Genomic DNA, 101,489 nt, shown 5'->3' on the forward strand with positions numbered 1-101,489 from the left:
GTGTCAACCTGGACTCAGGGTTAGATGTAACATAGTAAACGTAAATCAGTCTCACTCCATTTAGTATGACAGATTACATTTCGTATGGTATGTATTAATTTGTGGATGTCCATTGTAAATTTGTCATGATATGTGACAAATTACAATTTCTTTGATATGTACCAAATGTTCATTTCATGTCCTTTTCAATAATTTATTTGAAATCACTCTTGATCAATAATCATTTCACTGTCTCACACAGATCAAAGTCATATATAAGAGAAACATGCGAGGCTTCATATCAGCAAAGTTAAATAGGTTAAAGTAAGTTTTGCTCCAGTGTTATTACCTCTATTCAATACTTTATCATTTTATATTATTTCATTTCATGTGCTAATAATTTGAATATTCAAATACTAAATGTCACCTTAAATTTCTCAACGTTCAGTTTAATGTATAATTTCAATCCCAATGTAACAAACTTCTTCTTCGTCTGATGATGAGTAGGAAGGATCGAACCAAAATGCAACGTTGTAAGTGTCCATGATAATTTATTATATCAGAACACAAGAAAATTCCAAATTAGCAAAGTGCAGGAAAGAAATGAAAATCGAAACAGTTCTGTATGGTGAAAACACAGACACAGAAAACAACTACCCACAAACACCAGGTGGGAACAGGCTACCTAAGTATGGTTCTCAATCAGAGACAACGATTGACAGCTGCCTCTGATTGGGAACCATACCAGGCCAAACACATAGAACTATAACACACAGAACAAACATAGAATGCCCACCCCAACTCACACCCTGACCAAACTAAAATAGAGACATAAAAAAGGAACTAAGGTCAGGACGTGACACTCAGGTGATTTTGAGGGATGTATGGGCCATATAATAGTTTCTGCACAAATGTAAAGAATTGAAGGTTGCTGAAATTCTAACAATTTAAACTGTGGTCTAAAATATCCAATATAACAAATACATTTTCAGTATATGCCCCAGAGCCGTGGCGGTTCTAGCTTGTATGGCTCCCTGGGCGAACCACCGTTTTCATGATATTATTGACGTGATGTGCAAATGAGCGATAGAAAACGGATTGTGCAAATGTCACCATTCTAAAAGATGTTGGGCGGACGACCCGCCCCCGGCCCATGATGCCGCCCACGCCCATGTCGCCTATACTTAAATCCTCCACTGCCCCAGAGACAAGAGTTTCTCCTCGAAATGAAAAGGACTTGGGGTTGATGTTATACAGTGTATCTATGGGCTATTTTTGCTAATGTACACATGCATGCTATTCATTTGTGGATATGTTTTCTGATATTTTTTTCTCACATGAATAGGAGTGGAAGTGTTATTGCAGATTTTACTGTTATAACAACAATTGTCGATAATGTGGAAATTGCAAAAGCAAAAGAGGATATTGTCTCAACACTTGGAGAAAAATATAAAATAAGTAAGTACTTGATTAGGTTAGTATTTGGTGGATTTGGTGGACCAAGTTAGTTATTACTTGTCCTGAAATACATTCAAACAGTATTTTGATGAGTTTAAACTGTGGCAGCAGTGATTTTAGATGAATTGTTCATTTTCTTGCTTTTCTGGTGTGCATCAAAAATATTGTCACAAGAATTTCGCTTAAATTCGCCTTCATGTAATCCCATAATTCATGACATGTAATCTACAGTTGTAATATCTATAAGATTACAATTATAAATATTGTATAATTTCACAAATCCCATTGTTCTCTAGGGTTTACCTGCTTGAATAATATGATCTTTGGCAGTGGACAAGTGAATGAGATAGTTGTAGCTGACTGCAAATTGGATGAAGTAGGTCAAAAGACTGCTATTTGTCAAGAAAATGGACATTTTTCAGTTCGGGAGAATAACTGTGTCTTAAAAGAAATTGAAAACCTGTTTTTTTTATCTCAGGTAATATGTTAACATAAAACATATAAAATATACTCTATATGAAAATGGTTTAGTAATGATGGTATTGCCTTGTTACAGTACTATATATAGTATCAATCCTTATATACACTTGTATTGTTTTTCTTTCATCACTTTAAATCCACACAGGCTTTAGTGGGGACTGGTCTTCCAGTTTTTTTGGAAAGACTCCGCAACAGCACCTTTAACCTCCAAGATAGAATAGTTGCATCACCTGCAACTATTTCTACTGTTGTTAATATTCTTAAAAATGTTGCAAATGTGTCCCGAAGTACCCCAATAAACAAACCATTGATGACGGTATGTTGACATCAACAGTTTTACTTTTATTAGGATTTCAGTAATCCTGTACTAATTCTGATTTCTATCTTGATCTCTAGAATTTCCTGGAAACGGCAGGTGTACTTACTTCCAAAGGAGCAAAAGCGTCCTGGGATGTTCTAAACACCAACCTCACCAAAAACGAAAGCTCAGCCTTTCTGGGCACCGTTGAAACACTTTCCAATTTCCTTACATATGACTTTTTTGACATAGAAACGTCAAGGATTATTTTAAACAAAACCACAGTCAACAACTCAATCAACAACTTATTAAATTTAAACTCGTCTGTTCTGATAGACATACCGGCATCTGAAGCCTCCTTCAATTCAATCACCATAATAACATTTGACTCCTTGGATAATGTTTTACCTGCGAGAAACAGTAGCAGTCTGAACAACAGTGTCAACAGTGTCAACACCATCAACGGAAAAGTGGTTCTGGTGAAGGTGAATGGCACAATTAAGAATGTGACGTTCAGTTTTGACGTACTGAACAAGGCACTGGCCAATCCTCAATGTGTTTTCTGGAACTTCAACCTTTTTGACGGCCTTGGAGGATGGGATGATAAAGGATGTGAACTGCAGTCTGAAAAGAATGGCACTGTCACCTGTCACTGTAATCATCTGACGTCCTTCTCCATTTTGATGTCGCCTTCCATTCCAGCTGTGTTTCGAGCTTTGGAATTTATCACTTACATTGGAGTTGGCATATCAATGGGTTGCTTGGTCGTGTGTCTCATCATTGAGATGTTGGTATGGAATGCTGTGACTGGAAACAACACATCTTACATGCGTCATGTCTCTATAGTGAACATCGCCGTTTCCCTTCTGATTGCTGACATTTGGTTCATTATTGGTGCAGCAATTTCCGACAATGAAAAAAAAGATCTTGCTGCGTGTTCCACAGCAACATTTTTCATCCACTTTTTCTACCTGGCTCTGTTTTTCTGGATGTTGGTCTCAGGCCTTTTGCTGCTCTACTGGACTGTCATGGTGTTCTCTCACATGTCTAAACCAGCAATGTTGGCCATCAGTTTTTCTTTGGGCTATGGAGCTCCCCTCATCATTGCTGTCATAACTATCGCAGTGACAGCCCCAGGGAAACAATACATCAGAGATAATGATGGGGTTTGCTGGCTCAACTGGACAGAGTCAAAGGCCCTTCTGGCTTTTGTGATCCCTGCCCTGACCATAGTGGCCATCAACCTTTTGATCCTGATTGTGGTTCTGTTCAAAATGCTGAGGAGAGGTGTGGGGGATGTTACTCAGCCAGATGAGAGAAATGCTTTGGTGGTCATCGCCAGGTGTCTGGCCATTCTGACTCCCTTCTTTGGTACTACCTGGGGACTAGGAGTAGGAACCATGACTACACCAAACAATTTAGGAATCCATATTGTGTTTGCAATCTTCAATTCATTACAGGTATTTAACTCAGTTAAATAACACTAGTAAATAACTGGTCCTCGGTTAAGTGCAATTGTCTTGAAATATTTTTTCTTTTAAATGCATTAAATTCCCGATGGCATGTTATACTAAGTTAAGATTTGGATGAATGTTTACAATTAAATATATACTGAATTTGGTATGGTAATTCCATCCTTCACCATGTTATCATTCAAAGGGATTGTTCATCTTGGTATTTGGAACACTTTTGGACAAAAAGGTATGTTCATGACCCACTTACCTCTCATATTATGTATTGTAATGTGCTTTGTAATGACAATTAATATATTTGATGAACTCCTTGTCTGTGCTTTCAGATCCGGGAAGCTCTGACAGGAAGGTCACAAGTGTCCTCCAACCGCACAAAGGTAAGGGATTTTTTTTCGCGTGCGCTGAAATGCTTACTTACAGGCTCTAACCAATAGTGCAAAAAAAGTTATTGTGTGAACAATAGGTAGGTAAAGAAATTAAACAACAGTAAAAAGACAGGCTATATACAGTAGCGAGACTATAAAAGTAACGAGGCTACATACAGACACCGGTTAGTCAGGCTGATTGAGGTAGTATGTACATGTAGATATGGTTAAAGTGACCATGCATATATAATGAACAGAGAGTAGCAGTAGCGTAAAAGAGGGATTGGCGGGTGGTGGGACACAATGCAGATAGCTCGGGATAGCAAATGTGCGGGACCACTGGTTGGTCGGCCCAATTGAGGTAGTATGTACATGAATGTATAGTTAAAGTGACTATGCATATATGATAAACAGAGATTAGCAGCAGAGTAAAATGAGGGGTTGGGGGGGCACACAATGCAAATAGTCTGGGTAGCCATTTGATTACCTGTTCAGGACTCTTATGGCTTGGCTGACCTCCTCCCTATGGGCTGTCTTGTCGTTGTCGGTGATCAGGCCTACCACTGTTGTGTCGTGGCTGCATAATATAGTTTGAATATGTTTATAATTAAATAATTATGTTATAAATCTAAATTATTTGTTGCTGGCCACAACATGTTTATTACCCTATTGTCTATGCTTACTCATGTGACCATTTTATTGTATTTATGACTTTGTTGAACATGTTAGGAAGTTTACTACCTTTAAGCTAGTATTGAATGTTTTATATTTGTCACGATAATTTTCAATCCCAATGATGATAACTAAACAATTATTTAAGCTTTGACCAATGCCCGAGGTTTGTAAGACCCTGGGTTTAATAATAATTAGGCAAAGACTCAGCTTCTGCAAAAGGCAAGTAAAGTTTATTCAGAGAACGTTCTGAAGTCCATAATACAAAGACATATCATTTTATAACTCCTACCCCCCACCTACTTACACGCACACACCGACTGTAACGGCATTCTTCCTCCTCTTATGAGGAGGAGTAGCGAGAAGGATCAAAGGACCAATGCGCAGTGTGGTAAGTGTGCATAACGTTTATTTTAAGACATAAACTGAACACTATGAAATACAAAACAATAAACGTGAACATGAACGAAACCGAAACAGTACCGTGTGGCAACAAACACTAAACTGGAAACAAACACCCACAACTCAAAAGTGAAACCCAGGCTACCTAAGTATGATTCTCAATCAGAGACAACTAACGACACCTGCCTCTGATTGAGAACCATACTAGGCCGAAACAGAAACCAAACATAGAAAAACAAACATAGACTGCCCACCCCAACTCAAGCCCTGACCATACTAAATAAAGACAAAACAAAGGAAATAAAGGTCAGAACGTGACACCGACACACAAGCAGTAGGGGGATTACACGCACACACAGACACACAAACAGTAGGTGGGATGTGTCTTTCCCCACAGTCCACACTCCTCGTATATCACTACCAAGCTGGCAGTTCCATACCGCTCCCTCCCTCATGAGATTAGAGGGACCTTGACAGTGTCTCTTTCATGTTGTAAGTTTTTGAAAGTTCTAACCAGGTCCGGTCATGTTTAATTTGTTGTCATGTTTAATTGTCCTCTGTGTTTTCTTAGACACACACACACATTTCTCTCCCTTACTTGTCTCGACCAAACCTTATTGGACTTAAGTTTATCAATAGTTACGTTAGTCTAATTTATTCATTACACATGTTACATAATCTAATAATTATGTTTCAGGGTGGAATTCTTTAGTCATTACCTTAAACATACAAATTCCCTTATCAATATTATATTTTCATTTCAGACCACAAGTGCTGCAACATCATCGTCAGGTGGTTTGGGCTTTTTCCGGATACGGAGGAGAAGTAGGTCTATAGTATAAAGCAATACTCTTAGGCAATTGGGCACAACTTCCCATTAAGATGCCCTTATACTAGAGTACATTGTGCCATTGTTTGACCTATTGTTCCTACTGTTCCAGATGTTTTCAATGTTTCAGCAGCTCCAACATCCAGCACTACTGGTGGATCATAGACTTTCATCAACACTTAACTCAATACAACAAATGTGATTATAATGAAACAATCAAAAGGTGTTGCCGCACATCATCAATTGAGGCACTGGGATAGAGTAGCTAACACCTTGAGTGTGACCTTGAAGTGACTGCCACTAAGAGCTGACCCCAACTCTCAGTGACATGATTAGGTGTTATGTCTTACACAAAGCGATTGATTCTAAACTGGTATTTGAACTTTTTATCGGGATTATTGAGTATTATATTGAATAACATGATTATTGTTTTTTTTGTGGGGTGGGGGTGTTTAAATAAGAGTATGACTGTGTAAATGGATTAATCAGCTAACATGAAGAATTGAGATTGTTCCTGAAATAACACATTACATTCTCTCTTTGAATAATTCAATGTTCATTTTGTCACAATTTATATTACGTTTAATTTACATGTAAAAGGTCATATGTTCTCTTGTCTAAGACATTGCTAAAGAATAGTTGTTGATATCATGGATTAAGTCATTATGTGTGTATTCAAATTCTGAGGGAGACTAAAAAGAGGGCAAAACATCCAAAAGATAACGGCTTTACATTGAGCAGAATGTAAGATAGGCACCGCACACACTGATGTACAATGCATTTGTCACAACCGTTGTGCTACAATTGAGTTATTATTCTGTACCAAAATAATAACATGTGTTGAGAAGACACGACACAGTAACAACATTTGTGCAGACAAACTCCATTGTATCACAGAAATATATGTTGTATCACAATTATTGTGTCAAATCCATTGTAGATCAGCTTTATGACCTCACTTATGATCCATGATGTATCTCGTTTTGTCTCTTCATGTTGGCTATTATCAATTTACATGTTGCGTGCATGCTTTGCTTTTTTATTTAAATAAAATGTGGCAAACAGCAGTCGTTCAGCACATTATCTGATTTGATTTCGCATGATCATGCATTAACTTAATCATAGACCATTATTATATCTTGACATCCCAACGGTACACGTGCCTGTAGGGATAAGGTAGTTGGCACAATGATGATATAATAATTATTTGAAGGACTGCACAATGTTAACTAAAGAGCATGCAAGGTAATGGGTCTTTCTTGGTTTCGTTTCACACAGAGCACTTAGGCTACTTTGTTTACATTCAAGAAATGGCACATATTTCTGTAAGTTTAATTATTAGTTAAAATAAAATTATTAAAATACTTTAGTTAATTAGACAATTTTGTTGTGTTGTTCTGGCAACCATTGATACAGTAGCATGTTTAGTCTAGGGAGTGTCCAGAGGATGTACATACAGTAAATCAAGCTGCCTTATGCTACAGAAACAGGAGATAGGCTCCTGCACTATGTGCCATTCTGGCTTGGACAAGGCTTACTTACTTACATGTTTTGTATGCATGTGTAAAAACATATATGTTTTGTAAAATTACCTCCAGAATTTCTATAGAATTACAACACCTCATTTCAAACTTTGAAACAGCCAAATACCAATTCCCATGTCAATTCACACAACATGTCAACACGTCCTGTCAGCCGGCAGTCAAACTGCACGACAGTGCTGTCGTTCACTCGTGAAACTAAAACTAACCTCAATGGCTAAGTTTAGGCATCAATTCAGAGTGGTTAAGGTTTGGGTTAGGGTTAAAACATAAACATTTTCATGAAAAGAAACAACAACAATGTGCCTATCACTGAGATTGAACCTGCGATGTTTGAAGCCGTAGCCCACAATTTAGCCCATCCTCAACCAAATGTTGAGCATGGGCTAAATGTGGCATCAACACAACCAATCATGATTGTTAAACAAATCACTTCAAAAAGTAAGTTACCTTTGCACGTTTGTCCAAAATAATTCCAGCACTGTGCACCCGCCAACTTTCCTCAAATTCGGAAGTGGCTGAAATGATCCAACCGGAGAAAGCATCTCAACAAACAAAACAGCGCCCCTCTTTCTTACTATATACAGCCCGTGTATCTTATGCTGTTTCAAAAAGAGTATTGCATGCCACACTCTTTTTGACCAGACAGCATCCGATACATTGTCTACACATACTGAGACAGAGGGGTGCTGTTTCACTCGCTCGGTTGCTTTATCTGAGATTGATGAGTCTTTCTGTCGGCGCATGTCTCGTCAAATAAATTATTAACATTTAAATATTTTATTTGTTCAGGCAAGGTGGCACAGTAGGGCGAGCCAGGCCTCCTAAGGCCTGCCCATAACACAGGCCCTGCCTCAACCCCATCCACCACACCTGAGCCCTGAGGCTACTATAACAGGCACTTGCCTGGCCCCCAGTGGACAAGTAATTGCCATGTAAATATATAATGTCACTTTACTATTGTAAAGCGCGTGGATAGTGTGTAATCCACTGGAGTGTGGGATTATATTTATTTTTATTTTAAAAAATAGGACTTGTTACAAAATACTGTATACTTTGCATGGTGCGTTAACTTCCTAGTACAGGTAGTTCTTAGAAAGAGGCAGGTCTCCATTTCCTACAAACAATAAAAATGGCAGAAATAATGTCTGTGGATTTGCGATACTCCTAAAACATTTGCAATATTGTGGCTTTGACTCAGCCTTTGTTCTGGTTTCTAAAAGTAGGAGTGGAACAACATATTAGGTGATGTTTCTTTAAAGTCTACTGTAAGCATAACTTTATGATAACCATCAGTTTAGTTAAGCAAATCTGTGAGGTCAGGACAACGCATAGGTCTACCCATAGACAGTATAACCACATTGATGGATTGGCATTACAGTAAAGTAATAACTGAGATGCAAACAAAAGTTAATGCTATAATAAGACTAAAAGTCATGTTATGAGTGAGATCAGTTAATTAGTTGAACACAATTGAATTTCATGTACAACCTGCCTTTGCGTCAGTTGAAGCTTGTAGAGGTATGACAGTCAAGTGGTACTGTTGTGTTGTGTTTGTATCGTCTTATATTTCCCCTGGATTTGTTTTTGTGTCGGAAAATTATTATTTTTGCACCGAATTGAGTTCCTACCCAGTGGGCAAAACCCATCACAATGATGCCATTACTATCAGATGATGACATTATGATCTCAATTCAACTGAGTTTATACTGTACATTAGTCACTGAGCACTGTATCACTATTGCGTCGCGCCGAAAAACACAATTTACTAGTGACTGTATTCATGATACAACACTGCCTTATTGTTTAATTGTACGTGGCTCTTCCTCTTTTCTGATACTTTGTTGCTGCCAGTAACAATTTGCATCTTCTCCATGGTGATGATGTGTTTGCACAATGCAGCTCTAGCCACAAAGAGACTGTAAACCAGGAGTAATAAACTAGATTCAGCCGGGGGCGATTTTTGTCAGAGCGAATGGTGGGGAGATGGAACCTAATTATAATAATTTGTACACTGCAAATAGCACGAATATAATATATTTGAAAATAACAATCATTTCATACCTTCATTACAACGAGACATAATTTATTTATCTTTTTTTATTTGTGGGACTACTTGGGAACAGATCTTCTAAATTCCCAAATTTCCAGAATGTGTATTTTTTTTAAACCCAAAACTAAAAACAATATAAACCATATATATGCACTACCTTTCAAAAGTTTGGGGTCACTTAGAAATGCCTTGTAGTTGAAATAAAAGCACATGTTTTGTCCATTAAAATAACATAAAATTGATCAGAAATACAGTGGAGACATTGTTAATGTTGTAAATGACTATTGTAGCTGGAAACAGCAGATTTTTAAATGGAATATCTACATAGGTGTACAGAGGCCCCTTATCAGCAACCATCACTCCTGTGTTCCAATGGCACGTTGTGTTAGCTAATCCAAGTTTATAATTTTAAAAGACTAATTGATCATTAGAAAACCCTTTTGCAATTATGTTAGCACAGCTGAAAAACAGTTGTTTTGATTAAAGAAGCAATAAACCTGGCCTTCTTTAGACTAGTTGAGTATCTGGAGAATCAATATTTGTGGGTGCGATTACAGGCTCAAAATGGCTGGAAACAAAGGCCTTTCTTCTGAAACTCGTAAGTCTATTCTTGTTCTGAGAAATTAACTTCTTGATGCACCCAATCCGTTAGCGGGATCATTTTCGTCAACCACCGCTGAATTGCAGAGCGCTAAATTGAAATTAAATTACAAAAAATATTACATTTTCATGAAATCACAAGTGCAGTATAGCAAAACACAGTTTAGCTTGTTGTTAATCCACCTGGTGTGTCAGATTTCAATAAAGCTTTTGGGTGAAAGCATACCAAGCGTTTATGTAAGCACATCTCTTTCAGTAGAAAAAAAAATTACAAACAGCTAGCAGCCAAATAGATTGGTCACGAACGTCAGAAAAGCAATAAATTAAATTGCTTACCTTTGATGATCTTCGGTTGTTTGCACTCACGAGACTCCCAGTTACCCAATAAATGTTCCTTTTGTTCCATAAAGATTATTTTTATATCCAAAATACTTCCATTTGGTTGGCGCGTTATGTTCAAAAATCCACAGGCTCGAGCGGTCACGACATCGCAGACGAAAATTCCAAATAGTATCCGTAATGTTCGTAGAAACATTTCAAATGTTTTTTTACAAGTTGTTTTTACAATATATAATCAATAATATATCAACCGGGAATGTAGCTTCTTCAATAGGAAAGAGAGAGAAAATGGCTGCTCCAAGCTGTTGTGCATACAAACGCTGCTGGCACCCAGTCATACAATGACGCAATGTGATCTTTCTCGCTCATTTTTCAAAATAAAGGCCTGAAACTATATCTAAAGACTGGTCACACCATGGGGAAGCCATAGGAAAAGGAATCCTGTTGATATTCCCTTAAATGGAGCAAAGGCAGGCTATGGAACATGGAGCTTTCAAAATAGAGGCCACTTCCTGGTTTGATTTTCCTCAGGTTTTCGCCTGCAATATCAGTTCTGTTATAATCACAGACAATATTTTTACCGTTTTGGAAACTTTCGAGTGTTTTCTATCCTAATATGACAATTATATGCATATTCTAGATTCTGGGCCTGAGAAACAGGCAGTTTAATATGGGTACATTTTTCATCCAAACATCAAAATACTGCCACCTACACTCAAGAGGCTATTCCATGCGAGAAATTGCCAAGAAACGGAAGATCTTGTACAACGTTGAGTACTACTCCCTTCACAGAACAGTGAAAACGGGCTCTAACCAGAATAGAAAGAGGAGTGGAAACTGAGCAAGAGGACAAGTACATTAAAGTGCCTAGTTTGAGAAACAGACGCCTCACAAGTCCTCAACCAGCAGCTTCATTAGATAGTACCCGCAAAACATCAGTCTTAATGCCAACAGTGAAGAGGTGACTCTGGAGTTCCTCTGTCCAGTGTCTTTGTTCATTTTGCCCATCTTAATCTTTTCTTTTTATTGGCCAGTCTGAGGTATGGCTTTTTCTTTGCAACTCTGCCTAGAAGACCAGCATCCCGGAGTGGTCTCTTCACTGTTGGTGTTGAGGCTGGTGTTTTGCGGTTACTATTTACTATTTGGTTGCTGACAATGGGCCTCTGTAAGCCTATGTAGAAATTACATTTTTTTTTAATCTGCCGTTTCCAGCTACAATAGTCATTTACAAAATTAACAATGTCTATGCTGTATTTCTGATCAATTTGGTGTTATTTTAATGGACTAAAAATGTGCTTTTCTTTCAAAAACAAGGACATTTCCATGTGACCCCAAACTTTTGAATGGTAGTGTATATGAAAAACACTTCTGGGCCAGTTTTTGCCTGCGAGCCGCCTGTTGGCAACCCCTGCTGTAAACCATTCATCCCATTGTTACAGGAAAACAATCTGGCCTTCAAGGAAATACTTATTAAACTCAGAATTGTATGTTGTCATACGATACAACATTGATTTTTTTATTTTTTTATTTAACCTTTATTTAGCTAGGCAAGTCAGTTAAGCCTAGGTGTCCTGTTAGCGGGACAACTTCCAGTGAAACTGGAGGGAGCGCAGTTCAAATAAATAATCATACAAATTATGGATTTTAAACATTTAGGTACATACTTATATCTGTTGAAAGTTTAAATTTGTGTTGTTCTAACTGCACTATGTGATTTACAGTAGCTATTTCAGCGAAAACATGCCATGCGATTGTTTGAGGACGGTGCACCACATCAAAACATTTTTCCACCGGCACAGGTTTCATAAATACACAAATAGCGATTAAATATTCTCTTACTTTTTGAAAATCGTCCTCTGATTTGTCATCCAAAGGGTCCCAGCTATAACATGACATGTTGTTTTGTTAGATAAAATCCTTCTTTATATCCCAAAAAGTCAGTTTAGTTGGCACCATCGATTTGAGTTATCCACTTGTTCAACTTGCAGAGAAAATAATCCAAAAATCTACCTCTAAACTTTGTTTCAACAAGTCAGAATACATTGCTATTTACTCCTCAGATACCCCAAAATTGAATCAAACTATAATATTTCTTACGGAAAGTAGTATGTTCAATAGGATACCGATTTTACCAGGTGCATACTGTCTTCTTGGCGCGCGCGAACACGAATTTCCAAGACTGTGTCCCTGTACTAAAACTGATATTTGTTTGTTTTTATAGTTACATGCCTGAAACCTTGAACATAGACTGCTGACACGCTGTGGAAGCCATAGGAATTGCATCCAGGTAGCTAATTCTCAGTATGACCTTATACTTGCCATTCTAAGAGGATGTTCTCTCAAACAAATACAATTCTGTTTGTTTATTGGGGGGATTTTCTCCTACCATATCTATTGTGTTATATTCTCCTACATTATTCTAACATTTCTACAAACGTAAAAGTGTTTTCTTTCCAATGATACCAATTATATGCATATCTTGGCTTCAGGGCCTTAGCAACGGGCAGTTTACTTTGGGCACGTCATTCAGACAGGAAGTGAGTAAAAATCCCTCAGAAGTTTAATTTTAAGAACATGATGTTGTTTTGTCCGTTTTAACCCGTATTGAAGTAGTTACAAGGCCACTGTTTCTCAATGTGTGTGGCACACTAGGCTTACAGTTATGCCTCATCAAGCACTGTGTTCTGTAATGTCTAGAAGGTATATACTTGCAACAAAATAACCAACCACATTGGGGCACTAACGGCTCCATCTGTCTTTCCTCAATTGAATGTATAAGAATTAAATGTATAGGAATTACATGTATAGGAATGACAACATATCCTCTTGACAGACAACATTTTGACAGAATGTAACCTCCTCAAGGAGAAAGCTGTATTTGGTAGCCAAATGCAGATGGAAAGCTGAAGGCCCATGTTGACCAGTCCAGATGGCATAGGGAGATACCAGCCATGCAAATGGCAAAGATCCCTTTTTCAAAGTAGCTACTCATCGCCTCCGTCGTGCTGCTTTCAAGCATTTCCCCATTTACTTAAGTCAGACGCAGCCTGTTCACTGTGAGCATTCAGCCTACCCCGATGGTCTCCTGGTAGACATGGATTACAAACTGCATCCCACCTTTTGATCACTAGTTTCACAGGTCAAACCCAGGTTAAAGAGCAGATTGCTTGAGGCAAGGTCAGTAATCTCCTCTTATTGAAAAGCTATTATCTTTCATCATTTCTATGCACTGCATTTACAAATGGTTCATACTGCTTAATACTTGGGGGTTGCCCTGTATATTCTTATTCAAATGTATGCCAAGTTGTGGTTTGAAAATACATTTTGAAAGAATATGAAAAAAATTATTGTGTCAATGAAACATCTTATTCCATGAATATTGTGACACATTTTTATTTGGTAACATTTTAAGTAGTCTAATAATTAGTTAGGCTAGATTTCCCAGGCCCAGATTTACCCTACTCCTGGATTAAGAAGTACTTTCAATTGAGACACTCCAGTTCATTTTTTGCTCAGTCTTTTCAAATAAAGTGAACTTCAATAGACAGAAAATATAAAGGTCTGGGGCAATGTAACCCCAGACCTGGTGTACCATCTCATTAATGCTCAAATGAATGTCATATTGAGAGTACAGATGACTTCAGCCGTCAAGTGTATATAGGCTGCTTCTGTGTAGTCTTCTGTTCCATTCACACTAACCTGGTGTACCATCTCAGTAATGTTTAAATTAATATCATATTTGAGAGTCCATAAATTAATGAGTAACTAGGCATATTTTGTTTTTATGTGTTGTGATACAAAAACAACCTCTTAACGGACCATGATGTTTTGTAATTCCTGGATTTAGTATCAACATGGTGACCAAGCTGACTGTGTAGGTGTGCTGAGCTTTTACTGCTTTTTGGGGTCTGTTCGGTTTCAGTTTATTACAAAAAAAACACGGTTTTCAATTTCAGTTTTGATTAGACATTAAATACACTATGCATTACGTGGGTTAAATGCTGGAACACTGAATAACACAATTAATACAAGTCCCATGATGGTAGTGACTGCCCATTACTGCTAATCACTAATTAACCGTAATTTAATCACATTACTTGACTTTAATAAACTATTTGTTTTATTTGATGACTTCATTATTTAATTCCAAGTCATTATCTCATCTCTATATCTCATCTCTTTTATGATTCTGAATACCAGCTACGAATTACTTAGATCATGTATTTATAGGCTCGCCAATCAACTGATGAACAAGTATAAGCAGGCGTGCAATGAATTGTGGTCTTTGTAGTTAATTACTGCTTTAAACTATGTTCAACTCCCTACTACATCGCACAGTTCAGGAATCATCTGATTTATCTCTACAGAAACTGCACATGGAGCTCACAGAAAACAAGAACAAAATGGAATTCAAGTAAGTGAACTGATGTCGGTCATTTAATCAAATCAAATTTGTTTATAAAGCCAATCTTACATCAGCTGATATATCAAAGTTCTGTACAGAAACCCTGCCTAAAGCCCCAAACAGCAAGCAATGCAGGTGTAGAAGCACGGTGGCTAGGAAAAAGTCCCTAGAAAGGCCAGAACCTAGGAAGAAACCTAGAGAGGAACCAGGCTATGAGGGGTGGCCAGTCCTCTTCTGGAGGAAGAGTTGTTTTAAAAGACGAAAAATAACCTCAAGTAAAATGTTGATAGTCTTCTTTAATTAATAAACACGCGCAAATACATGTGCTGTGGTAGTGTAGTTTAATGAAACAATCGCCATGTGAATAACTGAGAGGACATACAGTGTACATAGTAAGTTGATTGTTCTATGTTTTATTTAATGAGCAGAGATTGATTGACAAGGATTATTCAATGCGTCATAAGCAGGTCAACAGGACAAGCTCACCACCTGCTGTGTCTGTATTATGGGGTAATGCAAAGTAATGCAAAGGAAAGTTTGACTAGCTAATTTTGGACTTTGTATACTTCAGGAAAAGGAGCTCAGGAGATAAAAGGCTAATTAATAATGATCATGACCTATATTCTTTACAGCAGTATCTACTTCAGAGTGAAACATAAAAGAAAATAAACCACCTAGAGATGGACAATAAAATCTGTATAGAATAATAAAAGCAACAAGTAGCACGGACTCAAATGAGACAAAAATAAAACAGTAAGGTCGATAATAAGAACACCAATGGGGTATCACTACAGTATCACTATTGTCTGTCATGAAAATTCATGTTTTAATTCATTAATGTGTCCAAATTGTTGAAGCAGTGTAAATCTTCTTTGCTTCCATCAGACAAACGATGTGGGCCAGAGCAGTAATACTTTACTGCGGCGTGGTATTCCTCTACCACCAGGTAAGCAGTACAGTTGAAGTCAGAAGTTTACATACACCTTAGCCAAATTCATTTAAACTCAGTTTTTCACAATTCCTGACATTTAATCCTAGTAAAAATTCCCTGTCTTAGGTCAGTTAGGATCACCACTTTATTTTAAAAATGTGAAATGTCAGAATAATAGTAGAGATAATTATTTATTCCAGCTTTTATTTCTTTCATCACATTCCCAGTGGGTCAGAAGGACCAATTAGTATTTGGTAGCATTGCCTTTAAATTGTTTAACTTGGGTCAAACGTTTCAGGTAGCCTTCCACAAGATTCCCACAATAAGTTGGGTGAATTTTGGCCCATTCCTCCTGACAGAGCTGGTGTAACTGAGTCAGGTTTGTAGGCCTCCTTGTTCGCACACGCTTTTTCAGTTCTGCCCAGAAATGTTCTATAGGGTGAGGTCAAGGCTTTGTGATGGCCACTCCAATACTTTGACTTTGTTGTCCTTAAGCCATTTTGCCACAACTCTGGAAGTATGCTTGGGGTCACTGTCCATTTGGAAGACCCATTTGTGACCAAGCTTTAACTTCCTGACTCATGTCTTGAGATGTTGCTTCAATATATCCACATAATTTTCCTACCTCGTGATGCCATCTATTTTGTGAAGTGCACCAGTCCCTCCTGCAGCAAAGCACTCCCACAACATGATGCTGCCACCCCTGTGCTCCACGGTTGGGATGATGTTCTTCGGCTTGCAAGCCTCCCCCTTTTTCCTCCAAACATAATGATGGTTATTATGGCCAAACAGTTATATTTTTGTTTTATCAGACCAGAGGACATTTCTCAAAAAAGTGCAATCTTTGTCCCCATGTGCAGTTGCAAACCGTAGTCTGGCTTTTTTATGGCGGTTTAGGAGCAGTGGCTTCTTCCTTGCTGAGTGGCCTTTCAAGTTATGTCGATATTGGACTTGTTTTACTGTGGATATTGATACTGTACTTTTGTACCTGTTTCCTCCAGCATCTTTACAAGGTCCTTTGCTGTTGTTCTGGGATTGATTTGCACTTTCGAACCAAAGTACTGAGCGGTATGACGGCTGCGTGGTCCCATGGTGTTTATACTTGCAAACTATTATTTGTACAGATGAACATGGTACCTCCAGGCCTTTGGAAATTGCTCCCCCTGATGAACCAGACTTGTGGTCTACCATTTTTTTCTGACGTCTAGGATGATTTCTTTTGATTTTCCCATGATGTCAAGCAAAGAGGCACTGAGTTTGAAGGTAGACCTTGAAATACATCCTCAGGTACACCTCCAATTGACTCAAATGATATCAATTAGCCTGTCAGAAGCTTCTAAAGCCATGACATTATTTGTGTTTATAAAGGCACAGTCAACTTAGTGTCACCCCCTGACCTTAGAGAGCCTTTTTTATATGTCTTTTTGGTTTGGTCAGGGTGTGATTTGGGTGGTCATTCTATGTCCTTTATTTCTATGATTTGTGTTTCTATGTGTCGGCCGGTATGGTTCTCAATCAGGGACAGCTGTCTATCGTTGTCTCTGATTGGGGATCATACTTAGGTAGCTCTTTCTACCTCCTTTCAGTGTGGGTTGTTAACTTTGTTTGTGGCACTTAGCATTGTTAAGCGTCAAGGTTGTGTTTGTTACTTCTTGTTTTGTTATTTCTTGTTTTGTTGGCAACATTTTAAATAAAAAAGTAAATGTACTCTCACCACGCTGCACCTTGGTTCACTTCTTTCGACGGCCGTGACACTTAGCGTATATAAACTTCTGACCCACTGGAATTGTGATACAGTCAATTATAAGTGAAATAATCTGTCTGTAAACAATTGTTGGAAAAATGACTTGTGTCATGCACAAAGTAGATGTCCTAACCGACTTGCCAAAACTATAGTTTGTTAACAAGAAATTTGTGTAGTGGTTGAAAACGAGTTTTATTGACTCCAACCTAAGTTTATGTAGACTTCAACTGTACATTGCAGTAGTACTTGCAGTAGTACTTGAAATGAGCCAGTTGGACAATTTACACAGTAGCCATGGATGTTAGTCAAGTAAACTAAGTAAAGATAAGCACCGATTAAAAATAACATATATGGAGGGAACCTAATGAATGTATCTTATTTCAAAGATGAATTCTAGTGGACATATGTAGTTATTGACCCTTTGATGATGAAATCTAACGTGTCTCTCTCTCTCTCTCTCCATTTACACAGGCCTTCGCAGTGGGTGAGTTATTTGATCTACAGATTTATGTCTGAATACATAACAAACCAAGCAGGTTACTCTCTATGACGAGAACTAGAAAAGGGCCACATGAGGACAAGTGAATTGACTAACTCTCTCACACCAGCAGATCTTGAAGACTCTTGAAGACCCTCCCCAATCATTAGAATTAGCTGCCGAAAAGGCTCTCTTGCACATTTGCCTGAACTAAAATACAAATGTTCCTTTGTGTCACTGATTGTTTCAGATACCTACATGGCTGAGTTCATGGTAGAGAGCAATGTTACATTTGACATCTCTGGTACTCTATCATCGATCAAGGAAATAACTACAGATAAGGGAAGTATGACCATTGAACTGCTTGAACTAACAGCGGGTACAGTATCATTATTTCTACCAAATATGGTTTGATAGAGAAATGTTCCTCTATCAGTGTTTTTTCATCCGTAGTCTGATTGTTGTTGATGGATCATGTGTGTTTCTGTGTAGAATGTGAAATTGTTGGGGGTAATTCTAAATGTAACTGTTCGACAACGTACATCTGGAGCAACGCAGTGTGTGACGAGTTCCAGTGCTGCAATGGCTCGTCTTGTAATGCAAATATTTCTGACTTGCCAGCCTTCTGTATTCCCAAAGTGAAAGGTATTATTGTTGATACTTATTTTTACTTCCATTATTTGATATGATCAATAGGATGGATAACACTGTTGTCACAATTCTAATGTTTTGTTTTTGTTTACATAGTTTTCTTTAATGGAACAGTCACAGTGGAAAAAGTATTTAGTGAAACTAATACTATCAAACAACAGGTACATTTTCATTTTTACATTTAGGGAATTAAAATCTGATGAAATAGTATAAATTGGTTTAGATTCAATTATTCAAATGTATAACGACTTAAAGAAATGTATATACACTCCTCCCGGGTGGCGCAGTGTTCTAGGGCACTGCATCGCAGTGCTATCTGTGCCACCAGAGACTCTGGGTTCGTGCCCAGGCTCTGTCACAGATGGCCGTGACCGGGAGGTCCGTGGGGCATCGCACAATTGGCCCGAACGGGGTTAGGGAGGGTTTGGCCGGTAGGGATATCCTTGTCACATCGCACACTAGCGACCCCTGTGGCGGGCCGGGCACAGTGCAAGCTAGCCAGGTTGCCAGGTGCACAGTGTTTCTTCCGACACATTGGTGCGGCTGGCTTCCGGGTTGGATGCGAGCTGTGTTAAGAAGCAGTGCGGCTTGGTTGGGTAGTGTTTCGGAGGACGCATGACTTTCGACCTTCATCTCTCCCGATGAGACAAGATAGTAACTACTAACAATTGGATACCATGAAACTGGGGAGAAAAGGGGCTAAACTTTTTTTAAAGAACAAAAAAAAGGAGTAAATACATTTCTTATAATGTGAACATGTAATACATTATATTTAATCTTGATTAACACAATTACTTTTTTCTCTCAGCTCACAGAGGGTTTTCAACAATTAAATGGGTTTGAGGGCCTTAATGTATCTGGACCTAGGTAATACATTCAACATTTATTATAGGATATATTCATTCCTAAATATTTGGCAGAGTGCTTGTTTTTCTCCCCAAGATGCAACATCGATTTTTGTTTTTGTCTCCCTTTCACCCATTGGCAACTCAATATTGACACATAAGGGGTGATGGTCACATTGTTGATTTCAAAGTGGATGTCAGTGTCATATTTCTGACTAAAAAAATTACAAAAATAACAGCTGACCTGGAAATGACTGTAGGCTCCTCTGCCAAAATATCTGTTGAAACATCAGGTAAATGTTCTCCCTCTTCCATTACAGTACAGTCCTTTCACATAGTGATATTAAGACCATGAGGAGATTTGCCACATTAGGCTCAGATAAGGCACAGGAGAAAATACTGTGTGAAAATACTAGTGAAAATGGAGTCTCTGCACACTCCAATCAGATGCAGTTTCAGAGTTGCAAAGCTTTTGGTTATGATATGATAACCTATGGACCATACAAACAAGTGCAAAGACAGTATGATATTAAGAAATGTAGCAAGAATTATGGTATGAAATTAATTAGGTTATGTTGGTAATGATTATGTGAAACGTGTAAAGATCTATTGTATTATTTATTGTATTGATATTGTATGTCTCTACTTTTCCACAGGATTTGTAAGCATTAAGTATCCAATGAACAAAGTGCCATACCGCTCAACACCGACGCTGAGTTGCACATTTAAAGAAACAACATTTGATGAAACAGATGGCTCTTGGAACTGGAACTTGATAAAGGGAAGTGAGACATTTGGTCTGAACACTGGAACCAGCATAACCGTGACATTCCCAGAGGCATCACCTAACTGTACCACAGTCCAAATTAAAAAGTTGTCAGGGAACTGGGCAGGTGTGTCTGAGAGACCTATGATGCTTGCCAATATAAATCGAGGGAGTAGAGGATTATATTTCCGGTTTATGTGGTTATTGTAAACAGTGCATTTGTTCGATACTGAAATAGACCTACTGATATGATCCTGTTTATTGCTTCTAAAGGAATGTATAAGTGTGGATTTTCCAAAGGATCCATTGTGCACGCAGCCTCTGCAGAGTTGAAGGTAGCCCTGCTACCAGATCAGATCACCATGACGAGTACCCCACTGACTGTAGAATGCCATGATATAAACCCTCAAAGTGTGATGGTCAGCGCAACCATCGAGAACAGCACGGAGATGTACAATGTTACTTGGTCATACCAAGCTCAAATGGAACCCCCAAATCCATCCTCAGGTACTCTTTATGAACTGTGTCTTGAACTTTGTATCACCTTATTTCTCTTTGTGCTCAAAATGTATAAAGTTGCAGTAACTTGAGAAAAATGTCAACATTCTTTTGTAGTCTCGCCAGCGGGGACCAGCTACAGCATAACTCCAAAGATAAATTGCGAGCAAACAGAATTACCACATGTTTTCACAGTCAAATTTACAAACCAGGAGAACGAGACTGAAAGTGCAAGTATAACAATACCAGTGATTTATGGTATGTTTAGGTTGTATGAGTCCTTTGAATGAATTTGCTTAATCCTCTTCATCCTTTTTGGACAAAACGCCACTTTAACAATTCACTTAAACACATTTGAGTGACAGTACTAAACTTGTATGGTTTATTTATACAACATGTACAAAAATGAAGTGGATGTTTAGTTCTTATTAATACTCCTCACTGACCAACACTTGTTTTTATCAGCTGTGGAAAAGGAGATGGCTTGTTTAGTAGACTATCTTTGGCCAAAAACCCCAAAAGGTGACACTATTGTCATCCGACAATGTGAGCCGAGGAGAGTGGGGTATAACGAGAGGACATGCAAGGGGCCTGCATGGATGGATGTGCTGGATAACTGTGTCAATGAGGAACTTAATCAAATTCTCATTTCAGCAGCAGTGAGTATGGCCTTAAACCTCCTGCAGTCATATAACTCTCACACTTTCAAGTTGATATGGAACATTGGTAGTGTTTTGGTGAATGTCTATGTTTTGAGTGAAAGCGCTTGCATTCTTGCATTACATTAATATGATAACATTACTCACGGGTTGGTGATGAATCACATTCTTCAACTACATATCCAGCCACTGGTATAATGTGACTGTCATTAAAATGTTTTAGGCCTGTAGAAAGTGTTGGTATTGCAAAGAAATGTACTATTCCATGTGTGTTGTACCATTCCAGAACTTTAGAGAGGGACTTGGGGCCACACAAGACATTGCTCGTGAAATATTTTCTGGGTTGAAGAACAACACAGTTGCTGACACGAACAGCTCAGTTGCTGATTTGAATGCATCCATCAGTATTCTGGATGTCATGTCTGAAGCATCAGAAACTATCACCCTGGATGAGTCCGTTTTAGATGTGAGCCATTCTGTTTTTTATTTGAGATAGATTACTCTTTATAGGAGCAATCTGCTGCTGATACGTCCATTTGACTAAAGTCATGATAGGCTAAAGCAATGATATATAGCCATTGATTCTAGAAAAATATAACTTATAAATGCTTATGTAACTTCAACTGTCTTACCCCATCATAACCCCAAATATAAGCTTGTTTACTCCAATGTTTGTAAACAATGTAATTGTAAACAAACACTGTACATCTGGAGTATGGTTCAAACTATAATTTCAGTCTCTGCATCCATAGCGCTCTCTTTGGATTTGAGAGTGGCTACATTCCTCCAGCTCCATCCCTGAGATATTGTCTAAAACAGTTGCACTTTGTTATTGTTTGAACTGCAGATTGCACCTTTAAACTGTTGCCAAATATTGGGTGATTTCCACATACCCCAGTCAAGAGTTATACTGCTGTGTACAATATATCTCATACAGAAACATTCATTTGTTAAATACAATTCACAGGTTTTTCTTGATGCAGCAAGCAACATGTTGAATAACCCTTGGAAGGCAGTCAACAAAACCATTGAATATGGAATGTCTTCAAAATACCTCAAGTCTGTCGAGGGTCTAGTGAAGAACATCAAAATGAATACCAGTAACGGAAATGACACCCCAAATCTACAATTCAAACTCTGCCGAGCTCAAAATAACTCATCTTGCAATCGAACTGTGTTTGGCGTTGAGGTCAAATTGGCCCAGTCCTCAGGAATAGTAAAAACTGTGGGAGTAAAAAACCTGGCTGACAAATTAAACAATTCAAAATTCCCAGACAGTGAGTTCCCTAGCATTGTGGTGTCAGCCACACTGCAAAACAGTAACGACTCCAAAATAGACATCAAATTGGACTTTCCCATCAACCAGTCAATGTCTCGAGACTCTAAAATCCTCTGTGTGTTCTGGAACACCACATTAAAGGAATGGTCTGAAGAAGGCTGCAAGTGGAAGGAAATGGTCAACAACAAAAGCTACTGCGAGTGCACCCACCTGACCTCCTTCTCAGTGCTCATGTCCAAGACCCCGGTGAACCTGCCCTTTCTGGATGAGATTACCTACGTAGGCCTGGGCATGTCCATCTGCTCCCTTATTGTCTTCCTCTTCATCGAGGCGCTGGTGTGGTCGGCTGTTGTGAAGTCCAACCTCTCACACTTCCGCCACACAGCCCTGGTCAACATCTCTCTATGCCTTTTATTGGCCGACTGCAGTTTCCTGGCCTCCTCCATCCCCAGCATCTCTGATACCTGGTGCCTCATACTGACCGTGACCAAGCATTTCTTCTTTCTGGCTATGTTCTGCTGGATGCTATGCCTCAGCGTCATGCTAATACACCAGCTCATCTTCGTCTTCCACCCGCTGAGGAAGAGGGTGTATCTGCTCTTGTCCACCGTCCTTGGGTACGTCTGTCCCGCAGTGATCGTGGCAGCTACCTATGTGTACTACAAATACACAGGAAACCCCTACCACAACACAACAACCTGCTGGCTCATTTACGATGGACTTCTGAAAGGGTCCATTCACGCATTTCTTCTGCCCATCGGGACGATCGTTTTGATGAATCTGTTCTCCATGTGTGTTGTCATCATGACTCTCCTAAAGTCCAGTGTCCCTGATGGAAGTAAAGCCGACGAGAAAGAGACAGCCAAAAGCATCCTGAAAGTGGTCGTCTTTTTAACACCAGTCTTTGGGATGACATGGGTTTTGGGATTTTTTGTGCTCATTGATATCAAGGAAATGATGGGTGTTGTGATGCATTATGCTTTCACCATCATAAACTCCTTACAGGTACTTTTTCATCAATTTTCCATCACAAATATTATTGTCTGAAACTATTGAGTGAAAAAATACCATTGTATTTATTTATTGTGTTAATTTTTTCAGGGCTTCTTCATTTTACTGACTGGATGTTTTGCAGAGAAGAAGGTATTTGTCAATCATTAGGGATCTTATGTGATTTAATAGTGTGTTTCAACAGTGAACTCTGAATACTATGTACTACCACTACTGCTTTTTGTCATGTTAATACCAGGTGCGAGATGAAGTGTTGAAAGTCATCTTGGCTGGGGTGAGTTCTGCTCTTATAGTTGCTTTTGTCTTCCCATTCATTTATAGAGCAGGAACATGTGGTTACATTTTCTTTAAGTTGCTCTTATACCTGTGTAGTAATGCTATACTTATGCTAGTTACGACATTGTAATTACATAGTACTATGGCAATTGTTCTGTAATGGAACTGAATGGCTTTTGTTATACACAAATGGAATATGGAGTGTGTAGTAACAAAAAACTCTCGGCTCCATTCCTTTGTAATTAGAACGCAAAGCCAATTAAAGGACAATATACCAACAATGTAATAGCAATGGTGTTATTATAGAACGAACAGTGTTACTACACAGAAAAGCAACTTAATGTCAAGTGTTACTGAAAGCTCAGATCACCTCTCTTACCAGGCACCTACTCCCAAAGAGAAAAGTGAGAATACGAAAGTCCCCTTCAAATAAGTGATGAACATCAAGGTTTGTACAGTCTTGATAAAGGACGAACACGCCTGCAGCTGACAAACACATGTAATTTAATAAATGCAATTAACTCTTAACTATTACACAATGTTTTACTCTTCAAGCCCTTATAAGTTAAATCAGACGTGTTAGTACTGGGCTGTAATAAAAGCCTGCACACCTTAAGGGTCTGCAGGATTGGGGATTGAAGAACACTGTACTCATCATATGTTTTCTACCTCAGAGAACTAGCTATATACTGGATCAAGCTATATACTGGATCAGGACCAACCCACCCATTTGCTACTACTCTCACCCAGAGGGAAACATCCACCTGGTTGGTTCCTCAAAGACAGTGATGGCTGGGGTTTAGGTGGTGTTTAGACAGGTCTTATCATGATTTCATTATATTATGTCAAGAACATATTAAGTTTCATGTTAATTACTAAACTCATACACATTCATCATTTGCTAAACACATCTTTGTGATTTCCTGGAAACATTTGTATTCCTATTTTCTACAAACAGTACTGTAGCATACTTTGACGTCAGAAGAGATGCCATAATATTACTGCTAATTTGGTCAATGACATTTCGTTATATGATTTATTAATTGAGTTGACCTGTACTTGCATTATGACTGTAGATGAAATGTGTAAATCAAAGTTATTGTAATAAACAATAAGGCCGGGATTCAATCAGAGGGGTGCTGTAGACCAGGCCCGGTCTTGGCTGTTCTGCCACCCTAGGCGAGACAAAAAAATTGTTGCCCCTGCAAAACTAGAAAAGTCCCAGGAAGAAAAATGACGTTCAAAACACTTTTACAATACGTATTTTCCAGAAGTTGAAATCAGGTACATTTTCAGGTCTGAAAGAAAGTTTAAAATAAGTAATTTCTAGATGTCTATGTTTGGACCAAATCAAGGCCGGTCCAGACCGGACCAAATCTGAACCAAACATAGACGTCTATTTTTGGGCCAAATCAAGTCTGGTCCAGACTAGAAAAATATGAACCAAACATTGACGCCCATGATTGGTTCAGATTTGGTCCATCTACGTGGTGTAAAACATGTCGGCGTAAGGCCGTGCTTATTGGGGTGTAGCCTACCATGTCAGCACACAATGGAATCTTATGAATGCCCATCCATGTGATAGGCCTACTGTTTGAAAAAACAGGCAGTTGCATTGCCTTTATTAGTTCTGATTCCTATGACTAATCAATTTGGCTATTTAAGCTCTGAATATCAGCTACCCAACTACATCAGGAGTTATCCTGAGCCTATTTGCAATGAGAATCAATTTTTTGCTCGTCAAAAATGATTGATACAAACTTGAAACCACTGGACAGAGTTTGGGAAACACTGTTGTAGAAAAGCACATTGCCTAGCGACAAGGTGTCTTTTAAAGGCTATTTCTGCAACATTTGAGGAGATTTCATTCATTGTAAACACTGCAGATATTGTCTCAAGCGGGAAATTAGCTTCAAATGCACTTAAATTGCTGAGCACTTGTAAACAACGCACCTTTGATTGAATCCTGGCCAAATTGTTATTTAATTTAACGCTAGAGTAAAATCTATGGTGAAAAATGATTTAGGCCCTGTCAATATTTTAATCCATATTTTTACCCCTCCTCCCAAAACCAATGTGCCTGTTCAATGTGTAACCTGAAGTTTTTTTGTGCTTTGTGTTTTATCTTTTAAATGTTTGCGTTATGCTTTTTGAACCAGGTCTCTCTTGCAAAGTACATTTTTAATCTCAATGAGACTAAGGGCTCTATTAAATCCATATCGCGGATTCAGAGTTACAGTGTGATTAGCCGGAGACTGCATTCACGATAAATGTCAGGTATACTCCCTCTCTGGCCTCTAGGTAACCAGACTGCTGGTTATTACTTACACCTGTCGACCATCATTACGCGCACCAGCGCTTATTGACACTCACCTGGCCTATTTATGTCACTCCCTTTGGTTCCACCCAGGCGCTATTGTTTCTGTTTCAGTTTCCTGTCTGTGTGCTGTTAGTGTTTCTTGTTTTGTATTATGTTCGGTTTATTTATTAAATATTCACTCCCTGTACTTGCTTCCAGACTTTTAGCGCACATCGTTATAGAATAACGCCTCACCTAAGGGAAGCATCAAGGAGTGTTTATTTTTTTGTGTTGGAAGGTGTGTCTGGTCTGGGTGTCAGTACCGGAGCTACCGGGGATTGTCAGGCTCTCACGTCGGGTTCGTCAGGTTTCCCCGATCGGTCCGTTTCTGAACCACGGGATCGACCCCTTGGTCGGTGTCCTGCGGCTGGGGCCGCACGCCAGAGAGAGTGTACTGTCAAGTATTCTCCCTCTTTAGCCTCTAGGTCACCAGACTGTTGATTATTACGCACACCTGTCACCATCGTCACGTGCACCAGTGCTTATTGACACTCACCTCCTTGATTACATGCCCTATTTATGTCACTCCCTTTGGTTCCTTCCCCAGGCGTTATATTTTCTGTTTCAATTTCATGTCTGTGTGCTGCTAGTGTTTCTTGTTTTGTATTATGTTCGGTTTATTTATTAAATATTCACTCCCTGTACTTGCTTCCTGACTCAGCCAGCTCGTTGGGCTCCAATGCCTCCACCGGTTGTCAGGCTCTCACGCCTCAGCAGGTTTGTCAGGTTTCCGCGATCGGACCGCTCCTGATCCTGATTTGTATTATGTTCCGTCTATTTATTAAATATTCACTCCCTGTACTTGCTTCCCGACTCTCAGCTCGCATCGTTACAGAAAACACATGTCGGCTCAAATGGGAAATTACCTTTACATTTATATTGCGCAATCTGTAACGCTTCAGTAATACAGATTGACGAGAGCTCTAACATGTGGCTGTAGAGCAAATGCATGGAGGTAATAGAATGAAACTAAGATTAACTAGCTTTACTAGGGAAGGGTAGTTTCTCAATTAGTCTATGGACTAGATTCAATCTGGAACGTGGAAGATCATTGTTAGAGTGCGATTGACATCTTAAGGCAATGTTTCCACGTTCGCGGAGACTGAATTCACACTAAGACGCTGCATATAGTGGTTCAATCAGAAGTTACCTATAAATGTCAATCGTGCTGTAACACAGATCTTCTGCGGTCTGGATTGAATCTAGCCCTATGTTAATAATTATTTGTTACATTGTTATCTGTATGTGTGTGCTCTTTCAATCATCTCATAATCAATTAAATAAATCAACAGAAATCTCACAAACAATTATTTTATTCTTGAGCAACTTGCAACAATGTTGTTTTAGTGCATGTATGTACAATTACAAGTGTCCAAACCAAACAAAAACATTAATTTTGTTTTTACATACAGTTGATACCAGGGCTGGCTCCAGGATGACATCCCCGAGGGGGCATTTTAAATCCACGTGGGGGGACAACAACTAGTATTGCTTTAGAGCTCCAATAAAACAAGGTAGATTGGTCCTACTACTGTTCAAATGTACATAAATGTATCTGAAATGGAGCCGTACACATAAACAACCAATGCTTTATAGAATAACACAAAACATTTACCTGGAGTTAACTCTGCAAATGGCACTGCTGGGTGATCTGGAAGTCATAGTCAATCGATCAAAAATATAATAATACTTAGCAAAAATGTTTATCTTTCATTTATATTCTGTAGAAACTATGAGAATAGAAAGGGTCCAAACTTGTGTGAAACATCACAGCGAAGTTAAAAAAATATATCTTGCAAAAAGAACTGGATTGTTTATGAGATAGATGGGAGGGCTTGAGGGTAGTTGAACGATGGGAGGTGTGTCCTGAAAATGTAGATAGTATGTACAGAATAAAATGGAAGTAGAAGCCTTAGTGTTGTTGTCCATTAGTTTACTCCAATTATGGGAAGGGTGGTAGGGTTAGGGGAAAATAAAAAAGTTAAATATATTTAAAATATATATATACTGTATACACAGTACAAGTCAAAAGTTTGGACACACCTACTCATTCCAGGGTTTTTCTTTATTTTACATTTTTCTGCATTGTAGAATAATAGCGAGGACATCAAAACTATGAAATTGCACATAGGGCATCATGAAGTGACCAAAAAAGTGTTAAACAAATCAAAATAGATTTTATGTTTGAGATTCCTCAAAGCAGCGACCTTTTTACTTGATGACAGCTTTGCATACTCTTGGCATTCTCTCAACCAGCTTCACCTGGAATGCTTTTCCAACAATCTTGAAAGAGTTCCCATATATGCTGAGCACTTGTTGGATGCTTTTCCTTCACTATGCGGTCCAACACATCCCAAATCATCTCTATTGGGTTGAGGTCAGGTGATTGTGGATTCCAGGTCATCTGATGCAGCACTCCATCACTCTCCTTGGTCAAATAACCCTTACACAGCCTGGAGTTGTGTTTTGGGTCACTGTCCTGTTGAAAAATAAATTATAGTTCCACTAAGCGCAAACCAGATGGGATGGCGTATCACTGCAGAATGCGGTTGTAGCCATGCTGGTTAAGTGTGCCTTGAATTCTAAATAAATCACAGACAGTGTCACCAGGAAAGCACCATCACACCTCCTCCTTCATGCTTCATGATGGGAACCACACATGCGGAGATCATTCGTTCACCTACTCTGCATTTCACAAAGACACCGCTGTTGGAGCCAAAAATCTCAAATTCGGACTCATCAGACCAAGGACAGATTTCCACCGGTCTAATGTCCATTTATTGTGTTTCTTGGCCCAAGCAAGTCTCTTCTTATTATTGGTGTCCTTCAGTAGTGGTTTCTTTGCAGCAATTTGACCATGAAGGCCTGATTCACGCGGCCTCCTCTGAACAGTTGATGTTGAGATGTGTCTGTTACTTGCACTCTGTGAAGCCTTTTTTTGGGCTGCAGTTAACTCTAATGAACTTATCCTAAGCAGCAGAGGTAACTCTGGGTCTTCGTTTCCTGTGGCGGTCCTCATGAGAGCCAGTTTCATCATAGCGCAAATGTATAAAAATGAAAAAATGTAACATGACATTGACATAAGCATTCAGACCCTTCATTGAGTACTTTGTTGAAGGATCGTTGGCAGCGATTGCAGCCTGAAGTCTTCTTGGGTGTGACGCTACAACCTTGGCACACCTGTATTTGTTTCTCCCATGTTCCTGCTGCTGAAAAACATGCCCAAAGCATGATGCTGCCACCACCATGCTTTAACGTAGGGATGGTGCCAGGTTTCCTCCAGACATGACACTTGGCATTCAGGCTAAAGAGTTCAAACATGGTTTTATCAGACCAGATAATGTTTCTCATGGTCTGAGAGTCTTTAGGTGGATTATGGCAAGCTCCAAGTGTGTTGTCATGTCCTTTTACTGAGGAGTGGCTTCCGTCTGGCCACTCTACCATATAGGCCTGATTAATGTTGTGCTACAGAGATGGTTGTCCTTCTGGAAGGTTCTCCCATCTCCACAGAGGAACTCTGGAGCTCTGTCAGAGTGACCAGAGTGCTCACCTCCCTGACCAAGGCCCTTCTCCCCCGTTTGCTCAGTTTGGATGGGCGGCCAGCTCTAGGAAGAGTCTAGGTGGTTCCAAACGTCTTCCATTTAAGAATGATGGAGGCCACTGTTCATGGGGATGCTGCATAAATATTGTTGTCCCCTTCCCCAGATCTATGCCTCGACACAATCCTGTCTCGGAGCTCTACAGACAATTCATTTTGACATCATGGCTTGGTTTTTGCTGTGACATGCACTATCAACTGTGGGACCTTATATAGACAGGTGTGTGTCTTTCCAAATCATGTCCAATCAATAGAAATTACAACAGGTGGACGCCAATAAAGTTGTAGAAACATCTCAAGGATGATCAGTGGAAGCAGGATGTACCTAAGCTCAATTTCGAGTCTCATAGCAAAGGGTCTGAATACTTATGTAAATAATATATGTTTTTTCTTTGACTAAATTTGAAAAGAACTCTGAAAAACAGTTTTTGCTTTTTCATTATAGGATATTGTGTGTATACTGATGAGGGGGGAAAACAATTTAATGCATTTTAGAATAAGTCTAACGTAGCAAAATGTGTAAAAAGTCAAGGGGTCTGAATACTTTCCGAATGCACTGTAGTTTAGAACTTTCGGACTGAAACGATGTGTACACAGTCAAACAGCAGCCATGGAGGTCAGCCAATCATTTGTTATTGAGGTTGAAGCACCTGAAAAATGTATCAAAAGGTCTGGTCTACCTAGTACCATAAAGGCTGTACAACTGAATGATGAAGACACGATGAAAGTGTCAGCGCCCAAGAAACCAGTTCTAAATTTGCCACGAGTTCCTCAGATACATCCAGACATGTTGGGGCACGAGGGGGAAAATTCAGACGGGCGAGTATCTGTGTTTTTTCTTTTTCCATGCTGACGTGTGTGTGTGTGGGACTTCTTGTTATCCTGGGGGTAGTGTATTGGACTAAATGTAAGACAGAAGACTTGGTGATTTTCATTCATTAAAGTCCTTGGTCAATTTTGGGACAAAAATGCGTTTATGCCCTTGATCAGTGGTAGTGTATGAGGCTAATTGGGGAGCCAAAGGTCTATTGTGACTTTTGATCAAGTTTGTGGGTGGAGAAGAGGGAGGTTTGTTTGGGCATGTAGAAACCTTTTGGTTTTGAGGGTAGGATTTGTTTGGGGGCCTGTTGAAAGTGTTTTGAATGGGGTGTGTTTTGGGGATCTGGGTAGAAATCCAACAATGTAAACAAACTGTGTGGGAATAGAATTAGGTCTCCCAGAGCATTCACTCTTGGCCCAATTGGGAATCAACAAGCAGTTGTCTGGACTTCACAGAGGCTTGGAAGTTGCAGTTATTTTTGTATCCCTTTGGTGTAATCTTTAAAAGTATGTGGAACATTTTCACAACTCTAAGCACATAAATAAAATCAGGTCATTGAAATGTCTCATGCTTCAAAACTGTACGTACAAGTTCAATTGACTGAGTACATCAAACCCAGGCATTAAAACTTTACACTGTACATGAAATTTGGAATCACAGGGTACCGTACATTACCGTAAGTTACCCCCAGAAGCCTTTGCAAGTGTTAAACCTGCATAAACATTAGTGATTCTCTTTCAACTTAAAACAAGACGGCCGCTTTCTATAGCCTTTGTAATTGGGGGGTGGTGTGTCTGGACTTGTAGATGTAGCCTGGTTTTGATTACTATGAACACATCAGATGTAATTATTACATTTGATTTTTAAGATCAATAAGGATCTCTCTCTCTCTCTCACACACACACACACACACACACACACACACACACACACACACACACACACACACACACACACACACACACACACACACACACACACACACACACACACACACACACACATACACATAATTATATTCACTTATGCTGCAGACATCAGTTTTCTGAAATTAAGGATGACATTTTACATCCCAGATATTAGTGGTGGGACCCAATAATGCTATTTCAATATTTTGATATCAATATGAACCAGGCATATTGTTATCTGGACATTATCTGATCTCAATACAGCATTGGTCATTTAAACATAGAAGGATATTTATCTGCTACAATTCCCCATTCAATAATGTTGTATGAAAAACAAGCACTCAAGCTAAACACAAAGCTAAACATACAAGCATGTGATGATAAATATAATTATTCTCAATGTGCACATTTTAGGTGCGGACACCAGTACAGCTATTTCAATATAATGTTGATATATTTTTGTCGATAAGAGCAAGGCGTATTATGATTTCAGTTTTATCTATGCTGTTAACCTACAGTATACAGTGCATTCAGAAAGTATTCAGACCACTTTAATTTTTTCACATTTTGTTGTATTACAGCCTTATTCTAAAAGGTATTAAATAGTTTTTCCCCCTTATCACTCTACACACAATATTCTATAATGACAAAGTGAAAACAGGATTTTAGCTATATTTGTGAATGTATTAAAAATTTAAAAAACAGAAATACCTTACCTTGATTCTCGAAATTGAGCTCAGGTGCATCCTGTTTCCATTGATCATCCTTGAGATGTTTCTACAACATGATTGGAGCCCACCTGTTATACATTCTATTGATTGGACATGATTTGGAAAGGCACACACCTGTCTATATAAGGTCGCACAGTTGACAATGCATGTCAGAGAAAAAAACCAAGCCATGAGGTCGAAGGAATTGTCCTTAGAGCTCAGAGACAGGATTGTGTCGAAGCGCAGATCTGGAGAAGGGGACAAAAACATTTCTACTGTGTTTAAGGTTCCCATGAACACAGTTGCCTCCATCATGCTAAAATGAAAGAAGTTTGGAATCGCCAAGACTCCTCCTAGAGCTGGCTGCCCAGCCAAACTGAGCAATCGGGGGAGAAGGGCCTTGGTCAGCAGTGACCAAGAACCCGATGGTTACTCTGACAGAGCTCCTCTGTGGAGATAGAAGAACCTTCTAGAAGGACAACCATCTCTGCAGCACTCCACCAATCAGACCTTTATGGTAAAAGGCAGTAAAAGGCACGTGGCAGCCCACTTGGAGTCTGTCAAAAAGGCACCTAAAGGACTCAGACTATGAGAAACATGATTCTCTGGTCTGATGAAACCAAGATTGAACTTTTTGGCCTGAATGCCAAGTGCCATGTCTGGAGAAAACCTGGCACCATCCCTACAGTGAAGCGTGGTGGTGTCAGCATCATGTTGTGGGCATGTTTTTCAGTGGTAGAGACTGGGAGACTAGTCAGGATCAAGGGAAAGATGAACGGATCAAAGTACAGAGAAATCCTTCATGAAGACCTGCTCCAGAGAGCGAAGCACACAGCCAAGAAAACGCAGGCGGAGCTTCAGGACAAGTCACTGAATGTCCTTGAGTGGCTCAGCCAGAGCCCAGACTTGAACACGATCTAACATCTTTAGAGAAACCTGACCATAATTGTGCAGCGACGCTCCCCATCCAACCTGACAGAGCTTGAGAGGATCTGCAGAAAAGAATGGGAGAAACTCCCCAAATACAGGTATGCTTAACTTGTAGCGTCATACCCTAGAAGACTTTAGGGTGTAATCGCTGACAAAGGTGCTGAAGTACTGAGTAAATAATTTGAATAATTATGTAAATGTAATATTTCAAATTAAAAAAATTAAATGTCTGAACCTGTTTTTCCTTTTCATCATAGGGTATTGTGTGTAGATTAATGAGGGGAAAAACAATTTAATCTATTTTAGAGGCTGTAACTTGGAAAGTGTCTGAATACTTTCCAAATGCACTGTAAATGTGTCTGAATACTTTCCAACTGTTCCTGTAGGCAGAAATCTATGTCACAGATCTTCACAAAGGCTCTCAACTTAGCATACTTAATTGGCTGGTGATGTTTGATGGGATCCTCAGTGTATTCAAACAGGTTATGGGTCTTGGAAGTCACATTTCTTTTTCAATTATTTTTGTGCAATTTTCACAAGTGTGTGTGGTACATGTTCATATTTCAAAGCACAAAATCAAGAGCTAATCAAAACGGCTCATGTTTCAAAACTCTAAGGATATTTTCAATTGACTGAGTACAACAAACAAATTCAGAACATCATTTGTTCACTGCACCAAACCACTATTTCGATTTGGATACATATCCATTCTAAGTATCTGCTTTTCAATATTCACTTCATTTTTTTATATGATTCTCTTGTTATGTTAACAATACAATTAGCTATAACTTAATCAAACTGCTCAAAACTGGTGACTACTGAATCGAAATGTTTTAGTGCCTAGTTAACGTAAATAAACTGAACAAAAATATAAACGCAACACGTAAAGTGTTAGTCCCATGCGTCATGAGCTGAAATAAAAGATTCCAAACATTTTCCTTACGCACAAAAAGCATATTTCTCTCAAATTTGGTGCACAAATTGTTTTTTATCCCTGTTCGTTAGCATTTCTCCTTTGCCATGATAATCCATCTAACAGGTGTGGCATATGAAGAAGATGATTAAACAGCATGATCAATACACAGGTGCTCCTTCTGCTGAGGACAATAACAGGCCTCTTGGGCAGAATGGGCAGTTTTGTCACAACACAATGCCATAGATGTCTAAAGTTTTGATGGAGCGTGTAATTGGCATGCAGACTGCAGGAATGTCTACCAGAGCTGTTGCCAGAGAATTGAATGTTAATTTCTCTACCATAAACTGCCTCCAGCGTCATTTGACATCAGGAATTATCAAACTATACTGAACAAAAACATTAAACGCTGTCACGACTTGCGCCAAAGTCGGCTCCCCCCCATGTCTTTGTGTGAAATTGTTTTGTTATGCGTTTAATGTGATGCGCCAGACTGTATTTTTCCCCCAGGTATCGTATTTTGACCCGTTGTATGTAATTGTCATACATTTTGTATATTCGTTTTTTTACACTTATTGACTTTTACCTTAGGCTGGAGGATTTTTGACACAGTTGCGTCTGTCTTATGCCAAATAAAAGTGTGCCTGATCACAACTCACTGCTCTCCTGCACCTGACTTCGTACGTTAACTGATAGTTTGTTGGTGATGTGGACACCAAGAAACTTGAAGCTCTCAACCTGTTCCATTCCCCGTCGATGAGAATGCTTGTGTGCTTTGCCCTCCTTTTCCTGTAGTCCACGGTCATCTCCTTTGTCTTGATCACTTAGACGGAGAGGTTATTGTCGACCTCCTCGTTATAGACTTTCTCTTCGTTGTCGGTGATCAGGCCTGTCGTCGGCACACTTTATGATGGTGTTGTAGTCATGCTTGGCCAAGCAGCCATGGGTGAACAGGGAGTACAGGAGGGGACTAAGCACACACCCTTGAGGGACCCCCGTTAGGAGAATCAGAGTGGCAGATGTGTTGTTGCCCACTTGGGGGCGGCCCGTCAGGAAGTCCAGGATCCAGTTGCAGAGGGAGGTGTTTAGTCCTAGGGTCTTTAGCTTAGTGATGAGCTTTGAGAGCACTATGCTGTTGAACGCTGAGCTCTAGTCAATGAACAACATTCTCACACAGGTGTTCCTTTTGTCCAGGTGGGAAAGGGCAGTTTTGAGTGCAATAGAGATTGCGAAGTCTGTGGATCTGTTGGGGCGGTATTCAAATTGGAGTGGGTCTATGGTTTCTGGGATAATGGTGTTGATGTGAGCCAGCCTTTCAAACCACTTCATGACTACAAACGTGAGTGCTACGGGTCGGTAGTCATTTAGGCAGGTTTCCTTGGTGTTCATGGGAACAGGGACTATGGTGTTTTGCTTGAAACATGTTGGTATTACAGACTTGGTTAGAGACGGGTTGAAAATGTCAGTGAAGACATTTGACAGTTGGTCAGCGCATGCTCGGAGTACATATCCTGGTAATCCGTCTGGCCGTGCGGCCTTGTGAATGTTGACCTGTTTAAAGTCTTACTCATATCGGCTACAGAGAACGTAATCACACAGTTGTCTGGAACAGCTCATGCTCTCATGCATGCTTCAGTGTTGCTTGCCTCGAAGTGAGCATAGTTGTAATTTAGCTTGTCTGGCAGGCTCGTGTCACTGGGCAGCTTGCATCTGTGCTTCCCTTTTGTAATCTGTAATAGTTTGCAAGCCCTGCTACATCCGACGAGCGTTGGAGCCGGTGTAGTACGATTCAATCTTTGTCATGCATTGATGCTTTGCCTGTTTGATTGTTCGTCAGAGGGCATAGAGGGATATCTTATAAGTGTCCGGGTTAGAGTCCTACTCCTTGAAAGCTGCAGCTCTACCCTTTAGCTCAGTGCAGATGTTGCCTGCAATCCATGGCTTCTGGTTGGGGTACGTACGTACTGTGGGGATGATGTCATCGATGCACTTATTGATGAAGCCAGTGACTGATGTGGTGTACTCCTCAACTCCATCGGAAGAATCCCGGAACATTTTCCAGTCTGTGCGAGCACAACAGTTCTGTAGCTTAGCATCTGCATCATCTGACCACTTCTGTATTGAGCGAGTCACTGGTGATTCCTGCTTGTAAGCAGGAATCCGGAGGATATAATTATAGTCAGATTTGCCAAATGGAGGGCAAGGGAGAGCTTGTACGTGTCTCTGTGTGTGGAGTAAAGCTGATATGGAGTTTTTTTTCACTCTGATTGCACATTTAACATGCTGGTAGAAATTAGGTTAAACAGATTTGTTCCCTGCATTAAAGTCACTAGGAGTGCCGCCTCTGGATGAGCGTTTTCCTGTTTGTTCGTGGCCTTATACAGCTCATTGAGTACGGTTTTACTGTCAGCATTGGTTTGTGGTGGTAAATAGACAGCTACGAAAAATATAGATGAATACTCTCTTGGTAAATAGTGTAGTCTACAGTTTATCATGAGATACTCTACCTCAGGTGTGCAAAACCTCGAGACTAGATTTCGTGCACCAGCTGTTGTTTACAAATATACACAGACCGCCACCCCTTGTCTTACCGGAGGCAGCTGTTCTATCTTGCTGATGCAGTGAAAACCCCACCAGCTGTATGTTATCCATGACTAGCTGAAATATAAGATATTACAGTTTTTAATGTCCCGTTAGTAGGATATTCATGACCGAAGCTCGTCCATTTTGTCATCCAATAATTTTACGTTGGCTCATAGGACTGATGGTAGAGGCAGATTAACCACTCGCTATTGGATCCTTACAAGGCACCCAAACCTGCGTCCCCGATATCTTTGTCTCTTCTTCATGCGAATGATGGTGATTTGGGCCTTGTTGGGTGTCTGAAGTAAATCCTTCGAGTCCAACTCGTTAAAGAAAAAATCTTCATCCTGTACGAGGTGAGTAATTGCTGTCCTGATATCAAGAAGCTATTTTCGTTCATAAGAGACGGTGGCAGAAACATTATGTACAAAATAAGTTAAGTCTATATAAAGTGAGTGCAAATGAGGTAAGTTAAGGAAATAAATAGGCCATGGTGGCGAAGTAATTACAAAATAGTAATTAAACACTGGAATGGTAGATCGGCCGAAGATGAATGTGCAGGTAGAGATACTGGGGTACAAAGGAGCAAAATAAATAAATAAATAAACACCCGTATGGGGATGAGGTAGGTAGATAGATGGGCTGTTTACAGGTGCAGTGATCTGTAAACTGCTCTGACAGCTGGTGCTTAAAGCTAGCTTTAAGCACCAGCTGTGCTTAAAGCCAACCAACGAGAGCGAGGGCCAACCAACGAGAGCTTACAGGTCGCAATGGTGGGTAGTGTTTGGGGCTTTGGTGACAAAACAGATGGCACTGTGATAGACTGCATCCAGTTTGTTGAGTAGAGTGTTGGAGGCTATTTTATAGATGACATCACCGTAGTCGAGGATCGGTAGGATGGTCAGTTTTACGAGGGTATGTTTGGCAGCAATGAGTGAAGGATGCTTTGTTGCGATATAGGATTCTAGATTTAATTTTGGATTGGAGATGCTTAATGTGAGTCTGGAAGGAGAGTTTACAGTCTAACCAGACACCCAGGTATTTGTAGTTGTCCACGTATTCTAAGTCAGAGCCGTCCAGAGTAGTGATGCTGGACGGGCGTGCAGGTGCGGGCAGCGATTGATTGAAAAGGATGCATTTAGTTTTACTTGCGTTTAAGAGCAGTTGGAGGCCACAGAGGGAGAGTTGTATGGCATTGAACCTTGTCTGGAGGTTAGTTAACACAGTGTCCAAGGAGGGGCCAGAAGTATACAGAATGGTGTCGTCTGCGTAGAGGTGAATCAGAGAATCACCAGCAGCAAGAGCAACATCATTGATGTATAGAGAAAAGAGAGTCGGCCCGAGAATTGAACCCTGTTGCACACCCATAGAGACTGTCAGAGGTCCAGACAACAGGCCCTCCGATTTTACACAATGAACTCTATCAGAGAAGTAGTTGGTAAACCAGGCGATGCAATCATTTGAGAAACCAAGGCTGTCGAGTCTGCCAATAAGAATGTTGTGATTGACAGAGTCGAAAGCCTTGGCCAGGTCGATGAAAATGGCTGCACAGTAATGTCTCTTATCGATGGCGGTTATGATGTCATTTAGAACCTTAAGCGTGGCTGAGGTGCACCCATGACCAGCTCTGAAACCAGATTGCATAGCGGAGAAGGTATGGTGGGATTCGAAATGGTCAGTAATCTGTTTGTTAGCTTGGCTTTCGAAGACCTTAGAAAGACAGGGTAGGATAGATATACAGTGCCTTGCGAAAGTATTCGGCCCCCTTGAACTTTGCGACCTTTTGCCACATTTCAGGCTTCAAACATAAAGATATAAAACTGTATTTTTTGTGAAGAATCAACAACAAGTGGGACACAATCAGGAAGTGGAACGACATTTATTGGATATTTCAAACCTTTTTAACAAATCAAAAACTGAAAAATTGGGCATGCAAAATTATTCAGCCCCTTTACTTTCAGTGCAGCAAGCTCTCTCCAGAAGTTCAGTGAGGATCTCTGAATGATCCAATGTTGACCTAAATGACTAATGATGATAAATACAATACACCTGTGTGTAATCAAGTCTCCGTATAAATGCACCTGCACTGTGATAGTCTCATAGGTCAGTTAAAAGCGCAGAGAACATCATGAAGAACAAGGAACACACCAGGCAGGTCCGAGATACTGTTGTGAAGAAGTTCAAAGCCAGATTTGGATACAAAAAGATTTCCCAAGCTTTAAACATCCCAAGGAGCACTGTGCAAGCGATACTATTGAAATGGAAGGAGTATCAGACCACTGCAAATCTACCAAGACCTGGCCGTCCCTCTAAACTTTCAGCTCATACAAGGAGAAGATTGATCAGAGATGCAGCCAAGAGGCCCATGATCACTCTGGATGAACTGCAGAGATCTACAGCTGAGGTGGGAGACTCTGTCCATAGGACAACAATCAGTCGTATATTGCACAAATCTGGCCTTTATGGAAGAGTGGCAAGAAGAAAGCCATTTCTTAATGATATCCATAAAAAGTGTCGTTTAAAGTTTGCCACAAGCCACCTGGGAGACACACCAAACATGTGGAAGAAGGTGCTCTGGTCAAATGAAACCAAAATGTAACTTTTTGACAACAATGCAAAACGTTATGTTTGGCGTAAAAGCAACACAGCTCATCACCCTGGACCCACCATCCCCACTGTCAAACATGGTGGTGGCAGCATCATGGTTTGGGCCTGCTTTTCTTCAGCAGGGACAGGGAACATGGTTAAAATTGATGGGAAGATGGATGGAGCCAAATACAGGACCATTCTGGAAGAAAACCTGATGGAGTCTGCAAAAGACCTGAGACTGGGACGGAGATTTGACTTCCAACAAGACAATGATCCAAAACATAAAGCAAAATCTACAATGGAATGGTTCAAAAATAAACATATCCAGGTGTTAGAATGGCCAAGTCAAAGTCCAGACCTGAATCCAATCGAGAATCTGTGGAAAGAACTGAAAACTGCTGTTCACAAATGCTCTCCATCCAACCTCACTGAGCTCGAGCTGTTTTGCAAGGAGGAATGGAAAAAAATGTCAGTCTCTCGACGTGCAAAACTGATAGAGACATACCCCAAGCAACTTACAGCTGTAATCGCAGCAAAAGGTGGCGCTACAAAGTATTAACTTAAGGGGGCTGAATAATTTTGCACGCCCAATTTTTTCAGTTTTTGATTTGTTAAAAAAGTTTGAAATATCCAATAAATGTCATTCCACTTCATAATTGTGTCCCACTTGTTGTTGATTCTTCACAAAAAAATACAGTTTTATATCTTTATGTTTGAAGCCTGAAATGTGGCAAAAGGTCGCAAAGTTCTTATTATTATTATTATTATTATTATAAGTTCAAGGGGGCCGAATACTTTCACAAGGCACTGAAGGTCTATAGCAGTTTGGGTCTAGAGTATCATCCCCTTTGAAGAGGGGGATGACCGCGGCAGCTTTCCAATCTTTGGGAATCTCAGACGATACGAAAGAGAGGTTGAACAAGCTAGTAATAGGGGTTTCAACAATTTCGGCAGATAATTTTAGAAAGAGACGGTCCAGATTGTCTAGCCCGGCTGATTTGTAGGGGTCCAGATTTTGAGGCAGTGATCGCTGAGATCTTGATTGACAACAGCAGAGGTGTATTTGGAGGGCGAATTAGTTTGGATGACATCTATGAGGGTGCCTGTGTTTACTGATTTGGGGTTGTACCTGGTAGGTTCATTGATTATTTGTGAGATTGAGGGCATCAAACTTAGTTTGTAGGATGGCCAGGGTGTTAAGAATGTCCCAGTTTAGGTCACCTAGTAGAACGATCTCAGAAGATAGATGGGGGGGCAATCAGTTCACATATAGTATCGAGGGCACAGCTGGGGGCAGAGGGCTAGCAGTTAGCAGACCGGGCAAGCAAGCTAGCAGTTAGCAGACCGGGTTAGCAAGCAAGCAGATAGCAAGGGCTAGAAAGTTAGCCTTTGGGGGGGACCTTCGCGATGGGGCTAAGTCTGTTTTTGCCTCTTCGTGCGGTGACGTCGATAGACCAGTCGTGGAATTAGTAGGGTTCCAAGTATCTCTAGGTAGCTAGCAGGCCGATATTGTAGCCCTGGAGTATGCTTCGGTGGTATCACAGGAGCCCTGGCCGGGCTAGCTTCAAGCTAAATTGGTGCTTGCTCTGGGATGGAAACGCTAGCCAGGAGTAGTCATCCGGGATTGCGGTTAGCTAGTTGTGAAGATCCAGATGAAAATGTTCAGTTTGCAGTAGGAATCCGGGGATAAAAATAACAGGTCCGTTATGCTCTGGTTAGTCACGTTGTTCGAACTGGCGAGAGCTTTCCGAGCTGAAGGTTAGCTGATGACCGCTGGCAATGGTTTGCTGACTGATATCTGGTGGTTAGCTGGCTAGCTTCAGTTGAGGGATTCCAGATCCAAAGTAAATATAAATACTTTAGGGGAAAAAAAGCCGATCCACACCACATTGGGTGAGGCGGGTTGCAGGAGAGTATTTAGATGGTGAGGTTTAGCAAAATATTTTAAAGGATATGCGATGAAAAATATGCAAAACGATATATACAAGGGACACAACAGGACAAAGACGTCTGACTGCTACGCCATCTTGGACTACCATTACTTATTAAACTTCACTACTTTCTTCCACTGACATTCTGGACAGCCCTTATTCTTGCCACCTTGTCTCCTTCACCCTAACAGGACACTTCAGTAATTTGGGTGCATGTTCACCACAACAACAAGCATCATTTAGGCTCAGCTGGCATATAAAACTCCTCCCCTCTACATACACCTGACATAAATAATTAACATTTATCACACTGCATTGGTTTGGGCATGAAGGCTCGTGGCCAAAAGTTTTGAGAATGACACAAATATTAATTTTCACAAAGTCTGCTGTCTGTTTGTATGATGGCAATATGCATATACTCCAGAATGTTAGGAAGAGTGATCAGATGAATTGCAATTAATTGAAAAGTTCCTCTTTGCATGCAAATGAGCTGAATCCCCAAAAAACATTTCCACTGCATTTAATTTTTCCCTGCCACAAAAGGACCAGCTGACATCATGTCAGTGATTCTCTCGTAAACAGAGGTGTGAGTGTTGATGAGGACACGGCTGGCGATCACTCTGTCATGCTGATTGAGTTCAAATAAGACTGGAAGCTTCAAAAGGAGGGTGGTGCTTAGAATCATTGTTCTTCCTCTGTCAACCATGGTTACCTGCAGGGAAACACTTGCCATCATCATTGCTTTGCAGAAAAAGGGCTTCACAGGCAAGGATATTGCTGCCAGTAAGATTACACCTAAATCAACCATTTATCGGATCATCAATAATTTCAAGGAGAGCATTTCAATTGTTGTGAAGAAGGCTTCAGGGCGCCCAAGAAAGTCCAGCAAGCGCCAGGACCATCTCCTAAAGTTGATTCAGCTGCGGGATCGGGGCACCACCAGTACAGAGATTGCTCAGGAATGGCAGCAGGCAGGTGTGAGTGCATCTGCATGCACAGTGAGGCGAAGACTTTTGGAAGATGGTCTGGTGTCAAGAAGGGCAGCAAAGAAGCCACTTCTCTCCAGGAAAAACATCAGGGACAGACTGATATTCTTGCATAATCAATGCTTGGAGTTTGTCAGAATTTGTGGGGTTTTGTTTGTCCACCCGCCTCTTGAGGATTGACCACACGTTCTCAATGGAATTAAGGTCGGGGAGTTTCCTGGCCATGGACCCAAAATATCGATGTTTTGTTCCCCGAGACACTTAGTTATCACTTTTGCCTTGTGTCAAGGTGCTCCATCATGCTGGAAAAGGCATTGTTCATCACCAAACTGTTCCTGGATGGTTGGGAGAAGTTGCTCTTGAAGGATGTGTTGGTACCATTCTTTATTCATGGTTGTGTTCTTAGGCAAAATTGTGAGTGAGCCCACTCCCTTGGCTGAGAAGCAACCCCACACATGAATGGTCTCAGGATGCTTTACTGTTGGCATGACACAGGACTGATGGTAGCACTCACCTTGTCTTCTCTGGACAAGCTTTTTTTTACAGATACCCCAAACAATCGAAAAGGGGATTCATCAGAGAAAATGACTTTACCCCAGTCCTCAGCAGTCCAATCCCTGTACCTTTTGCAAGAATAGGTTGCCATCAGTCAGGATGTGGCCCAGAAGTTAATTGACAGCATGCCAGGGTGGATTGCAGAGGTCTTGAAAAAGAAGGGTCAACACTGCAAATATTGACTCTTTGCATCAACTTCATGTAATTGTCAATAAAAGCCTTTGACACTTATGGAATGCTTGTAATAATACTTCAGTATTCCATAGTAAAACCTGACAAAAATATCTGAAGACACTGAAGCAGCAAACGTTGTGGAAATTAATATTTGTGTCATTCTCAAAACTTTTGGCCACGACTGTACATGTGAGAAGGGAGAGACTCTTCATTAAAAAACAATAGAATGGATTGAGTGGGCTTCCGCACTCCATCTCTAGCCCATTATTAGTTGTAGTTGTCTGCAAAAGTGAACCATTTTCCCTCTTCTCTGTGAGCAAAAACCCCCTCGCCCTGGGATCCAATGAGATTCCTAAACAAGTTAATGAATGCAGTACCTTATGGCATTGCATGGTTAAGTGTCCAATCAGAATGCATTTTTGGATTTTAACTACAATGAAATTATTACATCCCCCTCCCTCACCCCTCCTCAGATCATGAGAGCACACTGTCCCGGTCTGTGCTACTTGCAGCACTACACTGGCAAACCCAAACAGGGTAATTCATATACCATTTGTTATGTTTATGGGGAAACAAAACTAAAACTGGGGGGTAAAAATTCTATCTGGACAGGTCCAGCTTAGCCAATCCGTAGATCCGGCCCTGGTTGCTAGAATTTTGGAGAGTGAAATGGTCTGTCTGAAAAGTACACATTCTGATTGTCTACAACTGTGTAAAAATGTGGCCACAATCAAAAGACACAATGCGATCGGATTGTGATCAGATCATCCTGCCCACCTCCAGAGGTAGTCAGACACACATTGTGTCTGAATATCTTACAAGTGTAGACTGATCTGGACAGAGAAGCCATTTAAATCCAAATTATTCCACCCTCATTGACAGGTGGCACCATTGATTGGTTACATCAATATTTGTCTTACATTAAATAAATCATATTTTGAAAGAATAGCTGTGAAATAATTTGCATAAAGAAGGGACCAGGAAATCTGGTCACAATGCAGACAGTGGATGGATAACAGAGTGGATAATGTCCTTCTGTAGCTCAGTTGGTAGAGCATGGCGCTTGTAACGCCAGGGTAGTGGGTTCGATTCCCGGGACCACCCATACGTAGAATGTATGCACACATGACTGTAAGTCGCTTTGGATAAAAGCGTCTGCTAAATGGCATATATTATTATTATTATATTATAATCAGAATGTAGACAATATCAGGACAGAGAACCCATGCTAGCACCAGGTATAAACGGGGCTATAGAGAGGCATTGGGATTGAGCTGGTACATACCGAAGCAGTGCTGTAGATTGGTTTAAGTGCCCAAGTGAACCAGAGAGGCCCTTTAGCACTTGATAGTTTTTCTGCTATGGTGTAGACTAGTGCTGCTGACACGTGGGATGTTACATAACCAGTTCACAGTGCCTTCCCATGCAAACCAGTGTTAGTTAACAATAACAGGTTAAGCTCAGTCCAAAAAGTAAACTGATGGTGGACAACACTCCTTGTCTGGAGAAATAACTTTTTTTCTTTGACAGTGACTGCCCCCACCTGGTAATTATTGAAAAGTACCCCTCTCTGCATTCAAAACAAATACGACTTGCGTTGGTGCTTCTTCCCTCACCTCCTGGATTTTCAATGATTCTTATAATGTTTAACCTTGCTCAACTGGTAGCATCACATTTGCTAACGGTTTCCAATCGCATCAGCCCAGGGTGAAGAGTTTGTTTTATTATTTTGAACATGTGGGAGAATTGCTCACAGACAAAGTAAGCAATTCAGGCCCTCAAATGTTGAAAGCGTATATTTGTTAACAATTGACTTTGCAATAACCATAAACAGGCATAGTATCAAACAGAATATAGAACAATAGTTGATAACAGGACAAAATGAAGGCTTTTGCTTTACAAAACCTTGGAAACAGAATTGAAGGTGGAGGCTGGGCAGTGGGTTATTGGAATGCTGCTTCATGTAGAAGTTGGTGTATTTTCAATTTTACAGCACTCTTCTTTCTATGGGGGAGCTTCCTAAGATACGGGAGCAAACTAAAGAAGAACATCTCATCCTCTATGTCCTCCAGTCCGTCCATCCCATCCATCTGCCACCTCCTCTTCCGGCTGGGCCTATTGGATCCCGACACAGTGTCAGGAGAGGGAGCATCCACATCGTCTGCCTGGCCCCCCTCAATTTCATGGATAATGTAGGCTGATTTATCTTCCACACCTTCTGTGGCACTTTCCCTGTTCCTCTCCCTTTCCTCCTCCTCCAAGTCATCTGTGGTGTCTCCTTGCAAGCCCTTGGGCTGGATGAAGGGGGTAAGGAAGGACATGCTTCTGCTGTGCATCCAGGTCTTCTTGTGAATGTCCAGCTCCCCAGATGCTCTCCTCTGCTGCTCAGCCCGCTTGAATTTGACAAAAGTGTCCCTCAGGTTCTTCCATTTATTCCGACAGTCATCCACTAAACACCCCAAATGACACGTAACACAAAAAGAAGAGGTGAGTGGGGTCAGGATATCTGCATCGAACACAAATAGAGCAATCTCAATCTGACCTATGGATAGTCTGATCATGATTAAAATACACACATGACATTTCTTGAATGTTATGTAAACATGTATTTATTCCTAATTTACCTTATTGCAGGGATCACATTGTTGTTTTATTTGAGGGATAACAATTGGCAGGTAGCTAGCTAGCTAAGGATGTAGCTAGGTACGTAGCTACATAGGTGAGAGAAAGTTTGGTCAACAACAGTTCAAGTAGCTAGGTAGCGATAGTTAGCTAGTTGGCTAGCTTACTAGCTAACGTTAACTGGGTAGATAGCAAGCTATTGCTAGCAGCAAGCTGACCTTACCAGGCATTTCCACTTGCAGACTTACAGCCCTCCATGCCCTTGCCTTTCTCTGTGAGTCCCTGTATGAGTTTAAAGTTACGTTATACAACTCAGGGTAATCCGAAACCGCCGAAATTATTCTGTCAGACATTTGCATGTTAGCTTTCAAAGCACTCGCTGCTGCTGCTACTACTCGCTTTGAATTCAAAGACAGTGCGCATGCGTATCAAATGTTTTCCAAACGCTGATAGGTTAAACTTGAAACGCTTGCTTGCTGGCTAAAAGCCTTTAATGATCTCTGCATTGGCTGTGCAGCATTTACAAAGATATGGCCTCTGCTGAAGTCAGAGCATTCACACTTCTTGCGTTCCGCTGGGCAGCCGTGAAGGAAGTTGACAAGGAAGTGAGTTTGTGTTTATACAGGACCTCCCGCACTCACCTACCGTCAACCAATCATGTCAATGCAGAGCTATACGTAAAAGCTTTCCGCGGTACAGAGCTCAATTTGGCCTCTGCATTCCTCCAGAGGCTCTATAATTGCGTCACACCATCCATACGGTGCCTCCACCACATTTCAGATCAAGCATACATTTACTTTAAATTAGCTACCACAATGCTTGAGACAGATGTAACTAACTAGCTAAAACAAATAGATTGTATTTATGAAAATCAAAACAGAACAATTCTAAAATGCAACGTTAAATGTTGCGAAAAATACAAAACAAACAAACATGCAGTAGCTGTGGTTTGATAAAGCTAACTGTTTTACGACAGGAAACACTACGACGAGGTGGCCGAGTGGTTAAGGCGATGGACTGCTAATCCATTGTGCTCTGCACGCGTGGGTTCGAATCCCATCCTCGTCGATTATTTTTATCCCTAGCCAAAGTGTACAGTCGTCAGTAATACACACCTAGCCAAAGTGTACAGTCGTCAGTAATACACAGCAATTATGTATGTTCTGTGCTATCCAGAATATTTTGTCGATATTTCCACGCATAATGTACAAACCACATTCCGTCAGAAATTCATTTAAATTGAAGGCATGCATGGAAAATGTATACTGCATGTTTTTAATTAACATTTCAGAATGGTATTAATATAGTCAGATAAAGTGCAATACAGTATAAATCACAGAGGAACACCAACAAATACACACAGCAATATAAATATTTGCTCTCTTAGTTTGTTAGCACAACAAGTTCAATGCATACTACTGTTTTACTATTTTTCCTTTAATTTATTATTATTTTTTTTAAACTTACATTTCAACAAACAATGCAAAAAAATGTAAGTAGGCATTTCACGGTCATTCAGCGCATATGACAAATAACATTTGATTTGTTTATTAGCCTAGTTATTTTTCAGTTCTTATTATCATCTTGATAACCCATGTTGTGGGATCCTGTCGTTCTGTGCTCAGTGGCTTGAGAACCAGCTGGGACTCCTTGGGAGCTTGTGGCACCATATTCACTGCTCATCCTCAAAGAAAGGTGACTTCTCTCCCTTCTCTTCTCATAGGAGCATTCAGTGTCTTTACTGCCTGTGTTCTAGAAGGGAACAAAACCGCTAGCTTAAACATTTTTCAATTTGGTTCAGAAAAAGAGTTCTGTTTGAGTGTGACTGCTAAATTATTAAAGTTAGTGTATGTTTAACCAAGAATTTGACTGAAGATTGGAAACAAATGCATATGTGGTCTACATTTCTGACTATGTTGTGCAGGCTTTATGTGTCGGTCCAGAAACTTTTCCTGACCACTTCACCTGACCAGAAAACAACTCCGGGGATTAGTGCCGATCACCAGGTTGTACCTAGTCAACTCACATGGTCAGGAAAAACTCATGACTCTTATGTGATCAAGAAAGTCTCCTGGCCGTATGTGTGTGTAATGTTTTATGTACCTTACCTTGTTATCACGCTGATGTTCATCTACAGCATACTGGTATTTGGCAGTGTTGAGACCAAGTAGACCAGCCAGTTTTTCCCCAAGAAAATCACAAGCTGAAGGAAAAAACATGTTATGTAAGACAATGCTTTCAAAAAAATTGTTTCAAGAGCACACATGAATGGAATGCAACTTACTGCGCAATGACTTCCTGCCCAGAGACCAAGTAAAAGCTCTCCATGGGAGTTTGGGCTAAAACACACACACAGATTAGTGCTGCTTTCCAACTGTGCTCATGGACTAAACATTATTTATACTAAGAATCAAAATCTTAACTGTTTGAACACTTCCCTACCATGTCTTCAGGCTCCCTAAACACCTCCTCTTGTAATGTATCCTCCTCCTCACTGTCACCTTCCTCCAGAGTCTCACCGCTGGCGAAATGGATGACCCTCCTCTGCAGGGACAGTGAAAGGCCTCTGAACTGTCTCTCCTGAACGTCAGGACCCCGAGAGACACACACTGTTAATGACCCCATATCCTCTCATACCTGTCCTGCATAAACAATTCATAAAACATAAGGTCTGTGGTTGTGCTTGATAATGGTGTGTGTGCGCACTACATTAGCTTATGATAAGCAATTTCTACTGACGCCATCTATTTGCCAAGGGATAGTCTTAAAGGGCTATTAGTATGTTCCATACAAGAAGCAATCATAAAAGTAGCTCTGAATTGGGATACTGAAGATGTATTTATAAAGAAATGTCTGTAACCTTATGACAGGTAAACCCTTTAGCCAACATATGAACAGCACTTACTTCCTGGAAACTGTCACTCATTCTTCACACTGAATAAATGATTTTCCTTTCCTTGTGCTGCTGCCTGTAGAGTAAAATTGTTTTCTCAGCTCAGAGTACATACATTTCCTCCACTCTGATGGCACTGGAATGGTCAATCAAGGCAACAGAAAAAAAGCAAGATACTCGGTCCTACATTAGTTTGAAACCTGATACTCAACACACCAGAAACATGCTTACTGTGTTCACCAGTCAGAGACTGCGGTCATTGGATGACAGGCTACTAATTTCAGTTTTCTTGTAAGGCTGAGGGTTGGGCTTGTTCCACTGTAGAATTTCAAGGTTTATTGTTAACTGCTATATGCAGTGATGTTGTTCCTCTGGCTAATGATACTTGAGTGCAGCACACACACACCCTGTTCTTACATCAGGAAAATAAGTGTTTGATTGCGACATAAAATAGTAACCCAAGGTTTCTTGACATTTTATTTTAAACATTTTCCATGAAGGGCACCATTAGAAGAAGAGTAATGACCTTCAGGTTGACTTGTGTAAACATTGTTATGATACAGCAAACTGTTTTCATAAATGTGTTAATTAAAAATAAATCTAATTGGTCCTTAAATGTGAAAATGAATTGTTCCAATAATAAAAAGGTATTGTAGAGAACATACATGTTGTATATGTCTTAATTTCTGTGTGACTATTAAGATTTAAAGTGCAAAGGCATTATAATGTGCTTTGAGGTTGAACAGAAAGAATGCACAATTTTCTTAATTGATTGGCAAATTAGTATACCATACTAGAGGTTACGTTTTCCCCTATTGTACCTCCTCAGTAGATGCTAGCTGTCATTAACATATTTTCAAAAACAACTCTTAGGCAATTACAGCGAATCAGTACTCTAAAAACTACAGTAATATGTATATCATTGTAATTTACAGATAAAACAAACATTTGTAATTAATTTGATTAATTTACATACATAGTAGGCTACTTCAACAATTTTCCATATGTAAAATAATGTGCCATAGTACAACATTACTCCCTTCACTGAAATGGTTTAAGCGGGTTATGATTGACATCATATTTGAATGACATCAGATTGTCAAGTCCATTTCTTTCTTCATTAACCATTACTCTAGTGTTCCTGCACTTGTCGATCACTAATAAATCCAGTCTTAATTAGGGATAGGCCCATTTCTTCTCCACTTCCTGTCTGAATGACATGCCCAAACTGCCTGTAGCTCAGGCCCTGAAGCCAGGATATGCATATACTTGGTACCATTGGAAAGAAAGCATTTGAAGTCTGTAGAAATGTTCAAATAATGTACGAGAATATAACAAAAGAAAATCCAAAGAAAAACCAAACTGATTTTATTTGAGAGAGACCATCTTCTTAGAAATGCAAGAGAAAGGTCATATTGAATATTAGCTCCCTGGATGCAATTCCTATGGCTTCCACAGGGTGTCAGCAGTTTACGTTCAAGATTTCAGGCTTGTAACTAAAAACAAATGAGAAATATCAGTTTTAGAAGGACACGTCTTGGAAATTTGTGTTTGGTCGCACCATGAAGACATTACACACCTGCTAAAACCGGTTTCCTATTGAACATACTTCTTTCCGAAATAAATATTATAGTTTGATTACATTTTACGGTATCGGATGAGTAAATAGAACATATTTTGACTTGTTGAAACGAAGTTTAGGGGTAGATTTTCAGATTCTTTTCTCTGCAAGTTGAACGAGTGGATTACTCAAATCGATGGCGCCAACTAAACTGACTTTTTGGGATATAAAGAAGGATATTATCTAACAAAACGACACTACATGTTATAGCTGGGACCCTTTAGATGTCAAATCAGAGGATGATTTTCAAAAAGTAAGTGAATATTTAATCGTTATATGTGAACATATGAAACCTGTGGCGGAGGAAAAATATTTTGAATTGCGCGCCCTCCAGTTTCACCGGAAGTTGATCCTTTAGACCAGCAACCATGACCACTAGTCAGAGTTTTTTTTTTTACAACACATTTCTGAGCGTCAGGAAGACTACATCACCTTCCATAGGGCACAATGTTATGGAATGTTCAAAGGTTGTGTAAAACAGGCCTGCTCCTCTCTCATGCAGAGTCGTCATGCGTGACATTTATATTTAGAACATTGAGCTTTCCTGAGAACTTCCAAGATGATATTCCATGTTCCTACTGAACAGTCAGCCTTGTTCAGATTATTTTGACCCAATACAAGCACCGCCTATTCCTCAAGTCTCCAATAAAGAGGGGAATATTAAACAATGGTTATTATCATAAATACAGGCCATACCCAATAATGACTAGCCTTGGGTATAAATAATGTGATCCTGTGTGTACAGTGTCCTTTCACTTGCAAAAAAACTGTGATTCAATTAGAGAATCTCAGCGATTGAAAAATAAAATTGAAAACATACAAATGATTGGATAATCATCGTGGAGTGTTATAAGTTCTTGCTATATTAATTGTCCGTTTCTTAAATGACAGCAAAAAAGTTCCAAAATCCCCAACAGGACTAGTGAGAGAACATTTCAAATATAAAGTCTGACCCAATAATATTTGATCATGAACATAAAAAAAATTGAAAACAACTATGTATAAAATGAACTACAACAGATGGTCATGCTACTGTAAATCACTGATCATAAAACACTACAGATAAAACAAACCAATGCATCAATAAATCCATGCAGTCATGTTTTTCTTGTCCCCCCTCTGTTTATGATATGACGCAGCCTGTATCTTTCTGAGGCTTCAAATCTGGTTCCTTCATTGGCTTAACCTCTTCTTCCTGCTTGGGTTTGGCCTGCAATCAAAATGGCCAGAGAGAAAAATGTGAAACCATTTGTTCCAGAACCAGACAAGCAAATTAACAAAATCCTTTGTGTTTTTACATGATTATTATCAGTAACATGACAAAATATGTGAAGACAAAGCTATAGTAACCAAATTATCTGTTGCAGTGACAAATGTCTGAGCAGCATTACTTTCTCAGCTTTGGCCCCCTTGGTGAGGTCAAAAGTGGTGTAGACTTCAGGGGTGCACTGCTCACTGACGGCTGGGAACTCAAAGGATATTGGCTCGGCCAGGCCATAGCTAGCCTTCAGCTCTAGCTGGGGCACCTCGGCTGGGACCTTGTGAAAGTATCTGGAGCAATGAAATTTGTGTATAAATGCTACAACTACTTACTGTTATTTACTATACACAAATAAATGTTATTCTGGATGTGTGTGTGACTCACATGAATCCATTTTCTCTCTCGCACTTTTGCAATGTATTTTTGATCAGGCCACCCAGCGTGGTGAAGAGCTGCTCAGAGGGCTTGGCTGTGCTACCCGGCCCTTTGGTCTGACGGTACTCTTTGCACAGAGCCTCGGCTCTGGAGTAGCCTAAACACAGCAAGCATGCGGTATAAGTGTTTACAATTGTTAAGATGAAGAGACATCTGTGTAGTGCTTCAAAAATGCAAAACACAATCTAGCACAGAAATACCAACACTTTTCTGCTTCTTGGAGCGATTTTATTGACTCGCCACACTTGTCGCTCGTGAGGAGAGTTTGTCCATGGTAGCAATATGCCTGGAAGTGACAAATAATAGCATCATTAGAATTAGTATCTTAGCATTTACAGAACAATCAAAACAAACAAACTCAACTGTCTAGACTGCTCAAGGACATACATAGGCCATGTAGAAGTGCTCTTTCAGCTGGAGGTAATTCCTCCACTTACTGCTGCACTCTGGTTCCAGGGTGTTCAGTGTGTGGTCTGTGAAGACCGAGAGGATAACATTATTTTGAGTGATCAGCAGGACAAACAGTGGTTAGATCAAGACATTCCTATATAAGATCATTACAAAAAATGAAACAAAGTCAGGATGTGACAGGAAACCCCTAAATACTTACCAGCTTTCTGGTAGAAGTTTGCGGTCTCGAAGGCCAAGGCTGCAATGAGAGTGGCGTTATGCTTGAGTTCAATCGCTCTGGCAATCGTCACTGCAAACATCAAAAATTAAGTTAACTGCTGATATAATTTTACAGCATTATGATATCGTAAGTCCTGTTCTCACTCAGTGTAATCCCACATACACACTGCCATGAGATTGTCATAAGACTCCAGAGTTTTCCCTGCCAAGACACGTTGTCAGCTCCTGACCCTAATAATTATGCAGAGAAGTGGACTGAGTCCAGTGTAGCTACCTTCCTGTGCCTCTGCTTTGCACTGGACCATGTAGGTGTCCATGACTCTGGGGTCTAGGTCCCGGCCATTCTCCGCTGGGGTGATGAGGCGGGGGATGTAGACCTCCTACAGGAGAGAGACCAGAGGAGGACGGGTCTGCTGCCAGACACAACCATGCACCAACAACCAGCAACTTGTGTTCAGGTTGATGATACTGTAATGTATTCACATTGTTCACCATGTGTTGAGGTTAATGTAAAGTAGGCAATATGGGAACCATAGTTGATGGGTTTATCAGTGTGAGTTTTATTATCTCACTATGCAAAGTGACTTTAGGTGTCTTGAAAAGCATTTAAAATAAAACATCTTAATATAATTATTGTCATTATACAGAGACAAAATAAGCTAATCACCTTGAGGTGCTTGAAAATCCCAGCAGCAAATGTCAGGCTCCTGTGGACATCTTTTGCTTCTACCTCAGTTACACCGAAAAGGGGTAAATATTAGAATGTTAACATGTTCCCTTTACAATATTGATATGTCAATGGAACAAGTGTGAAATGACATCAAGGTCATAAATTACCTTTCTTGCATAATGAGATATATTGTATGAGAATAAATTAGTAAAGCAGAAAATAAACACACTTTTCCTTTCCTGCAAGTCTTGAGGTAAACTTGGCGTGCCAAATTGCAACATTGAAGGCCATGGAGACCAGTTCAAAAATAGCATCTTGTTGGGCACTAAAGGGACAGGATGTTAATAACAATAATAGTATTGAGAGAGACCGTGTATTTCAATAATGGACGGAAACATCTGTTTGAGGTGAGAGAACTAAATAAAATATTGAGCCTGAGTAATGAAGTAATAACACATTTATAAAATGTCAGCTGGAAATACAAAAGAACCAAGACAAGGCTATAGGTAGTTCTCAATTAAACGTCACAATACAGTGCAGAGCATTTGACTTAGTTGCTGGGTGGCAAGGAGAACCCCAGCATTGTCAGAACTACAGATTTACAATTATTCTACATTTAGCTCTATCAGAGCATGCAACTGCCTGCTTTTCATGTTCAGTAAACATTAATTGATCTTGTAAACTTTGATTTGTGAGGATAGCCTATCCATTGCATTCGGAAAGTATTCAGACCCCTTGACTTGTTCCACTTTGTTACGTTAGTCTTATTCTAAAAAATGCTAAATAATTCTTCCCCCTCAATCTACACACAATACCTCATAATGACAAAGCAAAAACAGGTTTAGACATTTTTGCAAATATAATACAAATAAAAAAGTTAAATATCACATTTACATAAGTACTCAGACCCCTTACTCAGTACTTTGTTGAAGAACCTTCGGCAGCGATTAAAGCCGAGTCTTCTTGGGTATGACGCTACAAGCTTGACACACCTGTATTTGGGGAGTGTATCCCACTTTTCTCTGCAGATCCTCTCAAGCTCTGTCAGGTTGGATGGGGAAGGTCGCTGCACAGCTATTTTCAGGTCTCTCCATAGATGTTAGATCAGGTTCAAATCAAGGCTCTGGCTGGGCCACTCAAGGTCAATCAGAAACCCTGCGTTATCTTGGCTGTGTGCTTAGGGTCGTTGTCCTGTTGGAAGGTGAACCTATGCCCCAGTCTGAGGTCCTGAGCAGGTTTTCATCAAAGATCTCTTGTTCATCTTTCCCTCGATCCTGACTAGACTCCCAGTTCCTGCCTCTGAAAAACATCCACACAGCATGATGCCACCACCATGCTACATTTGTTGGTACGCTTCCCTAGATCCGTGTCTCGACACAATCCTGTCTCAGAGCTCTGCAAACAATTCTTCAACCTCATCGCTTGGTTTTTGCTCTGACATGAACCGGCAACTGCGGAACCTTATATAGACTAGAGGTCGACCGATTAATCGGAATGGCCGATTAATTAGGGCCGATTTCAAGTTCTCATAAGAATCGGTCATCTGTATTTTTGGACACCGATTTGTAGATTTTATTTTTTTTACACCTTTATTTAACTAGGCAAGTCAGTTAAGAACACATTCTTATTTTCAATGACGGCCTAGGAACGGTGGGTTAACTGCCTTGTTCAGGGGCAGAACTACAGATTTTTACCTTGTCAGCTCAGGGATTCGTTTTTGCAACCTTACGGTTAATAGTCCAACGCTCTAACCACCTGCCTTACATTGCACTTCACGAGGAGCCTGCGTGGCAGGCTGACTACCTGTTACGCGAGGGCAGCAAGAAGCCAAGGTAAGTTGCTAGCTAGCATTAAACTTATCTTATAAAAAACAATCTTAACATAATCACTAGTTAACTATACATGGTTGATGATATTACTAGTTTATCTAGCATATCCTGCATTGCATATAATCGATGCGGTGCCTGTCGTTGCACCAATGTGTACCTAACTATAAACATCAATACCTTTCTTTAAAATCAATACACAAGTATATATTTTTAAACCTGCATATTTAGTTAATATTGCCTGCTAACATGAATTTCTTTTAACTAGGGAAATTGTTACTTCTCTTGCATTCCGTGCAAGCAGTCAGGATATATGCAGCAGTTTGGGCCGCCTGGCTCATTGCGAACTGTGTAAAGTCCATTTATTCCTAACAAAGGCCGTAATTTTGACTGGTACTGTATATCGTGAGGCTACACTGATGTATCTGAAATTACTTGATCATTTCATGTTTACTGACCATGAAAAGCATGCAGTTACTTGTTGTATAACTCTAACGACAGAGCAAAATTTGCACAGTTGTTTTGCATGGAATAATCGGAAATGTGTAGTTCTGACTATGCTCTTCAAGAGGTGATAATACAACAAAATAGTGAACATTTATTAAACAATCCATTAAATGGCATGCAGTTGTCAATGTTTTTAGCAGAGCTGGGAGTCTCCTTTCCCTGCAGCAGGCAAATTGAACACTCTGCACCGTATTGTGGCGTTTTATTGATAACGAAGTATTGTACTGTAACTAAAACCTTGACTGACATTTACTGTATATTGTATGTGTAGAGCTCTGACTGTGGGGCTGATGGGGGTAACTAACCACATCTGTGAAACCACCTATGGGCTAGAAGGCTTTACCTTGGGGTGTTTCCTTGCAAAGTGTCAGTCCACTTGAAGTTCTGCATGAACCGAAGCTTGTTCTCTTGTTTGGTGCCATCCAGAGATGCATAGAATCCTATGTCATGTCAAGCAATCAAAAGAACAGAAACAGATTATTAATAGAAAAAAAAAGGAATAGTGATGCATGATGAGCAGCGTGTAGAGACCATACAAAAACACTATAAAAAACAGTGAGCACTGCTAAAGACAGAGGAGAAAAGGCATAAACAAACAGCACAAGTTCCCCTTGTAAGAGTGAGAAATAAGTATCTGTGGCATTTTTCATGATCTCGGGATCGCAGGTGGTATCTGTGAACATCTCCAAGAGTCTGGCCCTCGATGTCCTCAAGTCACTATTGAGGAGAGAAATATAAACGGTCAAGCAATTATGTGTTCTCAACTGACCCTTCGCTAAACCCTGCAGCAGAATGTTGGGCAACCAATCGCAGTGCTCCAATGGATAGCAACTGTTGTCGAGTCAGACACCTTGGATGCGCTCATGTTTAAATCGCATGAAAGCCAGTGAGGGGTATGGCAAAACCGGAGAGTTTTCTTTAAAAATAAATGTTTAAATGGCTAAATAGTTGAACAGTGCACCAGGAGTACTTGCTACTCTGATTCCTGAAATGCAGAGCCTGAGGTTGGAGTTTTTTTTAAATCCAAAATTATACTTGTTACATTGTTTGCCACCTCAGCTGGTTAGCTAGCTGTCTCATTGACTGCCAAACATTGCTAATGCTAGCTAGAGAGCCACTTAATATAACTTGTTTTCTCAAAATGTATGTTAGCTAACTAAGTTAAATGTTATGAATACAACTCCCATGTTGTCGACATCATAATACAATTTGAGAGCACTAGTTGGCTCCAAAAGTGGTGTCATGACGTGGCTTTCTTTGGGTATAGCGAGTATCATCCCCCTCTCTCTCTTCCCCTTACACCCAGGCTCTGTTATCTCAGATCGTAAATTCCTGGAGGAGACCCTCTTCCCTCCCGGCCATGCAGTATAGAGAGGGTTCACAGTAGAACAAAGGAACTTCGTCTACCTCACAGAACTTGAGAACTGAACAAAATCCATGTTTTGGAGAATGTGTAAACGGCCGGTGGAGAATCCAGCTACAACTGGACCATTTTGTCTAATGTTTGTGACCTCATGAGAGACAATACAGCCACAATACCATAACTCTGTTTATACAAGAGTCTCCGTTATGAGATTTGCATCTAATTATTGTATAAATGAATGAGTAAAGATTAAACTATTTGCGAAATGATGTAATGCGATTTTAAACTGTTTAATGAAAGAGTTAAATTTGAAAGGGAATTGGATTCAAAGTCATTGGCCCACCGCATGAACACAGACATTGATCAGAAAGAAGGGTGATTCCAACAGAGATCATGACAACACACTGAGTGTAAATATATAATTTATTGATTACAATTATTTCCGAATGAGTGAGCGTTCATGTGCAAAGGATTAGCATTTCAATTATAATTATCAACTGTGTAGTGTCTTTTGTCTTTTGCGCCCTTCTCAGCCGCTTTGTCTACCAAGCGTCATATCAGTTTAGCCCACTAGGGCACATCCCCTATCATTTCCTTGTAACCATATCTACTTTGTTTGCTTGTTTATGCATTTCTGTGATTATTTAGTTAGTAAATAAATGATTAAGAAAATTGATGTATGGATGATTCATAGTGAAGGCTGGGTTCGTGCAGATAACCAACAATTTATGACGTTTGGAATGAGACTAACGTGAGGTAAAGAAGTAATTCATTAGAAGACTAATTGATCAGATATTAAAATATCAAAAAAGTTATTAGGAAAATTATAACTGTAAACTGAAGATTTTCCTTGGTGCCCCGACTTCCTAGTTAATTACATGTACATGATTAGTTTAATCACGTAACAATAATTACAGAAAATTGATTTGATAAAAATAACAGTTTTCACTTTAATGATGCCAAAGACACGACAGTGGCTCGCTTGGACTGTATGCTGACAGTGAATTCAGAGCAATGGCTAGCTACTAGAAGGCGACCGATTAATCGGCATGGCCGATTTCAAGTTTTCATAACAATCAGTAATCGGCATTTTTGAATGCCGATTATGGCTGATTTCATTGCAATCCACGAGGAGACGGCGTGGCAGGCTGACCACCTATTACACGAGTGCAGCAAGGAGCCAAGGTAAGTTGCTAGCTAGCATTAAACGTATCTTAGGAAAAAAACTATCAATCTTAACATAATCACTAGTTAACTACACATGGTTTATGATATTACTAGTTTATCTAGCTTGTCTTGCGTTGCAAATAAATCGATGCGGTGCCTGTTAATTTATCATTGAATCACAGCCTACTTCGCCAAACGGGTAATGATTTAACAAGTGCAAGTTGCACCAATGTGTACCTAATAGAGGTCGACCGTTTATGATTTTTCAACGCCAATTTTTTTAAACATTTTTTGTTTTTTAACCTTTATTTTACTAGGCAAGTCAGTTAAGAACAAATTCTTATTTTCAATGACGGCCTAGGAACAGTGGGTTAACTGCCAGTTCAGGGGCAGAACGACAGATTTGTACCTTGTCAGCTCGGGGATTCGGTTACTAGTCCAACGCTCTAACCACTAGGCTACCCTGCCGCCCCGATACCGATTATTGGAGGACAAACAAAAAAACGCTACGATTGATCGGCCGATTTTTTACCGTGTATTTGTAATAATGACAATTACAACAATACTGAATGAACACAAATAAAATGAAACATGTTCCATTTGGTTTAAATAATGCAAAAAAGTGTTGGAGAAGAAAGTAAAAGTGCAATATGTGCCATGTAAGAAAGCTAAAGTTTAAGTTCCTTGCTCAGAACATAAGAAAGTTGGTGGTTCCTTTTAACATGAGTCTTCAATATTCCCAGGTAAGATGTTTTAGGTTGTAGTTATAGGAATAATAGGACTATTTATCTCTATACCATTTGTATTTTATATACCTTTGACTATTGGATGTTCTTATAGGCACTTTAGTATTGCTAATGTAACAGTATAGCTTCCGTACCTCTCCTCGCTCCGACCTGGGCTCGAACCAGGAACACAACGACAACAGCCACCCTCGAAGCAGTGTTACCTATGCAGAGCAAAGGGAACAACTACTCCAAGTCTCAGAGCCAGTGACGTTTGAAACGCTATTATTGCGCACCCTGCTAACTAGCTAGCTATTTCACATCACATCGTTACACCAGCCTAATCTCAGGAGTTGATAGGCTTGAAGTTAAACAGCAGTGCTGCTGGAAAAATGCACCGAAAGTGCTGTTTGAATGAATGCTTACGAGCCTGCTGGTGCCTACCATCGCTCAGTCAGACTGCTCTACCAAATCATAGACTTAATTATAACATAATAACATACAGAAATGCGAGCCTTAGGTCATTAATATGGTCGAATCCAGAAACTATCATCTCGAAAACAAGGCGTTTATTCTTTCAGTGAAATACAGAACCGTTCCGTATTTTATCTAACAGGTGGCATCCATCAGTCTAAATATTCCTGTTACATTGCACAACCTTCAATGTTATGTTATAATTGCATACAATTCTGGCAAATTAGTTTGCAATGAGCCAGGCAGCCCAAACTGTTGCATATACCCTGACTCTGTTTGCAATGAACGCAATAGGATGTGACACAATTTCACCTGGTTAATATTGCCTGCTAACCTGGATTTCTTTTATCTAAATATGCAGGTTTAAAAATATACTTTTGTGTTTTAAGAAAGGCATCGGTGTTTATGGTTAGGTAAACGTTGGAGCAACGACAGTCCTTTTTCGCAAATGCGCACTGCATCGATTATATTCAACGCAGGACACGCTAGATAAACTAGTAATATCAGCAACCATATGTCGTTATAACTAGTGATTATGATTAATTAAGTTTAATGTTAGCTAGCAACTTACCTTGGCTTCTGTTACGAATCCCTTTTGGCCCGACAGTCTAGGGGGGATGGTAATGAGACCCGTAACATAACTCATGCAAATTATTATTGTGACAAAGTAAAAGTGTGAACGAAATAACCACGACAACAGAAATCTACCGTCAAACTCCAGGTAATGGGGGGAGCAGGAAAAGGGGCTGAGCTGGACCCAAGGAAAGAAACAATAAGTATTCAAAAACACCCCTAAACTAGACTAGCCTACTTTAACAACAGCTAACTAACTAACCAAAAATACAGTGGGTGGTCCACCCAGTTCTAACTAGTGTATTTAACAAAGTTCACCTACGGGTAGTGTATGCCCATGGGCGATTTGTCTTGTTTCCCCCTTTTCCCACCAGCAACAAACAAACACCATAACCAAAAACAATACTCACAGGTGATGACAAAGTGCTATGAGGTGCTTAAACAAAAGAGAGGTTAAGACACAAAGCGAGAGTGAAACACAGAGACCTACAGACATGGCATTTACAGAGAGATTGAGCTCTAGAACAAACAAATGATGGGGTTTTTAAACCATGGGGAAGGAACTGTGATAGGTTAGGAAATAGGAGGAGGTGTGTCTTCTGATTGATGATTGATTGTTGACTGATTGGGGAGTGATGATTTTCACCTGTGAGGGGAGAAGGAGAGAAAAGAAACACACACACAGGATAACTGTATCCGTAACAGCTTCTTACTGCATTCGCTTAACAGGCGGGCTCCTCGTGAAGCAGGTGGTTAGAGCATTGGACTAGTTAACCGTAAGGTTGCAAGATTGAATCCCTGAGCTGACAAGGTAAAAATCTGTCATTCTGCCCCTGAACAAGGCAGTTAACCCACCGTTCCTAGGCCGTCATTGAAAATAAGAATGTGTTCTTAACTGACTTGACTAGTTAAATAAAGATTAAATAAAAAAGGTGTAAAAAATAATAATAATAAATAAATATATATATTTTTTAATCGGCATCCAAAATTACCGATTTCCGATTGTTATGAAAACTTGAAATCGGCCCCAATTAAATCGGCCATTCCGATTAAATCGGTCAACCTCTAGTACCTAACCATGAACATCAATGCGTTTCTTAAAATCAATACACAAGTATATATTTTTAAAACCTGCATATTTAGTTAATATTGCCTGCTAACATGAATTTATTTTAACTAGGGAAATTGTGTCACTTCTCTTTCGTTCTGTGCAAGCAGAGTCAGGGTATATGCAGCAGTTTGTGCCACCTGGCTCGTTGCGAACTGTGTGAAGACCATTTCTTTCAAACAAAGACCATAATTAATTATGACATTACATTGAAGGTTGTGCAAATTAAGAGCAATATTTAGACTTATGGATGCCATCCGTTAGATAAAATATGGAATGTGCTAAACACAGGCTTAGGAGATCTTATACGTGATGTTCCATAATAAAAAAATGCACATAAAGGCTTCATAATTCATAAAGGCCAGGTTAACTGATTGATATTATCTCATAGGACAAAACGTATAAGATCTCCTAAGCCTGTGTTAACCTCAGTTATTTTCTGCATTTATCCCAAAAACCCGAGTCCACCTTAGGATAGGCTGAACGAACCTGAGGCAACTAATTTCCTGCAAGCTGGCAAGCTCTATTGGGCTTCCTGGGAAAAATGTTGTAAGAGTAACCGAGGGGGGCAGGGCATAGTGAAGGGTCAATTGTCATAGAATGGATATCAATTGCAAAGTGTACACATGTACATACTTGCATATCTTATTTGCTGATGGGCTACCAGCAACTCCATAGAAGTTGAAGGAAACAGGTGCAGTTGCTTTCAATGGGTTTCGGTGGAACCAATGAGTCATTCTGTGGCTTGGATGGTAAAAGCTGGATGTCTGATAGATGAAGCAAAGGGAAGTCAGTTAACAATATTCAAACATACATAATTGCATATAAATTGGCCTGATTATCTACAAATAAAAGACTGGTGATATGATAGTAAACGTATCTTACATGTTGGCTGTGGCTTGATGACAACAATCAATGACGGTCTTGCCTTGACGTGTACACTGATGGCCTAGCAGCTAGCTTCTCACTATGTAGGCTAGACGGGTGGGCATATTGCTAGAAGACGTATTGTAAACCTCTTCCACACTACATTGTTCGTATGTTACTAGATAGCTACCAACTCAACTAAATAGACGTGAATATTACTAAGGAGCTAGTCTGTAACCCAAACTAAATTATGGGGGTGGATTAGTCGGATTCCGTTGGTTTACTCTAGGAATCAAACAGAACGAGACGAGGACAGTCTTTACTGAAAATGTCCCATAGAAACTCTCGTTTTCGTTGCAAACGTTCCACGTTTGGAGTAAACGGTTCCGTTTGCAAAGACGTTTTGCAACGGAATACGACTAATGAATACCCACCCAAATGTGACAGCAGCAACTCCCAACTAGCTAGCTAATGTAATGTGGCTAACGTTAGCGACCTAGCTTTCGAATTACCTAATGGACAAATAAGAAAATCTATAAACACAAGTCTAGTTTGTACAATATTATGGAAGTGATATTTACGAACCTTGGATCTGACAATCTGAAGATGCACTTCCGGAAATAAAGACACAGAATGGATCTTGACCAGTGGAAAAAGCGTATTGAGTCATGTGATAACTTGCTGCTTCTTGGGACAGGTCTAGTATCCGCTTTTCTGCTTTAACTGTAATGTTAATACATTTTAATTAAAATTGTATAACTGATCACAGACCAGTTAAAACTATTGACTGTACCAAATAAACCCACTGATTGGAGAGCTTTGGGCATTTAATTTCCTCACATGAACATATCACATTCATAACCAGCCCATTTACAAACCATCACTTCTGAAGATTGGCATCACAGCCTACATTTTGTCTTACCATCTCATACTGTAGTTCAATTTCTTTGGAGAATAAAAACCAACGCTAGAGCAAATAGACAGATATGCTATCCAAATGCTTATGTATGACTATTATAATTTAAAGTAAAACATGGGCAGAAACACTATTTCAAGCTTTTGTCTGAACATAATTTCACAAATCAAATTAACATTTCCCAATAGGAATATTGCCACGTTCACGTGCAAGTCGGAACTCAGAAATGGCCAACTTGCTACCTGGTTGTAGTTATACGGGTGCCACGTTCAATCAGTTAGCAAGTCGGACATTTCAGAGTTTCCTAGTTCCGACTAGCATGTGAATGCGTCATTTGGATCAGTTAACCAACATGAAACAGTTTTAACAAAAATACCTGCAAAAGATTGATACTCCCCCACCTTTTATTCTAAAGCACAATCTAATGTATTTATGAAGCTATTTTTACATCAGCAGATGTCACACAGTGCTATACAGAACCACAGCCTAAAACCCCAAACAATGCAGATGTAGAAGCACGGCAGCTAGGAAACACTCCCTAGAAAGGCAGGAACCATGTATGAAACCTAGATAGGAACCAGGCTCTGAGGGGTTGCCAGTCCTCTTCTGGCTGTGCCAGGTGGACTATAAGAGTACATGGCAATTGAAATCCAGATTGGAATAACCATTGGAGTAACCATTCAATGATATTCAGCATTCATTTGTCATATAAATATACAATGAGTATACAAAACATCAACAACACATGCTCTTTCCATGGACTGACCAGATGAATCCAGGAGAAAGCTATGATCACTTATTGATGTCACTTGTTAAATCCATATCAAGGAGAGGAGACAGGTTAAAGAAGTATTTTTAAGCCTTAGACAATTGAGACATGGATTGTGTATGTGCCATTCAGAGGGAGAATGGTCAAGACAAAAGATGGAAGTGCCGTTGAAAGGGGTATGGTAGTAGGTGCCTGGTGCAGAAGTTGTCAAGAACTGCAACGCTGCTGGGTTTCACACAACAGTTTGCCGGGTGTATCAAGAATGGTCCACCACCCAAAGGACATTCAGCCAACTTGACACATCTGAGGGAAGCATTGGAGTCAACATGGGCCAGCCTCCCTGTGGAACACTTTCGACACCTTGTGGAGTCCATGCCCCAACAAACTGAGGGTGTTCTGAGGCCAAAGGGGGAGTGGGGGGTAGAGGGGCAACTCAATATTAAGTAGTTGTTCATAATGTTTGGTATACTCAGTGTATATTGCATATGACATCTTAAACTACACATGGTATAACCAGCAGAAAGGGTAATGTCTACAAGGCACTGATTAATAAAAATGTAAAAAATAAAAGCAACTGCATCCTATACATTTTCACTACTGAAGGGAAACTCTTCAATGCACCTTAGGTTACATTTATACCTGTATTTTAAAACAGATCCAAGGATGTCAGCTGGTTTTAAAAAAAGAAAATCGGTGCAAATTGTCAAATGCAAAGGCATAGGAGAAGGAAATAAACAGATTTCCCTTTTAGGCAAATTGTGTGTGGGGGAGGGAAGAGGAATATCGTGCAAGGCTATGAAAATATTTGCTAAAGCAAAAATAGGTAATCCTTGTAAGGTCATAATGATGAGAAATTAAACACACCAATATCAGTAAATTCCTGTTGTTACAATGTAAAAAAAAAAAAATAACATTTTAAACCACACATTTCATTCAAACAAATGTCATACTGTAGTTTATGTACAGTAAGTAATTCCCCAGTAAAACAAATTGTCAGCTACAAAGTGATCATTGGTTTAGTGACACATATATATATATATATAACAAGACATTTCATGATTGTCACTTTCTATATACAATATAACCTGTAGCTGTGTGCATTTACATATCAAATATTGACTTTTGCTGTTGTTTTTCTATTTATACTGTATGCACCACATATTATTTAAAGCACAACGATTATAAATGTGGATGGGGAAGGGATTCTGAAGCTGGACAAGCGTCACCCCATTTGGGCAAACGGCTCAACTCTCTTATCTGTTCTGAAGAATGTATACAAATGGCAACGATCTAACATGTAATAGAAGTCAAGGATGTATAACGCTGATTCAGTTTTATTTTCTATGTAAAGTAATTTATGTGCACCATAATAATTAGCTACTGGTGCTGAAACATTGGACGTTATTTTTTTCTGAACTATAACATCGTAATGCTTTACTTTAAATAAAATGTGTCTTCATTTTTAAGAAATAAAAAGAAAACCCAGTTACATAAAAAGAGAAAGCAAAAATAAATCAGCTTGTTTATAATCTGTTTTCAAAAATAAAGAAATATATTTGGCGATCATGTTACTTTTGGTAATAAGAGTAATAACAACCAAGCTATAAATCACACTGCTGCATACACACCATAACAAACCCCCAAAATGTTTTGCTAACCCCTAGGAAGACCTCATTTAAAAAAAAATAAATAACACACTGCAGCCTTTGGAACCCTGAACATTTTAAATGGCACTTATTTCCTCAACCCTCTCAGTACATCAAAAAGATGAGAATGAGAAGTCCTTTGTTCATAGACGTTTGGCATAGTTATTACAAAGGACATGGTCACGGATATCACCCCACCCTCCGTTTTTCATATGAGCCTTGTGCTCCACTGAATCTGCATTTGTTAGGGCCAGGGACTGAGGGAAGAGGGAAGCTTTGGCAAGCTTAAGGGACACCTGTGCTTTCTTTAGGGCCAGCTCAGGGCGACAGGCCTCCTTGTTCTGGTGCAGCCCACAGTTACCAGTATGGAGAACTCTGGACCCCTGGGCCACCAGCACTTTGAGTGGCTTGGAGATGCAAGTCCCTGACAGGTGCTGGAGGGTCCAGTCCCAGTTGTAGTCATCGTAGGAGCAGAAGTCATTGTTGCACCCCATTAGCTTGTAGTACACCTCTCTGGAGATGCCCATGCCAATGTTGTGCTTGGTAGACATCCACCCGGCAGTCTGCACCTTGTTGCTGAGCTTATCAAATTCTGCCAGGCCGTTGTAGTTGCCTAGTGCCAACATGTCACAGTCAGGGCAGCTGCTCTTCCTGTATTTAACCATCTCTTTGAAGAGGTGGTAGAGGTCGGGCAAGATGAAGTTATCCTCCTCGAGGAAGACAACAAAGCCACTGTAACCTTGCAGAGCTTGCACTCGCTCCCACACAAAGTGAAGTTTCCACCACCAGTGGTGTTTGGTCTGTGTGATGGAGGCGTCCCTATAGTGGCCATATGAATCTGGATGCTCAGCGTTGAGGCATCCTGTTTTTAAAGCATCGTCCTTGGATATATCTCGTGGACAGTCCCGTGAATCCTGCCCAGGAAACTCACTGGGATAGAGCTGTGTGCTGTAGGGGAAGTATATTTGCAAGACCTTGCAGAAAGTTATCCCTTGCACTATGTAATTGATTTCCTCTGAAAAATAGTCGTGGCTGAAAATCAGCAGTAAGTTGTGGACCTCAGCTGCATTTTCCAATGACTTGATGAGTATTTTAAGGTAGTCTGGTCTGTTGTGAACCTGAATAACCAGGACCAATTTAGTCTCCCCAGGATACGTGTTCGCATTCTGAACGTATTGCTTGTAATTGGCATTGTAAATAGACTTTATCAATTCTGGAACAGAACTGTAATGAAACGTTGCCTTGTCATCAGGCAACATGTTTTCCTGAGCGACAACACCCGTGACTTCATCAGAAATGAATACACGTGTTGTGATCATGACAGTGGCAATAATAAAAGAAACACCAAGGATAATGAGCAGGTTCTTTTTGAGAAATCGTAACCTCATTTTCGTAACGTTAAAGGCAGCCGTTGGATACAATAATGATGGTTTGAATCACCGGACTATTGAAAGCGTCCTCATTTTGTTTGCATTTTCCATTTTCGATGGAACCCAAATGCAGCAGTTTCCACAGACCGTTACAAACTGGTACGCGAAGAAATCCTTCGTTGATGATGACTCTTTTTGCTGACACGGATCTGTCAGTTCGGTTGATCGATTTCATCTGTTGCTATTGCTGTTTAGAAGTTTAGCGATCGGGTGTATCGCCTGTGAAAAGTAACAAGATTATGAAATAATGTAGTATTCTCTATGTCAGACATTTTAGATTTGTTTCCATTCATGAAGTTAATTTACAGTCGTTGAGTTGACTTACCAAGAGCGAGGTGTCATGTATCACTTCAAGGCTATCCGGAAGAGTGTTTTAGGACTTTGGACTGCCATATAATGAACATGTAACAAAATTGAGTGCTGACGTGTCCTATTCAGCCAACAGGAACAGGCAGAATTCTTGGTGAACGAATCAGTGGCCTATCAAACATATGTGGGATCCATGCCAGCAAAGCCCACAACACAACACTAAACAATACATGAATTGCACTATCCCACTGCTACACCTGGCTATCAGCAGAGCCTTGTCTGGCAGCAAAACAGTTCATTCAGCCTCATGTATTGCCTTTAAAAAAAACATAGCTGATATGGCTGACTTGCTTAAATAAATGTGGTTTCTACTGACAATTGAGATTTACAAACTATGGCATAAGGGGACGACAAGCGAATAAGAGACAATCAATCCGTCATTTTGATTAAATCCTTCATGAGCAAGTTAGGACAGACATAGTCAATATAACTATTTGTTTAGCACTTCTGAAATGTACATCGACAGAATTCAGAACACGGGCTGTTCCTATAGTGTTCTCACTGTACACCAAGTCAGAACCGTAGGATAAATAAAAGGGGCATATAAGCAGACAATGAAAGCTCTTACAATATCCGATGATTACATTTCTCAAAATGTCAGAACATGAAGGGAAATTAAGAGAAAATAGACCAAATGATTAGGGTGAGGCACATGGGCTACTAACAACTTACTACACAATATACACTTAGTATTACTTTCTTAGCTACCATATACATATCTCTCTGGCATATTACATAATTTATGCAGCAGCATACATGTCACGTCCTGACCGTAGTTCCTTTTTTATGTCTCTATTTTAGTTTGGTCAGGGCGTGAGTTGGGGTGGGCATTTTATGTTTTGTTCTGTGTGTTAGATTTCTGTGTTTGGCCTGGTATGGTTCCCAATCAGAGGCAGCTGTCAATCATTGTCTCTGATTGAGAACCAAACTTAGGCAGCCTGTTTTCCCACTATGGGTGATGGGTAGTTGTTTTCTGTTTTGTGTGTCTTCACCTTACAGAACTGTTTCATTCACTCTCTCGCCGTTGTTTTTTTTGGTTATTGCAGTGTTTAGTTTATTTATTAAAATCAACATGGACACTTACCACGCTGCGTTTTGGTCTGATCCTTCCTATTCCTCATCCAAGGAGGACAACGATCGTTACAATACAATACATTTTTGGACATACAAGACCTTGTTGTGCTGTTGCCACTTGAATGGGAAGGCAGTCATTTGTGGGTATATTTTGTCATCAAACATTGTAATCGAAGTCTGGCATTCTCTGGATTTATGGTGCTTTCATGACAATTGGGAACTTTTTCAGTTCTGTGTTAACAGTTGTTTTGAGCACGGCACAAATCATGCTTAATTGACAGCATGGCCAATCTTGAATGTTAAACTTGAATTTTAATCTAGGAAAAGAGACCCTTAATCTTAGATTTGGGACCACACAGCCACTCCACTGAAAGGCAGGCTAATGATTGCTTTGCTATGCTTGCAGTTAGCAAACCACTCATTGTTGAATTTGCGATTTCCAACTTGTTGTGTAATGTTTATGTTGAATGGCCGATGAGCACAGATACGGTTTATCTATAATTTCTCTTGATTATTTCTCTTCATATGACAAGGATTAAAAAGGATTTGCCAGTAGATTGTCGACTTGATTCATGATAATGACTGATAGCTAAGATTTTGAAAGTATGATGTTGACATGATCAGTCCAATCAAAGCTACTGTAGATATAACGTGATTAGATGATTTATCTGTGGCCAATGACCTTGAGCCTTCTTGGATGGACACTTCTACTGTAACTCTATGGCAGCCCCCAAGGGGCTAGAATCTTTTAAAGGTCTACCCTTAGGTGGTGACATAGTGTCCCCATGAGTGACAGAACACTGAGACAATCACAGCGCAATGCTCCGTATTTTATTCTGGCACCACCAAAGAAAGCACTGAACATGGCTGAAACACCAGCATTGTGGAGCTTACTTACTCAAGAAAACAAATAAGAGACCATGTTTGTATGCAGCTTTATAAACTCAATGATATATATTACATTGTTTGCAAACTGATATGTGACACATTAATGCCAAAACAATATGAAAATTGGCAACAACAAACCAAAGAGGTGGGGATCAAAACAGGCTCTTCCCCACCTCTTTTTATATGTGATGCTCTAAATGACAGGTCGCCACCTGTCCAGGCTATGGCTTGTGCAAGGATCTCTTCAATCAGGTTGGACTGGTTAAATGAGTATGGTATGAATGAGACGTGCCACACTCACATGGAATGTATGTGTTAGGGGTTGTTGATTACAGTAGGTAGGTGCCGAAACATACTTGTTAGGGTTACAAAATGAAAACACAACTGTTTAAACTGTCACGAAATGTTCCAAAGACAAACGCTTCTCTCGTCAAACTAGAATCGCCTTTAACTATTCAATCCAACATTCAACTATGTCATGGTATATGTATGCTGTTGTGCCCTTGTAGCCTTCCACACTAGTCTATTACATAGTTTATTACATAGGGTATTCCACCAGGCGGCTGTGAAATTCTCTCCACAGTTTGATGACATTCCAGAAGGCAGAGAAACACCCATATCCATATGATAATAACCACACAAACATTTACATGGAGTTTTGTTTTGGATCCCATAACAGAAAGGGGATCTGGGGTGGATCTGTTAACGCCTAACCCCACCTGGCACCGCTGTCATTTGTCTCTTTCCCCCACCCAGACCAAATCAGCATGGTCACACACCAGAGGTACCAGCCCTCGCCCATATAACCAACTTTCTGGGTCAGACAAAAGCCTAAAACATTTACATGAATCACAAGTTGCTAAGTAAAGTTGTTCATAACTTTCACCTGTAGATGGCAACAGTAGACAGCAAATACAGTAGCTAGACCCGTTATGCACTGCTGTATCACATTTTGTTATCCACTACCATTACTATACTTTTTGTTTCTAACCAGGGATCCAGCTCCTTGTGTTCTGTACTATGACTTATTGTTCTCATTATAAACATTCATTCATGTGCATGAATCAACTGCATTGGTTATCATAGCCAACAGAAAAAAATGGTTATAACCTAGCTGGTTAAAAGCAGTAAGGAATCGACTCTGCAATAAAAATGTAATGATTTGTAATGATATACAATGCATTCAGAAAGTTGTCAGAACCCTTGACTTTTGTTACGTTACAGCCTTAATCTACACACAATATCCTATAATGACAAAGCAAAGACAGGTTTTAAGACATTTTTTCAAATGTATTAAAAATAAAAAACAGAAATACCTTACTTACATAAGTATTCAGACCCTTTGCTATGAAACTCGAAATTGAACTCAGTTGCATCCTGTTTCCATTTAGCATCCTAGAGATAATTGGGGTCCAGCTGTGGTAAATTCAATTGATTGGACATGATTTGGAAAGGCACACACCTGTCTATATAAGGTCCCACAGTTGACAGTGCATGTCAGGGCAAAAACCAAACAATGACGTCGAAGGAATTGTCCCTAGAGCGCCGAGACAGGATTGTGTCGAAGCACAGATCTAGGGAAGGGTACCAAGAAATGTCTGCAGCATTGAAGGTTGACAAGAACACAGTGGCCGTCATCATTCTTAAATGGAGGATGTTTGAAAACACCAAGACTCTTCCTACAGCTGGCCGCCCGCCAAACTGAGAAATCGGGGGAGAAGGGCCTTGGTCAGGGAGGTGACCAAGAACCTGATGGTCACTCTGAAAGAGCTCCAGAGTTCCTCTGTGGAGATGGGAGAACCTTCCAGAAGGACAACCATCTCTGCCAATCAGGCCTTTATAGTAGAGTGACCAGACAGAATCCACTCCTCAGTAAAAGGCACATGACAGCCCGCTTGGAGTTTGCCAAAAGGCACCTAAAGGACTCAGACCATTAAAAACAAGATTCTCGTGTCCGATGAGAAACCAAGATTGAACTCTTTGGCATGAATTCCTGTCAGGACCCGGTTACGAACCCGGGTCTCCGGAGTGAGAAACAGTCACTAAACCAACTGAGCCACGAATAGTCAGCAGAACCCAGAAGATGAGGCAGACACAGCAGTACTTGAGACGGTGTATTTAATGAAGTAAAAAGTGAAGTTCTTCAGGAAAACATGTAACTCCACAACCTCAAAAGGAATTCCACAAGAACAAAGGCAATCCTCCAAGACAAAAAGGCAAATCCACAAGGTGGAAGGCACAGCACAAAAAGCCTCAAAAGATACTCAAAAATAAACAAACAAGAACAACAAAAAAAACAGAACTCCACAAGAGAGTCCACCGGGATCAACAAGAGCTCACAGAGTACTAGGGCTGGGTTCTAACATACAAACACAGAGCAAAGAACTGAGTAAAACAAAGGGTTTAAATACAATCAGGGGAAACGAGGCACAGGTGCAAATAATAATGGGGATCAAGAGAAAACAAAAGGTCAAAAGGCACAATGGGGGCATCTAGTGACCAAAAACCGGAACAACCCTGGCCAAATCCTGACAAATTCCAAGCGTCACATCTGGGGGAAACCTGGTACCATCCCTACGGTGAAACATTGTGGTGGCAGCATCATGCTGTTGGGATGTTTTTCAACGGCAGGGACTGGGAGACTAGTCAAGATCGAGGGAAAGATCAACAGAGCAAAGTACAGTGATCCTTGATGAAGACCTGCTCCAGAGCCCTCAGGACCTCGACGGAGTTAAAGTTTACCTTACAACATGACAATGACCCTAAGCACACAGCCAAGACAATGCAATAGTGGCTTCTGGAAAAGTCTCCGAATGTCCTTGAGTGGACCAGCCAGAGCCCAGACTTGAACCCGATCGAACATCTCTGGAGAGACCTGAAAATAGCTGTGCAGCAACGATCCCCCTCCAACCTGACAGAGCTTGAGAGGATCTGCAGAGAAGAATCGGAGAAACTCCCCAAATACAGGTGTGCCAAGCTTGTAGCGTCATACCCAAGAAGACTTAAAGCTGTAATCGCTGCCAAAGTACCCTTTGTCTGAATACTTATGTAATGTTATATTTCCGGAGGGATTTTGCAAACATTTCTAAAAACCTGTTTTTGCTTTGTTATTAGGGTTATTGTGTGTACTTCACATGAAACAAGCTCTCCCAATCAACTGCTGTGCCAATCAACTGCTGGCTCTCCCAATCAACACCTGTGATTGCTTTATGCATCGCTTTATGTCTCTCTCAAATGTCAACATGCCTTGTATACTGTTGTTTAGGATAATAATCATTGTTTTAGTTTACTGCGGAGCCCCCAGTCCCACTGTACATGCCATAGATACCTCCTTTGTCCCACCTCCCACACATGCGGTGACCTTACCCAGTATAACCAGCATGTCCAGAGATGCAACCTCTCTTATCATCACTCACTGCCTGGGCTTACCACCACTGTACCCGCACCCCACCCTGTCTGCACATTATGCCCTGAATCTATTTTACCACGCCCAGAAATCTGCTCCTTTTTTCTCTGTCCCCAACGCACCAGACGACCAGTTTTGCTAGCCTTTAGCCGTACTCTCATCCTACTCCTCCTCTGTTCCTCGGGTGATGTGGAGGTTAACCCAGGCCCTGCGTGTCCCCAGGCACTCTCATTTGTTGACTTCTGTAATTGAAAAAGCCTTGGTTTCATGCATGTTAACTTCAGAAGCCTCCTCCCTAAGTTTGTTTTACTCACTGCTTTAGCACACTCCGCAAACCCCGATGTCCTTGCCATGTCTGAATCCTGGCTTAGGAAGGCCACCAAAAATTCTGAGATTTCCATACCCAACTACAACATTTTCTGTCAAGATAGAACTGCCAAAGGGGGAGGAGTTGCAATGTATTGCAGAGATAGCTTGCAAGGTTCTGTCATTTCCAGGTCTATGCCCAAACAATTCGAGCTTCTAATTTAAAAAATGAATCTCTCCAGAAATAAGTATTTTACTGTTGCCACCTGTTATAGACCCCCTCAGCTCCCTGCTGTGCCTTGGACACCATATGTGAATTGATTGCACCCCATCTATCTTCAGAGTTCGTTCTGTTAGGTGACCTAAACTGGGATATGCTTAACACCCCAGCAGTCCTACAAGCTAAGCTAGATGCCCTCAATCTCACACAAATGATCAAGGAAACCACCAGGTACAACACTAAACCGTAAACATGGGCATCCTCGTAGATATTATCCTGACCAACTTGCCCTTCAAATACACCTCTGCTGTTTTCAATCAGGATCTCAGCGATCACTGCCTCATTGCCTGCATCCGGTATGGGTCCATGGTCAGAAAGACCGCCCCTCATCACTGTCAAACGCTCCTTAAAATACTTGTGCGAGCAGGCCTTTCTAATCATCTAACCTGGTCGTTCTTTAAAAGTAATTTCCTCACAATCTTAAATAAGCATGCCCCTTTCAAAACATGTAGAACTAAGAACAGATATAGCCTTGGTTCACTCCAGACCTGACTGCCCTTGACCAGCACAAAAATATCCTGTGGCGGACTGCAATTTTTTATTTTATTTATTTTTATTTTACCTTTATTTAACCAGGGAAGTCAGTTAAGAACAAAGCTAGGGGGGTTGAACTCGCAACCTTCCAGTTACTAGTCCAACGCTCTAACCACTAGGCTACGCTGCCGCCCCAATAGCAGCAAATAGTCCCCGTGATATGCAACTGTTCAGGGAAGTCAGGAACCAATATACACAGTCAGTCAGGAAAGCAAAGGCTAGCTTTTTCAAACAGAAATTTGCATCGTGTAGCTCTAACTCCAAAAAGTTTTGGGACACTGTAGTCCATGGAGAACAAGAGCACCTCCTCCCAGCTGCCCACTACACTGAGGCTAGGCGACACGGTCACCACCGATAAATCCATGATAATCAAACATTTCAATAAGCATTTCTCGACGGCTGGCCATGCTTTCCTCCTGGCTACCCCAACCCCGGCCAACAGCACCTCGCAGCTACTTGCATCCCCAGCTTCTCCTTCACCCAAATCCAGATTGCCTGGACCCGTACAAATCAGTTGGGCTAGACAATCTGGACCCTCTCTTTCTAAAATGATCCACCAGTCTGTTCAACCTCTCTTACATTTCGTCCGAGATCCCTAAAGATTGGAAAAGTGCCGTGGTCATCCCCCTCTTCAAAGGGGGTGACACTCTAGACCCAAACTGTTACAGACCTATATCCATCCTGCCCTGCCTTTCTAAAGTCTTCGAAAGCCAAGTTAATAAACAGATCACTGACCATTTCGAATCCCATCGTACCTTCTCCGCTGTAAAATCCGGTTTCCGAGCTGGTCACAGGTGCACCTCAGCCACGCTCAAGCTACTAAACGATATGATAGCCGCCTTTGATAAAAGACAGTACTGTGCAGCCGTCTTCATCGACCTGGCCAAGGCTTTCGACTCTGTCAATCACCGTATTCTTATTGGCAGACTCAATAGCCTTGGTTTTTCAAATGACTGCCTCGCCTGGTTCACCAACTACTTCGCAGACAGAGTTCAGTGTGTCAAATCGGAGGGCCTTGTTGTAATGGATCTCTGGCTGTCTCTATGGGGGTACCACAGGGTTCAATTATCGGGCCGACTCTTTTCTCTGTATATATCAACGATGTCGCTCTTGCTGCAGGTGATTCATTGGGGATCGACTTCTAGCAGACGACACCATTCTGTATACATCTGGCCCTTCTTTGGACGTGTGTTAATTAATCTCCAAACAAGCTTCAATGCCATGCAACACTCCTTCCGTGGCCTCCAACTGCTCTTAAACGCTAGCAAAACCAAATGCATGCTTTTCAACCGTTCGCTGCCCGCACCCGCCCGCCTGACTAGCATCACTACTCTAGACGGTTCTGACCTAGAATCTGTGGACAACTACAAATACCTAGGTGTCTGGCTGTAAACTCTCCTTCCAGACTCATATCAAACATCTCCAATCCTAAATCAAATCTAGAATCGGCTTTCTATTTCGCAACAAAGCCTCCTTCACTCACACCTGCAAAATTACCCTAGTAATAACTGACTATCCTACCGATCCTCGACTTCTGCGATGTCATCTACAAAATAGCTTCCAATACTCTACTCAGCTAATTGGATGCAGTCTATTACAGTGCCATCCGTTTTGTTACCAAAGCGCCTTATACCACCCACCACTGCGACCTGTATGCTCTAGTCGGCTGACCCTCGACATATTCGTCGTCAGACCCACTGGCTCCAGGTCATCTACAAGTCTAAGCTCCACCTTATCTCAGCTCACTGGTCACAATAACAACACCCACCCGTAGCACGCGCTCCAGCAGGTATATCTCACTGGTCATCCCCAAAGCCAACATCTCCTTTAGCCGCCTTTCCTTCAAGTTCTTTGCTGTCAGTGACCGGAACTAATTGCAAAAAATCGCTGAAACTGGAGACTTACATTTCCCTCACTAACTTTATACTTCACCTATCTGAGCAGCTAACCGATCGCTGCAGCTGTACATAGTCCATCTGTAAATAGCCCACCCAATCTACCTACCTCATCCCCATATTGTTTTTATTTACTTTGCTGCTCTTTTGCACACCAGTATCACTACTTTACACACCATCATCTGCTCATCTATCACTCCAGTGTTAATCTGCTAAATTGGCCTATTGGCCTATTGGCTATTGGCTAAATTGGCCTATAATTGGCCTACTATGTCCTATTTATTGCCTTACCTCCTCATGCCATTTGCAAACACTGTATATAGACTTTCTTTTTTCTATTGTGTTAGTGACTGTACGCTTGTTTATTCCATGTAACTCTGTGTTGTTGTTTCTGTCGCACTGCTTTGCTTTATCTTGGAGAGTGGTGAAAAGGTAGCAAATGTATCTCATAGACAGTAAACTTTGTGTGTAACGATTGGGATTATGTCGATTATGAAATAAGGAACTGAAACAAATAACCAATCAAGCATGATACATGTCATGTTTTTCTTGGTACAATAGGTGCAAGGACAATAACCTCTCACATCAGATTGGATATCCGTATATCTACGCAGCAGGAAGACATTACATTTAAAAAAACATCTAAATGTATAAGTACACAATGTCCCCTGACTATTAACAGGAGGACGGTGGAACTACTCAATGAAGAACATGGCTGTGCTTTAAAGCAGATTGGGGATTAAGGTCATTCATATATTTCTACTTAGGCATGTTATAGGCTTCACATATTATAACATTTGATATGTTTTAGTTTAGTTTCTACTGCTACTGTAAAAATAATTTGTGTAATCTGTTAATCATGTGCTTGCTTTAAAATACATTCAAACAAATGATGATGGATGGTTTATGGCTTTCCTTCAATCCAAATTCTGCAAGCACTTGTAGTAAGAGGGTTCAGACAAGTGACTTGCAGTTTGGCTACACATTGTAAATATGAACAAGCTGGAAACTCTCTGTCTCTCCACGTCTCTCTCTCTCTACCTCTCCATCTCTCTCTCTCTACCTCTCCATCTCTCTCTCTCTACCTCTCCATCTCTCTCTCTCTACCTCTCCATCTCTCTACCTCTCTCTGAGTTTTTGTTTTGGAAACAGCTGAACTGTTTCCATTGTTCAAAAGGCAGTTCTATCCCGTGGCTTTTTGAGAAAACACATCGAACAATCACCACAATCATGCATGACTTCCTTCTGCCAAAAAAAATGTGATTTCACCTCCTAACTCCCAAAGCAAGTAAACATAGCATTAATCAAGAGAAAACCTATGTTGGATTTTTTTCTCCCAATTATGTAATCCTGTATGTCTATTTACATGGGTATGAAGCAATCGTTTCACTGACTCTGGGGCCAAATTGCAAATGCATTTTTTCCCTCTGTCACATCCTGATCTGTTTCACCTGTTATTGTCTCCACCCCCTTCAGGTGTCACTTGATTTCCCCAGTGTATTCATCCCTGTGTTTCCTGCCTCTCTGTCCCAGTTCGTTTTGTATGTTCCAAGTCAAGCAACATTTTTTCCCATTCTCCTGCCTTTGCTATTCTCCTTTTTCTAGTCCTCACGGTTTTAACCCTTGCCTGTTTCTGGACTCTGTACCCTCCTGCCTTAAACTCAAGCCCGTCTGCCACTTTGTACCTCCTGGACTCTGAACTGGTTTTGACCTTTTGCCTGTCCACAACCATTCTCTTGCCTACTCCTTTTTGTATTATTAAACATCTTAGACTCCAACCATCTGCCTCGTGTGTCTGCATCTGGGTGTCGCCTTGTGTCATGATATCCTCAGAGGCACCAGAATTCTTTACGCTAGTCTTTCCAAACCAAATACATCTTAACACTTGTATGCCTATATTAATGCCACATTCTGCTATTGTGCGGACAAGAGATGAAACAGGTCATACTTAATGGACATTAATCATTTTATTGTGTATAAAGGCTCTCTTGATCATTTTGTTTTTAGTTGAACCAAACCCCAATTTTAAGGTAACAAATGAAGGCCTTTTATCCCAAAATGTTTCTGTCTTTCTTTTGTTTCCAGATATGCATGGACTGAAACAAGTCAAACAGATTAGCAATATTCATATATATATGATCTTCTCTCTACTAGTAGTACTTACAGTGGGGAGAACAAGTATTTGATACACTGATGATTTTGCAGGTTTTCCTACTTACAAAGCATGTAGAGGTCTGTCATTTTTATCATAGGTACACTTCAACTGTGAGAGAAGGAATCTAAAACAAATATCCAGAAAATCACATTGTGTGAATTTTAAGTAATTCATTTCACACATTGCTGTAGATGCCCCAAAAATGTTAATCATGTTTCAGTGCCAATAGAACAGTTGGCATTGCTGACAAACATCCGTTGTATCTTTGATGAACACTGAGTGGGGTTCTTTTGTTGTTGCTGGCTGTGGTTGTTGCTGGCTGTGGTGGCTGCTGGTTGTTGTTGTTGTTGGCTGTGGTTGTTGCTGGCTGTGGTTGTTGCTGGCTGTGGTTGTTGCTGGCTGTTGTTGTTGCTGGCTCAGGTTGTTGCTGGCTGTGGTTGTTGCTGGCTGTGGTTGTTGCTGGCTTCACTTCGCAAGAATGTGCGAGCCACAATAAACTCTGCTTCCACTGGTTCAGTTCGTTAGTTGCTAGTTGCTGGGGTAACGGAGGTGCAGGTGCTTGTTGTGATGTTACCCTCATGCTGCTGACGCTAGGCTCTGGCTCTTTTCCATCTTGTTGGTCAGCAGGCAGTGAGGGGGGTGGGCGGGTATTACATTTGATGCTAGGCTCCTCAACCTCGGTGGTCAGGCCTGCTGCAGGTAGCTCTTGACATGGTGGTCCTTTTTTTTTGACAGTGCCCAGCCATTTTCGGATATCCATGCTGATAAAAGTTAGCCAACTAACTATAATTATTCAGCGCGTCGCTACCAAAACTTAACGAAGCAAGTAGATACTAGCTAGCCTATTGCTAGCTGTAGCTGTCTGCAAAAGGGAAGAAAAAAAATCCCTCTCTGTGAGGAAAACCCCCTGTAGTTAGGAATCCAATGAACTTCCTAAACAAGGTAATGAAGGCGGTACCTTATGACATTGCATGGCTAGGTGCCCAATCAAAATATATTTTTGGATTTTAACTACTAAATATTAAATTATTACATCCCCCCTCCCTCACCCCTCCTCAGATCATGAACACACACCTGGCAAATAGCCTTTGTCCTTGTCTGTGTTACTGGCAGGCCAGGCAGCGTTACATTGGCAAAATGGGGCAGGGTAACTCATATACCATTTGTTATGGTTATCGGGAAACAAAACTGGGTGGCACAAATTCTATCTGGCTCGAGGTCAGGGCAGGCAGAATGGTCAGGCAGGCGGGAATGGAGTCCAGAAAACAGGCAAAGGTCAAAACTGGGAGGACTAGAAAAAAAGAGAATAGAAAAGGAGTACGGGAAAAAAACACGCTGGTTGACTTGAAAACATACAAGATGAACTGGCACAGAGAGACAGGAAACACAGGGATAAATACCAGGGAAATTAAGCGACACCTGGAGTGGGTGGAGACAATCACAAGGACAGGTGAAACAGATCAGGGTGTGACAGCATCTGCATTCATCAACTGTTGTGTGGTTATCCTTCAATACATTTCCAGACTTGCCCAGAGAGAAATGTTAATGTTGTCAATTGTGTATTCGAGATAATATTTGATTTGAAAGAAATCACCATAATTGCATTTTACCTACTTCTTTAGTATTTTACAGATAGAAAAATGAAAAAAGTATTCATCCACAATCTGATCTGGACAAATCCAGTCCTTGCGGGTCTTAGCATAAATATTTAGTTGACTTCATCCAGTGTTCAGAAAAATGTAGTTGTGCTATATACAAATATATGCATATTTAACAAGCTATTTAATGAAAATTCTGAATGTGGACAAGATCAAGACAAAGGACGCATGTTAGAACCAGGTATAATTGGGGCGAGAGAGAGAGACAAAGAGAGAGAGAACTGAGTACTGAGTTATGGAGATGGTACATGTAGTTTGAATTTGCTCCCTCTCCCTACATGAGGCCATGTAGGCTTGTTATCAAGATGGGTCTTCTTTGGTCAAATAAAACTACTACAGCTGTGAGACAGCAATGTTGATGAGTCACAGAGGGGGAGGAATGTTTAAAAGCCAGCAGATAGGAGCAGTGTGACTAATGTGAAGAAAACAAGAACATTACATTTTGGGGGTTGAGAGCAGCAGTTCTTGAGAGAAGAAGATCCACTTACGGATGTCACAGAAGACAAATGTTGACCATGGTGACTCTCCTTGTCACTTTCTGACCTTAGTTCCTTTATTATGTCTTCGTGTTAGTTTGGTCAGGGTGTGAGTTGGGGTGGGTAGTCTATGTTCTTTTGTATATGTTGTGTTTAGGTGTTTGGCCTGGTATGGTTCTCAATCAGAGGCAGGTGTCGTTCGTTGTCTCTGATTGAGAATCATAGTTAGGTAGCCTCTTTTCCCCATTTTAGTTGTGGGTGATTGTTTTCTGTGTCTTCACCATACAGAACTGTTACGTTTTCGTTTCTGTCTTTCTCCTTGTGTTCAATGTTAATAAATGATCAACATGGACACGTACCACGCTGCATATTGGTCGGATCCTTCATACTCCTGGTCAGAGGAAGACAAAACCCGTTACACTCCTTGGTAACAGCTAAACAAAAGTGTAGTTTGTTTTTTGTGTGTTTACACAGCTTCATCCAGGTGTACTGTACAAATACTGAGTATTTGTCTAGACTCTAGAGATGGCATAATTAAGGACCAATAAGAACTGTGGAGGTTTTAGACATGTATTAAGTACATTAAATTCAATTAACATGTTGAACATATTGAATATGATAAATACATTAGCATTTTGGTTCAGTAAACCACACGTGATAGGTCACTTTTGTCTGGACCTGGAAACTTTAAGCTTTACTTCTGTGTGAGAGTGGGATAACAGTCTGCTCGCCACAAGACTATCTGTGTTCTAACTTGGTCAGTCTCAAATGCAACACCTCTGCCATGATCTTCTGGTCAATGTGCGTAAAAAGGGAGGGAGGCAAATCCAGACTCATTGTGGAGAAGAAACAACAGTTTGGCCAGAGCGATGTGGATGGTGTGGTGGAATTATTGTAATCAAAATGAGAAACTTTTAGATTTCTTCAAAACAATCAAACTTTATTATTTTATTAGTGCAGTAATGGAGCTGGTCGGTAATCACCCCTGGAGGTGATCACTGAGAACTCAACCTGCTGGTTTGAGCCACAGCATTTTATAGCAAAGTCCATCCTCCTTCAGTCTACATGACAAAAAAACAGATGTATGGAATGGGTCACAAGGTTAAGAATTGTATGAAATATACTTATAATTCACAGCAGACAGTATCTGCTGTAAAAACTGTCCTCATTGTGTAGAGACCAGGGTCTGCCCCCCCAACTCCATAGTGGAGTCATCTCCCCCTGGTACCCCAGTACAGAAACATTAACTCATGCTCTGGAATGCGGTATCACCCAAAGACATCGTAAATCTCCTGTCCATGTTAAATCTCCCAGAGGTCCACTTTCAGTTCACACAGACACAATAGAGTTATAAGAACCCTCTATTATGTTGCAGAAAACAACCATTTGATGCAATTACAGCATTGTAATATAATCTTGCAATTTTGCTCTCACAACGGGTAGACAAGCAAGCAGACTTTCCAAAGAGTGTAGTAACCTGTCACATTACATAACAGAAAAGTTCAAACTAACCAGATTTAAAACACCTCATAGACCACTTGTCAATTTGTCTCCTTTTGACAGGCTATTGTATGTTTTGGGGGACTGTTTTTCTGCATCCATCTAGCCAATATTTTAGATAAAGAGGGAGGAACTGAGGTAGCTACAATGAATCATGCCATGGTCCTTTAAGATGCAGTATGTATGTGGGAGCGCTTCACTACATAGGCCTGGCCGATGTATAGTTAGTTACAGCTTCTACCACTGTGCTAGGCAGTAAAATCTTGAGACCGGCCACCTTTTAACCCTGAGATAGTGTCCTATTTCCTTATATAGAGAAGTGTCTTTTATGGATACACATATGGATTAAGTGTTTGTGATTTCTCCTTGCAGTTGGCCTGAGGAACCAAATGCACAAACATACAAGTTCTCAGTAAATTCGTGAAGTGTCATCACATGGCGCACTTCAACAGAGTTTACTTTGAGTTAATGGGATATGCGAAGGTAAACTCATTGCTCTTTCCTAGGATTGATATTTTGCCAAATGTTTCAACAGCAAATCAGGAGACAGATGATGGAGGATTCCTGAAGGAAGCATCTGGCCCTGTTGAGGAAATGTCAGCTTCTACAGAACATGCATGGCTTGTGTGAGAACACAACACTAGCGTGGTAGGCCAGCGGCTGCTGTGGAGAGGTTCAAGGAAATCTTTCCAGACCAGCCAAGGTTACCAGACCAGCCAAGGTTACTGAACATCAACAGCTCCACTCTCATAATTCATCATGGTCTGGAGGGTATCCAAAAACCCTAAGCTCGTTTTGGTTATGAAAATTCACTTAAATGAATTGATGGTCAAGTTGATTATAGACTTTAGTAATATGGAAGGAATTATAACTACTGTATGCATCATGACTACCAATACGTCAATCTCAACAAAATCAAGAGCTTGACACAGGCTAACAGGGATTTTTTTCCCCTTTACTCTCATTAGACTGAAACTTTACCAGTTGAAAGTATGCATAAATACAAGATATTATTGTATTACAAGTTCAATTTATTAAAACAATTGAATATGCAAATGTGGCAAACCGTCCTTAAATATGTGCTAATTTGCATATTTTGAGAATCTGTTTTTCCAAAACATTTCTTCAAGGCTGAATAATTTTTGTTTTGTTGCGATAAGACACTCAATGGTCAGACTTTACAGAATCTTGTCATTTCAGGGAATTATATATTTTTTAAACACCATTGAGTGTAGGGGGCAGTATTTTGATGTTTGAATGAAAAACATACCCAAATGAAACTGTCTATTTCTCAGGCCCAGAATCTAGAATATGCATATAATTGTCAGATTAGGATAGAAAACACTCAAAAGTTTCAAAAACGGTCAAAATAGTGTCTGTGAGTATAACAGAACTGATATTGCAGGCGGAAACCTGAGGAAAATCCGGGTCTATATCTGTATCCTCATCCTCCATCAGCAACTCTGTTATGTCTGGGTCTATATCTGTATCCTCATCCTCCATCAGCAACTCTGTTATGTCTGGGTCTATATCTGTATCCTCATCCTCCATCAGCAACTCTGTTATGTCTGGGTCTAAATCTGTACCCTCATCCTCCATCAGCAACTCTGTTATGTCTGGGTCTATATCTGTATCCTCATCCTCCATCAGCAACTCTGTTATGTCTGGGTCTATATCTGTACCCTCATCCTCCATCAGCAACTCTGTTATGTCTGGGTCTATATCTGCATCCTCATCCTCCATCAGCAACTCTGTTCTGTCTGGGTCTAAATCTGTACCCTCATCCTCCATCAGCAACTCTGTTATGTCTGGGTCTATATCTGCATCCTCATCCTCTTTCAGTAACTCTGTTCTGTCTGGGTCTATATCTGTATCCTCATCCTCCATCAGCAACTCTGTTCTGTCTGGGTCTATATCTGCATCCTCATCCTCCTTCAGTAACTGTTATGTCTAGGTCTATATCTGTATCCTCATCCTCCTTCAGCAACTCTGCTATGTCTGGGTCTATATCTGCATCCTCATCCTCCATCAGCAACTCTGTTATGTCTGGGTCTATATCTGCATCCTCATCCTCTTTCAGTAACTCTGTTCTGTCTGGGTCTATATCTATATCCTCATCCTCCATCAGCAACTCTGTTATGTCTGGGTCTATATCTGTATCCTCATCCTCCTTCAGCAACTCTGCTATGTCTGGGTCTATATCTGCATCCTCATCCTCCTTCAGTAACTCTGTTATGTCTGGGTCTATATCTGCATCCTCATCCTCCTTCAGCAACTCTGCTATGTCTGGGTCTATATCTGCATCCTCATCCTCCATCAGCAACTCTGTTATGTCTGGGTCTATATCTGCATCCTCATCCTCTTTCAGTAACTCTGTTCTGTCTGGGTCTATATCTATATCCTCATCCTCCATCAGCAACTCTGTTATGTCTGGGTCTATATCTGCATCCTCATCCTCCATCAGCAACTCTGTTATGTCTGGGTCTAAATCTGTACCCTCATCCTCCATCAGCAACTCTGTTATGTCTGGGTCTATATCTGCATCCTCATCCTCTTTCAGTAACTCTGTTCTGTCTGGGTCTATATCTGTATCCTCATCCTCCTTCAGCAAATCTGCTATGTCTGGGTCTATATCTGCATCCTCATCCTCCTTCAGTAACTCTGTTATGCCTGGGTCTATATCTGCATCCTCATCCTCCTTCAGCAACTCTGCTATGTCTGGGTCTATATCTGCATCCTCATCCTCCATCAGCAACTCTGTTATGTCTGGGTCTATATCTGCATCCTCATCCTCCATCAGCAACTCTGTTATGTCTGGGTCTATATCTGCATCCTCATCCTCTTTCAGTAACACTGTTCTGTCTGGGTCTAAATCTGTACCCTCATCCTCCATCAGCAACTCTGTTATGTCTGGGTCTATATCTGCATCCTCATCCTCTTTCAGTAACACTGTTCTGTCTGGGTCTATATCTATATCCTCATCCTCCATCAGCAACTCTGTTATGTCTGGGTCTATATCTGTATCCTCATCCTCCATCAGCAACTCTGTTATGTCTGGGTCTATATCTGTACCCTCATCCTCCATCAGCAACTCTGTTATGTCTGGATCTAAATCTGTACACTCATCCTCCTTCAGTAACTGTTATGTCTGGGTCTATATCTGCATCCTCATCCTCCTTCAGTAACTCTGTTATGTCTGGGTCTATATCTGTATCCTCATCCTCCATCAGCAACTCTGTTATGTCTGGGTCTAAATCTGTACCCTCATCCTCCATCAGCAACTCTGTTATGTCTGGGTCTATATCTGCATCCTCATCCTCCATCAGCAACTCTGTTCTGTCTGGGTCTAAATCTGTACCCTCATCCTCCATCAGCAACTCTGTTATGTCTGGGTCTATATCTGCATCCTCATCCTCTTTCAGTAACTCTGTTCTGTCTGGGTCTATATCTGTATCCTCATCCTCCATCAGCAACTCTGTTCTGTCTGGGTCTATATCTGCATCCTCATCCTCCTTCAGTAACTGTTATGTCTAGGTCTATATCTGCATCCTCATCCTCCTTCAGCAACTCTGTTCTGTCTGGGTCTATATCTGCATCCTCATCCTCCATCAGCAACTCTGTTATGTCTGGGTCTATATCTGCATCCTCATCCTCTTTCAGTAACTCTGTTCTGTCTGGGTCTATATCTATATCCTCATCCTCCATCAGCAACTCTGTTATGTCTGGGTCTATATCTGTATCCTCATCCTCCTTCAGCAACTCTGCTATGTCTGGGTCTATATCTGGTAACTCTGTTCTGTCTGGGTCTATATCTATATCCTCATCCTCCATCAGCAACTCTGTTATGTCTGGGTCTATATCTGTATCCTCATCCTCCTTCAGCAACTCTGTTATGTCTGGGTCTATATCTGCATCCTCATCCTCCTTCAGTAACTCTGTTATGTCTGGGTCTATATCTGCATCCTCATCCTCCTTCAGCAACTCTGCTATGTCTGGGTCTATATCTGCATCCTCATCCTCCATCAGCAACTCTGTTATGTCTGGGTCTATATCTGCATCCTCATCCTCTTTCAGTAACTCTGTTCTGTCTGGGTCTATATCTATATCCTCATCCTCCATCAGCAACTCTGTTATGTCTGGGTCTATATCTGCATCCTCATCCTCCATCAGCAACTCTGTTATGTCTGGGTCTAAATCTGTACCCTCATCCTCCATCAGCAACTCTGTTATGTCTGGGTCTATATCTGCATCCTCATCCTCTTTCAGTAACTCTGTTCTGTCTGGGTCTATATCTGTATCCTCATCCTCCTTCAGCAAATCTGCTATGTCTGGGTCTATATCTGCATCCTCATCCTCCTTCAGTAACTCTGTTATGCCTGGGTCTATATCTGCATCCTCATCCTCCTTCAGCAACTCTGCTATGTCTGGGTCTATATCTGCATCCTCATCCTCCATCAGCAACTCTGTTATGTCTGGGTCTATATCTGCATCCTCATCCTCCATCAGCAACTCTGTTATGTCTGGGTCTATATCTGCATCCTCATCCTCTTTCAGTAACACTGTTCTGTCTGGGTCTAAATCTGTACCCTCATCCTCCATCAGCAACTCTGTTATGTCTGGGTCTATATCTGCATCCTCATCCTCTTTCAGTAACACTGTTCTGTCTGGGTCTATATCTATATCCTCATCCTCCATCAGCAACTCTGTTATGTCTGGGTCTATATCTGCATCCTCATCCTCCATCAGCAACTCTGTTATGTCTGGGTCTAAATCTGTACCCTCATCCTCCATCAGCAACTCTGTTATGTATGGGTCTATATCTGCATCCTCATCCTCTTTCAGTAACTCTGTTCTGTCTGGGTCTATATCTGTATCCTCATCCTCCATCAGCAACTCTGTTCTGTCTGGGTCTATATCTGCATCCTCATCCTCCTTCAGCAACTCTGCTATGTCTGGGTCTATATCTGCATCCTCATCCTCTTTCAGTAACTCTGTTATGTCTAGGTCTATATCTGTATCCTCATCCTCCATCAGCAACTCTGCTATGTCTGGGTCTATATCTGCATTCTCATCCTCCTTCAGTAACTCTGCTATGTCTGGGTCTATATCTGCATCCTCATCCTCCATCAGCAACTCTGTTATGTCTGGGTCTATATCTGTATCCTCATCCTCCATCAGCAACTCTGTTCTGTCTGGGTCTATATCTGCATCCTCATCCTCCTTCAGCAACTCTGCTATGTCTGGGTCTATATCTGTATCCTCATCCTCCTTCAGTAACTGTTATGTCTGGGTCTATATCTGCATCCTCATCCTCCTTCAGTAACTCTGTTATGTCTGGGTCTATATCTGTATCCTCATCCTCCTTCAGTAACTCTGCTATGTCTGGGTCTATATCTGCATCCTCATCCTCCTTCAGTAACTCTGTTATGTCTGGGTCTATATCTGTATCCCCATCCTCCGTCAGTAACTCTGTTATGTATGGGTCTATTTCTGTATCCTCATCCTCCTTCAGTAACTCTGTTATGTCTGGGTCTATATCTGTATCCTCATCCTCCTTCAGAAACTCTGCTATGTGTGGATCTATATCTGCTCTTCTAATTATCTGTGCAGCACACTGACTGTAGCACTCTCTGAATCTCTGCAACTAAAGTGTGTGTGTGGGGGGGAGTACTCATTATGTCTGTCGACATCACAGACATAACTTCAAGACTACATATCAGCATGTTACCCTATGTAAATATTAGCAAATCACTATGTATTAACTTCATGTAAAGCTAATCTCTCACTAATCACATTAGGCTACAGCCCTATGAAACTTCAGGCCTGTGTGACAGTCTCATTGTATAGATATGTTTTCCTATCACTCTATTTTGTTAACTTTGAATACATTTGCTAGAGCAACAAAATAAATATAAGGCTATTTCCTCGCCTGCCGAACCCCCCTTCTATCTTGGGACTGCAAGGCATGGCACACTTCAGAATAATTTTTGGTGACCTATCATACCCTCTGATGTGTGCCACAGGAAGTATTAGACTCTAGTCAACAATAGTTTTCAACAATAGTTTTCAGAGCCCTCTACTGTTTTCTCTACCCATCCCTCAATCCCCAATCCCATTGTGCTTTTCCCTCTTATGGCTTTTCCTACATGTGTAGGTACAGTAGTAATAATAAAATAATAATAACAATAATACATCTAAAATTTGTACTCTGTGCGAAAAAGAAAGTTCAAATGTACAAGTTAACATGAGTGCATATCCATAATCACAGTAAACTGTTATAATAATAGAAAATAAATAATTAAAAAATAAATACATGTATAATAGTATAATAAACAAAACTATGACTGAATGTGCCTCCATGAAGAATCCTCTCTCCAATAGGTCCCTTCGCCCCTCAATAGGACACCCCCGGCACCTCCCCCCACCCCTCAACCACAAAACATAATAATGACAATAATAATAGAAAATAAAATAGAATATATATATATATATGTGGATATACCAAGATATATACACACATAAACACAGGACTATGCAGGTGACATTTCCACCTGGATGACAGCACATAATCAGCAAGACGGAGATGCTCGTCATCCGAGGGAATTTTTAAATTTAATTTTACCTTTATTTAACCAGGCAAGAACACATTCTTATTTTCAATGACGGCCTGGGTGGGTTAACTGCCTGTTCAGGGGCAGAACGACAGATTTGTACCTTGTCAGCTCGGGGGTTTGAACTCGCAACCTTCCGGTTACTAGTCCAATGCTCTAACCACTAGGCTACGCTGCCTTCCCATTCTCAGATGTTAGATAATCCAAGATGATCACGCCATTTACATTGAAGCCCTTGTCAGCTCCAGATTTGACTATTTCAACTCACACCCTGCTGGAATCACTGCATTCTCAGATTCCCCTCCACTGATTTGCACCCTGGATGGGCTCCTGTCACGCCTTGGTCTTAGTATTTTGTGTTTTCGTTAATTATTTGGTCAGGCCAGGGTGTGACATGGGTTTATTTAGTTGTATTTCGTATTGGGGTTTTGTAGTTATTGGGATTGCGGCTGATTAGGGGTGTGTCTAGCATAGGCTTTGCTGCCTGAGGCGGTTCTCAATAAGAGTCAGGTGATTCTCGTTGTCTCTGATTGGGAACCATATTTAGGTAGCCTGGGTTTCACTGTGTATTTCGTGGGTGATTGTTCCTGTCTCTGTGTAGTGTTCACCAGATAGGCTGTATTAGGTTTCACGTTCCGTTTGTTGTTTTTGTATTTATTTCAGTTATTTCATGTATCGTTATTTTGTTTCATTAAAGACATGAGTAACCACCACGCTGCATTTCGGCCCGACTCTCTTTTGACGAACGAACGCCGTTACAGCTCCCTATTGCAGCTGTTATGTTATGTTATGCTGTTATGTTCAGGATTCTAATTCTAGCCTACAGGGCCATTAATACCTCTCAGCCTGGATAAAGTGCTGTATTGTTGTTCTTTCTCTGCGATCTACAATTGCGAAATTCTTGAAGTTGTCTTCTCTTTAAGGATTCAGTGGGCAACCACCAAGACTTCGCTGTGTACTGTTGCCTAATTGGTTGAATGAGTTGAGCTGCAGGGGTCATAACTGCAAAGTCCTTTGCTGTTTGTAAATGCTGATTATATAACCACCAATTCAAAAAGCACTTTGATACTGATTTACTTTTATACTAGGAATACACTTCTACCTGTTGCTCTGTGTTTATATTAAAAACACATGTTGTTTGTGCTTTTACTCTAGCAGTGAACAGGTTAGGTAGCAGTTTTGTACTTATCATATTGCATATAATATACTGTATATGTTACATTTTAGAATATGGTAGATTCCATCATGTAATACGCCATCTACCATAACATGTATTTGTGGTTTCAGCATATACTGTACAAATTGATAACTTTTAAATGAATTAGATTTGCTAAAGGTACATTGATTCTCCCCTGATCCTCTTTATTTTCCCCTGTCCTTATTTCTAAATTTAGTTAAGTGCACAATATGTTGTACTCCCAAATGGTTTATTTCTTGATGACTTGATTGAAACCCCGTTAAAACTTTAAACAATGATTTCCACCAATACTCTCGTTATTTTAGCTCTGACTTGAGATTTCCGTTATATTGTGTGTGTGGAGGGAAATGGCCATCTTGGCCTGACAATCACATTTTAATTTCCAATTAATGTCCTTTGGGTGTTGTCTTTGGCAATGACAAGCAAACCCATTGAAATGTTAGAAAAGTAACCCTGTCACTCGCTGCCCAGTGCCAAAGACCTTGAGCCTGTAAGCCTGAGTGATTGTGCCATTTCTGGCAATACAAAAAGTGACAATAGTATTTCAATACTTGTTAGTCAACATGCTACGGGTCAGAAAGTTAATGAAGTAAGCCACCTCTTTCCTCACAGTCTCCAGTCACAATAAACTTGGCCAGTTGGATGTGCTTTATTGACTGATGATTGGAGAGGACATTGTGTTTTGTACATATTACACCACATCCTCAAGCATCCCTATGCCAAGGTATTGTTTGCATGGGCATGGAAACCAACCTGTATTGGGGGTGATAAAGATGAAAATAAAATGCTCGACTCAATAAATTTACGTTTTGTACTCATAATATTTACAGATATTTTCCAGGAGCTGACAGGATGATTGAGTCCCCATTGCTTAAAACGTTGACCATTGTTACTGTGCCCCCCCATCAGAATATGTTTTATGTAATATATCCTGCAACTGCATTGACAGAATGTTAACACACTTACAGTAGGGTGTTCAAATGTAAATTATTTATTTTTCAAAAAACAAAAAAAATCGATCGTGAACAGGAGTAGCAAATCACCGAGCAGTCTCCTGTTAGTCTACCGTCTGTTTATTTATACGGGAAAAAAACAACTCTATGGAGAACAGAGGTTAGTGACTTGGCTCAAAATGGTCTCCATATAAAAGGTTCAAAATACCAGAGCTTTGGAAATGATTCCATGCAGTCTAGATGCATATCTGAGCTTCATTCATCCCTGTGTTTCATTTTGTGACTAAGAAATCAGTAAGGGGACGGTGGAGACCAATAACACAATTTGCCCTAATACCGTGTTTGAAGCTAGAACATGGTAGTATCAGCCAATTTGAGTCTGGAACCTGCTATTTGCTCTCATGAAGTTATTTTTTTAAATGACAGACCTCAGATCAGCAGCCTAACGTTTCTTGTAAGGACTTTTTAACGACAACTTCACTGGAGCGATTATGGTTGAATTCCTGATACCGCTGTTTCCATGCTGCCTCCTTGAGATTGTGAGAATAGCCCATAAATGGATACGTGGATACTGTGGCAGGCAGAAAATGCTCTGTCTTCCATGTAAATGCCAAAAGAGCACTTCATTTATGCCCTCCCCTACCTCCAATTATAAATAATCAATTATGGTCTTTGATGTTAAGGTCATAACAACTCCAACTCACCCTTACTTACTACACTGCTCAGTGAGTTTCTGACATATTGTCTGTGTTTCATTGGACATACGGTACACTACACAGTACATTCACATATGAATTCTTACATGCAATAAGGTAATAATAGCATGACATTAGAAACAGCTGCAGACACTCCTCAAGTCACATACGCACATCATTAGCATTGACACTATGTTCTTCTAGAGAGAGAGAGAGAGGGTGTGTGTGTGAGAGAGAGAGACGGTAGAATGAGCTCTTGTAAACATTCATGAGAAGTTACATCCACTATTTATTTATTTATTTTAATTTTGAAACAGGAAATTCCTTCCTTTGCTTCTCAGGGCCGTTGCCACACTCACAATCAGCCACAGTCAATCAGAATCTGTTATATCCCTGGAGTCCATCCAGCTTCTCTGAATTTAATCTGTCTCTGTTGGCGTCAGTGATTTGGTTCAGGGTATGAAAGGCCTAACCATGAAAATAGCAGTGTTCTAACACCACAGCCAATGACATGGTGAACCTGCACTATAGGGCCAGGATTTGTTTCCTGACCATGTGACCTGAGCAGACAAGGTCTTGCTCTAGTCCCTATATCTACAGCACCAAGCAGTAATTTCATGCTGATCTAATGTTATCCTGAGTGCAATTATAGTTTTACATGGAATTACTATGCTCATTAAACACTTAATAATAATAATAATAATATATGCCATTTAGCAGACGCTTTTATCCAAAGCGACTTACAGTCATGTGTGTATACATTCTACATATGGGTGGTCCCGGGAATCGAACCCACTACCCTGGCGTTACAAGCGCCATGCTCTACCAACTGAGCTACAGATTCCAGTAAGTGTTTCCAGTAAGTGCCTCAATCCCCACAATAACACATGGTGGCACTCTTGTTAGGAAATCCAAATGTAGGGCTTCCAATTGGCTCATTCATCAGCTCTCCCTTGTAACTATTCACCAGCTGTCACGCCCTGACCGTAGAGATCCTTTTATTCTCTATGTTTGTTTGGTCAGGGTGTGACTCGGGTGGGAAAGTCTATGCTTTCTGGTTCTTTGTTTTTGGCAGTTTTTTGCTCACGGTAGGGAGCGTGGTACTGGTGAGGCACCGTGTTATGCGGTGAAGGGCATGGTGTCTCCAGTGCACGTTCACAGCCCGGTGCGCTATATTCCAGCTCCCTGCATAGGATGGGCTAGAGTGGGCATCCAGCCAGGACAGATGGTGCCAGCTCAGCGCTCCTGGCCTCCAGTGCATCTCTTCGGCCCAGGATATCCTGCGCCGGCTCTGCGCACTGTGTCTCCAGTGCGTCTGCACAGCCCAGTGCGTCCTGTGCTAGTGCCCCGCTGTGCTAGCGCCCCGGACAAAAGTAACCATCCAGCCAGGACGGGTTGTGCCAGCTCTACTCTTGAGACCTTCAGGGCGCCTCCACGGCCCAGTGTATCCGGTTCCTACTCCACGCACCAGGCTTCCAGTGCATCTCCCCAGTCCGGTGAGACCTATTCCAGTTCCACATACAAGTTCTCCATTATGTCTCCCCAGCCTGGTAAGCCCTGTGGCAGCTCCACGCACCAGGCTTCCAGTACGTCTTCTCAGACCGGTAAGACCTGCTTCGGCTCCATGTTCGAAGCCTCCAGTGATGATCCATGGCACAAAGCCTCCAGTGATGATACATGGAACGAAGCCTCCAGTGATGATCCATGGCACGAAGCCTGCAGCGAGGGTCCCCAGTCTGGGGTCTGCAGCGAGGGTCCCCAGGCCGGGGCCTACAACGAGGGTCCCCAGTCCGAGGCCTGCGACGAGGGTCCCCAGTCCGGGGCCTGCGACGAGGGTCCCCAGTCCGGGGCCTGCGGTGAGGGTCCCCAGTCTGGGGTCGGCGGCGAGGGATACTGTCACGCTCTGACTGTAGAGATCCTTTTATTCTCTATGTTTGTTTGGTCAGGGTGTGACTCGGGTGGGAAAGTCTATGCTTTCTGGTTCTTTGTTTTTGGCAGGGTATGATTCTCAATCAGGGACAGTTGTCTTTCGTTTTCTCTGATTGGGATTCATACTTTGGCAGCCTTTTTTCCTTTTCTCATTTGTGGGTTGTTGTCTTCATTTAATGCATGTATAGCCTTACAGAGCTTCATGTTTGTTTTGTTGTTTATTGTTTTGTTGGTGACATTTAGAAATAAATTAAAAGGTACGCTCACCACGCTGCACATTGTTCCGGTCATTTTCAAGACGACATTCGTGACACCAGCTCGTGTTCTCAGTCAACTTACCTGGTAAAATAAAAATGAAAGGGCAATATAATATTCCCACATTCTACTCAAAATGTGAACATTCACAATCCCAAATGTGTGTATTGTAAAATTACCTATCTGGCTACTATTAATGTGTATTGTAAAATTACCTATCTGGCTACTATTAATGTGTATTGTAAAATTACCTATCTGGCTACTATTAATGTGTATTGTAAAATTATCTGTCATGCTACTGTTATTTTCTAAAGGGCAATTGAGGCTTTGCTATCTATCTGCTAAAATCCAGATGCATTTGTGTAAGTAGGCCAGATTGTAACGGCTCTCGTTGGTGGTAGGAAGAGTAGACCAAAGCGCAGCATGGAAAGTGTTCATCATTCTTTTATTCAAAAAACACTCAAACAAAATAACAAAAGCTAAAACGAAAGTGCACAGTTCTGTCAGGCTAAAACACTAAACAGAAAATAAGATCGCACAACCTAATGGTGGGAAAAAGGGCTGCCTAAGTATGATCCCCAATCAGAGACAACGATAGCTGCCTCTGATTGGGAACCACACTCGGCCAAAAACAAAGAAACAGAAAACATAGAATTTCCCACCCAAGTCACACCCTGACCTAATAAGGATCTCTAAGGTCAGGGTGTGACACAGATATATTTGATACAATTTTAATAAGTAGTTTAGAAAACAAATGATGGCCATCACCACAGGCTAACATTTTGATTTTGCTTCCATCTGTCAATTTTAAGATTTTGGGATATTTTGCAACTATAACTTCCATACTTTCATAAAATGTACAAATAAATAATAATGTATATAAATACGCTTTACCCAACTTTGTCAACTACACCTACCATAAATGTTGTTCTTGACTGCATGTTTCATGTAGAACTTCAACCGCTTTTTAAAACTCTCCATGTTGAGTCATATGCCCCGGAAAACAAAGTTTTGAATGATATATCGTTAGCTAGCCCATACATGGCTCTATTTTTTTGTAGGCGTAGTGGTTCGCGCTGAAAGATGAGTAATTCCCTGACATCTGATAGGTTACTGGCATTTAAAGGCCCTTTCCGGTGCCAAAAAGCTCCGCTGCACCAATTGCGTGAACGCTTACGCACTCAATTCTTCATCGCTGTGACATGCTTGAACGTGCACGCACTCATTTTTTCATTGCTACGACTTGCTTGTTAGTTGAGATTTCTGTTCACGTTAGGCTGCACTACATTTGATTCCCTCCTCTGTTTTAATATAACACACATACGTGAAGTTTGTGAAGTTTGTTCAATAGAAGGTATTTGACATAATTAAGGAAATTAGAAGGGGGGGGGTATCGGCAAGGCTATTTTTCTTGCCTGCCAAAATACCCCCCTTCTATCTTAGGACAGCAAGGCCTGGCACACTTCTGAATAATTTTGGTAGCTCATGTTGACCAGTAGTGTGTGCCACAGAAAGTATTTGACTCTAGCCACAAAATTAAGTAAATTAGAAGGGGGCAGGGAGGATTTCGGCGAGGCTATTTTCTTGCCTGCCAAAATACCCCCCTTCTAACTTGGGACTGCAACGCCTGGCACACTTCTGAATCATTTTGGTAGCTCATGTTGACCAGTAGTGTGTGCTACAGAAAGCAAAATTAGAGTATAAAGCAATTATTTTAGAAACATTTTGTAATGTTTAAGAAAATAATGATAATACACTAATATTATCACACAATAACACAAAAACATCACAGCAAGTTAAGTTTGTTAACTTATTTGGGATAGGGGCCAGCATTTTCACTTTTGGATGAATAGCGTGCCCAGAGTAAACTGCCTCCTACTCAGTCCCAGATGCTAATATATGCATAAGTAGTATTGGATAGAAACACTCTGAAGTTTCTAAAACTATTTGAATGATGTCTGTAAGTATAACAGAACTCATATGGCAGGCAAAATCCTGATAAAAAATCCAAACAGGAAGTGGGAAATCTGAGGTTTGTAGTTTTTGAACTCAGCCCCTATCGAATACACAGTGGGATATGGGTCATTTTGCACTTCCTAAGGCTTCCACTAGATGTCAACCGTTGTTTCAGGCTTCTACTGTGAAGGGGAAGCGAATGAGAGCTGTTTGACTAAGGGGTCTGGCAGCAGCCTCATTTTCAGTCATGCGCATTTCACATGAGAGGTATCTCTCATTCCATTGCTTTTCTACAGACAATGGAATTCTCCGGTTGGAACATTATTGAAAATGTATGATAAAAACATACTAAAGATTGATTCTATACTTAATTTGAAAGGTTTCAACGACCTGTAATATAACTTTTGGAACTTTTCGTCCAACGTTCTGCTGGACCTGAACGCGCGTTTGGATTTGTTTACAAAACGCGCTAACAAAAGAGGCTATTTGGACATAAATGATGGACATTATCGAACAAAACAAACATTTATTGTGGAACTGCATTTTCTGGGAGTGCATTCTGATGAAGATCATCAAAGGTAAGTGAATATTTATTATGCTATTTCTGACTAATATTGACTGCGCAACATGGCGGATATTTCTTTTGGCTGGTTTGGACTCTGAGTGCCGTACTCAGATTATGCTTTTTCCGTAAAGTTTTCTTGAAATCTGACACAGCAGTTGCATTAAGGAGAAGTGCATCTAAAGTTCCATGCATAACACTAGAATTTTCATCAACATTTATAATGATTATTTCTGTGAATTGATGTGGCTCACTGCAAAATCACAGCATGTTTATGAACTACTGAACATAACACACCAATGTAAAATGAGATTTTTTTCATATAAATATGCAGTTTATCGAACAAAACATACATGTATTGTGTAACATGAAGTGCTATGAGTGTCATCTGATGAAGATCATCAAAGGTTAGTGATTAATTGTATCTCTATTTGTGCTTTTTATGACTCCTCTCTTTGGTTGGGAAAATGGCTGGGTTTTTCTGTGACTTGGTGGTGAACTAACATAATCGTTTGTGGAGCTTTCGCTGTAAAGCATTTTTTAAATCAAACACTGTGGCTGGATTAACAATAATTGTATCTTTAAAATGGTGCCTAATACTTGTATGTTTGAACCCCAGTCTTAGACAAGCTAACCTATTCCTAACAGGCAGCGTAGACATAATCCTCCAATGATGGGATGGTTTTCATACAGGACTGGTGGAACCATCGTGGGCAGCGGTCACAATCAATCTGAAATTTATGATGAAAATATTTAATATATTAAAACATTAAAAACATTAAATACATTTTCTTGAATTATAATCATTTCATTATCAGACAAAGTGGATAATACTACCTCTAGAAATATTACTGCTTATACAAATTTGTACTTGTAAAAATGTGCCTTTAGAAGTGAACAAGCAATTGCCCAGTTAGTGTCTTCCTCATTATTGTCCACCTTCCCACAGAAGTGTCACAGTTTGTCATCTAGCAAAACATAATGTCAAGCAGTAAGTACATACAGTATTTACATGTATTTTTTTCAGAGTGAGCAGGGAACAAGGGAATAGTATAGGTTCCTTGTAACACAATTATTTAAATACATGTGTTTTAGTGGCCATCTAGTCAGAAGTTGGATCAAAGATGAAAGATCCATATAAATGTTTTTTTTTTTAAATCTACAATTAAATTAGAAATGGAAATACCAGTGTTTTGGAGGAGAGTGGCTGCTATTTCTTCTCTCGTGATGTTAACGTCTTTGTCCGTATTTGAAAAGACAATCGACTCCTCCTTCAGAATACATTCAGCAAACTGGGGATTTGCTGGGCATTTCAGTTTTCCCCAACAAAATTATGTTACACTTAAGATTCTAATTCGCAAGTATATAACGACACAGCTATAATATAATTTGACAGTTCTGTTTAGCCCTTTAGTCAGTATACTTTTAGTAGGTTAATTGTGCATTACTTATACTCTCATACTTACTTTCAAGGCAAAGACCCCAAAAGAAGTAACATCTTGTTGGCATGGGTGAGGAAGGGTGCCACATACCCATCTGGAGATATTACACTCCTTCTCTCTCAGGAATGATCTGAACATATATGTTAAGAAATGTACAGCATTTTGAAACACTTTATTGATTACAATATAGAGATTAATAACAGTATAGCATTTCAAATACTTTATTGATTCCATTGTAAAATTAATATTAAAAGCAGTTTTTACCTTGTTCACCCCCTGGCATCTTTTTGGCACTTTTTCCCATTGGTTTGAGGAACAGAGCTCTCTTCTGGGATGGCAGGATAACCTTTCAAGTTTAGTTAGTTAGACAGACAGACAGACAGACAGACAGACAGACAGACAGACAGACAGACAGACAGACAGACAGACACATAAATACACACATGGCACACACACATTTTACACACGTATGTGTTCACATGTATATTCTGTATTATGTATGTATTTCATAGTTCTTAGTACTGCCTTAGCGGCTCTTACCATCACAGTCCAGTGGTTGTGTTCATTGATGATGCCAATAATGTACTTGTACATCATTGGATCAATCTGAAATTTAAACGAGCAGGGATAGTTGCTTGAGTTCAAAATCTGTCAAATATAAGATATAATATTATGAGAATAATCCAACCAACCTTAAGTTTTGTTTTCTTGCTCCCCAAATGCCAGTAATTTTAAAGGTCATTGTAGAAAGCTGCTCAGTTGACTGCCTTTACAAATTCTGCACCAGATGGAACATGTAGGCATTGATGGTCTGACAGTAAAAAAGACAATGAAGTTAAATCTTTAAATGGAAAAACAACTATTTAGGTTTTCCTCATAAATTCACAGAAAAATCACACACATGTTTACATATACTGTACATGCAACACAGTCTTACTTCACTTTCCAGCTCCCTATTTGGACCAGTTCTGTGGAGATCACGATAAAAGATTTTAAATGGGCCGATTCTATACAACAGCACATACAGTTGAAGTCGGAAGTTAACATACACTTAGGTTGGAGTCATTAAAACTTGTTTTTCAACCACTCCACAAATTTTTGGTTAACAAACTATAGTTTTGGTAAATCGGTTAGGATATATACTTTGTGCATGACACAAGTAATCCTTACTAAATTTGTTTACAGACAGATTATTTCACTTATAATTGATTGTATCACAATTCCAGTGGGTCAGATGTTTACATACACTAAGTTGACTGTGCCTTTAAACAGCTTGGAATATTCCAGAAAATTATGTCATGGCTTTAGAAGCTTCTGATAGGCTAATTGACATCATTTCAGTCAATTGGAGATGTGCCTGTGGATGTATTTCAAGGCATACCTTTCAACTCAGTGCCTCTTTGCTTGACATCATGGGAAAATCAAAAGAAATTAGCCAAGACCTCCTTGGGAGCAATTTCCAAACGCCTGAAGGTACCACGTTCATCTGTACAAACAATAGTTTGCAAGTATAAACCCCATGGGACCACGAAACCGTCATACCGCTCAGGAAGGAAGCGTGTTCTGTCTCCTAGAGATGAACATATTTTGGTGCGAGAAGTGCAAATCAATCCCAGAACAACAGCAAAGGACCTTGACCTATATCCACAGTAAAACGAGTCCTATATTGACATAACCTGAAAGGCTGCTCAGCAAGGAAGAAGCCACCACTCCAAAACCAACATAAAATAGCCAGACTACGGTTTGCAACTGCACATGGGGACAAAGACCTTTTTGGAGAAATGTCCTCTGGTCTGATAAAACAAAAATAGAACTGTTTGGCCATAATGACCATTGTTATGTTTGGAGGAAAAAGGGGGAGGCTTGCAAACTGAAGAGCACCATCCCAACCGTGAAGCACGGGGTTGGCAGCATCATGTTGTGGGGGTGCTTTGCTGCAGGAGGGACTGGTGCACTTCACACAATAGATGGCATCATGAGGAAGTAGAATTATGTGGATATATTGAGGCAACATCTCAAGATATCAGTCAGGAAGTTAAAGCTTGGTCGCAAATGAGTTTTCCAAATGGACAATTGACGATAAGCATACTTCCAAAGTTGTGGCAAAATGGCTTACGGACAACAAAGTCAAGGTATTGGAGGGAGTGGCCATCGCAAAGCCCTGACCTCAATCCCATAAAAAATTTGTGGGCAGAATTGAAAAAGCATGTGCGAGCAAGGAGGCCTACAAACCTGACTCAATTACTCCAGCTCTGTCAGGAGGAATGGGCCAACATTCACACAACTTATTATGGGAATGTGATGAAAGAAATAAAAGCTGAAATAAATCATTCTCTCTAATATTATTCTGACATTTCACATTCTTAAAATAAAGTGGTGATACTAACTGACCCAAGACAGCAAATTTTTTACTAGGATTAAAAGTCAGGAATTGTGCAAAACGGAGTTTAAATATATTTGGTTGTATGTAAACTTCAGACTTCAACTGTATACATATGTTCCTCCTCAAGCCTCTGCAACACCTGGAAAATGTACCTGTAGGCGTACTGCGATATATAAATGGATCAACCTCATAAGATTACATACATACATACATTTGTTTATATCAGTAGCTGCTGCTGCTGCTGGTGTGGTGGCTGAGGAGGTGGAGGCTGCTGGTGTGGTGGCTGTGGAGGCCGCACCTGCTGGTGTGGTGGTTGTGGAGGCTGCACCTGCTGGCGTGGTGGCTGTGGAGGCCGCTGGTGTGGCGGCTGTGGAGGCTGCACCTGCTGGCGTGGTGGCTGTGGAGGCCGCTGGTGTGGCGGCTGTGGAGGCTGCACCTGCTGGCGTGGTGGCTGTGGAGGCCGCTGGTGTGGCGGCTGTGGAGGCTGCACCTGCTGGTGTGGTGGTTTTGGAGGTTGAGGCTGTTGGTGTAGTGGCTGTGGAGGCTGCATCTGCTGGTGTAGTGGTTCTGGAGGCTGCTGCCTTTATTTTATGAGGGATCTGAGGAGTCTCCTCTACATGAGGCCTCAGGTGATCCATGCTTATTTTAGGGAAGAAAACCCCCTTGTCATCTTCCACGTCCACACTTTTGCCTTTGAGACCTCGAATCGTACATTGGCTGAGATAGCGGAGTCAATCACCACCTTCCGGAGACACCTGAAACCCCACCTCTTTAAGGAATACCTAGGATAGGATAAGTAATCCTTCTCACCCCCCTTTAAGATTTAGATGCACTATTGTAAAGTGACTGTTCTACTGGATGTCATAAGGTGAATGCACCAATTTGTAAGTCGCTCTGGATAAGAGCGTCTGCTAAATGACTTAAATGTAAATGTAAAATAGTTGTGATCTACTTTCCTCTGCTGGTTGCGGATATTTACCTGTCACACTCTGTCAGTCTGGAGAACCTAATTGAGCATCAGCATATCTTCTGTTAAGTGTTCCACTGCTAAGACCTCCTCGACACTGCTGTCAATCTAATACATACATTTCTGATATTGATTTAAACTTACAAAGATGCAGTCTACACTTCTCAAATCAATTAGAATGTAAAATGATGTACACCAACCCTGTAATGTTCTGGAACCTCTGACGGGTAGCGAGCCTCTCTACCGAACATCAGGTCGAAGGGGGAGTATTTTGTTGTCATTTGATTCTTTGTTCTTAAACCAAACATTACGCCATCAAGGTGCCTGTCCCACTATTTTGGTGTTTGGCCCACTAATTTAGAGATGGCTCTGAAAATATGATTGAATTGAAAATTATATGACACAAGTTATTCTTAGAATGTGAACGTTTTTAGAACATTACAATTGATGAACTCAAAACCACCACAGCCTGTTAAATAATATTATAACATCAGTCTACAGATGTTGCTTATACCTCTGTTTTCACCCGTTCATCCTTTCTACCAATCCATTCATCTGGGGATGGTACGTTGAGCAGAGACTTCTTCAGATCGCCAGAGCCTTGCAGACATTTTAGTTGATCTTTTTTTATAAAACTGGATTTTTTTTTAGAAAGCTGAAGACATTAAAACCAATATTTAAGTTGAGTAACACAGTTACTATTTACCTCATTGACAAACTCCTTCCCTTGGTCTGTGAGTATACGTTTTGGTGCCTCAAACTGATAGAGGTCTGTGACCTCCTTAACAGACTTTGTGCGGAGGGGGTATGCCTGTGGCCATTTAGTGAGGTGGTCAATCATAACACAGATGTACTGGTGTCTGCTGTCTGTCTGTGTCAGTTTGCCGATAAGGTCCATCCCAAGTAGTTCAAATGGCTGAGTGACCTTGAGGAAACATTGAACACACTTTACATTAGGTGTGTATTAGCTATGCTGTAAGTATATATCAACACCTGTAGTAACAACACTGTAGATGGAATTGCTATGTAATTGAACTATCTGTTAGGTTAGGGTCACCTACATCACATGTGCTAAGACACGCACAAACTTACACACACAGAAAAACAACTGGCTTTAGTGGCTCTCTCCAGGCAACCAGGGCAATAAAACAGAAGAGTGACAGGGGGAGAGGTCTCCACACACACACACAATCCCTCACAGTTCTACTGTGAAACCTGACACCTTCACACTAGTGTTTGAGTCAATTTCTCAAGAAAGTACACAGGATTGCTAGCCCCTAGGTCCAGACATTACCACCTGGAAAACTATCCGTGTCCAATTTGAATAAATGTGAGGCACAGCAGTGTTACTCAGTCCTATACTGTGTATCCACCTATAACCCATACTGCTAAACTGCAATTATATAG

General features: G+C 40.6%; 6 protein-coding genes and 1 non-coding gene across 16 annotated transcripts in view; 3 read left to right on the plus strand and 4 right to left on the minus strand.

The window, feature by feature from the left end:
• The window catches only part of LOC118386965 (adhesion G protein-coupled receptor F5-like), a 23,995-nt gene extending 16,973 nt beyond the window's left edge, over positions 1-7,022 (plus strand). For both annotated transcript variants that reach the window (XM_035775012.2, XM_035775013.2), the window contains 9 exons: positions 242-303; positions 1,325-1,437; positions 1,734-1,915; positions 2,063-2,233; positions 2,314-3,675; positions 3,875-3,916; positions 4,014-4,064; positions 5,891-5,951; positions 6,068-7,022. In XM_035775012.2, the coding sequence (XP_035630905.2) occupies positions 242-303; positions 1,325-1,437; positions 1,734-1,915; positions 2,063-2,233; positions 2,314-3,675; positions 3,875-3,916; positions 4,014-4,064; positions 5,891-5,951; positions 6,068-6,120 (2,097 nt within the window). In that variant the 3' untranslated portion in view covers positions 6,121-7,022. The remainder of the gene's footprint in view (positions 1-241; positions 304-1,324; positions 1,438-1,733; positions 1,916-2,062; positions 2,234-2,313; positions 3,676-3,874; positions 3,917-4,013; positions 4,065-5,890; positions 5,952-6,067) is intronic.
• A 5,908-nt stretch (positions 7,023-12,930) lies between these two features.
• On the plus strand, positions 12,931-27,034 carry LOC118386966 (adhesion G-protein coupled receptor F2-like). Of its 2 annotated transcripts, none has more exons than XM_035775014.2 (19): positions 12,931-13,665; positions 14,856-14,902; positions 15,779-15,839; positions 18,040-18,052; positions 18,297-18,425; positions 18,539-18,691; positions 18,794-18,858; positions 19,506-19,564; positions 19,705-19,835; positions 20,199-20,435; positions 20,582-20,815; positions 20,924-21,064; positions 21,272-21,465; positions 21,752-21,931; positions 22,433-23,749; positions 23,846-23,887; positions 23,994-24,029; positions 24,414-24,479; positions 24,706-27,034. In XM_035775014.2, exons 2-18 carry the CDS (start codon positions 14,865-14,867, stop codon positions 24,462-24,464), a joined length of 3,081 nt encoding a protein of 1,026 aa, XP_035630907.1. In that variant the 5' UTR covers positions 12,931-13,665; positions 14,856-14,864; the 3' UTR covers positions 24,465-24,479; positions 24,706-27,034. The 2 variants fall into 2 exon arrangements, with proteins under 2 accessions (XP_035630907.1, XP_052379722.1); XM_052523762.1 differs by lacking the exon at positions 12,931-13,665 and adding an exon at positions 16,123-16,203.
• Positions 27,035-44,789: 17,755 nt separating this feature from the next.
• LOC118386967 (uncharacterized) lies at positions 44,790-46,353 on the minus strand. 2 transcript variants are annotated; one of them, XR_004826322.2, is made up of 3 exons: positions 45,933-46,353; positions 45,712-45,798; positions 45,387-45,536 (listed from the first exon to the last, which is right to left on the minus strand). XR_004826322.2 is itself a non-coding variant. In XM_035775015.2 (2 exons), the coding sequence occupies exons 1-2, from the start codon at positions 46,066-46,068 to the stop codon at positions 45,031-45,033; spliced, it is 642 nt and encodes a 213-aa protein (XP_035630908.1). In that variant the 5' UTR covers positions 46,069-46,318; the 3' UTR covers positions 44,790-45,030. The 2 variants fall into 2 exon arrangements, 1 of the variants encoding a protein (XP_035630908.1); XM_035775015.2 differs by lacking the exon at positions 45,712-45,798 and having other exon boundaries at positions 44,790-45,536; positions 45,933-46,318.
• A 342-nt stretch (positions 46,354-46,695) lies between these two features.
• trnas-gcu (transfer RNA serine (anticodon GCU)) lies at positions 46,696-46,777 on the plus strand. The gene has a single exon. It is a non-coding gene; the product is annotated as a tRNA-Ser (tRNA).
• A 186-nt stretch (positions 46,778-46,963) lies between these two features.
• On the minus strand, positions 46,964-48,921 carry LOC118386970 (protein FAM177A1-like). 2 transcript variants are annotated; one of them, XM_035775023.2, is made up of 5 exons: positions 48,615-48,921; positions 48,152-48,351; positions 47,994-48,048; positions 47,818-47,912; positions 46,964-47,461 (listed from the first exon to the last, which is right to left on the minus strand). In XM_035775023.2, exons 2-5 carry the CDS (start codon positions 48,332-48,334, stop codon positions 47,276-47,278), a joined length of 519 nt encoding a protein of 172 aa, XP_035630916.1. In that variant the 5' UTR covers positions 48,335-48,351; positions 48,615-48,921; the 3' UTR covers positions 46,964-47,275. The 2 variants fall into 2 exon arrangements, with proteins under 2 accessions (XP_035630916.1, XP_035630917.1); XM_035775024.2 differs by having other exon boundaries at positions 48,152-48,289; positions 48,615-48,875.
• Positions 48,922-49,065: 144 nt separating this feature from the next.
• On the minus strand, positions 49,066-62,433 carry LOC118386969 (BRO1 domain-containing protein BROX-like). 6 transcript variants are annotated; one of them, XM_052523769.1, is made up of 13 exons: positions 61,848-62,083; positions 61,599-61,729; positions 56,165-56,269; positions 55,896-55,994; positions 53,449-53,544; positions 53,217-53,289; positions 52,824-52,929; positions 52,530-52,619; positions 52,307-52,392; positions 52,124-52,205; positions 51,869-52,016; positions 51,615-51,774; positions 49,066-51,433 (listed from the first exon to the last, which is right to left on the minus strand). In XM_052523769.1, the coding sequence occupies exons 2-13, from the start codon at positions 61,697-61,699 to the stop codon at positions 51,347-51,349; spliced, it is 1,233 nt and encodes a 410-aa protein (XP_052379729.1). In that variant the 5' UTR covers positions 61,700-61,729; positions 61,848-62,083; the 3' UTR covers positions 49,066-51,346. The 6 variants fall into 6 exon arrangements, with proteins under 6 accessions (XP_052379729.1, XP_035630910.1, XP_035630914.1 ...); XM_035775017.2 differs by lacking the exon at positions 56,165-56,269 and having other exon boundaries at positions 53,217-53,275; positions 55,896-55,992; positions 61,848-62,079; XM_035775021.2 differs by having other exon boundaries at positions 53,217-53,275; positions 55,896-56,269; positions 61,848-62,079.
• A 205-nt stretch (positions 62,434-62,638) lies between these two features.
• Positions 62,639-67,148, minus strand: LOC118386968 (alpha-1,6-mannosyl-glycoprotein 2-beta-N-acetylglucosaminyltransferase-like). The gene is made up of 2 exons (XM_035775016.2): positions 66,916-67,148; positions 62,639-66,809 (listed from the first exon to the last, which is right to left on the minus strand). Exon 2 carries the CDS (start codon positions 66,546-66,548, stop codon positions 65,304-65,306), a length of 1,245 nt encoding a protein of 414 aa, XP_035630909.1. The 5' UTR covers positions 66,549-66,809; positions 66,916-67,148; the 3' UTR covers positions 62,639-65,303.
• Positions 67,149-101,489: the final 34,341 nt, after the last annotated feature.

Source organism: Oncorhynchus keta, chromosome 8 (assembly GCF_023373465.1).
Source record: "Oncorhynchus keta strain PuntledgeMale-10-30-2019 chromosome 8, Oket_V2, whole genome shotgun sequence".
NCBI classification, from domain to species: domain Eukaryota; kingdom Metazoa; phylum Chordata; class Actinopteri; order Salmoniformes; family Salmonidae; genus Oncorhynchus; species Oncorhynchus keta.

Bases quoted from the DNA above. Each gene is read 5' to 3' on its own strand.
- LOC118386966 (XM_035775014.2), top strand. From the start codon at position 14,865: ATGGAGCTCACAGAAAACAAGAACAAAATGGAATTCAA. The intron at 20,816-20,923 runs GTACTCTTTATG...ATTCTTTTGTAG, and splicing joins ACCCCCAAATCCATCCTCAG to TCTCGCCAGCGGGGACCAGC. The intron at 23,888-23,993 runs GTATTTGTCAAT...TGTTAATACCAG, and splicing joins GATGTTTTGCAGAGAAGAAG to GTGCGAGATGAAGTGTTGAA.
- LOC118386967 (XM_035775015.2), bottom strand. From the start codon at position 46,068: ATGCAAATGTCTGACAGAATAATTTCGGCGGTTTCGGATTACCCTGAG. The intron at 45,537-45,932 runs GTAAGGTCAGCT...TGGGGTGTTTAG, and splicing joins TCTGCAAGTGGAAATGCCTG to TGGATGACTGTCGGAATAAA.
- LOC118386970 (XM_035775023.2), bottom strand. From the start codon at position 48,334: ATGGGGTCATTAACAGTGTGTGTCTCTCGGGGTCCTGACGTTCAGGAG. The intron at 48,049-48,151 runs GTAGGGAAGTGT...TGTGTGTTTTAG, and splicing joins TTAGGGAGCCTGAAGACATG to CCCAAACTCCCATGGAGAGC. The intron at 47,913-47,993 runs GTAAGTTGCATT...TTTTTCCTTCAG, and splicing joins GGGCAGGAAGTCATTGCGCA to CTTGTGATTTTCTTGGGGAA.
- LOC118386969 (XM_052523769.1), bottom strand. From the start codon at position 61,699: ATGACTCATTGGTTCCACCGAAACCCATTGAAAGCAACTGCACCTGTT. The intron at 53,545-55,895 runs GTAAAGCCTTCT...CTGTCCCTTTAG, and splicing joins TTGCAAGGAAACACCCCAAG to TGCCCAACAAGATGCTATTT. The intron at 52,206-52,306 runs GTATGTCCTTGA...TGTCACTTCCAG, and splicing joins AGCACTTCTACATGGCCTAT to GCATATTGCTACCATGGACA.
- LOC118386968 (XM_035775016.2), bottom strand. From the start codon at position 66,548: ATGAGGTTACGATTTCTCAAAAAGAACCTGCTCATTATCCTTGGTGTT.